This window comes from Rattus norvegicus, chromosome 10 (genome assembly GCF_036323735.1).
Source record: "Rattus norvegicus strain BN/NHsdMcwi chromosome 10, GRCr8, whole genome shotgun sequence".
Taxonomy (NCBI): Eukaryota; Metazoa; Chordata; class Mammalia; order Rodentia; family Muridae; genus Rattus; species Rattus norvegicus.
In genome coordinates this window covers 13,363,225-13,483,070 of record NC_086028.1, presented here as the reverse complement: position 1 = coordinate 13,483,070, position 119,846 = coordinate 13,363,225, and the positions used below count along the sequence as shown (strand labels likewise).

At 46.9% G+C, this 119,846-nt stretch overlaps 6 protein-coding genes, 1 long non-coding RNA gene, 1 other non-coding gene and 2 pseudogenes across 18 annotated transcripts; 5 read left to right on the top strand and 5 right to left on the bottom strand.

Moving 5' to 3' along the window:
• Positions 1 to 5,991: 5,991 nt before the first annotated feature.
• Positions 5,992 to 6,388, top strand: LOC108352177 (40S ribosomal protein S25 pseudogene; annotated as a pseudogene).
• A 3,666-nt stretch (positions 6,389 to 10,054) lies between these two features.
• On the bottom strand, positions 10,055 to 32,458 carry Sbp (spermine binding protein). Of its 3 annotated transcripts, NM_013024.4 has the most exons (4): positions 13,680 to 13,768; positions 13,169 to 13,294; positions 12,952 to 13,057; positions 10,055 to 10,894 (listed from the first exon to the last, which is right to left on the bottom strand). In NM_013024.4, exons 2-4 carry the CDS (start codon positions 13,221 to 13,223, stop codon positions 10,216 to 10,218), a joined length of 840 nt encoding a protein of 279 aa, NP_037156.3. In that variant the 5' UTR covers positions 13,224 to 13,294; positions 13,680 to 13,768; the 3' UTR covers positions 10,055 to 10,215. The 3 variants fall into 3 exon arrangements, with proteins under 3 accessions (NP_037156.3, NP_001296289.1, NP_001386231.1); NM_001309360.1 differs by lacking the exons at positions 12,952 to 13,057; positions 13,680 to 13,768 and adding an exon at positions 32,220 to 32,458; NM_001399302.1 differs by lacking the exon at positions 13,680 to 13,768 and having other exon boundaries at positions 13,169 to 13,304.
• A 29,699-nt stretch (positions 32,459 to 62,157) lies between these two features.
• Csap1 (common salivary protein 1) lies at positions 62,158 to 68,119 on the bottom strand. 2 transcript variants are annotated; one of them, XM_039085154.2, is made up of 6 exons: positions 66,418 to 68,119; positions 65,625 to 65,700; positions 64,120 to 64,202; positions 63,948 to 64,031; positions 63,646 to 63,748; positions 62,158 to 62,551 (listed from the first exon to the last, which is right to left on the bottom strand). In XM_039085154.2, exons 4-6 carry the CDS (start codon positions 64,021 to 64,023, stop codon positions 62,233 to 62,235), a joined length of 498 nt encoding a protein of 165 aa, XP_038941082.1. In that variant the 5' UTR covers positions 64,024 to 64,031; positions 64,120 to 64,202; positions 65,625 to 65,700; positions 66,418 to 68,119; the 3' UTR covers positions 62,158 to 62,232. The 2 variants fall into 2 exon arrangements, with proteins under 2 accessions (XP_038941082.1, NP_598306.2); NM_133622.2 differs by lacking the exons at positions 65,625 to 65,700; positions 66,418 to 68,119 and having other exon boundaries at positions 64,120 to 64,129.
• A 4,756-nt stretch (positions 68,120 to 72,875) lies between these two features.
• Positions 72,876 to 78,251, bottom strand: Prss21 (serine protease 21). Of its 7 annotated transcripts, none has more exons than NM_181477.3 (6): positions 77,828 to 78,005; positions 77,700 to 77,726; positions 77,258 to 77,423; positions 76,523 to 76,806; positions 73,487 to 73,641; positions 72,876 to 73,204 (listed from the first exon to the last, which is right to left on the bottom strand). In NM_181477.3, exons 1-6 carry the CDS (start codon positions 77,937 to 77,939, stop codon positions 72,962 to 72,964), a joined length of 987 nt encoding a protein of 328 aa, NP_852142.1. In that variant the 5' UTR covers positions 77,940 to 78,005; the 3' UTR covers positions 72,876 to 72,961. The 7 variants fall into 7 exon arrangements, 4 of the variants coding, with proteins under 4 accessions (NP_852142.1, XP_006245934.1, XP_038942170.1 ...); XM_006245872.5 differs by having other exon boundaries at positions 72,881 to 73,231; positions 77,828 to 78,251; XR_005489876.2 differs by having other exon boundaries at positions 73,095 to 73,231; positions 76,513 to 76,806; positions 77,828 to 78,251.
• A 494-nt stretch (positions 78,252 to 78,745) lies between these two features.
• Positions 78,746 to 80,970, bottom strand: Dppa5-ps1 (developmental pluripotency associated 5, pseudogene 1; annotated as a pseudogene).
• LOC120095044 (uncharacterized) lies at positions 79,296 to 83,455 on the top strand. Its single transcript, XR_005490047.2, has 2 exons — positions 79,296 to 79,500; positions 82,442 to 83,455. It is a non-coding gene; the product is annotated as an uncharacterized LOC120095044 (long non-coding RNA).
• Positions 83,456 to 89,875: 6,420 nt separating this feature from the next.
• On the bottom strand, positions 89,876 to 96,363 carry Prss32 (protease, serine, 32). 2 transcript variants are annotated; one of them, XM_063268916.1, is made up of 5 exons: positions 95,605 to 96,363; positions 95,071 to 95,144; positions 93,272 to 93,552; positions 92,027 to 92,190; positions 89,876 to 90,576 (listed from the first exon to the last, which is right to left on the bottom strand). In XM_063268916.1, exons 2-5 carry the CDS (start codon positions 95,097 to 95,099, stop codon positions 90,310 to 90,312), a joined length of 741 nt encoding a protein of 246 aa, XP_063124986.1. In that variant the 5' UTR covers positions 95,100 to 95,144; positions 95,605 to 96,363; the 3' UTR covers positions 89,876 to 90,309. The 2 variants fall into 2 exon arrangements, with proteins under 2 accessions (XP_063124986.1, NP_001100453.1); NM_001106983.1 differs by having other exon boundaries at positions 89,884 to 90,576; positions 94,982 to 95,144; positions 95,605 to 95,980.
• A 261-nt stretch (positions 96,364 to 96,624) lies between these two features.
• On the top strand, positions 96,625 to 96,699 carry Trnaa-agc23 (transfer RNA alanine (anticodon AGC) 23). Its single transcript has one exon. It is a non-coding gene; the product is annotated as a tRNA-Ala (tRNA).
• Positions 96,700 to 104,931: 8,232 nt separating this feature from the next.
• Prss41 (serine protease 41) lies at positions 104,932 to 112,612 on the top strand. The gene is made up of 7 exons (NM_001135087.1): positions 104,932 to 105,016; positions 105,113 to 105,139; positions 105,225 to 105,257; positions 105,475 to 105,643; positions 106,355 to 106,635; positions 111,737 to 111,894; positions 112,232 to 112,612. The coding sequence occupies exons 1-7, from the start codon at positions 104,950 to 104,952 to the stop codon at positions 112,469 to 112,471; spliced, it is 975 nt and encodes a 324-aa protein (NP_001128559.1). The 5' UTR covers positions 104,932 to 104,949; the 3' UTR covers positions 112,472 to 112,612.
• Positions 112,613 to 117,202: 4,590 nt separating this feature from the next.
• On the top strand, positions 117,203 to 119,543 carry Prss33 (serine protease 33). The gene is made up of 6 exons (NM_001109027.1): positions 117,203 to 117,268; positions 117,643 to 117,666; positions 117,784 to 117,946; positions 118,077 to 118,348; positions 118,572 to 118,741; positions 118,904 to 119,543. Exons 1-6 carry the CDS (start codon positions 117,223 to 117,225, stop codon positions 119,060 to 119,062), a joined length of 834 nt encoding a protein of 277 aa, NP_001102497.1. The 5' UTR covers positions 117,203 to 117,222; the 3' UTR covers positions 119,063 to 119,543.
• The last annotated feature ends 303 nt before the right edge of the window (positions 119,544 to 119,846 follow it).

Sequence of the window (119,846 nt, the reverse complement as noted above, 5' to 3'; positions counted from 1 at the left end):
GGAGGATTCAGAGCTTATAACCTGGCTAAGCTTCTCCACTGAGGCCCTGCCTCAAATGTTTTTTTTAAAACATTTTAATTTTTGGCAGTTTAAAAGAATTATTAACTTCTATTTTTTGCATTCACGAGTGTTGCCTGGGTGTATATATGTCTCCTTCAGAGTTTTAATTCTTTTAACGTGAGAGGAAGAGAGGGGCGGTGTGGGGGGTTGGGGGATGGACAGCTGGCTCTCTTAAGCTCTGACTTCTCACAGCAGACCTGGTGTGGCTGCTGCACCCACATGGGGAAGCTCACTCCCTTCTGTAGCTCCAGCTTCAGGGGATCTGACGCCCTCTTCTGGCACTAAGTGTACATGTGCTACACATATGCACAGGCAGCCAAATGCTCACACACACTTTATAAAAAGAAAGAAGAGAGGCTGAGACAGACGGCCATGTTGGCCCACACCTGCCATGCTAGACTTTGGTAGAGGTAGGCGATCAGGAGTTCAAGTCTACTGTGTTAGTCGGGGTGCGCTACAGTGGCAGAACTGACAGAATGAACCTCTCCTCCTATGTGTGCATATACAACAGGGACTTCTTACAGCGGCTGAGAGGCTGTGGTGCAACTAATCCAACAACAGCCGTGAAAGGGAAAATCCAAGAATCCAGAAGTTACCCAGCCCACGCGGCTGGATGTCTGCATGGGTTTTCAGTAGACCCTGGAATCCCAAAGAAGTAGGCTCTGATGCAGGGAAGGAATGGACTTGGAAGGTGAGGACAGGCAGGCAAGTGCAGAAGCGTCCTTTCCCCACGTCCTTAAATAGGCTTCCAGCAGAAGGTGTGGGGCAGAATCAAGATGAGTCTTCCTGCTGTGAGCTCTGGACCAGAAGTGTGTGTGAGTCTTTCTGCCCCAACAGCTCCCCCTAGAAGTGGAATCGTCCTCTTCAAACTGAGCAGAAGGTTCCTCTCTCAGGAGGACTCCATTTCTGGATTGTAATTCATCCTAAAAGGAGTCAAGTTACCATCAAGAACATCCAGCACAGTTACCGTCAGCTAGCCAGTTCGAAGGTCAGTCTAGGTTTGTAACCCTGTCTCAAACACAAACAAACAAACAAAGGCAGGGCTATAGTTCATGGAGGAGTTCGTACATAGTCTGCACAAGGCCCTGGGTTCACCTCTCAGTCTGAAAAAGAATTTATAATAATTTTTGAAATTTGAAATCATGTGTATAATTGTGTCTGATTGGGTTCATGCAAGTAAGCGCAGGGGTCCCTGGAGGTGGGAAGATAATTAGATCACCAGGATCTGGTTATAGGCAAACGAGACTTCTTTGATGTGTTTGCTCTTAACGTCCAACACATGTTCTCAGCCTCCCCTCCCCAAGATATAAAAATAGAAGTCAAGAAAAGAGAATGATGTTTATGTGAATTATTGGTGTCTGAAAACCAAAACGACTCAAGCAGACACAAGAGTCCAGCAAAGCAGGACCTTTATTTGAATTATGCAGCAAAACCTGCCAGCCAAGGACGGCACAGGCTCGGCAGCTGAGTGTATCTTTGAACTTTCATCGTAGTAACTGTACTGGCTGGCTTTGTGTGTCAACTTGACACAAGCCAGAGTTATCACAGAGAAAGGAGCCTCCGTTGTGGAAATGCCTTCATGAGACCCAGCTGTAAGGCATTTTTTCAATTAGTGATCAAGGGGGAGAATTCAGCCCATTGTGGGTGGTGCCATCCCTGAACTGGGGTTCCTGGGTTCTATAAGAAAGCAAGCTGAGCAAGCCAGGGGAAGCAAGCCAGTAATTATCATCCCTCCATGGCCTCTGCATCAGCTCCTGCTTCCTGACCTGCTTGAGCTCCAGTCCTGACTTCCTTTGGTGATGAACAGCAATGTGGAAGTGTAAGCTGAATAAACCCTTTCCTCCCCAACTTGCTTCTTGGTCATGATGTTTGTGCAGGAATAGAAACCCTGACTAAGACAATAACTATTTAAGCAGATGATGAAATATTACATAGTGATTGATCAGGGCCGTAGAGCAGACCCAGGGACTGGACTGTGACCCCAAACCAAGATGCTACAGAGAGATAAAGGCTGAATCCACAGACATCTGTGGTATGTTACCGCTCCATTATCCTACCCACCAGGATTGAGGACAGGCGTCTTCCTTAGGAACGTGTCTTTTGTGTGCATTTATCCTGTCTGTTCCCATCGCCACAACATCAGTTAGCTATGTGCGTGTCTCTCTCTACCAAACAACATGTCAGCCACCCAGGGAGGCCTTGGGAACCTAAATGCATTTGACCCCTATTGCAAATGGAAGTTTTATTCAAAATGCTTTTAGTTTGATTTCCTTCTCACAAAATCTCCTGCAAGCAGGCTGGTGGGGGACTGTGAGAGTTGTGGTGTGGAAATCTGTCTCCATGACTGTCTGGCTCTGCCCTGGCTGTGGTTATCCTTCCTTGGGATACCCTCTTCCCTGACTCAGCTGGTCCTCCCTCAGACGTCTGGTTCTCCAGGAAGCCTTTCTGACAGTCCCTTCCCTTCCCCTCAGGGCTGAGCAGGCGGCTGCACACACGCCTTCCATTTTTTTCACCACTAGTTGACTCTGTAATTGGCTGCTAGGAACAGACAGCAAAGCCAGTGTTTTTGGACCTGCCAGAGCATAGGCTTTGAGCATAAAACCTGAAATAAAAATAGGAACGAACTGGAAGTCTTAGTGTCACATCACCATGCACCACGGGTGTTTATCCATTACTGCTTGGCTCCATTTAGTGTTGGAAGTAAAATATAGGGTGTTGTTGTTGTTGTTGATGATGATGATGATGATGATGTTGTTGTTGCTGTTGTTGTTGTTATTGTTGTGTAATAGTGTTTTATTGTATGGCCTTAGTTTGGCCTGGAACTTACTTTATAGACTGGGCTGTTCTTGAACTCACAAAGATCTTCTGGTTTCTGTTTTCTAAGTACTTGGATAAAAGACATGAGCCACCATGCCCAGCCCAAAGTTCATATATATATATATATATATATATATATATATATATATATATATATATATATATATATATATGTGTGTGTGTGTGTGTGTGTGTGTGTGTATATGTATATGTGTGTATATGTATATATGTATATATGTATGTATGTATATGTATATATGTATATGTATATATTATATTATAATATATAATATAATATATATAACAAATATATATATATATATTGTTCTAAACCATGGCAGAAGCAAGAAGTAGTTCATTTCAACTATATTTTCCAGGAGTTTCTAAAGAAACAGTGTGTGTCTGTGTGTCTGTCTGTCTCTTTCTCTCTACCCCATGTGTGTGTGTGTGTGTGTGTATGTTTATGTATGTTTGTATGTATGTATGTATGTATGTATGTATGTATGTATGTATGTATGTTTATGTCTGTATTTATTAGTATGGTTACAGGTTGTCTGGATTGTCCAACAATAACAACTGTCTCATGATAGAAAGGAAAATAATTTGGAAGTTGTTCAGTCCATGAAACTGAATGTTTCAAAGTCTCAGTCTGGGGCTGGAGTCCCAGAAGAGTCCTAGAGGTTCTGGTCTTCAGTCTATGTTGGAATTCCAGAGAAGTAAGTTCTTCTACCTGTGGAGTCATGCCTCAGCCACAGGACAGATGAACCTGCCAGCAAGAGTTAGGGCAAGCAGGGGGTTGGGGATTTAGCTCAGTGGTAGAGCGCTTGCCTAGGAAGCGCAAGGCCCTGGGTTCGGTCCCCAGCTCCGAAAAAAAGAACCAAAAAAAAAAGAAGAAGAAGAGTTAGGGCAAGCAGACAAAAAGCAAACTCTTCCTTCCTCCATGTGTTTCGGCATGGGCTGCTACCAGAAGGGTGTGTCCCGGTTTTAAGGTGGGTCTCCCCACCTCAGTCATATGATCAAGAAGCCTCTCCCAGGCTCGCCCAGCTGCTTGGGTTTTACTTGGTTCCATATGGAGTCCAGTTGACAGCTGAGATCAGCCATCAAATCTGGTTCTACTTCTAATCCCGAGGGAAGTCAGGGCAGGAACCACAGAGGCACATGGCTGACTGGCTTGCTTTCTGTCCTGCATCTAGAAGCTTTTTTCTTATTTTCAAGACAGGATATCTCAGCCAGGTGGTGATGGTGCACACCTTTAATCCCAGCACTTGGGAGGTAGAGGCAGACAGATCTCTGAGTTTGATGCCAGCCTCATAAACAAATCAAGGAACTCCTATGGGCCTAGCTCTCCTGGAACTTGCTCTGTACACAAGGCTGACCTCAAACCCAGAGGTCCACTCGCCTCTGCCTCCAGGGTGCTGGGATTTAAGGCAAATGTCACCACACCCATCACAGAGTTAGTTTTCTAAAATAATGCCCAGGACTACCTGTCCGATAGCTCCACCACAGTGGAGGGCTGGGCCCTCCCACATTACATCAGAACAATGCCTCACAGATGTGCCCACACGACAATCTGATCTAGACAATTTCTGCCTTGAGGCTTCCTCACACAACTCTGGACTGTGTCAAGTTGACATCTTAAGCTAACTAACCAGGACATTCCATCCCTTGTCAACTCCACATACAAACAATCACTTTAAGTCACAATCTTTTATTTCTTGTTCCCTTGACTTTATGTTCCTATCACAACATAAATTAGCACAACCCAATTTTAAAGTCCCACGGTCTTTAAAAAAACTTCACTACTTTACAAATTTGATGTCTCTGTAAATATTCAAAGACTCTTGACCCTGAACAAACAAGCTATGAATAATTGATTGGAGAGGTGACTCAGATCTGAAGAACACTGCTCCTCTTGCAGAGGACACAGGATTCCATCCCAGCAGCCGGTGACAGCTCACAGCAATCTGTAACTCCAATTCTAGGATTCTGATACGTTCTCTGATCTAGTCCAGCACCAGGAATGCATGTGGTGCACATACATACATGCTGGCAAAACACAGACACACACAGACACACACAGACACAGACACACACACACACACAGACACACACACACACAGACACACACAGACACCACACTCCACACACCACACCACACACACAAACACACACACACAGAGACACACAGAGACACACACACACACCGCACACACACACCACACCACACACAAAAACACACACAAACACACACACAGAGACACACACACACACCGCACACACACACCACACACATACCACACACATACACATACACAGACACACCACACACAAACACACACACACACACACAGAGACACCACACTCCACACACCACACCACACAGAAAAACACACACAAAAACACACACCACACACACAGACACCACACTCCACATACCACACCACACACAAAAACACACACAAACATACACACACAGACACACACACAAACACACAGACACACCACACACATACCACACACACATACACAGACACAGACACACCACACACAAACACACACACACCATACACACCACACACACACACACACACGCACACAGAGACACACACAGACACACACACACCATACACACCACACACACACACACAAACATAGACCCAGACACTCACACACAGACACACACACAGAGACACACACAGACACACACACACCACACACACCACACCACACCACACACAGACACACACACACAGAGACACACACCACACCACACACACACCACACACACCACACCACACACACACACACACACACACACACACACACACACACACACACGTACTTTTATTCCAAGCAGGAGGATGCACTGCATAGGAACACTCATATTAAAAGCAAAACAAAAATCCAGTAGTGCAAATCCAAATTCTGTAGCTCAGTGTCCAATATCTGGAACTCACTCATGACCCTCTGGCCTCCTGTGCCAGCCGTCCTACCTGCTTAGCTCTGCCACCTGCAGCCTACGGCTTCTCTGTGTGCCCTGCTCCACCCCTCCTGCTGTACTGACTGCTGTCCCATGTGTCCCTCCTCTTCAGTATCCAGGGGTCTCCACTGTAAATGAGGTTACACCTTTACCAATGGCCCAAAGACGACAACAACAACAAGAAAGATGCTGAAAAGTCAGCCCAAAAAGACAAAGACCCAGTAAATAAATCTGGAGGCGAGGCCAAAAAGAAGAAGTGGCCCAAGGCAAAATTCGGGACAAGCTGAACAACCTTGTCCTGTTTGACAAAGCTACATAGGACAAACTCTGTAAGGAAGTCTCCAACTATAACTTATTACTCCAGCTGTGGTCTCCGAGAGACTGGAGATCTGAGGTTCCGTGGCCAGGGCAGCCCTTCAGGACCTACTTAGTAAAGGACTTAGGAAGCTGGTTTCAAAGCACAGAGCCCGAGTAATTTACACGAGAAACACAAAGGGAGGAGACGCCCCAGCTGCTGGTGAAGACGCATGAACAGGTTCAATCAGCTGTACATTTGGGAAAATAAAACTTTACTGAATCAAAAAAAAAAAGAAAAGAAAAGAAAGGGAAAGAAAGAGAGAGAGGGAGAGCGAGAGCGAGAGCGAGAGAGAGAGAGAGAGAGAGAGAGAGAGAGAGAGAGAGAGAAATTCCCTATTTCTCTTTTCTCTGCCCCAAGCCCTGTTTGTTTCTGTCTGGCCTCCTGACATCCTGTGTTAATGTCCTGTCTTTAGGTTATTATTGGTGGAACCATAAGTTTGCTGTAACTTGCGATCTGGAACCTGACCTAGCAGGAGCTGAAGAAAGCATTGGAGTAGGACAACTGCGGCCTGCATAGACCCGGCACACACCGCTTCTCCCCTGCACACACCCCTTCTCTCCTGCTCACACCCCTTCTTCCCTGCACACACCCCTTCTTCCCTGCACACACCCGTTCTCCCCTGCAGTGTCTGCTGCCCTGATTCTCCTGAGGTAAGAACCACTGGCTTCTGCTACCCACAAGGTTCAACTCTACAGTCCTCAATGACTGCTTCCCTCTCCCTGCTTTCTCTCCCTCTCCTTCCATGGACTGGATTTTACGACTGCAGCGTGGCCTCACTACAGATCTATGGCCAAAACATTGGCACACTCAATTTCCAAATTCTCCAAGATTCTGACAACTTCTGTCTGCACATAAGCAAGTGATCCCAAAGTTGGTTATCAGGGGGGGTTGGGGATTTAGCTCAGTGGTACAGCGCTTGCCTAGCAAGCTAAAGGCCGTGGGTTCAGTCCTCAGCTCCAGAAAAAAAAAGAAAAAAAGGGGGGGGGGGCTGGAGAGATGGCTCAGCGGTTAAGAGCACTGACTGCTCTTCCAGAGGTCCTGAGTTCAAATCCCAGCAACCACATGGTGGCTCACAACCATCTGTAATGGGATCTGATGCCCTCTTCTGGTGTGCCTGAAGACAGCTACAGTGTACTTATATACAAAATAAGTAAATAAATAAAATCTTTTAAAAAAATTTTTAAAAATGAAGGTTCTGCTTCTCACTCTTAAAAATCTTTCATCTCCATGCCTTCTCTGTGCTGTTCTCTGAAAAATAGTTCCTTAAAACTGTAAATTCTGTCTCAGGATTCCTAAGTACAGTTGTGTATGGTTCAAAAATCTGTAATATTTGTAATAAAATTGGCTTTAAACTTATAACAAAAGGCTTATAATTAAAATACATACATATATGTATATGTCTGATTCAACTCTTCTTTAGTGCGCACGCACGTGTGTGTGTGTGTGTGTGTGTGTGTAACTTGGATTCAACTCTCATTGGTTAAAAAAAAATAATAGATCTTCTAGTCTTCTAGGAAGACAGATCTTTTTAAAGAGCCAACACGTAGCTCTCCTCCATCTTGTTTGATGACCTTACCAGGAGGGAAGCAGCGTCATGTCTGTCAGCCATCTTTACGAAGGTTAAAGAGTACATGCCCAGTGAGATTTGGCATAAGCATGGCACTGCCTGGTGTGTAGTCACATCTCTAAATCTTCTGCTCAGTTTGAAGAGGACGAATCCACTTCTAGTGGAGCTGTTGAGGGAGAAAGACACACACACACTTCTGGTCCAGAGCTCACAGCAGGAAGACTCACCTTGATTCTGCCCCACACCTTCTGCTGGAAGCCTATTTAAGGACGTGGGGAAAGGACGCTTCTGCACTTGCCTGCCTGTCCTCACCTTCCAAGTCCATTTCTTCACTGCATCAGAGCCTACTTCTTTGGGATTCCAGGGTCTACTGAAAACCCATGCAGACATCCAACTGCGTGGGCTGGGTAACTTCTGGATTCTTGGATTTTCCCTTTCACGGCTGTTGTTAGATTAGTTGCACCACAGCCTCTCAGCCGCTGTAAGAAGTCCCTGTTGTATATGCACACATAGGAGGAGAGGTTCATTCTGTCAGTTCTGCCACTGTAGCGCACCCCGACTAACACAGTAGACTTGAACTCCTGATCGCCTACCTCTACCAAAGTCTAGCATGGCAGGTGTGGGCCAACATGGCCGTCTGTCTCAGCCTCTCTTCTTTCTTTTTATAAAGTGTGTGTGAGCATTTGGCTGCCTGTGCATATGTGTAGCACATGAACACTTAGTGCCAGAAGAGGGCGTCAGATCCCCTGAAGCTGGAGCTACAGAAGGGAGTGAGCTTCCCCATGTGGGTGCAGCAGCCACACCAGGTCTGCTGTGAGAAGTCAGAGCTTAAGAGAGCCAGCTGTCCATCCCCCAACCCCCCACACCGCCCCTCTCTTCCTCTCACGTTAAAAGAATTAAAACTCTGAAGGAGACATATATACACCCAGGCAACACTCGTGAATGCAAAAAATAGAAGTTAATAATTCTTTTAAACTGCCAAAAATTAAAATGTTTAAAAAAAAACATTTGAGGCAGGGCCTCAGTGGAGAAGCTTAGCCAGGTTATAAGCTCTGAATCCTCCTGCCTCAGTCTCTCAAATAGCTTGGATTATAGGGCCGGGCTGCCCTGCCCAGTTTGTTTGTTTGTTTATATTTATTTCACCTTCACTGCCTCAGACACACAAGAAGAGGGCATCAGATCCCATTACGGATGGTTGTGAGCCACCATGTAGTGGCTGGGATTTGAACTCAGGATGTCTGGAAGAGCAGTCGGTGCTCTCAACCACTGAGCCATCTCTCCAGTCCCAGTTTATTTAGTTATAAGTGCTGATTGAAGGTTGCAGTGACCTGGAGTCCATGGACCACAGTCAGGGATACACTTAACTGAGATGGAGGAGAAAGTTCTTCTCGTTTGTGTCACCCTCTTCTGCAAACTTCCCTTGGCATGAGCATCACCTTACACCTCTCACAAAGGTGCCACATCTGTCACAGCTGCACTTGAAATTTACACTCATTGGCTTGAAATATATGGCCCTATCCCCTTGCTGCCAGAGATATTATAATCAAAATTGGAGTATCTGCGAGACTCATTTCTAAAACTCTTCAGAGTGTGGCCCTGCCGCTGTGAGGGGAGGAAGGAAGCCAAGGTGATTGGCTGGAGACCTCTCCTGACCAGGGCAGGCCTCCGAGCTGCTGACTAGCACGGTTGTTGAAGATGGCCTGAGCCTGGCTCGATGAAACTTGTTTTCTATGCCAAGCAGGCTGGTCATTCTTGGTTGTAGGCCAGCTAGGACTATGTGAAGGCCTGTCTCATAGATAGATGGATAGATAGATAGATAGATAGATAGATAGGTAGATAGATAGATAGATAGATAGATAGACAGATAGACAGACAGACAGAAGTGTAAGCTAAGAATGTGGCTCAGTTGAAGAGCACTTTTCTGGCATACAGGAGGCCCTAGGTTTAATCCCCAGTTAGGTGGGGAACACTTTCCAGGTAGCCTTGGTTTCTAAGGGGGATTAGTGTCTGGGACAGAAGGGAGAGGACAGGACCACTGCAGAGCCAGTCGCTGCCAGCTTTGGTCCGCACACACTGAGCTCTCCTCGTAGCCCTGGGCTACTTTGAGACAGACAGTGGCTGTCCTAATTCTGGAGACCTTGGTCCTGCCGAGTTGACCAAGGGTCTCTCTGTGCAAACCCTAACTCAGTGTACAGGTGTAGGTCCAAAAAGTGGGGAGGTAAAGGAAGTTCTTGGGGAATCCCATTTGGTGATGAGGACCAACCACTCAGGCTCACATAGATGCACATACTTTATTGGACAGAGAGATAAAGGGCATTTGGACTTTGCCTACTCCAGCCCAGGGTCACCTGGTCTATTGGTCCCTGTGAGTGGGTAAGCTTGGCTGAGAGGAGGTGGTGGAATGCGGGGATGCAGGGCTGAGCTCTGAACATGCTACTCTTCTTCCTCATCACCATTGTCATCATCACCACCATCATCATCCTCATCATCATCACCATCATCATCATCATTACCACTACCACCATCATCATCTTTGTCATCATCTTCATCATCATTGTCATCATCATCCCCACTGCCCTCACCATCGTCTTTGTCATTTTCCTTATCATTATCATCTTCCTCCTCATCATCATCTTTGTCATCTCTTTCATCATCAACATCTTCCTCGTTGTCATCTTCCTTGTCATCATCATCATCATCATGGTCATCATCATGATCTTTGTCATTGTCTTTATCACCATGGTCTTCCTCATTGTCATCATCATGTTCATCATCATCATCTTCCTTGTCATCATCATTGTCGTCAAAGTCATCATGAATATTTTTCCATTTGAAGCCCATCCCATTAAGGCAGAGGCCCGGTGCATACAGACCATTGACAGTCACTAGATACTTATCTGAACCTCCACTTTCATTAAAGGACAAGCCACGTCTAACACCAAAGGTGACCACTCGCCCCTTGTTAGTAGTGAAGCTTAGGGAAGTCAGGCAGAGCTTTCTGGTGCCGCTCACCTGTGTCACGTGCTCTCCATCCTCCAGAAGGAACTCTTTATATTTTAGTGACCGGGATCCGTACACGTCACTCCAGTTACCACCAAACCGCAGCTGGATGCTGGAGAGAGATCGAGTCAGCGTAACCTCAGGGACACCCGTTCTTTCTCACATCTGCATCCTACTCTGCTTTCTGGTCTACAGCTCAGTCTCCAGAAGTGCCCAGCTCTCACGTGCCAGCCTGGATCCTTCTTCTCACAGACACAGCCCTCCTCACAGGTCTGGCCCAGGTCAGGCATCTGCACCAGGGCAGCTATGTCTGCTACTGCACCCACCCTGAGCTGGAAGGTTTGCCAGGCTCTGCCCAACTCATAGCTTCCCCTCTGGAGCCCTCTACCTTATCCACCCCAAGTGAGGCAGGAGCCACACTGCAAAGATCAGTACACATGAGATGGATCTTATGAGCAAAGACCAGAGAGACAGGCTCTTGTCTGCTTGTGTAGTCAGGGAGGGAGGAACAGGGGGGACTAGGGGAGCCATGAAGATGTTCTACTGAGCTAAGAAGTGACATGACCACCCCAAATCTTCTGGACTGTTCCTAGTGCCAACTTCTTTCTTTCCTTACAAAGTAAGATGCCTATCAAATCAGCCTCCAGATAGAATGCAAGAAGGATGTCCAGTACAATTAGAATTTCAGATAGCCATGAGTAATTTTCAGTACACTACACTCCTGTTACATGGTTTGTTTGGTCATTTTTGCTGTTGATTTATTGTTGATTTTGTGCACATGTATGTGCATGTATTTGTGTATGTTTATCCATGTAGGACCACATGTGCCAAGTCCTTAGTGGAGGTAGAAGGTGGTAAGTTCAGCCACCCGTAACATAAAATAATAAATGTGTATCCCTGTTGTCAAGATGACCTGTGTCTGTAGATGATGCATGCATGTGTGCTTGCCCTTGTATGTATGTGTTTTCCTTGATCACTCTCCCCCTGTCTGTGTGTGTGTATGTGTGTGTGTGTGTGTGTGTGTGTGTGTGTGTGTGTGTGTTCCGCATGTGTCTGTGTGCCTATCTATGATGCATGTGTGAGCATGTAGAGGCTCGAGTTGGGCACCTAGTGTCTTCGTCCATGACTACCTGCCTTAGTGTGGGAGACAGGGTTTCTCACTGAGTGGGAGCTCAGTGTTACAGCTGGACTGGCTGGCCAGGACTCCTGGGAGCTCCCTGTACCCTCCACCCCAGTGCTCACCTAACAGCCACCTCCATCCCCCCAGGCTCCTTTTCCTCTAATATGGCTTCTGGAAATCTGAACCCAGGTCTTCGTGTTTGCAGAGCCAATGCTCTTTCTCACTTTCCCTGCCACTTCTCCAGGCACACCCCTCATGGTTTTAGGCAGAGCCTCCAAGGGAAGCTAGAATCACCTTTTGGGTAAGACTCAGGTCAGCAGGCCGTGCAGGCTCCCCGTGTCTCTGCTCCCACAGTTTAGTGGTACCGTCCTGTGCTGCTACTCTCAGCTTTCACATGGGTTCCAGGGATCTGAACTTAGGGCCTCATAGTTGCACAGCAAAGACTTTATCCACGAGCCCTCTCCCCACTCACCCAACATCTAATTTTTTAAGGATTAAGATAATCACAATATTGCACAGGGGGCACACTAAAAGAATCTTCAGTGTTCCTCTGGGATTCTATTATTCTTGGGGCACTGTGTTTGCATTTACCAACAGTTACCTGGCAACAGTAACACAAGGCCTTAGCCACACTCTGGGAGAACCCCAGATCTCCAGTCAGACACTGGGGAGGAGAGTCAAGACCTGGCCTGTCCCAAGGGAACGGCTGCCTTTCTGCCGCAGAGCAAAGGCGCAGAGTGCAGAGAGCACTCACATTGTATGTCCTGTGAAGACAGGGCTGCCTCTCAGACATGTAAGCAGTTTCTGTCACCACCAAGAGGCACTAAAGCCACCAGAACCCGCTGGAAGAGGGACCCTTCAAGCCTCTATGATCCTTTCTGAACAAGGAAGTTGGAGGTCCCTCTCCAGCTGCGTCCCTAAGGACTGTCCAGTGTCATCCAAGCCTGGGCATTCCAGCCGTGAGGAGGCTCGCTCAGGTCAGGGTTCTAAATAAGCCACAGGAAGTGTGCCCAAGTGAGGGATGCTGTAGGGACCAGAGTCCTACTCACCCTTTGATGAGGTCTATTACCGTTAAGAATATCCGCAGGCCCCTAAGTTGCCCATGCTCTTCACCAGCAACATAGAAATAGGTGCCGACATTGTTCCCCAGAATATCTGAAAGTGAGGCATCGTGAGAGTGTCGAGGACCCCTCCCTCCCTCAGAGGCCCTCATGCTTAGGACATGACTTGGGGGGTGAAGGCCACAAAAGAGGCTCAGGTACTCACTCTGGGCTCTGCAGGTGGGACCGGCAAGGAGAGCCAGGGTCACCAACAGCAGCATGGCTCCTGAGGGTGTGGGGCACAATCTGGCACTTAGAAGCTGCAGGGAGGTGGTGAGATTTTTGCGAGGCTCTGAGAAAAAGACATCAGAGGTAAGAGGTCCCCATAGCCCAGATTGAGAGAAGGGGGCATTCAGGAAACCCTCTTCTCTCATAGGCTCAAGAGGCTTCAGCAGAGCCCAGGGATGGCTTCCCCAACATGTCCACTCTGAGAACTCCCCCTGACACACACCACAATGTCACTGTGCTAACATTCTGATTAATCTCTGAACAGTAGGCCCCATGTTGTTATACGATGCTGGGCTCCCATAGTCTAAAGTTGCACCTTGAGAAACTTCCTATTTCAAAGCCCTCCATCCATCTTCCATGGTTCAGTCTCTAGCTGGCTCAACCCATTCTCCCTTTCCCCATTTGGCCTCCCCGCCTGCACCCAGACTGGTTCTCCGCTCCTTCCTTACCTGTGCTCTGTGGACTGAGCCCCTTGGCTTGTCCCTTTATATCCTGATGCTACTCAGCCATAGCCGCTATGGGAATGGTCTCTGGAAATGCCTCATCACCTCATCTTCAGAACCTTAGCTTTTGCCCAACCTTGCCACCAATGCTTTGAGACCATTTAAAACTGTGTACTCAACTTGTTTAAATTTATCCTGCCTTTAAGAAAACAATATAACCAACCTTACTATGTATGCCTCAGACTCCCAAGTAATCAACTTTTACAAGCTAAACTGAACAAGTAGTTTTCATCTTCTTGAACTTTGTTCCTTACTTGTCCCTCAGGACCCTTTCATCCCCTGGCCCAGAGTGAAGTATGTGTGTTTGCTTCTCCTGGTAACTTCACTGGCCAAGAGTAGCAACTTCAAGGCAACCTTGAAGATAAAAAAGTATGTATCATAAATGCTGGAAGCTACATGGGAATCCAGGTAGATAATCTCGGTTTGCTCTTCAAAAAAAAAAAATGCTATACTGGGTCAGTAGGGACCAGTAAAGAAATTCCTTCCCTTTTAAAACTAAAAATCTGGTAAGAGATACTAAAGACAAAATTTCCATGTCATTCCCCTCCCTTTTCCCCGTGTCTGTGCAGTAAGCTGTGAGGATGGCCTTCTGTTGAGCAGGAAGGGGTAAGTGAAGTCTGGTTTGCTCTTGCTTTAAGTGGCTGTGCTAGAAATTAATTTCAGGGTTTCAAAAAGTTCCTCGACAAGGCAAAACTTTCTTTCTGATCAAAAGCAGAAAGGTGAGCATTTCAAGCAGGAAATTCAACAGCTTTTTATCCTCACATAAGCCTTCCACCCATTGACTGAGGGAATGACCTCACAGTCTTGGTTGGTTGGTTGGTTGGTTGGTTGGTTGGTTGGTTTTAAAAGAATTGCTGCAAAGGAAGGAAAGGGTGAGCAGTTCAAGTCTTAGGAATACATCAACATTTGTACAAACGAAACTCTTAAGTCTTGCGAAAGCATGAGAGATACTGCAGAGGTTACAGCACCTGTCGCTCAAAGGGGACCAGGGTTCAGTTCCCAGGACCTACATGATGGCTGGCCACCCTCTGTAACTCCAGTTCTCTGATAGCCAATGCCCTCCTCTGCTCTCTGTGGGGACCAGTCACACACATGGTACATGTACACACACTCAGGCAAAACTCACATATGCATAAAATAAAACAAAGCTCAAACTTCTTAAGTTTTCCATACATTTTAACAAATGGTGGAGATTAATACTCTTCATAACTGTCTTACAAGAGGAGGACCATTCGAAGGTTTATGTAAGCATTTTACAATGTGGAGATTGAATATATATATGTGTGTGTGTGTGTGTGTGTAAATAAACATTTTATAGTATTTGATAGAAAAGACTATTATTTAATGTTTCTTATATTAATTTCTAATTAATCCTCTAATTTCTAAGCATTCTTCTCTTAAGACTCATTTACAGGGCATTGGCTCTCCTTTTATGTCCCACTATGGGATAAGAAATGTGCACATGTGGCACATCCCCCACAGTCCAGACACTGCCCACACCTGAAGGGATAGGGTCAACAGTTCTCTGCACCAAAATCCCGTGGGAGGGAGAGCTAAACATTCAGAGGGGCAGACTCGCCTGGGAAGCCAGAAGAGACTACACTCTGCCCACATTTCTGACTCCAGAGGAAAACACCTAACGCCACCTGGGACCCCGGTGCAAGGGGACTCCAGGAAAAGGCGGTGCAGGCCCTCCTGGTTGCTGCCCTCACGGAGAGCTCAAAAGCAGCCCCCCATAAGCAACTTGACCCACAGGACCACAGGTAAGACCAACTTTTCTGCTCCAAGCAACCTGCCTGGTGGACTCAGGACACAGGCCCACAGGAACAGCTGAAGACCAGTAGACAGGAAAGACTACACGCCCAAAAGCAGAACACTCTGTTCCCATAACTGGCTGAAAGAAAACAGGAAAACAGGTCTACAGCACTCCTGACACACAGGCCTATAGGACAGTCTAGCCACTGTCAGAAATGGCAGAACAAAGTAACACCAGAGATAATCTGATGGTGAGAGGCAAGCACAGGAACCCAAGCAACAGAAACCAAGACTACATGGCATCATCGGAGCCCAATTCTCCCACCAAAGCAAACACTGAATATCCAAACACACCAGAAAAGCAAGATCTAGATTTAAAATCACATTTGATCATGATGCTGGAGGACTTCAAGAAAGACATGAAGAACTCCCTTAGAAAAATGTAGGAAAACATAAATTAACAAGTAGAGGACTATAGAGAGGAATCACAAAAATCCCTGAAAGAATTCCAGGAAAACAAAATCAACAGGTGAAGGAATTAAAAATGGAAATAAAAGCAATAAAGAAAGCACAAAGGGAAACAACACTGGATATAGAAAACCAAAGGAAGAGACAAGGAGCCGCATCACCAACAAAATACAAGAGATAGAAGAGAGAATCTCAGGAGCAGAAGATTCCATAGAAATCATTGACACAATGGTCAAAAATAATGTAAAACAGAAAAAGCTACTGGTTCAAAACATACAGGAAATCCAGGACTCAATGAGAAGATCAAACCTAAGGATCATAGGTATAGAAGAGAGTGAAGACTCCCAGCTCAAAGGGCCAGTAAATATCTTCGACAAAATCATAAAAGAAAACTTCCCTAACCTAAAGAAAGAGATGCCCATATACATACAAGAAGCCTACAGAACTACAAATAGATTGGACCAGAAAAGAAAATCCTCCTGTCACATAATAGTCAAAACACCAAATGCACAAAATAAAGAAAGAATATCAAAAGCAGTAAGGGAAAAAGGTCAAGTAACATATAAAGGCAGACCTATCAAAATTACACGAGACGTCTCACCAGAGACTATGAAAGCCAGAAGATCCTGGACAGATGTCATACAGACCCTAAAAGAACACAAATGCCAGCCCAGGTTACTGTATCCAGCAAGACTCACAATTAACATAGATGGAGAAACCAAGATATTCCATGACAAAACCAAATTTACACAATATCTTTCTACAAATCCAGCCCTACAAAGGATAATAAATGGTAAAGCCCAACATAAGGAGGCAAGCTACACCCTAGAAAAAGCAAGAAACTAATCATCTTGGCAACAAAACAAAGAGAAGAAAAGCACACAAACATAACCTCATATCCAAATATGAATATACCAGGAAGCAACAATCACTATTCCTTAATATTTCTCAACATCAATGGACTCAATTCCCCAATAAAAAGACATAGATTAACAAACTGGATACGCAATGAGGACCCTGCATTCTGCTGTCTACAGGAAACACACCTCAGAGACAAAGACAGACACTACCTCAGAGTGAAAGGCTGGAAAACAACTTTCCAAGCAAATGGTCTGAAGAAGCAAGCTGGAGTAGCCATTCTAATATTGAATAAAATCAATTTTCAACTAAAAGTCATCAAAAAAGATAAGGAAGGACACTCCATATTCATCAAAGGAAAAATCCACCAAGATGAACTCTCACTCCTAAATATCTATGCTCCAAATACAAGGGCACCTACATACATAAAAGAAACCTTACTAAAGCTCAAAACACACATTGCACCTCACACAATAATAGTGGGAGATTTCAACACCCCACTCTCATCAATGGACAGATCATGGGAACAAAAATTAAACAGAGACATAGACAGACTAAGAGAAATCATGAACCAAATGGACTTAACAGATATTTATATACCATTCTATCCTAAAACAAAAGGATATACCTTCTTCTCACCACCTCATGGTACTTTCTCCAAAATTGACCATATAATCAGTTATAAAACAGGCCTCAACAGATACAGAAAGATTGAAATAATCCCATGTGTCCTATCAGACCACCACAGGCTAAAGATGGTCTTCAATAGCAATAAGGAAAGAACGTCCACATATATATGGAAGTTGAACAATGCTCTCTACTCAATGATAAACTTGTCAAGGAAGAAATAAAGAAAGAAATTAAAGACTTCTTAGAATTTAATGAAAATGAAGGTACAACATAACCAAACTTATGGGACACAATGAAAGCTGTGCTAAGAGGAAAACTCATAGCGCTGAGTGCCTGCAGAAAGAAACAGGAGAAAGCATATATCAGCAGCTTGACAGCACACCTAAAAGTTCTAGAACAAAAAGAAGCAAATACACCCAAGAGGTGTAGAAGGCAGGACATAATCAAACCCACGACTGAAATCAACCAAGTAGAAACAAAAAGGACCATAGAAAGAATCAACAGAACCAAAAGTTGGTTCTTTGAGAAAATCAACAAGATAGATAAACCCTTATCTAGACTAACGAGAGGACAGAGAGTGTAACCAAATTAACAAAATCAGAAATGAAAAGGGAGACATAATCAGAATCAGAGGATATTAAAAAAATCATCAGATCCTACTACAAAAGCCTATATTCAACAAAACTTGAAAATCTGAAGGAAATGGACAATTTCCTAGACAGATACCAGGTACCGAAGTTAAATCAGGAACAGATAAACCAGTTAAACAACCCCATAACTCCTAAAGAAATAGAAACAGTCATTAAAGGTCTCCCAACCAAAAAGAGCCCAGGTCCAGACGGGTTCAGTGCAGAATTCTATCAAACCTTCATAGAAGACCTCATACCAATACTATCCAAACTATTCCACAAAATTGAAACAGATGGAGCACTACCAAATTCCTTCTATGAAGCCACAATTACTCTTATACCTAAACCACACAAAGACCCAACCAAGAAAGAGAACTTCAGACCAATTTCCCTTATGAATATCAACGCAAAAATACTCAATAAAATTCTGGCAAACCGAATCCAAGAGTACATCAGAACAATCATCCACCATGATCAAGTAGGCTTCATCCCAGGTATGCAGGGATGGTTTAATATACAGAAAACCACCAACATAATCCATTATATAAACAAACTGAAAGAACAAAACCACATGATCATTTCATTAGATGCTGAGAAAGCATTTGACAAAATTCAACACCCCTTCATGATAAAAGTCCTGGAAAGAACAGGAATTCAAGGCCCATACCTAAACATAGTAGAAAGCCATATACAGCAAACCAGTAGCTAACATTAAACTAAATGGAGAGAAACTTGAAGCAGTCCCACTAAAATCAGGGACTAAACAAGGCTGCTCACTCTCTCCCTACTTATTCAATATAAGTTCTTGAAGTTCTAGCCAGAGTAATCAGACAACAAAAGGAGATCAAGTGGATACAGATTGGAAAACAAGAAGTCAAAATATCAGGGGTTGGGGATTTAGCTCAGTGGTAGAGCGCTTGCCTAGCATGCGCAAGGCCCTGGGTTTGGTCCCCAGCTCCGGAAAAAAAAAAAAAGTCAAAATATCACTATTTGCAGATGATATGATAATATATTTAAGTGATCCCAAAAGTTCCAAGGGGAATTACTAAACCTGATAAACACCTTCAGCAAAGTGGCTGGGTATAAAATTAATTCAAATAAATCAGTAGCCTTCCTCTACACAAAAGAGAAACAAGCCGAGAAAGAAATTAGTGAAACGACACCCTTCACAATAGTCCCAAACAATATAAAATACCTCGGTGTGACTTTAACCAAACAAGTAAAAGATCTGTATGATAAGAACTTCAAGCCTCTGAAGAAAGAAATTGAAGAAGACCTCAGAAGATGGAAAGGTCGCCCATGCTCATGGATTGGCAGGATTAACATAGTAAGAAATGGCCATTTTACCAAAAGTGATCTACAGATTCAATGCAGTCCCCATCAAAATACCAATCCAATTCTTCATAGAGTTAGAACAATTTGCAAATTCATCTGGAATAACAAAAAATCCAGGATAGCTAAAACTAACCTCAACAATAAAAGGACTTCCGGGGGAATCACTATCCCTGAACTCAAGCAGTATTACAGAGCAATAGTGATAAAAACTGCATGGTATTGGTACAGAGACAGATAGATAAACCAGTGGAATAGAATCAAAGAGCCAGAAATGAACCCACACACCTATGGTCACTTGATTTTTGACAAAGGAGCCAAAACCATCTAATGGAAAATAGACAGCATTTTCAGCAAATGGTGCTGGTTCAACTGGAGGTCAGCATGTAGAAGAATGCAGATCAATCCATGCTTATCACCCTGTACAAAGCTTAAGTCCAAGTGGATCAAGGACCTCCACATCAAACCAGATACACTCAAACTAATAGAAGAAAAACTGGGGAAGCATCTCGAACACATGGGCACTGGAGAAAATTTCCTGAACAAAACAACAATGGCTTATGCTCTAAGACCAAGAATCCACAAATGGGATCTCATAAAACTGCAAAGCTTCTGTAAGGCAAAGGACACTGTCGTTGGGACCAAAGGGCAACCAACAGATTGAGAAAAGATCTTTACCAATCCTACGACTGATAGAGGGCTTATATCCAAAATATACAAAGAACTCAAGAAGTTAGACTGCATGGAGACAACCCTATTAAAAATGGGGTTCAGAGCTAAACAAAGAATTCACAGCTGAGGAATGCTGAATGGCTGAGAAACACCTAAAGAAATGTTCAACATCTTTAGTCATAAGGGAAATGCAAATCAAAACAACCCTGAGATTTCACCTCACAACACTGAGAATGGCTAAGATCAAAAACTCAGGTGACAGCAGATGCTGGCGAGGATGTGGAGAAAGAGGAACACTCCTCCATTATTGGTGGGATTGCAGACTAGTACAACCATTCTGGAAATCAGTTTGGAGGTTCCTCAGAAAATTGGACATTGAACTACATGAGGATCCAGCTATACCACTCCTGGGCATATACCCAAGAGATGCCCCAACATATAAAAAAGACACATGCTCCACTATGTTGATAGCAGTCTTATTTATAATAGCCAGAAGCTGGAAAGAACCCAGATGCCCTTCAACAGAGGAATGGATACAGAAAATGTGGTACATCTACACAATGGAATACTACTCAGCTATCAAAAACAATGACTTTATGAAATTCATAGGCAAATGGATGGAACTGGAAAATATGATCCTGAGTGAGGTAACCCAATCACAGAAAAACACACATGGTATGCACTCATTGATAAGTGGATATTAGCCCAAATGCTTGAATTACCCTAGATGCACAGAACACATGAAACTCAAGAAGGATGACCAAAATGGGAATGCTTCACTTCTTCTTTAAAAGGGGAACAAGAATACCCTTGGGAGGGAATAGGGAGGCAAAGTTTAGAACAGAGGCTGAAGGAACACCTATTCAGAGCCTGCCCCACATGTGGCCCATACATATACAGCCACCAAACTAGATAAGATGGATGAAGCAAAGAAGTGCAGACCGACAGGAACCGGATGTAGATCTCTCCTGAGAGACACAGCCAGAATGCAGCAAATACATAGACGAATGCCAGCAGCAAACCACTGAACTGAGAATAGGACCCCCGTTGAAGGAATCAGAGAAAGGACTGGAAGAGCTTGAAGGAGCTCGAGGCCCCCATATGAACAAAATGCCAACCAACCAGAGCTTCCAGGGACTAATCCACTACCTAAAGACTACACATGGACTGACCCTGGGCTCCAACCTCATAGGTAGCAATGAATAGCCTAGTAAGGGCACCAGTGGAAGGGGAAGCCCTTGGTCCTGCCAAGACTGAACCCCAGTGAACGTGATTGTTGGGAGGAGGGTGGTAATGGGGGGAGGATGGGGAGGGGAAGCCCATATAGAAGGGGAGAGGTAGTGGTTAGGGGGATGTTGGCCTGGAAACCAGGAAGGGGAATAACAATCGAAATGTAAATAAGAAATACTCAATAAATATAAAAAATAAGAAAAAGAAATGTGTGTGTGTATGTGTGCGTATGTGTGTGTGTGCGTGTGTGTGTATGTGTGCATGTGCGTGTGTATGTGTGCATGTGTGTGTATATGTACGTGTGTGTATGTGCGTGTGTGTGTGCATGTGTGTGTGCGTATGTGTGCATGTATATACATATTTTCTTTTAAAGCAAAATTCATAATTTTTGGTTTGCTGGGGTCATATGTCTAGCAGACAGAAATCCAGCTTTCTTATTCAATGAAGTTAGCTTGTAGCCCTTGCTGTCTGGTGTCCATATGCATATCATACAGTAACTAATTTAGTCACGACAAAAATACAGAGCAGATTTCCCGAATGCATGCCTTTATCTGAATGGTGTTGGTTAGATATAAAAAAAAAATGAGGGGCTGGGGATTTAGCTCAGTGGTTAGAGTGCTTACCTAGGAAGCGCAAGGCCCTGGGTTCGGTCCCCAGCTCCGAAAAAAAGAACCAAAAAAAAAAAAAAATGGAAAAAAAAAAACCAAAAAACAACAACACACACACACACACATACAAAAAACCCTCCGTTTGTTTTTTTGGTTTGGTTTGGTTTTTTTGTTTTGTTTTGTTTTGTTTTTTGTTTGTTTGTTTGTTTGTTTTTGCCATTTTCCATGTTGACCATCCAAGATTATTGTATGAAAGAGAGAGACGGCTTACCATATGGTTTTATGCCGTTAGATTTCTATGCCGTTAAGTTGAGACTGTTGTATAGCATTTACGTAGACTTTAGCCATACAGGTCTATACATTTCAAATGCATTTCTTTACCCTGTGAGGCTGCACATGTGTACATGTGTCCATGTACACGTATGAAGGAGTTAGTTGTCCAGGATCCCCTTTCTCCATAAGAGTCCCAGGGATTGAACTCGGAGCAGCAGGTTTAGCCGCAGACACCTTTACCTGCTGAGTCATCTTGTTGGCCCTACACACATTTTAAAGCTATTTTTCATTTAATTTTTTTTCCCCCGAGCTGAGGAATGAACCCAGGGCCTTGCGCTTGCTAGGCAAGCACTCTACCACTGAGCTAAATGCCCAACCTATTATTATTTTTTCAAGTCAGTCTTGCACTTTATTGTCATTGTCGTCGTCTCAGGCCTCGACTGCGTGCTTGCGCAGTGGGTACCTCCACTCCTTCTGCTCCTTCCACTCCTTCCGGGGCTACTTCTTGGTCTTCAGCTTCTCTTCCTGCTTGGTGAGCCGGCGCGCACGGCTCTCGTCTTCCTGGGTCACAGGTCCAGGGACTTGTACTTCTCTCCCTTGTAGAATTTCCTGAGGTTTTCCTTTTGATCTGAATAATGACAGTGAGGACGGGGGCGATGAATTTGCGTGCGACTCCTATCTGGATGCTGCTCCGCTTGTCACTTTGGCCACGCGAAGCTGGGACAGTTCCACCTTCAGATCTCCAGTTGTTTCAACAGCTCCTCCTTCTTGCGAGCCTTAATCTTGGCCATTGCTGCACTGTTCATGACTGAGGCCGCCTGGTTCTGTTATTACTTTTTATTCCATGTGGGCATACATTTTTTAACATAGCTATGCTGAGTGTTAAATGTACTTGAATCACTTTGAAATTATACTTGTTTATAAAATGGCCATTTAAAAGACTTCAACATAAACAGATACTTAAAGGGAACCTTTCTGAGTAGCCAAAAGCCTTACAAAAACCTCAGAAAACATAAGTAACTATCTTCTTTAAAAAATACTTATTTTATTTTTAATTACTTTATTTTAATTATGGGTAAATATGTGGAGGGGTCCAGGGGTCCTCAAAGAAGATGCCGTCTCCCCTGAAGCTGTAGTTATGGGCAGTGTGAGCTTCTGCACATGGGTGCTGAGACCTAAACTTTGGTCCTCTGAAAAAGCAGGAAGCTCTCTTAACTCCTAAGTGATTTCTCCAGCCCTATAAGCAATTATTCTAATGAAACACAAAACCTTGCCACGTTTGTGCATGCCAAAGTAGACGTTAAAATACCCAATCACATAACAATGTTTACCACTAGGCTACCTTAAATGAGAATGTCCCCCAGAGGCTCATGTATTTGAGACTTGGCCCCTGTGGGTGGCGCTGCTAGGGGAGGTTTAGAAGCTAAGGCCTTGATGGAAAAACTGTGTCACTTGGGCTGGGCTGTGAGAGTTTAAAGATGCAAAACACTTCTAGTTTATTCTTCCCGTTTTGTGCTTGCAATGGAAGACATGAGTTTTGAACTTGCTGCTCCAGATGCCCAGCTCGACACCTGAAACCACTCTGTCCCCACCATCGCGGACTCTAATCCAGACAAACCCTTCCTTCCCAAAGTTGCCTTGGTCATGGTGTTTTATCATAGCAATAGCAAAGTAATCCATACAACCAGAAAAATGGTTTTCTCTTTGCGTAGGCACCACCAGCACCACAATTAAGCCCCTAATCACCTGCTGTGGGACAGAAGGAGCATGTTTCTCCTGTTAAGAATCTTCACATAGATAAATCTGTGCTGGCACTGATGGTACAGCCGTCTAGTTGTCTGCCTCTATCAGGCGATTATCACATATTAAAACACGAAAGGGCACTGTGCCAATAACGTTTGAGTACACGCTTAGATCGTTAAAGGACTATACAATACCTGGGGGTGTTGTTCAGCTGTCAGAGTACAGGATGCTGGGAATGCAAAGGCACTTGGTTTGGTCCCCAGCATCACACAAACTGGGCACGGTGGCTCAGGCCTGTGGTCCTGGCACTTGAGAGATGGAGGCAGTTCAGTTTGGGCCATGTAGCAAGTTTGAGTCTACCCTGGACTACATGAGTTTGTGTGTCAACTGAAAAATAAAGGCTATTCAATAAAAATCCCCCCTTAGGAGCCACACCAAGAGGGCAGATACTTACGGTTTCCCACACCTAAGCATATTATAGTTGACAACTCTCAAAATGTTACTTAAATTGACAGGCAAGCAGATTTAGTAGTTGTTATTGTTGTTGATGATGATGATGGTGGTGGTGGTTGTGGTGATGATGGTGGTGGTGATGATGATGGTGATGGTGGTGGTGGTGATTTTGCCTGTGTTATGTGTCCTTACATGAATGTGCGAGCGTGTGTATGTGTTTGGAACTCTCACCAAACCATGAACTCATTGATTCAGCTAGGCTAGCCGTGTAATAAGTGAAGGAGCTCTCGCCAGCCTGGACATGGCTAACACAGCTCCCTTCTTCCCCTTCTCCCCAGTTCCCTTGTGGGGAGACAGCCGCCAGAGCCCAGCCTTCCCAAAAGCAACTGTCCCAGTTTGCTAATATAGTCAGGCTAGATTCACACTCACAGGTTTGGGACCTGATCCTACCCTGACCACCCCTCCCCAAATATTTTCTTCATTGCCTATCAAACTGGTAAAAGAATATAAAACTTGCTATCTTAACCAAGGTGTCTGAGTTGTAAAACTCTGTAACCAAGGCCTGCCAACTCTCGTTGACTACATGCAGCTGACCACTCCTCTCCTCCCTACCATCTAGAGCTCCAGACCAAATGTCTAGGAGGATGAGTTAAGGGCTTAGGATTCTGGACCGAGTATCTAAAGGAATGAGTTAAGGGCTTTGAAGCCAGGTGTCCTGGAAAAGGCCAAGTCTCCAACAGATACTCTCTTGCTTACCCTTTAATGTCAAAATATGATCAGATGACACCCACAGCTCGCCCAAGACCCCCCCCCCATCTTGCAGTTTTACCCTTTAAGTACACACTACAGGCTCAGATCCTGAGCTGACCACCTCCCTGAAGAGAGTTTTCCTAGCTTCCATTCTGAGCCCAACACCCTCTGTCTTGCTAAAACCTGTTAGATTATATCCCTAAAGCTAGCCACCAAGGTCCAGTCCCTTATTTGACCACCTCCCCCTCCTGAGGCTGACTACTGAGGTCCGGTTATCAAAAGCCCCCTTAATAACATGCATGATTAGGAGAGAGAGACCCAACCGCCTGGTCAGGTGGGCACTCCTGAGGCTGCAGAGCAGAAGAGACCACCAACACTGCTCACCCCTGCCCACATCCCTGGCCCAAGAGGAAACTGTATAAGGCCTCTGGGCTCCCGTGGGGGAGGGCCCAGGAGCGGCAGGACCCCTGCCAGAGACACCGCCGGACCCTGAAGGAAACAGACCGGATAAACAGTTCTCTGCACCCAAATCCCGTGGGAGGGAGAGCTAAACCTTCAGAGAGGCGGACAAGCCTGGGAAACCAGAAGAGACTGCTCCCTGCACACACATCTCGGACGCCAGAGGAAAAAGCCAAAGACCATCTGGAACCCTGGTGCACTGAAGCTCCCGGAAGGGGCGGCACAGGTCTTCCTGGTTGCTGCCGCTGCAGTGAGCCCCTGGGCAGCACCCCACGAGCAAACCTGAGCCTCGGGACCACAGGTAAGACCAAATTTTCTGCTGCAAGAAAGCTGCCTGGTGAACTCAAGACACAGGCCCACAGGAACAGCTGAAGACCTGTAGAGAGGAAAAACTACACGCCCGAAAGCAGAACACTCTGTCCCCATAACTGACTGAAAGAGAGGAAAACAGGTCTACAGCACTCCTGACACACAGGCTTATAGGACAGTCTAGCCACTGTCAGAAATAGCAGAACAAAGTAACACTAGAGATAATCTGATGGCGAGAGGCAAGCGCAGGAACCCAAGCAACAGAAACCAAGACTACATGCCATCATCGGAGCCCAATTCTCCCACCAAAACAAACATGGAATATCCAAACACACCAGAAAAGCAAGATCTAGTTTCAAAATCATATTTGATCATGATGCTGGAGGACTTCAAGAAAGACATGAACACACTTAGGGAAGCACAGGAAAACATTAATAAACAAGTAAAAGCCTACAGAGAGGAATCGCAAAAATCCCTGAAAGAATTCCAGGAAAACACAATCAAACAGTTGAAGGAATTAAAAATGGAAATAGAAGCAATCAAGAAAGAACACATGGAAACAACCCTGGATATAGAAAACCAAAAGAAGAGACAAGGAGCTGTAGATACAAGCTTCACCAACAGAATACAAGAGATGGAAGAGAGAATCTCAGGAGCAGAAGATTCCATAGAAATCATTGACTCAACTGTCAAAGATAATGTAAAGCGGAAAAAGCTACTGGTCCAAAACATACAGGAAATCCAGGACTCAATGAGAAGATCAAACCTAAGGATAATAGGTATAGAAGAGAGTGAAGACTCCCAGCTCAAAGGACCAGTAAATATCTTCAACAAAATCATAGAAGAAAACTTCCCTAACCTAAAAAAAGAGATACCCATAGACATACAAGAAGCCTACAGAACTCCAAATAGATTGGACCAGAAAAGAAACACCTCCCGTCACATAATTGTCAAAACACCAAACGCACAAAATAAAGAAAGAATATTAAAAGCAGTAAGGGAAAACGGTCAAGTAACATATAAAGGGAGACCTATCAGAATCACACCAGACTTCTCGCCAGAAACTATGAAGGCCAGAAGATCCTGGACTGATGTCATACAGACCCTAAGAGAACACAAATGCCAGCCCAGGTTACTGTATCCAGCAAAACTCTCAATTAACATTGATGGAGAAACCAAGATATTCCATGACAAAACCAAATTTACACAATATCTTTCTACAAATCCAGCACTACAAAGGATAATAAATGGTAAAGCCCAACATAAGGAGGCAAGCTATACCGTAGAAGAAGCAAGAAACTAATCATCTTGGCAACAAAACAAAGAGAATGAAAGCACACAAACATAACCTCACATCCAAATATGAATATAACGGGAAGCAATAATCACTATTCCTTAATATCTCTCAATATCAATGGCCTCAACTCCCCAATAAAAAGACATAGATTAACAAACTGGATACGCAACGAGGACCCTGCATTCTGCTGCCTACAGGAAACACACCTCAGAGACAAAGACAGACACTACCTCAGAGTGAAAGGCTGGAAAACAACTTTCCAAGCAAATGGTCAGAAGAAGCAAGCTGGAGTAGCCATTCTAATATCAAATAAAATCAATTTCCAACTAAAAGTCATCAAAAAAGATAAGGAAGGACACTTCATATTCATCAAAGGAAAAATCAACCAAGATGAACTCTCAATCCTAAATATCTATGCCCCAAATACAAGGGCACCTACATACGTAAAAGAAACCTTACTAAAGCTCAAAACACACATTGCACCTCACACAATAATAGTGGGAGATTTCAACACCCCACTCTCATCAATGGACAGATCATGGAAACAGAAATTAAACAGTGATGTAGACAGACTAAGAGAAGTCATGAGCCAAATGGACTTAACGGATATTTATAGAACATTCTATCCTAAAGCAAAAGGATACACCTTCTTCTCAGCTCCTCATGGTACTTTCTCCAAAATTGACCATATAATTGGTCAAAAAACGGGCCTCAACAGGTACAGAAAGATAGAAATAATCCCATGCGTGCTATCGGACCACCACGGCCTAAAACTGGTCTTCAATAACAATAAGGGAAGAATGCCCACATATACGTGGAAATTGAACAATGCTCTACTCAATGATAACCTGGTCGAGGAAGAAATAAAGAAAGAAATTAAAAACTTTTTAGAATTTAATGAAAATGAAGATACAACATACTCAAACTTATGGGACACAATGAAAGCTGTGCTAAGAGGAAAACTCATAGCGCTGAGTGCCTGCAGAAAGAAACAGGAAAGAGCATATGTCAGCAGCTTGACAGCACACCTAAAAGCTCTAGAACAAAAAAAAGCAAATACACCCAGGAGGAGTAGAAGGCAGGAAATAATCAAACTCAGAGCTGAAATCAACCAAGTAGAAACAAAAAGGACCATAGAAAGAATCAACAGAACCAAAAGTTGGTTCTTTGAGAAAATCAACAAGATAGATAAACCCTTAGCCAGACTAACGAGAGGACACAGAGAGTGTGTCCAAATTAACAAAATCAGAAATGAAAAGGGAGACATAACTACAGATTCGGAGGAAATTCAAAAAATCATCAGATCTTACTATAAAAACCTATATTCAACAAAATTTGAAAATCTTCAGGAAATGGACAATTTCCTAGACAGATACCAGGTATCGAAGTTAAATCAGGAACAGATAAACCAGTTAAACAACCCCATAACTCCTAAGGAAATAGAAGCAGTCATTAAAGGTCTCCCAACCAAAAAGAGCCCAGGTCCAGACGGGTTTAGTGCAGAATTCTATCAAACCTTCATAGAAGACCTCATACCAATATTATCCAAACTATTCCACAAAATTGAAACAGATGGAGCCCTACCGAATTCCTTCTACGAAGCCACAATTACTCTTATACCTAAACCACACAAAGACACAACAAAGAAAGAGAACTTCAGACCAATTTCCCTTATGAATATCGACGCAAAAATACTCAATAAAATTCTGGCAAACCGAATTCAAGAGCACATCAAAACAATCATCCACCATGATCAAGTAGGCTTCATCCCAGGCATGCAGGGATGGTTTAATATACGGAAAACCATCAACGTGATCCATTATATAAACAAACTGAAAGAACAGAACCACATGATCATTTCATTAGATGCTGAGAAAGCATTTGACAAAATTCAACACCCCTTCATGATAAAAGTCCTGGAAAGAATAGGAATTCAAGGCCCATACCTAAACATAGTAAAAGCCATATACAGCAAACCAGTTGCTAACATTAAACTAAATGGAGAGAAACTTGAAGCAATCCCACTAAAATCAGGGACTAGACAAGGCTGCCCACTCTCTCCCTACTTATTCAATATAGTTCTTGAAGTTCTAGCCAGAGCAATCAGACAACAAAAGGAGATCAAAGGGATACAGATCGGAAAAGAAGAGGTCAAAATATCACTATTTGTAGATGACATGATAGTATATTTAAGTGATCCCAAAAGTTCCACCAGAGAACTACTAAAGCTGATAAACAACTTCAGCAAAGTGGCTGGGTATAAAATTAACTCAAATAAATCAGTTGCCTTCCTCTATACAAAAGAGAAACAAGCCGAGAAAGAAATTAGGGAAACGACACCCTTTATAATAGACCCAAATAATATAAAGTACCTCGGTGTGACTTTAACCAAGCAAGTAAAAGATCTGTACAATAAGAACTTCAAGACACTGAGGAAAGAAATTGAAGAAGACCTCAGAAGATGGAAAGATCTCCCATGCTCATGGATTGGCAGGATTAATATAGTAAAAATGGCCATTTTACCAAAAGCGATCTACAGATTCAATGCAGTCCCCATCAAAATACCAATCCAATTCTTCAAAGAGTTAGACAGAACAATTTGCAAATTCATCTGGAATAACAAAAAACCCAGGATAGCTAAAGCTATCCTCAACAATAAAAGGACTTCAGGGGGAATCACTATCCCTGAACTCAAGCAGTATTACAGAGCAATAGTGATAAAAACTGCATGGTATTGGTACAGAGACAGACAGATAGACCAATGGAATAGAATTGAAGACCCAGAAATGAACCCACACACATATGGTCACTTGATTTTTGACAAAGGAGCCAAAACCATCCAATGAAAAAAAGATAGCATTTTCAGCAAATGGTGCTGGTTCAACTGGAGGTCAACATGTAGAAGAATGCAGATCGATCCATGCTTATCACCCTGTACAAAGCTTAAGTCCAAGTGGATCAAGGACCTCCACATCAAACCAGACACACTCAAACTAATAGAAGAAAAACTAGGGAAGCATCTGGAACACATGGGCACTGGAAAAAATTTCCTGAACAAAACACCAATGGCTTATGCTCTAAGATCAAGAATCGACAAATGGGATCTCATAAAACTGCAAAGCTTCTGTAAGGCAAAGGACACTGTGGTTAGGACAAAACGGCAACCAACAGATTGGGAAAAGATCTTTACCAATCCTACAACAGATAGAGGCCTTATATCCAAAATATACAAAGAACTCAAGAAGTTAGACCGCAGGGAAACAAATAACCCTATTAAAAAATGGGGTTCAGAGCTAAACAAAGAATTCACAGCTGAGGAATGCCGAATGGCTGAGAAACACCTAAAGAAATGTTCAACATCTTTAGTCATAAGGGAAATGCAAATCAAAACAACCCTGAGATTTCACCTCACACCAGTGCGATTGGCTAAGATCAAAAACTCAGGTGACAGCAGATGCTGGCGAGGATGTGGAGAAAGAGGAACACTCCTCCATTGTTGGTGGGATTGCAGACTGGTAAAACCATTCTGGAAATCAGTTTGGAGGTTCCTCAGAAAATTGGACATTGAACTGCCTGAGGATCCAGCTATACCTCTCTTGGGCATATACCCAAAAGATGCCTCAACATATAAAAGAGACACGTGCTCCACTATGTTCATCGCAGCCTTATTTATAATAGCCAGAAAATGGAAAGAACCCAGATGCCCTTCAACAGAGGAATGGATACAGAAAATGTGGTACATCTACACAATGGAATATTACTCAGCTATCAAAAACAACGAGTTTATGAAATTCGTAGGCAAATGGTTGGAACTGGAAAATATGATCCTGAGTGAGCTAACCCAATCACAGAAAGACATACATGGTATGCACTCATTGATAAGTGGCTATTAGCCCAAATGCTTGAATTACCCTAGATCCCTAGAACAAACGAAACTCAAGACGGATGATCAAAATGTGAATGCTTCACTCCTTCTTTAAATGAGGAAAAAGAATACCCTTGGCAGGGAAGGGAGAGGCAAAGATTAAAACAGAGACTGAAGGAACACCCATTCAGAGCCTGCCCCACATGTGGCCCATACATATACAGCCACCCAATTAGACAAGATGGATGAAGCAAAGAAGTGCAGACCGACAGGAGCCGGATGTAGATCGCTCCTGAGAGACACAGCCAGAATACAGCAAATACAGAGGCGAATGCCAGCAGCAAACCACTGAACTGAGAATAGGACCCCTGTTGAAGGAATCAGAGAAAGAACTGGAAGAGCTTGAAGGGGCTCGAGACCCCAAAAGTACAACAATGCCAAGCAACCAGAGCTTCCAGGGACTAAGCCACTACCTAAAGACTATACATGGACTGACCCTGGACTCTGACCCCATAGGTAGCAATGAATATCCTAGTAAGAGCACCAGTGGAAGGGGAAGCCCTGGGTCCTGCTAAGACTGAACCCCCAGTGAACTAGTCTATGGGGGGAGGGCGGCAATGGGGGGAGGGTTGGGAGGGGAACACCCATAAGGAAGGGGAGGGGGGAGGGGGATGTTTGCCCGGAAACCGGGAAAGGGAATAACACTCGAAATGTATATAAGAAATACTCAAGTTAATAAAAAAAAAGAAAAGAATAAAAAAAAAAATAACATGCCTGATTAAAATTAAACACTTCATCCTTTTACCTCCTTCACGCCCTTTTACCACGCCCAGGCTGGCAAGAGTCCCTTCACCTATGTAGCTAACGTAGCAATCGGGATAGATGCTTTCAAATCCAGAATGAAAATGGACAAATTATCCCAAGATGTGCCGGTTCGAGTCAGCCCAGCTCCTCAAACGGGGAACAACAAAACCACACTCATTTCCTTATCCTGCGCCTTCCAGCCATGTTCAGCAGCGAGATCGGATCTCTCCTGCGTTATATCAAACAGTGTTGCCCATCGGAACGATTTGCAGTTCATCCGCAGGCTGAGAATACACTGGACAACTCCTGGTGGGAGCAAATGACTGTCTGCTAATCCTTGGCCTTGCTTACCTCCAGAGCAGACAGACAGATACAGTCAGAATTGCCTTGGGTGCCAGGAGCGACAAGCTGTCCCAGTCACTATACCGCTCCACATTGTGTTTTCCACAGACACAGCCACCAGCTTCCATTTTTCTTCCACCTTCAGCACTAGAGGGTGTCATTTGGGGTGCCGAGACTCTCCATAAATATGACCAGAAAACTTGGACCATCACTCTTACCAGGGTTCTTAAGGGAAGGGCTTGTCCGACAAACTCGGCCATCCATTCTCTGGATGCCAATTAAAGAGAGAAGTAATATCGAAAAGCAGAGAAGAGATACGTAGTCGGTGTGGTCAGACGGGAACGAGGAACAAATGGGGGGCCCCAGAGACATCCAATCCCAAGTCTATCTTTGGGATCCTGACATAAGTCTAAATAGAGAGTAATTTGTGTCCTGATCAAAGTGTGGCCCTCCCTAGCCATCAGTGCCTCAGTTCTGATCTGTCTTGCACAGTGCTTTACTGGGTTGTCAAAACCGTGGGAAATCACTTGCTGGTAGGTAAATTCTTCCTCTGGCCAGCACCAGGGTTTCAGCCTGTCCGTTCTCCCAGCTGGGGATTCCTAGAGTGCCAGTAGGAGCCACCCATCATAGTCTCAACTTCATGGCTCTCTGGAATACATTGCATGAGAATGGTTCTGCTGTCCCCATCATAACGGGGCTGTGACTTTGGGATCCAATTGTTTCAATAGACTGATAGCTGGAGATACACCATCACCCCTCCTAATGCAGCCACACCAAGCAGGCCTGTTGGCCATCTGCTCAGCAAACAGTCCTCGGAAAGGGCCCAACACCCCTGGGCCACTGTCCACCCTTCCATCCTCCTCTTTACTCTGTAATAAACGCCAGCTCTCTTCTCTGTGGTCTGTGTGTCCTCTCTGGATTCCTTTGAAGATAACAAGGACCAAAGACTCCAGAATGCAACTGCAGTTTCATCTCTAGACATCTGTATGTACTTGTGAGTCTCTGTTTATTGAAGTGGGGGGCGGATCAAGACAGATTTTCTCTGAGTAACCGGGGCTGTCCCAGAACTTGCCCTATAGACGAGGCTGGCCTTGGATTCAGAGATCCACCTGCCTTCACCTCCTGAGTGCTGGGATGAATGGTGTGAGCCACCACCATTTGGCTTGTAGCATCTCTTTTATGTGATTTCCTTGGGCCCATCACTATCTCCCCACTAACACTGTCGCCTAACACTGGACTTCACCATCCCACACGCAATTCTTCACCTATCAGCCTCCAATGCTGCCAGAGAATACAGGAAAAGGCTGACACAGCCAAGAACACTCCAGAATGTTTCCAATCTAATGCTGACCGTGCACAAGTACCTCTAGGTCTCCTCTTTCTCTGCATCTCCTCCTCAGATGGTATTTGTAGAGGGCTCAGAAGATGAGCGTTACTGTCCATAAAGTCCATAAATCCCCAAGATTAATGTGGCAGACAAAGAAGGCTCTCTTGTGCTAGGGCCAGGGTGAGGCTTAGTGACCACGGTGGCTCTGGGTCTGGGAGATGTGTGGTGTTGCGTCCAAAGGCTTTGGTAACCAGATGTCTACACACTTGTCCTGTTGAAACAGGCACTTAGAAGTTGCTTTACTAAAAACCATTGCCGGGCTGGAGAGGTGGCTCAGCTGTTAAGAGCTCCCAACTGCTCTTCCAGAGGTCATGAGTTCAATTCCCAGCAACCACATGGTGGCTCACAACCATCTGTAAAGAGATCCGATGCCCTCTTCTGGTATATCTAAAGACAACTACAGTGTACTTATATATAATAAATAAATCTTAAAAAAAAAAAAAAGAAAGAAAACACTTCTGTAAAAAAAAAAATCCATTGCCTCTTCACTTCTGTGTACAAAATAACTAAAAGCAAGATGAAAGTGTGGCTTCTCTACTTTTCTGGGACCTTCGCTTCTCGTCACCTGCTTCTTTCTTCACATCAGCACAGGAGACGCTCAGTGAGCTTGTATCTAGATGCCAGTGGTGCCTGGCTTCCCCAGAGGACACGGGCGCAAGAGCAAGCCGGCCCCTTCTCAGTTTTCATGATGTTTGTTCCACTCCCTGCCAAGCACTTCAAGTGCTCTTGTCCTAAATGTATCATAACCTTGAATTCCAGTGTCACCAAAAATGTCCCAGGACAGACTGTTCCCAATAAGGATCCATGGTGATAAGGTTGCACCCTGTAGCAAAATTTCCCCTGGGAACTAGTTTTTTGTTTTTTGTTTTGTTTTGTTTTTTTCCTTAGAGCAATAAGAAAATTTTCCCTATGCCCTATAGGATACAGCTGAGATAGCAGGCAAGATCACCGCTAGACCAGGACGACTTAATTATGCATGCCTTGTGTGGTGATTCAAATACGCTTGACCCACAGAAAGTGCTATTAGGAGGTGTGGCCTTGTCGGAATGGGTATGGCCTTGTTGGAATAGATGCGGCTTTCTTGGAGGAGTACATTATTTGAAGGGTTGTCTTTGAGGGTTCCTATTGTTTAAGCTCCACTCCCTGCAAGACACAGGATCCTCACAGCTGCCTTCCAATCAGGGGTGTAGAACTCTTGGCTCCTCCACCACCAAGTCTGCCTGCACGATGCCATGTTTCCACCATGATGATAATAGACTGAACCTCTGGAACTGTAAGCCAGCCCCAATGAAATGTTTGCCTTTATAAGAGTTGCCTTGGTCACGGTGTCTGTTCACAGCAGTGGAAACCCTAACTAAGATAACTCAGTGCCTGTGTGTGGTGGAGGTGGCATGTGTGTATGTGCCTACAGAGGCCAGACAAAGACATGTCCTCTACCACTGTTCTCCTTATTCCTTTGAGGCAGAGCCTTTCCTCAAACCTGGAACTCCACTTTTCCCAGCTACGTTGGGAGCTAACAAACCCTAGTGATTTTCCTGTGTCCTCCCTCTGCCCAATCCCTTGCCACACACACACACATACAACACCAGGCTTACAGACACCTCTGACCCATGCATGTTACATGGGTGCTGGGATCTGAACTCAAGTCCTTATGGTTGCACAGCAAGCACTTTCGACCACTGACCAGTACTCCATGCCTAAACATTTAGACCTAAAACTCACGTCAGTGCCCTGAAGGTGGAAATGGGGTCACTGATGTATGCTAGGTCATAAACATGAATATGTTTGTGTGTCCACATTCTCAGAATTTATTGAATAACAAAAACTTCACAAGGTACAGTGACTTCATTGGCGGCAATTTCCCAGGTAGTTCCAACCCTGATCGTTCTGTGCAAGTCAATACAGGTTCTTTTGTTCCAATATAAATTATAAATATTACCTCTTAGACTATAATTATATACCACACAGTAAATCTCTATACTCATCTTCTGTGTGTGTGTATGTATGTGTGTGTTATATAATATATATATATATGTTATATAATATATATGTCATATAATAGATAGTCCACATATAATATACAATCTACACACACACACACACACACACACACACACACATATATATATATATATATATATATATATATATATATATATATATTTACTAAATTGCTTCAAAGGATCAAAAGGTTACAACAGAATTCTAGATGTTTCAGAGGTCTAAGAGGCAAGAAAACTGTTAGGGGGCAAAGAGAGTCTGTGTAGCAGTAAGACAGTGACCATGGGTGTAGTTAGAGAGATCCTGCTGAGGACTTGAGCTGCTACCTGATCACAGACGTGAGCAGAGCGGCAGAGATGAGGTCAGAGACCATGGAGGACACAGGAGTAAGGAACCAGACATGATCCATGTGTCCGAATGACAGCAGGTTCATAGGGTCAAACAAGCAGAAGGAATCTGGGGGGGGGGGCACATGGACAGCCACTCAGTCACGTCTCTGCTTACATCTTGGACTCACACATCAAGTGGTTAGAGGACAGGACGGTGGGAACATCCCCATTACAATGATACACGCCCATGTCTTCGTTTGAGGGAGTCATATCCTTTCCTTGGACTGGTGTGTCTCATGAGTTTTTGACCCTGGTTTTCCTGACAGAGTTAGGGTTAGGGTTAGGGTCAACCTATGTAGGACCCATGTGCTTCTACAGTCCCAATTTACCTCAGTAAATGGATGGGGTGGGGCCTTTCTACTTCCATGGATAACTCATTTGTCTATCTATGTTTCAAGAGTTGTGCCAGACAGATGATGCTACTCGGGTGTCCATCCAGATGTAGAGTCACTTTTATCCTCAAAATGGTGTCCAAAGCTGTTTGTTACAGATGCAAACTGGTCCGCTAACCCTGTGCTGGCCAGCCTTCCTAGTTCTGCAGGGGGCTATGTACGCTTCAGTGAAAGAAAAGACATCAGAATCCTAACTAGCACTGGATGCTGTAGGCTACAGTAGAGGTGGCTTGAATAAGAATGGCCCCATAAGCTCATCTACTTCTGTGCTTAATCAGGGAGTGGCACTACCTGAGAAGGATTAGGAGGTGTGGCCTTGTTGAAGGAAGTGTTTCATTTGAAAGACCAAAGACCAAGCTAGGCCCAGTAGCTCTGTCTTGCTGCTGCCTTGTGGATCCAGATGTAGAGTTCTTCAGCACCATGTCTGCATCCGAGCCACCAGGCTCCCCACCATTGATGATAATGGACTAAACCTCTGAAGCGTCAAGCAAGTTCCAATGAAACGCGTTCTATTGAAAGACTTGCCATGGTTGCATTGTCTCTTCAAGGCAATAGATCACTGACTAAGACGAATACCAGCTTGCTAGGCAAGTTGTACTCACAAGTGCAGTTATGTTACTGAGGTAGCCAGTCATTTCCAATTGAATTTGAAGCCTGTTCTACTGAAGGGATTTCATATCTGGTATAAACCTGGCTAGAGTCCCATGACAAAAGAGGCCACAGTCCATTGGAGGAAACTTAATGGTGTTTTGTTAAATGACAATACTTCTTGCTTTATTTTAAATTTAGACGAGGTCTCACTATGAAATCCTGCCTGAGTTAGAACTCTCTATGTAGACCAGGCCAACCTTGAGTTCACAGAGATCTTTCTGCCTCTACCTCCTCAGTGCTGAGATTAAAAGTGTGTGCTCCAATACTCAGGAGACTGCCTTCTTGGTGTTTGGTTGGTTGGTTTGTTTTGTATTTTTAAGACAAGGGTCTTTGTGTAGCCCTGGCTGTCCTGGAACTCACTCTGTAGACCGAGCTGGCCTGGAACTGAGGGAGCTCCACCTGCCTCTGCCCCGAGTGCTGGGGCTGAAGGTGTGAGCCACCATTACCCGACCAAGTACCTACTTAATATTTGTGTTTATACTCATAAATTTAGGAGACTCTCAACCTTTCTCTGAGGAGCGTCTCTTTACAATGAGCAAAAGACTGGTCAAAATGGCTCAGAATTAGGGGCTGTGAGAGGTCAGCAGAAAACTACTGCTTCGCACACAGAACAGGACACAACCTGGTGTCAGCCCTGGACCTCTGTGTGCTCCTCTCGCCCGAGTAGCAGCAGAGACTAACTCTCTGTCTCTGCTCTTGCTGTCACTTCTCTCTTCTGCATACTGGGAGAGGGTGACCTTTTGCAAGACCAGGCTTTTACCCTAAAAGCTCCAGTAGCAGTATCTACACAGACGCTTCTCTCAGGGGCCACCCTGCTGACTAAAGTTGCTAAAAAGCCAAACTGGGGTTGGGGTTGTGGAGACACCATTTTCATCCCAGCTCTTCAACACCTGAGGCAACAACCACAAGTTCAAGGCCATCATCAGACACCAGGTGCACACGTGGTACACAGACATCCAGGCATGCACAACGCCCACACACATAAGATAAAAAACAGTTAAAAACAAACTTGAGTGTAAACGTCCAAGGCCAGCCCAGGCTAAGTAGCAAGTGCTAGTCTGGCCAAGGATCAACACAACTCTGTCTCACATAAACAGTCGAAATAGGGGAAGCATTGAGCAGTGGCCTGGTGTTTAAAAAGCAGAACACTGGACAGGGAAAGGCACTTGTTGCTCTTATTCACTGCTTGTGAAAGGGAGTGACATGTGACTTAGTGACTTTGAGACAGAACAAAGGGACAGCGGAAATCAAGGGGACAGAGGGAGAGAAGGCTCTCACCCTGGAATCTGATCCCTTTTTTTCTGAACACAGTGAAAAGGACAACACAAGATGAACAATGCCTTGAGGAACTGTGAGAGAGTTTGGGGGAGGAAGGGAGGCAGAGAGCATTTTACCTGAGGTACATTTTGTTCCCTGAATTGTTCTTGAATGTGATTTGGTGCCTCCTGTGACAAACACTTACATTCAAATTCATAAGAAATGTTTATTCTTGTTGGGCGCCAGAAGAGAAGAATAGAACCCAGTATGTCTAGTGTTGTGTTTATAAAGAAACGAGGAGAAAAGAATATGTTTGGTGGATGTGGTCGGGAGGTAGGGAAGGGGGTGCCTCTGTGAGCCCAGGCTAAGACATCCCTTCCCCCTGAGGGACTGGCCACACATGATGGTATAGTATAGAATTGAGTTAATTCATGGCATGGGGAGGGGAGTTGAGGGAGTAGAGACAGAGAAAGGCTGGGAGAGAGAGAGAGAGAGAGAGAGAGAGAGAGAGAGAGAGAGAGAGAGAGAGAGAGAGAGGCTTGGACAAGATGAGCACAGGGAGAGAGAAGGGAGGGGAAAATTAAGGGGCAAGAAGACAGAGCAAGAGTGAGAGAGCAAGAGTGAGGAGAGGCAAGCAGGCTCTTTTATAGTAAGTCAGGCACACTTGACTCTTGCTAGGTAACTGTGGGGCAGAGCTGAGACGAAATGCCAACCCCCAGTGAACCCTGAATCTGGGTATGGCCTTCTGCCTTGCTATCATGCTTTCCCGGATATAATCTAAGGTATATGCCACCCATTTGTGTGTAGATTGGTCTGTCCTGAGGAAGAGCTGCTCTGTTAACATTTAGTATGTGCTTACTCAGATCTATTTCCATGTTTCATAGTCAGCTCTTTCTGAACTCACACGGCTCTCCCTGAATCATTACTTTCTTTCCAACACGCGTGTATACAGTATCAAGTGCTCGCCGTGGCAGACAGGTACAAAACTGAAACCACAAAAGTGCGCTGAGACTGGGGACTGTCTACAGCATCAGACTGTAGTCTGCCCTGTTCTTTCAGGTCCACAGATCCCAGGTTCAGCAGACAAGAACTGCACGGGTCACCAAAAGTCAACACCTTCCCTGCTGAGAGTGGAGAGACTTGAATAAAAGTGATAACATCACAATTGCTTATGCAGACCATGCATGTTTTCCGAAGGGCTTCTCAAACACAGGGTCTAAAACAAGATATAAGCTGTTTACTCAGGGTCAGGATGCTTGTAACCCTGAGGTTTACCCTAGTAGCAATCCTCTTTGAACCCTAAGTCTAAATAGTCCATCCCATAGAACCACTCTTCACCAGGGTTTCTATTCCTGTGACCAAGAGCAGGAAACTGTTTATTCTATTCTGCAATGCTCAGTTCATGGTCCAGTATCAAAGGAGGCAGGGGAGTAACCTCGAAGCAGGACCTAAAGCAGAGTTCATGGTCGGAGAAAGGGCCAGAGTCAGCACAGGACACCCCAAGACCAAGTTCTCAGAACAAAGGAGATTTGCCCCAGAGGGACAGAAGGCAGGGTATGAGAATCAAAAGACAAGAGACAGAGGAAGAAGGAGAAGGGAAGGAGAACAAGAGAAAAGGGGAAGAGAGAAAGAAATCATGCTGGGGGACAAAGGACTGCCTCTGGACAGAGAGAGACAGATGTAGCCCTTAGGCAAATGGTGGTTTATAAAGGTAACACCTCATCCTGTGCTTTAACTGGACATGTTAGTTAGGTGAGCCAAAGTGGGGTTTGGACTGCTAGATTTCAATACTTTGATAGCTGGACCTTAGTGGCCAAATAAGAGAACAGATCTTGGTGGCTAACTTTAGAAATGTTATCTAATGGTTCTTAGGGAGGGAGAGAGAAGAAGGCAGGAGAGAGGGCCTGTCAGAGCCCTGTCTGCCATGCTCGTGCCTGCCTGAGCCCCTTCAGAGGGTGCTGCCTACCAGCCTTCTCTTCATGGCTTGTTCTGCCTACATTCTTAGAGCACCCAGGACCTCCAGCTCAGGGATGGCCTCACCCACAAAGAGCTGGACCCTCCCACACCAATGAATAAGAAAAGGAACCATGGGCTTTCCTACAGACAAATCTAGGGACATATTCTCAACTGAGATTCTGTCTTCTAAAATGTCTCTAGCCTGTGTCAAGTCCACGTAAAATCAGCCAACAGAACTATAAAAGAAAACATTTAAGATGGGGAAAAAACACCAAATAAACAGACCAAGTCATCTAGTTTTACTTAACTTTTAAACTCTACTTAAATTTTCAGCTTTGCATAATCTTTTTTTTAAAGATTTATTTATTTATCATGTATAAGTACACTGTAGCTGCCTTCAGACACAGAGAAGAAAGCACTGGATCGCGTTACAGATGGTTGTGAACCACCATGTGGTTACTGGGAATTGAACTCAGGACCTCTGGAAGAGCAGTCAGTGCTCTTAACCACTGAGCCATCTCTCCAGCCCCGCTTTGCATAATCTTTAAGACATGTTGTAAATTAAGACCTTTGAGGATTTTGACCTGAAAAGAGGAATATGTATGTGTATGTGCATGTATGAGCATCTGTATGAGCATGTGTATGTGCAGGTGTATATGTGTGAGCATGTGTACGTGTATGTATATTTATATACACACATTTTACATACACACATACATATATATTTCTATACATTTTACACAAACATATACTGAACTCAGGTACTGAGACGCATACCGTCTTTTTCCTATGCAACTCTCTATTTAAAGATTTATTTATTTATTTTATGTACAGCATTCTGTCTGCATATGTGACTGCAGGCCAGAAGAGGGCACCAGATCTCATTACAGATGGTTGTGAGCCACCATGTGGTTGCTGGGAATTGAACTCATGACCTCTGGAAGAGCAGTCAGTGCTCCTAACCGCTGAGCCATCTCTCCAGCCCGCAACTCTCTATTTAAAGACTTAATAAACTCACTGACTTTGCTTTGCTCTGGTCTATCCTGAATTCTGTTCTAGAGCACAAAAAAGGTGGCTTTAGGTGAACAGATGTCTCGGAAGGGGAAGGGACATCTGCAGGCTGCTGTGAGTGTATTGAGCTGGGTCTCCCTGTGGAAACCCTTCTTTAGGGCTCCTCTGGGTACTTCTGAAACTGCCGGAGAGATTGTCTTGATTTCAGTTTGCCATCGCAACTGTAATTCCCTGGCTTCTGTTTCCTTCCTTTCTCTTCTTTGTTTTCTGGTTAAAGACCCACCAAGTGTTCTGTAAGTGTATTCGGAAATCACGCAGGAGACCCTAAAGAAGTTCCCATATGCTCTTCTTGGGTCAACGAAAGGAGTTTGCAGCTAGCCTGGGAGGATCCTGCTGAAGGACTGACCTGGAGATGTCCTAAGCTGCCCTCTGACTCGACCAAAGCAGGAGAGTCACCCAGATCCTGTCCAGATGAACGGACTCTGGGATAAACCCGGAGAAGCCAGTCTGATCAAGAGTTCCATTTCCAGATCCAACCTCTTTGGTAGCCAACTAACTGGCTTGCTGCTGTTGGGAGTGGTGGTGGTGGTTGGTTTGGTTTCCTTGAGGCAGGATTTCTCTGTGTAGCCCTGGCTGTCCTGGATCTCACTGTGTAGACCACACTGGCTTCAAACTCACAGACATCCCCCTGCTTCTGCCTCCCAAGTGCCAAGTGCCATTTTCCATAGGTACAAGATCCTTCTGTCTGTCATGTGTCCTGCTCCTACAGTACTTGAGTGAGTTTATTCATGTACAACCAGGAGCCCCTGGAGGCTGGGAAATGGTGTCAGATGGACCTTGAGTGCAGGTGGGTCATGTGGGTGCTGGGATAAAAGCCCTGAGCTGGAACCTTCTGGTTTGGTTGTCAAGTCAGTTGTGTCAAATGATGTTTCCTGGGGCACACAGGTGAAAGGATGTTCTTCCCAGGTGGACACAGGAGAAAGCATTGTCTGGTGTAGCTGACATGGGAAAGGACTGGTGATGAGGGAGGGACACAGGGAGACGAGCACTGAGCTGTGGTCTGCTTTGCCCCACCTCGCTCTTCTCCGCTAAGACGTGCATGTGTTGGTTCACCTTACATAGTGGTGTTGAGCTGAACTCATGATAATGCTGCCATCGGGAGAAACTTGCCCAAGAACTGCCCGACAGGTTTTCTTTTTCCCAGTGGCTTGCTGCTTCCTCAGCCTCAGGTTGGTTAGTAAGCCTGGTGGTTTCTTCAGGATTGAACTACAGCAGTTGGTTGGTGCGTGGTGTCTGTTTGCTGAAAGGGCTGGACTGCAGCTGTGGGTTCGTGCCTGGTGTTTGGACTACAGCTACTAAGTCAGAACTGGTGTTTGCTCTGGCACTGAACTCCTGCCAAAAATGATGGAGCTCATAGCCAAGAACTCTTGCTAGACAGGTCCACTTCCCCCGTAGCCTAATAACTCTGCTCTTCCACAACCTCTGGTAGTGGGCAAGAGGAGAGGTTGAACATTTATTAAAATGTGATGCAGAAAGTGAATGCCTACAAACCCCCTTGCTACTCTTAACAGGGCAACCTTCTCTCCAGCCTCCCTAATCATCTTCTGAAAACTTAAGTCTCATTGTAAGGAGCCTGTCACTGCCTTGCAATCATGTGTGTCAGCCTCCAGCTTTTCCTTATGTGTTCTCTGATTCTCACAATGCTTCTAGATTCTAATGCTTGGGAATGGGGTCTCCAACCCATTTGAAAACTAGAACAGATTAGCAGAGTTCCCATGGTTTCTTTTTTACACAGATGCTCTGCCCTTCTAGACTTATCTTTAGAACTAGGATAAGAAGACACAATATGGCATTCTCAGAGAAAGCCTCCAGCACATGAGGAAGAAAATTGTCCCCCACTCATCTGTGGGAATGCTCAACACCAGCAAAGGTCAATATAGGACAAGCCAGTGGTGTCCAGACCAGGAGAACTCAAAGTAAGCAGTAACTCGGGCCAGGTGGAACGGCGCACAGGGGCAAATTGGATCTCTGCAAGGTTGAGGCAGGTCTGGGCTACATAGAGAGTTCCAGGAAAGTCAGAGCTACATAAATAAACCCTGTCTGAATGAATAAATAAATAAATGCCTGTGTTATATTGCACTTGCATTTTTTATTTTGGATATTCAAGTAAATTGAGGGGTAGCACAAAGCTCCAGGCAATCAGGCACCTATCACTGAGTGCCAGACTCTAGGCCCCCTTTAAACCACTTAAAAATAGATGGTGACAGGGTTGGGGATTTAGCTCATTGGTAGAGCGCTTACCTAGCAAGCAAAAGGCCCTGAGTTTGGTCCTCAGCTCCGGAAAAAGAATAGATGGTGACAACATTTTTGTACATAATTCTGCTTGACTGTGATGTAAATAGAAAATAAAAGGCTTGACCCAGACACCAGCACTACAAACTACAAAACTACAACGCAAGGGACTTTCTTTTATTTTCTGTACTTTGGGGGTCCTAGGGATTAAGTCCAAGATTTCACTGGGTGCCACAGTGCTGTACCACTGTGCCTTGTCCCCAGCTCTGGTACAGAGGTTTTGTTTGTCAGTTTTGTCTCTATGACAATTACTCAAGGTTCCTCGTAAGGTCAGTCCCAATGGAGTAGAGAACTCAGGAGTCCATTACTGGAATAAGGACAGAGCTCCTTTAGCAGAATGTTTTCCTAGCAGGCACCGGGATTCCAAACACAATAGTGTTTAAATTGGGCACAGTATCACATCTGTAATCAAACACTTGGGAGGTAGAGAATTAAGTATTGTATGAGACCTGTCCTTGGAGGACAAATGTCTATTCATCCCAGAAACGGAACCAAGACACCATAGAGAGTGGTCACTTGGTGACAAGCAGCCAAGTAGCCAGGAAGGAAGCTCTAGAAAAAGAATAAAGAAGACCCAGAGTAACAGAAAATCATACTTAGCTCTGGTCATCATTCCAAAGAAAGCCCAGAGAGGAGGAAAACAGAAAGTCACACCTTCCCAGGCACCACTCAGAGAGGCAGGCTGCTCCAACAGAGACTCATGGACAGCCTTGGAACATCCACCCAGAGGAGAGAATTCTGGGAAGGAAAAGTTCATCTCTTTAAAGGTATAGTTGTTCCTACCCCTTATATACAGCTTCAGGTGGCCAGCCTTCCTGAGGAGTGGTCCTTAGCTCAACGCAGGCTTACCTAAGGGATTACCTCTTAAAGAAACAGACATGAGTTCATCTACAAGTTTATCCCATAGTTTATTGTAACTGTAGCAGGGTTTTCTTCACCCTCCTGAGGAGAAGAAATGATAGCCCACACCAGTGAGATGCCTAGGATTCAGATGCTATCATCTAAGAAAGAAACCTCATTCCATCAAGACATCAGGTCTCTGAGAGCACTCTGTGGCATCAAGTAATGTAAGCAGACATTTTGTCACTGGCAGAGGTAGCAAAGAGCCTTTTAGGGACCTCGACTCAGATAAAACCAGATCCTTGGCTTCAATGCAGACAATAATTTCAGGATAAGCCAATATGACGCAGAGGTGGACTTCATTCAGAATAGAAATCTGTTCAGGGACAGTACCTTGAGAGTGTGGATGTGGACTTCTCAAAGAGCAGTCACATGTAACTGCTAAGATATTGGCTGGTAAGGCGGTCGCTAAAACTCCAGAAGGCAGTCCAGGAGTCTAGAAGGCCTGGCCTGGACTATAGGAGAACTTCTGGTGGTTAGATAACCATCCCTCAGGAACTTGTGAAGTCATTTCCCAAATCACTGGCAGAAGGGACAAATGGCTAGGTATGTTGCCCCTAAGCATACCAAAGCACATCTGGCTTCCATGCTCCCTCAGGTCACAAGTTCTGGCTGCAAGTCCAGGCTGGCATCCCGACCCTTCCAACCTCCTCCCCTGCAATCTCCTTCTAGCTCATGGGCTCCCTTCTCCCGGCTACTCATGCTCCATATAACCCTGCTCTTTCTGGATACTTCATTCTAATTCTCTGCCCCCATCTCTCTTCATATTCTCCTGCTCTCCCTCTGATGACTTCTGCTTCCTCTGTTCATGTTCCTCTCTGCTTCTCTCCTGGCCATGTTCAGTCTGCTTCTTTCTCTTTCTTCCTGATGCCCCTGACTGCGCTCGCTCTCTCTCTCTCTCTCTCTCTCCTTCTCTCACTCTCCTTCCCCTACCTACCCCTCCCTCTCCCCTACACTCCCCCTCCCCCTCCTTCTCCGTTCTTCTCCTGAACCACACCATGAAGGGACACCATCAGCATATACAACAGCTATGTATTCAGTTTTGGAGGTGACATCATCATCGGTTTATACATTGGAGGTGACATCATCATCAGTTTAATCATTGGAGGTGATGTCATCAGTGGATACATTGGCTACTCTGGTGGTTTGTATGTGCTTAGCCAGGGAATTGGACTATTAAGAGGTATGGCCTTGTTGCAATAGGTGTGACCTTGTCGGAGTAGCTGTGTCACTGTGGTTGTTGGCTATAAGACCCCTCATCCTAGCTGCCTAGAAGACAGGATTCTGCCAGCAGCCTTCAGATGAAGATGGAGAACCCTCAGCTCCTGTTGTACCATGCCTGCCTGGATGCTGCCATGCTCCTGCTCTGATGATAATGGACTGAACCTCTGAACTTGTAAGAAAAGTCCCAATTAAATGCTGTTCTTTAAGAGAGTTGCCTTGGTCACGGTGTCTGCTCACAGCAGTAAAACCTTAACTAAGACAGCCATGAATTCCATTTTGGAGGCTCTCCCAGTCCAACTCAAAGGGTTGTGAAAACATTTTTCCTTCTCCTTTTCCTTCTCTCTTTTAGTAAACGAGCTTATACAGGGGCTCTAGAGGTACCTAGGATGGAATTACTATCTCATCAAATAAAAAAAGAGCCACAAGGTATTTACGGCATGTCCTCTTCTGTAAATGGAGATTCTAGTGAGATCCCTAGGGAATTTCAGGTTGTCTGGCTGATAAAAATTCCAGTTCAGACCTTCTTTTGTGCCACTGGGGACAATTAGTGCAACAGGTTTATTGGAAATGCTTGCTACTTTGAAGTCTTGACTGAGCTACTAGGCCCAGTGGTTATTTGGGTTCTGTGACAAGAAAGCTCGGGTCTTGTTCCCAGTTTGTCTGCTGCTCTCATTGACCTGGTTTGGCATTTACTTTAGATGCTGTTTAACCGTTATCTCTAGTTTTGAGGTCTGAAAGCCAAGTGGGTTCTTCTTGGACTATTTTACCAAACCAGTTGATACAATTACATGCTGTCTAAGGCTTTAACATCTGCAGTGAGCTGCCTTTGTTATGAGTAAAGATTGAAAATTTTAAATTGGCTTTGACATCAAACTCCTGTAATCCTAGTGCTGGGAAGTGGAGCAGGGCTGAGTAGCTGTTCAAGGTCATCTTCTTTGGCTGCATTCAAGTTGGAGGCCATCTGGGCTACATGAGATCCTGTTTCAAAACAGGGTAAACTTAGTAGACCATGGCTTTGATCCCAGCACTACAGGAAACAGAGGCAGATGGATTGCTGTAAGTTCGAGGCCAGCCAGAACTACATAATTGAAATCCTGTCTCAAAGTAATAACAAGAAAAGAGGAGAAAGAAGCAGAAGCAGAGGGAAAGAAGAGGAAGAGGAACTTTTGTTGCTGTTGCTGGTCCCTGTGGTTTTTGTTCTTGTGGTCTCTGTTCTTACTTGTTTTCAGAGAAACTCAGCATGGCCTAGACCTCAGCACAACAGTATAAGGGAAGGGACATTCAGCATTTGGACAGCACCACCTGCCAAAACTTAAACAAAGGCCAAATCCATCGAAGTCCAGAGAGTTCTGGGAAAGTCTCAAAACATACTAACCAGGCTGGAGAGAGAGCTCAGCGGTTAAAAGCAAAGACTTCTCTTCCAGAGGACCTGAGTTCAAATCCTAGTAACCACATGGTGGCTCACAACCATCTGTAATGGGGTCTGATGCCCTCTTCTGGTGTGTATGAAGACAGCTACAATGTAATAAATAAATTAAAAATGAAAGGAAAAACATACAAACCTCGCTTGGGCTTCTGTAACTTCTGGGTCTGGCTAACTGCTCTTGTTAACTGAAGTCTGTCAACCCAAACCATGGTTTTCGTGCATAAAAGCTCCTCCTGAGAAAGGCTCAGGGGAACACTGGGATCCGGAACACCCGGTGTAGTCACAGCGGGATAATGAAGACTTCCTGTAGGCAAGCAGTATTGCCTGGTGACCACTGCACAGCAGGGATGTTGGAGTGTTGCACGGGTGCATGGTCTGCACCACCGGGAAATTTACATGTTACGTCCACATAGTGAGACCAGCCCTCGAGTCTTCTTATGCCCTCCAAGCCTATGGGAAAAGGAGGCTCCAAAATGTTCCCCTGGCCCACCCTTAGTGACCTTCAATTTTACATCTGATGTTCCCCCGAGATGCCACGAAGTCTTGCCCCGGCGTTTGACTCCAGAGTCCTCTAGAACAGCGATTCTCTGCTGCAGGATATTTGATCACACTGTGACGCCCGAGGTTCTATGATCTACTGGGAAAAACTGTTTCCAGTTGTGGTGTTACTCAGACCTTTGAACGCACACGTTTACACCTAAACCATGTAGGTAAAATTAGTTTGTAGAAGGAAGTACCCATGTTTGATAGTGATGTCTAATTGAATGGCAGACAAGAGACTGTGCCCAGATCTGAAGGGACCCGTTCAAACAGCACCCTGTACCCAAATCCCATAGGAGGGAGAACTAAACCTTCAGAGGGCCAGACACCCCTGGGAAGCCAGAGGAGACTACTCTCTGCCCACATTTCTGACTCTAGAATAAAACACCTAGCGCCATCTGGACCCCCTGTGCACAGGGACCTCAGACAAGGCGGGGCAGGCCCTTCTGGTTACTGCCTTCAAGGAGAGCTGAAACCCAGTCCCGAGGAGCGACTTCAGGCCCGAGACCAGAGGTAAGACCAACTTTTCGGCTCCCAGTGACCTACCTGGTAGACTCAGGACACACACCCACAGGAACAACTGAAAGCCAGTGGACCAGAACAACTACACGCCTGGAAGCATGTAGAGGGCCGCTATAACATTCGCCACCACAAGATGGCGCTGGCTTCCACTGCTCCCCACGTGGAAGGCCAGGATAGCTTTCGCCATTACAAGATGGCGCTGGCCTCCGCCGCGCCAGCCGACTTCCTTTCAGGAAGTTAACTGTGTGCGCATGTGCAAGAGTGCCTTCGTGCCAGGTCTTTGCCCACTCCGGGGTGTGCCTAATGAGATCATGGGTAAGCAACCAATCGGGTGTGGATGCGCCGCGCTAGGGTGTATATAAGCCACGCCATGCCGGCGCGCGGGGCTTCTCCTTAAGATTTAATAAAAGTTTTGGCTGCAGCAAGGATTCGTATGTCCCTGTGTATTCTTGCTGGCGAGAGACAGCACGGGACATTGGTGCCGAAAACCCGGGACAAACGCCTCACCATCGCCGGCGCCGAGGGGAGCCTCCGTTCACGGAAAGTGTCCAGAAGCTGCGGGACGCGGGTGAGACTCTGAGAGACAATGTTTAACCTTGATCTGTTCCACCTCACTCCTTTGCTAGATGGGGCAGAAGCCTTTATTATCGTTTTGACAGCCCTCGGGCTTTCTCTATTGGCCTTTGAGTTTCTAGCTACCGTCAGGCAGCGTCAGAGGTCACATGGGAGCCGCCCAGCTGTAACAGCAAAGCAAAGAGCGCAGGAGGAAGGGCAAGGCAGCGTGTCAGAAACAGGGTTGAGTAAAAAATTAAAGAGCTCAAGGAAAGGTAACAAGAAGACAGTCCCCTCCAATGCGGAGGCTAAGGATTGGGGAAAAAACGCCCCGGGAGAGAAAAAGGGATGAGATAAAAGGAACACAGTATTTTGGGAGAAAAACTTTGTCTTTGTGCTTGTAAAAGGTGTGATTAGGCTCTGGAAGCTTTGCAGAGTCATACTGATTAGACTTGATAGAGGCAGACCGCCTGAAAATTTATTCAGGAGAATCAAACAAAAGGACATCTCAATGCCCATGCACAGCTTGATGGAGTTAATGTAATTGGGTTGTGAGTGGAAATACTCAGGACTGTGTTTCACTTCCATACCATTTGTGAATGTCAGTTGTGCTGCTCAGATATCCCGTAATATATCTTAGTATCTTACAGGAATTTGGTTTCAACACGTTGATGGACTAGTCCAGGAATTGAGACAATCCATTGTCCATATCGACTCCACTCGAGTGGATAGTCACCGTGAAAGAGAAAATCCTCCCTCTCTGCTGACACCATCTGGTTTTTTCCCTCTTTGTCTATTGTCTGTCCTTGGTGCACCAAGCTATCCCCATGTCTGTCAGTTTATGTCTGTGGTCTTTGTTTCTCGTTGTTTAAATGTTTTATGTTTCATGTTCAAAAGAGAAAATAGTAAAAACTTTATCTGCCAGTCGTTCACACCTTGACTTGGTTCTAACTCGTTTCAAAAAGGGACAAATGAATAAAAAACAGTTTCAATCAGGCCTTTAGAGCCCTGTACCTACAGCCAGGAGTCTAGGTTAGCTGGAGAAGCTGCCCAAAGGCTAAGCGTCTGCACGAGCTGATCTTAAAGGCGCCAGCAGCTTCTCAGCTTCTTTAGTACAAGAGCTGACAGCTGTTTCTCTTAGAGAAATCCCTGACTTATTATTTGACTCAACAGGTGACAAGGTGCTTCTCTTAAAATCATAGCTAAAAAGGTAAAAATGGTGTTTGGTCTAAATATTAAAGATATGTGTAGCCACTTCAATTTTGTTTCTGATTGGTTTTAAATGTATAAATATGCTCTACTTGCCTTGGTTATGGACTATTGGCTTTTAAGTTTTTGAATATGGTTAAAAAGGTATTATATTGGTAACAGAAAGTTGACATAAAGCTGGTAATTTGGATGGAGTCATTTTAGACAACATGTGGCATGAGCCAACCTAGGGAAACAGGTCTAAATTGAGATAATATTTTTATGGAATTCTTATTCTAGAAACCAGGCTTCTAAAAGAATTTGGGACAATGTCTCTTTGTTGAGGTACTAGAGACTACACCATCATGCATTCATATATAGGAATTGGCAGTCAAACTTTGTACTAGATTGTTGGAGGTCGAGTTTTGCTTTCCAAAGTTGTGGTTTGCCCTGAAGCTATCTGTATTTTAATGCTAATTCCACTGCCCCAAGAACAGCTGCCTAGTCAGTACTCAGAACTCAGGTGACTTCCCAAAGTTGTGGTTGTGCTCTGGTGTTACAAGGAGAATCTAAGGATTGTGATTTAGGATTGCCAATGTTACATTGACTAACTCAAACTTATTTTTAATTAAGAAAAAATCAAACAGGTAGAGATTGTTACAAGATTTATGAAAGATTGATGAGGTTTTGGAACTTGTGAGAACATTACAGGCAGTCTGTTTACACCAACTGCCATTTCAAGATAGATTTAGAGGATTGATTTTGAGTTTTCATTTCGTGAGCTTGCTTATAATTTTAGAGAGCCCATAAAGTGATATCATTAAAATGGCTAATAGCCTTATATTATGTAATTTGTTGCTTCTTCAGTGTAAGAAGTTAAAACTTTAAATCTTTCAGTATATATGGAAATTTTTACTACAAACTTCTGCTCTCAAAATGAGCTTTAATATTTGGGGAGTAGTTGTTAGACTACTCCAGAAAAGAATATTTGAAATGAATTTTAAGCTTCTAAGGATATGTTAATTGGCTAAGTACCTCACCTTACCAGAGGACTTAAGCCTTTGTTATCCACATTGGAGATAAAGCTTCAGTTGTGTTAATACAAAATTGTAGGCTAGAGTCATGGAAGTATTTTAAAAAGAAACCTGGTGGGGTTGGGGATTTAGCTCAGTGGTAGAGCGCTTGCCTAGCAAGCGGAAGGCCCTGGGTTCGGTCCCCAGCTCCGAGAAAAAAAAAAGAAGAAAAAAAAAAGAAACCTGGTAAAACATATCTTATTCCAAACAACAGTTAATCGGTTATTACAAAATACTGATATTTGGCCTATTACATATACAAAATTTTCAGGCAAAATTGATAATTTTACTCTTTACATGCTTTTGTACTTCCTGTATATTTGTGCATACAACCCATAGGAAATGTGCTTACTATACTTATAGGTGGTTCATCTAATGAAAAGGCTACATATATGATTGGATCACTTGTTTATTCTCTTGAGTTTCTGTTGCTTCAACACAGATTATTAAATTCCGTGGTTTAGCCACTGTTTTTAAATCAAGCTTTCAATTCACATACTGATAGCCAATGTGTGGCTTGTGGTTTACAATTGATTTCAATTATTTAATGCTTTATTAGAGACAGGTTTTCTACTTAAAATCAGTGAGTGATTTCAGTGTAAATTGTCTGACAACTCACTGTGCTTTCAGTGCTCTGGCTCAGACAACTAAATTAAACCTTAGACTCATACCTAACTTTGAAAATGGTAATGGAGTTAATATGAAAAGAGGAAGACTCCATTTGCTTACTTTCAATTCCCAGCCTCGCCCTGCCAGCTCAGGAATTTCTAGTAAGACTGAAATTGGACAATATTTACAGGATTTGACATTTCTAATTAATGCTTATGTTTAGGTAAATAAAGTTTGTGAGGTGCTAGAGAAATGGCTTAGTGGTTAAGAGCACTAAGTACTGTTCCTTAATAGACCATTTAAAAACTCAAACTGGATTGCCTGGACCCTTTAGCAAGGGAGGACAATGATACCAGGGACATTATAGGCCTTACATAGGAACAATTAGTCAAAAAATCTCATTCTTTATATATCCAAAACAATAATGCTGGAGACAATAATTTGGTATACAAGTCAATTTATAAATACAAGTGCTCGGGGCTGGGGATTTAGCTCAGTGGTAGAGCGCTTACCTAGGAAGCACAAGGCCCTGGGTTCGGTCCCCAGCTCTGAAAAAAAAGAACCAAAAAAAAAAAAATACAAGTGCTCAGTGTCCTCAATTTAATCCTCGAGGACTTACCTTAATAAATAATATCTTTACTATACCTTAATAAATAAAAAGGGGGAGTTATCCCTGTATGCTAAATAATGCTCCTTTTATTTCAATTTTAAAATTTGGATGCCAAAGTTTATGGCACCCTACAACTAGGCATACTTCTGCCTAGGTGAAATAGAGAGATCCACATATTGACATGATCCTGTCCAGATATTTTATATGGGGAAGAGGGAATCTTTGTGTTTTTTCTACAGGATGCTACAAGAGTGTGCCAGCTGCCTGAGTGGCTGGTGAGACTTGCTGATCCTGGGAGCATGAAGATTCAGCTCTCCTGGTTCGGGTCCCTGAAGTCATTCCTGTGCCCTTAAGAGGAAGATGGAAGATCCCTCCCTCATTTTTTGTCATCACAGAAATTCTGGTGTTGCTTCAGTCAGTGTGTCCCGTCCCACTGTGGCCTACGCTCAGACCCTCTGTGCACTGCTGCTTGCTGGAGAAGACTGGACTCCAGCCGTTGCTGCCCCCCTCATTTCCCTGGTGACTCTTGCTGCCTTAACTGGTGTTGTCATTTTTGCAGACTGTAGCTTCACAGGGATGCCACCTGCGTAAAGCTGCTGTGGACTGGGGAACTCTGTCCTGGTTATACAGATCTCAGACATGGTTCCATTGCCTGCTGGTTGTTCCAGAGAAGAATGACTGATCCTGAACTGTCCTGGGAAAGACCTTGTTACTTTTGCTGCTATTGTAGCAGCCATTACTGCTGCAGACATTGTGTCTGCAGTGTCTGGAGTTATCCTCCCCCAATCTATTGTTAGACAAACACAGTGGGTGAACTTTCTGGAGTAGTCGCTAACTATTGGGAATTCTAAATTTTATTATAGGAGCGGCTTGACTACGGCCCTTGGTGGTAACAGCTGAGGAGGACCAAATGAGGTGCCCACTACTTATCAGGAGTGGCTCTGTTTGGTGCAGCCCTATGCTGTGGATTAGTGTTCATGCTATGGTTGGTTTGCAAACTCAGATCTCAACAGAAACGTGACAAGGTCGTTGTCACTCAAGCACTTGTGGCCATTGAACAAGGGGCCTCCCCTGGAATTTGGTTATCTATGCTCAGGAATTAGTCGGTATCTGAGTTCTCGGCTCTTGCACCCCATGGAGCTGTGGATCCATTGCACTGGGATGAGAGAGACTCAATGATTCCTTTGATCAGCCCTTCCACATCACTGAGGTTTCCTCATTGCACGCGATAGGGTGATCATGATTTGTTATAAAATAAATAATAAGGGGGAGATGTAGAGGGCCGCTATAACATTCGCCACCACAAGATGGCGCTGGCTTCCACTGCTCCCCACGTGGAAGGCCAGGATAGCTTTCGCCATTACAAGATGGCGCTGGCCTCCACCGCGCCAACCGACTTCCTTTCAGGAAGTTAACTGTGTGCGCATGTGCAAGAGTGCCTTCGTGCCAGGTCTTTGCCCACTCCAGGGCGTGCCTAATGAGATCATGGGTAAGCAACCAATCAGGTGTGGATGCTCCGCGCTAGGGTGTATATAAGCCACGCCATGCCGGCGCGCGGGGCTTCTCCTTAAGATTTTTTTTTCTTTTTTTCGGAGCTGGGGACCAAACCCAGGACCTTGCGCTTGCTAGGCCACTGAGCTAAATCCCCAACCCCTCTCCTTAAGATTTAATAAAAGTTTTGGCTGCAGCAAGGATTCATATGTCCCCACGTGTTTTCTTGCTGGCGAGACAGCGCGGAACAGAAGCAGAACACTCTGTTCCCATAACTGGCTGAAAGAAAACAGGAAAACAGGTCCACAGCACTCCTGACACACAGGCCTATAGGAGTTCGAGCCAATGTCAGAAATAGCAGAAAAAGGTAACACCAGAGACAACCTGATGGTAGGAGGCAAGCACAGGAACCCAAGCAACAGAAGCTAAGACTACATGGCAACATCGGAGCCCAATTCTCCCACCAAAGCAAACACCGAATATCCAAACACACCAGAAAAGCAAGATCTAGATTTCAAATCATATTTGATCATGATGATGGAGGACTTTAAGACATAAGGAACTCCCTTAGAGAAATATAGGAAACCACAAGTAAACAAGTAGAAGCCGTTAGAGAGGAAATAAAAAAATTCCCTGAAAGAATTATAAGAAAACAATCAAACAGGTGAAGGAATTGAAAATGGAAATAAAAGCAATAAAGAAAGCACAAAGGGAGACAACCCTGGATAAAGAAAACCAAAGGAAGAGACAAGGAGCTATAGATAAAAGCATCACCAACAGAATACAAGAGAGAGAAGAGAGAATCTCAGGAGCAGAAGATTCCATAGAAATCATTGACACAACTGACGAAGATAATGTAAAACAGAAAAAGCTACTGGTCCAAAACATACAGGAAATCCAGGACTCAATGAGAAGATCAAACCTAAGGATAATAGCTATAGAAGAGAGTGAAGACTCCCAACTCAAAGGGCCAGTAAATATCTTCAACAAAATCATAGAAGAAAACTTCCCTAACCTAAAGAAAGAGATGCCCATAAACATACAAGAAGCCTACAGAACTCCAAATAGATTGGACCAGAAAAGAAAATCCTCCTGTTACATAATAGTCAAAACACCAAATGCACAAAATAAAGAAAGAATATCAAAAGCAGTAAGGGAAAAAGGTCAAGTAACATATAAAGGCAGACCTGTCAGAATTACACCAGACTTCTCACCAGAGACTATGAAAGCCAGAAGATCCTGGACAGATGTCATACAGACCCTAAAAGAACACAAATGCCAGCCCAGGTTACTGTATCCAGCAAGACTCTCAATTAACATAGATGGAGAAACCAAGATATTCCATGACAAAACCAAATTTACACAATATCTTTCTACAAATCCAGCCCTACAAAGGATAATAAATGGTAAAGCCCAACATAAGGAGGCAAGCTACACCCTAGAAAAAGCAAGAAACTAATGGTTTTGCAACAAAATAAAGAGAAGACAAACGTAAACATAATCTCACCTCCAAATACGAAGATAACAGGGAGCAATAATCACTATTCCTTAATATCTCTGAACATCAATGAACTTAATTCCCCAATTAAAAAAAAACAGATTAACAAACTGGATATGCAATGAGGACCCAACATTTTGCTGCCTACAGGAAACACACCTCAGAGACAAAGACAGACACTACCTCAGAGTGAAAGGCTGGAAAACAACTTTCCAAGCAAATGGTCTGAAGAAGCAAGGTGTAGTAGCCATTCTAATATTGAATAAAATTGATTTTCAATTAAAAGTCATCAAAAAAGATAAGGAAGGACACTTCATATTCATCAAAGGAAAAATCCACCAAAATGAACTATCAATACTAAATATCTATGCTCCAAATACAAGGGCACCTACATACATAAAAGAAACCTTAGTAAAGCTCAAAGCACACATTGCACCTCACACAATAATAGTGGGAGATTTCAATACCCCACTCTCAGCAATAGACAGATCATGGGAACAAAAATTAAACAGAGACATAGACAGACTAACAGAAGTCATGAACCAAATGGACTTAACAGATATTTATAGAACATTCTATCCTAAAACAAAAGGATATACCTTCTTCTCACCACCTCATGGTACTTTCTCCAAAATTGACCATATAATCGGTCATAAAACAGGCCTCAACAGATACAGAAAGACAGAAATAATCCCATGAGTCCTATCAGACCACCACAGACTAAAGCTGGTCTTGAATAAAAATAAAGAAAGAACGTCCACATATACATGGAAGTTGAACAATGCTCTACTCAATGATAACCTGATCAAGGAAGAAATAAAAAAAGAAATTAAAGACTTCTTAGAATTTGGTGAAAATGAAGGTACAACATACCCAAACTTATGGGACACAATGAAAGCTGTGCTAAGAGGAAAACTCATAGCTCTGAGTGCCTGCAGATCTGGAAGAAATGGACAATTTCCTAGAGAGATACCAGGTACCAAAGTTAAATTAGGAACAGATAAACCATTTAAACAACCCCATAACTCCTAACGAGATAAAAGCAGTCATTAAAAGTCTCCCAACCAAAAAGAGCCCAGGTCCAGATGGGTTCAGTGAAGAATTCTATCAGAACTTCACAGAAGACCTCATACCAATACTATCCAAACTATTCCACAAAATTGAAACAGACGGAGCCCTACCGAATTCCTTCTATGAAGCCACAATTACTCTTATACCTAAATCACACAAAGACCAAACAAAGAAAGAGAACTTCAGACATAATTTCCTTATGAATACTGACACAAAAATACTCAATAAAATTCTTGCAAACAGAATCCAAGAGCACATCAAAACAATCATCCATCATGATCAAGTAGGCTTCATCCCAGGTATGCAGGGATGGTTTAATATATGGAAAATCATCAACATAATCCACTATATAAACAAACTAAAAGATAAAAACCACATGATCATTTCATTAGATGCTGAGAAAGCAATTGACAAAATTCAACATCCCTTCATGATAAAAGTCCTGGAAAGAACAGGAATTCAAGGCCCATACCTACACATAGTGAAAGCCATATACAGCAAACCAGTCGCTAACATTAAACTAAATGGAGAGAAACTTGAAGCAATCCCACTAAAATCAGGGATTAGACAAGGCTGCCCTCTCTCTCCCTACTTAATAAATATAGTTCTCAAAGTCCTAGCCAGAGGAATCAGACAGCGAAAGGAAATCAAAGGGATACAGATTGGAAAGGAAAAAGTCAAAATATCATTATTTGCAGATGATATGATAGTATATTTAAGTGACCCCAAAAGTTCCACCAGAGAACTACTAAACCTGATAAAAACCTTCAGCAAAATGGCTGGGTATAAAATTAATTCAAATATATCAGTAGCCTTCCTCTACACAAAAGAAAAACAAGCTAAGAACGAAATTAGGGAAACAACACCCTTCATAATAGTCCCAAATAATATAAAATACCTTGGTGTGACTTTAACCAAGCAAGTGAAATATCTGCATGATAAGAACTTCAAGCCTCGGGGTTGGGGATTTAGCTCAGCAGTAGAGCGCTTGCCTAGCAAGCACAAGGCCCTGGGTTCAGTCCCCAGCTCCGAAAAAAAGAAAAAAAGAAAAAAAGAACTTCAAGCCTCTGAAGAAATTGAAGAAGACCTCAGAAGATGGAAAAATCTCCCATGCTCATGGATTGGCTGGATAAATATAGTAAAAATGGCCATTCTACCAAAAGTGATCTACAGATTCAATGCAATCCCCATCAAAATTCCAATCCAATTCTTCATAGAGTTAGACAGAACAATTTGCAAATTCATCTGGAATAACAAAAATCTCAGGATAGCTAAAACTATCCTCAACAATAAAAGGACTTCCGGGGGAATCACTATCCTTGAACTCAAGCAGTATTACAGAGCAATAGAGATAAAAACTGTATGATATTGCTACAGAGACAGGCAGATAGACCAGTGGAATAGAATTGAAGACCCAGAAATGAACCCATACACCTATGGTCACTTGATTTTTCACAAAGGAGTCAAAACCATCCAATAGAAAAAAGATAGCATTTTCAGCAAATGCTGCTGGTTCAACTGGAGATCAGCATGTAGAAGAATGCAGATTGATCCATTCTTATCACTCTGTACAAAGCTTAAGTCCAAGTGGATCAAGGACCTCCACATCAAACAGATACACTCAAGCTAATAGAAGAAAAAGTGGGAAAGAATCTCGAACACATGGGCACTGGAGAAAATTTCCTGAACAAAACACCAATGACTTATGCTCTAAGATCAAGAATCGATAAATGGGATCTCATAAAACTGCAAAGCTTCTGTAAGGCAAAGGACACTGTGGTTAGGACAAAACAGCAAGCAACAGATTGGGAAAAGATCTTTACCAATCCTACAACTGATAGAGGGCTTATATCCAAAATATACAAAGAACTCATGAAGTTAGAGTGCAGGGAATCAAATAACCCAATTAAAAAATGGGATTCAGAGCTAAACAAAGAATTCACAGCTGAGGAATGCCAAATGGCTGAGAAGCACCTAAAGAAATGTTCAACATCTTTAGTCATAGGGAAATGCAAATCAAAACAACCCTGAGATTTCACCTCACACCAGTGAGAATGGCTAAGATCAAAAACTCAGGGGACAGCAGATGCTGGCGAGGATGTGGAGAAAGAGGAACACTACTCCACTGTTGGTGGGATTGCAGACTGGTACAACCATTCTGGAAATCAGTCGGAGGTTCCTCAGAAAATTGGACATTGAACTACCTGAGGACCATCTATACCTCTCTTGGGCATATACCCAAAAGATGCCCCAACATATAACAAAGACACATGCTCCACTATGTTCATAGCAGCCTTATTTATAATTGCCAGAAGCTGGAAAGAACTCAGATGAGAAATGGAGAAATGGATACAGAAAGTGTGGTACATCTACACAATAGAATACCACTCAGCTATCAAAAACAATGACTTTATGAAATTCATAGGCAAATGGATGGACCTGGAAAACATGATCCTGAGCGAGGTTACCCAATCACAGAAAAACACACATGGTATGCACTCATTGATAAGTGGATATTAGCCCAAATGCTCAAATTACCCTACGTACACAGAACACATGAAACTCAAGAAGGATGACCAAAATGCAGATGCTTCATTCCTTCTTTAAAAGGGGAACAAGAATAGCCTTGGCAGGGGATAGGGAGGCAAAGTTTAGAACCGAGGCTGAAGGAACGCCCATTCAGAGCCTGCCCCACATGTGGCCCACATATATACAGCCACCAAACTAGATAAGATGGATGAAGCAAAGAAGTGCAGGCTGACAGGAACCGGATGTAGATCTCTCCTGAGAGACACAGCCAGAATACAGCAAATACATAGGTGAATGCCAGCAGCAAACCAGGGAACTGAGAACAGGACCCCCGTTGAAGGAATCAGAGAAAGAACTGGAAGAGCTTGAAGGGGCTCGAGACCCCATATGAACAACAATGCCAAGCAACCAGAGCTTCCAGGGACTAAGCCACTACCTAAAGACTATACATGGACTGACCCTGGACTCTGACCTCATAGGTAGCAATGAATAGCCTAGTAAGAGCACCAATAGAAGGGGAAACTCTTGGTCCTGCCAAGGCTGGACTCCCAGTGATCAGGATTCTTAGGGGAAGGGCAGCAATGGGGGAAGGGTTGGGAGGCGAACACCCTTATAGAAGGAGAGGAGAAGGGGTTAGGGGGATATTGGCATGAAAACTGGGAAAGGGAATAACATTTCAAATATAAATAAGAAATACCCAATTTAATAAAGATGAAAAAAAGAAAAGATAAAAGGAAGTAAAAAAAATGGCAGAAAAAGGGATGATTCTGAGAAATATTTGACAGAATAAGATAGGCCCAACCCTCATAAGAAGAGAAAGGAGGGCTAGAGAGATGGCTCAGAGGTTTAGAGAACTGGCTGCTCTTCCAGAGATCCTGAGTTCAACTTCCAGCCACCACATGGTGGCTCAAACCATCTAGAGAGATACTCATGAGATCTGATGCCCTCTTCTGGCCTGCAAGCATACGTGTGGGCAGAATGCTGTGTATGTGTGTGTGTGTGTGTGTGTGTGTGTGTGTGTGTGTGTGTGTGTGTGTGTGTGCCTGCATGTATAATACATTAATAAATTTTTTTAAAGAGAGGAAAGGGAAGCTACTTAAGAGAGTGGTACAAAGGGGTTGGGGACTTAGCTCAGTGGTAGAGCACTTGCCTAGCAAGCACAAGGCCCTGGGTTCGGTCCCCAGCTCCGAAAAAAAGAAAAAAGAAAAAAAAAGAGTGATACAGAGAGAAAAGGGGAGAAGGTAGATTTACTTGGAGAGTTTTACAGAGACAGGTTGAAGAGAGAAGCAGGTGAAGACAGACGCAGACAGAGAATGAGAAGACAGAAGGTTAGAACAGATTGTTAAAGTTACACTGAGGTTAGGGGTTGGGGATTTAGCTCAGTGGTAGAGCGTTTGCCTAGGAAGCGCAAGGCCCTGGGTTCGGTCCCCAGCTCCAAAAAAAAAAAAAAGTTACACTGAGGTCAATCAGAGCAATTCAGGAGAGGCAGAGAGGTAGAGACAGACACACACACACAGAGAGAGAGAGAGAGAGAGAGAGAGAGAGACACAGAGAGAGAGAGAGAGACAGAGAGAGAGAGAGAGACACAGAGAGAGAGAGAGAGAGACAGAGAGAGAGACAGAGAGAGAGAGAGACAGAGAGAGAGACAGAGAGACAGAGACAGAGACAGAGACAGAGAGAGACAGAGAGACCAGATTGAATCAGTCAGCTTGGCAAGGAGTTTAAGCCAGAGCAGCTGAGTTGAACCAATCATCCAGGGATCAGGGAGAACGAGGAAGGGTGAGCTTATTGAGCATGAAGTCTCAGAGGCTAAAAACATTCTAGGTCTAGATTGTATTGCATGGAGCCTAGAAGCTTCCAAGACTAGGCCTAGGTTAGCAGACAGAGGGAGGACGTCTCAGAGATAACAATTATTTCAGCTGAATGAAAGCTACTTTTACAGTTCTCAACCTGTGGGTCATGACCACCAGCAAACACATATTTCCGGATGATCTTAGGAACTGAGACACCTCTCAGTAGCAAAATTACAGTTATCAAGTAGCAAGGAAAATAATTTGTTGTTAGGGGTCCCCAAGATTACTGGAAATACATGATTTTCTGTGGTTGTCCCCCACAGATTGAGAACTCATAATCTAGAACCATGTCCACCTTGACTCTCCTCACCAGTCACTCCTGTAGAGAGGCCAGAGCCGCCTGCACCTGGAGGGCAGCCTTAGGGTCACAGGAGTTCAACACCAGAGCCTCAGGGCTAACCTGAGAACTCTCCCGTTGCCCATTGCTTACTTTCCCCGAGAGTGCTGGGAGTGAGGGCACCTGCTTCTTCTCCATACCGCTTATGAGCTGGGGGAGAGCCAGGGAATATTTGAACCTGGGCCTGGAGCTCCCTTCTTGCTGCATCTACTTGGCTGATGCTCCCTCCTCTCTGAAAGCCAAGCTCAGATCCCATTCCCTCCAGGAAGAGTTTCTGAAGCTCCTCAATCTTCCTCACCCCTTCCACACACCTCCCTGCACATGGACCCAGGGATGTAGGCACATCAGCAACCACCATGAGCTTCTGCACTGACTCCTATCGCAAACGGTCCATCCCCTGAACTGCTGGCCCGTTTCTGTGTCCGTGTGTGTGTGTGTGTGTGTGTGTGTGTGTGTGTGTGTGTGTGTGTGTGTGTGTGTTGTATTCGAGAATGTTGGGGAACTCATGCACTTATATATGTGTACATACCTGTGGAGGCCAGAGATTGACCGTGGGTGTTTTGGGGCAGCGGCTGTCTATATTTCTTATTTTGTAAAGCAAGATCTCTTTCCTGAAGGAGAGCTTGCAGATCTGACTTGACAGGCTGGCCCGTGAGCACTGAGGACCATCCTGTCTCTACCCCTCCTCCACCCTCCCACTGCTGTGGTTGCAGACTTGCGCCAGCTTTTGTGCAGGTTCTGGGGACCAAACTTAGGCTCTCATTCTTGAACAGCGAACATTTTCCCCACTGAGCCACCTCTGTAACTCCTCCAGGTTCCCACCGCCCCCTTTTTTTGGTCCCCTAGTGCAAGGAAGAGTCAGATGAGAACAAGCTATTGGCAGATGTCTAATGGCCTCCCTTGCACAAACAGAGAAACTAGAGCGATGCAGGGCCAGCAGATGAGAGCTGGTTTGCCCCTGGTGCAGAGCACAGTGCACAATGGGTGGTCTCTGAGCTGACACTTCAGATGTTATAGCTTAAGGTCTCTGTAGGTGGGGCCCAAATCCTTGCCAGATCTACTTCTACCCACCCTTCATTTTGGAGCACAGAACCCTCTCAGACCCAAGGATTACACTAAGACACACAGTTCATGCAGATGTTGTATTTATTAGTGGATTCAGTTTGGAAGTACCTGACACTTCAGTTTCAGTGGCCATATACCTTACTCTGTACATGTACCGTTTACATTTCCCCACAAATACCTCATGCCCTTTAACCCACCTGTCACATAATAGCCACAAATGCCCCTGAACACATGGTTGGGATTTTCAGGATAGCTAGTGTACACATATCTACCCGTCAAAGGCCCTATTATTAACTCCCGAGGCTGGCTAGTAGTAATGATTATTTGATGCATAAAGATATAGAATGATCCGGAGAACCCAAGGACAGTCTCATCAGGGTTCAGCTTGACTTCAATCTCAGCCCTTCCAGAAGAGCCATATTCTTGACTCCAGTTGTTGCCAAACTTAAGCCGAATGCTAGGAAAAAAGAAACATTCCAAACACTCAACCAGACGTGCATGACCCGCCTTCCTTGGTCTATGGTGCCCCTCCCCGCTCTCTTTCGGCTTCTAAAGACAAAAGACATACTAAAGAAGAAAACACCACTCACAAACACTGTGACCTGAAACCCACTACTACAAGATGGCTCCGTTCCCTCTTGCACACAGTAGACGGCACAAGCAGAGAGGACCTTGGGAACGAGCTCACTGAGACCTTCAATGGAAGCAGCTGCTGTCAGTCGTAGCTGACCCTGGCCAAGCTTGGATTTCCTCAGCCTAGGTCACTTCACAGCAGCAGATCTCAGAGCAGGCACCTTCCATGCCCCTAGGAAACTTCACCAGTCAACCCGCTAAGTTCATCAGCGCCCTCATCTTTGGTCTTGTGTCAGAGCTTTCTGCCCTGTTCACACACTCTCCTCAACCCTCTGGTTCTCTCCTCTGTTTCTTGGGTGTCTGGTGTTCTCTACGTACAAAACAGAAAGCCATTCCTGGCCTCAAGCAGGGTGGCCCCCACTCTCAGAGGACTGACGTGGGGTCTTCTGCTTCCAGCATATCTTACCGCTCATGTCCCCTCAGAGCTGCACTCTGACCCTCTCCTCTTTATTTTTTTTTTTTCGGAGCTGGGGACCGAACCCAGGGCCTTGCACTTGCTAGTCAAGCGCTCTACCACTGAGCTAAATCCCCAACCCCTTTTTGTTTTGTTTTGTTTTGTTTTTTGACCCTCTCCTCTTTAGACCCTAACCTGACACACTCGATTTTGCTATGGAGTTTGGGCCTTTCATGGTTGACTTCAGTAAGGAGAAGCATCTCCAACCTTCTTTGATCAACTCAAGAGGCAACAGGAAGAATTTACAAATGAATTCTGCCAGAAAAAGCCTGTGTGCAGGAGAGGTAGAAGAGACAGGGACAAGACAAGGGTTTGGCTGGGAGCTCTGTGACTCTGTTAATCAAATGACTTTAATGAGCCACCAGAAGCCAGATGGGATTCCATGAGAAGCATATAAAAGGTTTCCCGAAGCCATGGAAAGAATCGGGAACCAGTAGTAAGGGTCATCATCCCATCTTACTTACCTACTAAGAATGTTATTCTTCAAACTTGCCCAAATTCCTGTTACAGGTTCTCCTTCGGGTGCAACAATACAGAAATGTTTTCCAGTTTCTGAGCCATGATATCCTGTGTGCATAAAACCCCCAAAGGGACAAAACCCACTCAGTCATGTGGAGGATCTGTCTTTCCACCCTTGAAGCCAGGAAGGGTAGTCCTGTGACAATATTTAGTCTGTGTCAAAGGCTGGGTGCAGTCCCCATGTCTTCTAGGTTGAGAGAGATGAGCTGGCCACAGGAGAGAGGGACAGATTTCAGACTTGACTTACTACTTTGTGTCAAAACGGCGGGGGTCCCCAAGAAGGCAAGAATCAGTAAGGGCAGCATGGCCTCCAGCTGGAACATCTGAAAATCTGAGGGAAAGAGCAAAGACCACCCAACTCCTAGACAGGGAACCAGCCGCACTTTGCCATGCCCACCCCTGGGAGCCACACACCTTACCTGGCTGGGAGAATTCACCTTGGTGATCTTGTGCCTGGATCTCTTTCCCCTCCCCTTATATGCTCCTGGAGCTTCTTGGGCCCCTGTCCAGAAGGAAGGAGCCACAGGCCTCCAGAGAGACAGGAAGGAGCTGGTAGGGGGTCTCTTCCTGGGGGTGTTCTCAAAGCCATTTTGGAAAGCTACAGGGCACACTGTGTTTGCCGTCTTGGCACTGTAGCCTATGTCAACAGGACTGTGACACTGATGGCCATTTATTTCCATTGTCACCTCTGGGCTCTCTCCCACAGGTACCTGGTCACAGTTTGACTTTAGAAGTTGGAGAGGTTTGTTGAGAGCCCTTCCCCAGCTCAGCCCAGCAGATTTCAATCCTCTGAGTAACATAAGTACTGATCTCAGAGACACTACAGAGCAGGCCCAGGGCCTCTCATTGAGGGGCCTAGGCAGTTCCTTGGTCTGGCACTCTTCCCAGAACAAGCCCCCTGCCAACCTCAGAGAGCCAGAGACAAGTCTTGCTCCTTCTATCCTGCTTAAAGAACAAACAAGAGGCATTCTGATAATAGGTGCTTGACCTGTCCAGGCTCTCTGTGGTGGTCTCTCTTCTATGATGGATTAAGTAGTAAGGAAGAACAGGAGAGAGAGGAGAGAGGAGAGAGAGAGAGAGAGAGAGAGAGAGAGAGAGAGAGAGAGAGAGAGAGAGAGAGAGAGACTCAAGACATAACAGGAGCCATGATAAAAGTCAGAGAGTGAAATCTCTTATCCAACCCATCTGGCAGCACCAGGGGCCTGACTGAGCTTTGTGTGTGTGTGTGTGTGTGTGTGTGTGTGTGTGTGTGTGTGTATGTGTGTCTGTGTCTGTGTCTGTGTGTGTATCTGTGTGTGTCTCTGTGTGTGTCTCTGTGTGTGTCTGTGTGTGTGTCTGTGTGTGTGTGTATCTGTGTGTGTGTATCTGTGTGTGTGTCTTGTGTGTGTGTGTGTGTATGTGTGTCTGTGTCTGTGTCTGTGTGTGTATCTGTGTGTGTCTCTGTGTGTGTGTCTGTGTGTGTGTCTGTGTGTGTGTCTGTGTGTGTGTATCTGTGTGTGTGTATCTGTGTGTGTGTCTTGTGTGTGTGTGTGTGTGTGTGTGTGTGTGTGTGTATTACTTGGGATTGAACCCAGACCACCAATACATTAGGCAAGTGCTCTACTACTGAGCTATATGAGAACCCTTTTTCTTCTGTTACTGTGTATGTTGATTTGGGAGTACATGAACATGTATGCACGTGTTGATGGACATCAAATGTCTTCTTTTTCTTCCCTCTCCTCCTCCTCCCCCTCCTCTTCCTTCTCCTCCTCCCCCTCCTCTTCCTATTCTTCCTCCTCCTCTTCCTCCTCCTCTTCCTCCTCCTTCTCCTCCTCCTCCTCCTCCTTCTCCTCCTCCTCCTCCTCCTTCTCCTCTTCTTCTTTTGATAGGATCTTTGTATTATGGTCCTGACTGGCCAGGACCTAACTATATAGACTATATTTACCTTGAATTCATAGAGATCTGCCTCTGCTTCCCGAATGTTGTGACTAAAGGTCTGGTGTTCCACACCTGGAGTTTTCCTACTTTTTTAATTTAAAAAGAAAATGCATATATGGGTGTTTTGCCTGTATATAAGTCTGTGGACTACTTTTATACCTGTACACTTGGAGGCCAGAAGAAGGCATCAGATCCCCTGAAACTGGAGTTATAGACGGTTGTAACAGTGCTGAGAGTCCAACCCAGGTCCTCTGGAAGAGCAGCCAGTGTTCACAGTTGCTGAGCCCCCTCTCCAGCCCCATTATTCCTATGTTTTTAGACCTTCTCTCGGCAAACCAAGAGCTCACTGATTCAGCTGGACTCTTGTCAACGGGTTCCAAAGATGCTCCTGTCCCCCACTTCCTTGCACTAGCACTACAAGCATGCACTGCAGAACCCAACCTTTTTACGCGGGTGCTAGGAATCAAATTCACACCCTTATCTCGTTGGCAAATGTTTCACCAACTGAGCCATCTCTTTATCCCTTCCTCAAACCCGAAGAGCCCCTTCTTTATCTGGGTGGTGATGTTCTCCAGGGCTTGGGTCCTCAGAGGCTAACCTCTGTCTGCTGTACTTCCCTCTGTCTATCCTCTATCTGCCCCTTCTCAGCCCCTTCTTGAAGGAAGACCCGTGAAAAGAACCTGAAGACATGTTTGTCAAGTCGTTGTGTTAGTGACTGAAAAGCATCCCATTGGAATGGTCTGGGAAGACGGGATGGAGAAAATGATGAAGGAGGAGACAAAGGTTATTTGGTACCCCACCTGGGGCAGAAAGCGATTTTAGGAAGGGCATCCTCAGGGTCTCTGGAGATAGTACAAGGGCATGACTGTTGATACAGTATGGAAGCCAGACTTGACACAAAGCCCAGCTTCATGAGGGATGCGATGGATGAGTTGGGTCTCTGCTGTGCCTCCAGCCTTTCATCTGTTTATATCTGGAAAATCAGAGAATTACAGAAAATCTTCAGTGTTTCTGTAAGAATCCACAGAGATCTTCCATCTAAGTACCAGATGTCTATGACGTGCAGGTCAGGGTCATTCTATGGAAAGGACATAAGCCTAGAAAGAGCAGATGTGTGTCTCTAGGGCAACAGAAGGCCGATACCATGACAACAGAAGGCCGATACCATGGCGATCCCCTGCTCCAGAGCTCTGAGGAGTCATGAGAAGGGGTGTGATGTCACGCACTGCCTCTCTCCTCGGTGAATGGATTGAGAGCAAGTCAATGTGTCTTGATGCCCTCGTGTGTTACAACAACTTGCAAAAAAAAATGGCCTTGCCAGGAACTAGAGACCCTGGTCTCCTGGGGATGAGGGATGGGCTACAGAACGGGAAGGAACCTCCATTTCCTGAGTCAGGAGGAACTACTAATACCTATCAAGGGGTGAGAGAGCTAGACCTTCAAAGGCCACACTGGCCTGCCTTGTGTTTCTGAGCTGAGAATGTTTTTCACTGTCTTATAATCATCATAAAAAGTGAAAAAGCAGAAAAATATTTTGTGACTCATGACAGTTTTCAGGGTTGAAGTGACTAGTGCCTCCAAGGTTGAGAGCACGGACTGCTCTTACAGAGGAACAGATTGGGTTCCCAGCAGCCACATCAGGTGGCGCCTACCACTTACAATTCTAGCTCCCAGAGATTAGATGGCTTCTTCTGGCTTCCAAAGATACCTAGACTCACATGAATATAACACCTCCTGCCCCCGCTTGGACATGTGCGCATACACGCACATGCACACGTAATTAAAATAAATCTTTCCCCCTTTTGAATACAAGGTCTTACTATGTAGCCCTGGCTGGCCTAGACTCACTATATAGGCTGCTTAGCCTCCTACTCCCAGAGATCCATCTGCCCCTGCCTCCTCAGAGCTGGGATTAAAGACCTGCACTACCACATCTGCCAGGAAAAAAGAAAGAAAAAGGAAAAGAAAAGATTTCTATAATCTTTATGCCTTCCTCATCCCAAGGTTGAGAGCATGTGTTTGCTGTCTGCACTGTTTTGGGCTCACAGAGCAGACATTATCCGCTCTCTCACACAGTCTGCTGACCCTGTACATACTCCTTACCCTGGAGCAAGTGCAGCTTGATTCCTGGTTGGCTGGACAAGAGTGTAGGGGTTCTCGTCAATAGCTATCTTTAGTGGGGGCTAGGAAGGGGATCTCTGACCTGCATACCTGCACTTGGATCTCAGTACTGCACTGTCTCCCTAGGGAGGCTCATAGATGCCAAGCCCCATTGATGGATGCTGCACCCACTTCACTCACCCTTCCAGCCCTCCTTACACCTCTACCCTGCAGACACAGTGGAGGCTTGGTTGGGGACAGGGCAACAGATCCCCTCCTGATGCTCCAGAAGGATCCTTGAGGAGGTGGAGGCGGAAGGGCCTGAGCTCTTGGCAGACACGCTCTTGGAGCTAGGGGCCTGGAAGGGAACACAAAGGGGGCTTGTGTTCTGTCCCAACCCAGCCCAAGGGCACTTTTGTGGGCTGGCTGTCATTTCGAATGCCAAAAGGAGGGTCTGGCTGGTAGAGGTTCAAGGAAATACCCCTTGAGTGGAGGGTAAGGAATACATTGACTTAGGCTGGCCAGAGAGCATTATAGGATGTGCCCAGCCGCTCAGGGAAGGAACACTTTCATGGTGTTGGGATGTAGGAATGGCTACCACACATTCGTGCACCTACACGTGATAATACACACTCACCCAGCTATGCCCATGTTGAACAGATACAGTCCTCACATGCGCAGGGGGTATGGGGGGAGTCCCATCTCAAAAGAGTCTTTCTCTGTAACCCCTCAGTCACAGAGCTGGCCCTGAGCCTACACCAAAGAATGCTCAACACAGGCCTTTTGTCCCTCAGGATCAGGACTCCCCCAAAGGGGGATTTACTGGGCATTTATCAACTGCCTTGGGCACAACCCAGGCTGCACTGTGCCAGGGATGGAACAATGGGGCCTTCTCCTCCAACAGAGGTGGGCCTTGGCCTGCCGAGTCCATAGGGTAGGAGGTGGGTGTAACACACAACTCTGGTCTCCCTCCTCTCTTGATATCGGGCTACAGGAGACTCCTCTGGACACTCTGGATAACTGGGTCTCCGTCTGCAGCCCACTCAGAGCCATATCCATGGAGCCAACTACAGGAAGCTTCTGTCCTCACTGGGAGGCTAGATCTTGGGTCCCTGGCTCTGGTCTTGGGAAATTTGGCCAGGGTGTGATTTCTGGGGCCAAGGAGGAAGCTGACTCCTCCACATATCCCCAGCTGATCCCTGCAACACAGGAACCAGACAAGACTGATGGGAGGGGAAGACGAAGGACCAAAAGCCAAATGGCGTATGTGTACAGTGAGAGACAGAGGCTGTCCTTGTACATAGACTCACGTCAATGCTGCCAGGAAAGGACACTAAGAAGAAACCAAAATCGGGAGGCAAATTATTTCTATATTAATGAAAAACCCAGCAACCTTCGCCCAAATCCCTCCTCCATGCCCCTCCCTTCACTAAGCATTTTTGCAACTCTCTGACCCAGAAAACTCTTTAAAACACTGTATTAGAAAACAAGGTGCCGGGCTGGAGAGATGGCTCAGCGGTTAAGAGCTCTGACTGCTCTTCTAGAGGTCCTGAGTTCAAATCCCAGCAACTACATGGTGGCTCACAACCATCTGCAATGGGATCCCATGCCCTCTGATGGTGCGTCTGAAGACAGCGTACTTATATACACTAAATAAATCAATCTTTAGAAAATCAAGGTGCCAATCACATGCATTGCCTCATTATGAACATAATTCCATCGGTGGGTCAGTGACATGGCTCAGTAGCCACTAAGCCTGCCAGCCTGAGTTCTATTCCCCAGGACCCACATGATAGGCAGAGCAGAAAGAACTGATTCCAACAAGCTGTCCTTTGACCAGTTCAAAATATGAACTGGAGGAGCACATTTGGGTCAGAGCTGGGTTACAGGAGATGTGATAGGCCCACCCCCACCCTTGAGTGTGGGAGTCTGGGTACTTGGTGTTGAAAGCCCAGCTGAGGATAGGACAAAAGGAGTTCTGAAGACATTGCTCCAGCAGCACAGACGCTGGAGGTGTTCGCAAACATGGTTTTAGGTTCTGACATTTTTCTTCTAATCTGTTTTCACCCCAACTGGGTCTCCAATCCTCAGGATAAGTCCCTAGACTCATCTCCTTTCTCTCAAACTGTCCAGGATCACTCACAGGCCACTGGGAGCAAAGGGACAGTGAGGGACAGTGCTTAACACATTCAAACACCTAGCTCAAAGCTTTTGAGGCTGTGGGGTCTTGGAACTGAGTGTGAGAGCGGGGTTGGGGGTGCTACCAGCAAAGGATTTCTGAGAGTGCAAAGTGAGGCGTTTCTGGTGGCGCTTGCCCATGTTGCATTCTGGGACCTCGCTGCAGCCTGGGTTCTAAACACACAATGTGCTTTGGGTTCTGCGTGTGTCCCCATACCACACAAGGCTAACAAGAGCTGCCTGAAGTACCTGGGCTCAGATTCAAGACTATCGTATGCTATTAACTGCAATGGTTGTTACTGTGCACACTACGTGCGCTGTGCGTAGTTTAATTACAGCAAACAAAGACTCAATGTTGTCCCATGTCATTCTTCAGCATGTTAGGTATCCAGAAGTTTTCTCTTTGGATTGTAGAGAAATAAGCATCTCGATTAGCACACAAACTCGCACTCGTTTTTAAAAATGGTGAAAGGGCTGGAGAGGTAGCTCAGTGGTTAAGAGCACCGACTGCTCTTCCACAGGTCCTGAGTTCAAATCCCAGCAACCACATGGTGGCTCACAACCATCTGTAATGGGATCTGATGCCCTCTGATGGTGTGTCTGAAGACAGCGACAGTGTACTCATATACATTACATAAATATTTTTTAAATGATGAAAAGGGGGTGGTGAGATGGCTTAATGGCTAAGTGGCTGCTCTTCCTAAGTCCAAATCCCAGCAACCATGGGGGCTCATAACAATCTATAAAGGGATCTGATGCCCTCTTCTGGTATGTACATGCAGATAGAGCACTCCTACATTAAAAAACAAAACAAAACAAAAAAAACAGAAAACAAAAAAAATGGTGAAAGGGCTGGAGATAGTTCAGCATTTGTGAGCACTGACTGCTCTTCCAGAGGTCCTGAGTTCAACTCCCAGCAACTACATGATGTCTCACAACCATCTATAATGGGATCTGATGCCCTCTTCTTGCACGCGGGGATATATGCAGGCAGAACACTTGTACACAATCAAATACATAATACACAAATAAATAACTTTTTAAATGGTGAAAGGGGGCTGGAATTCTTGCTGCTCTCCCAGAGGCTCAGAGTTCTGTCACCAGCACCCACATCAGTGCCTCATAGGCTGCAGAGACTCCGACACCTCCTCCTGGCCTCCCCAGAAACCCACCCAGACACACACGTGGACACACGAAGAAATGTATCTTAAATGGTAAAATGTGCGGATACCAAATGATTGTTTTAAAATAAGGTTCTTTGTGATCTATTATCAATACATGTGTACATCTATTTTACATATTCATATATTGGGGTCCCATAAACGTTTCTCCAGTGAGGAACTGGAGAGATAGCCCAGTTAAGAGAACCATTGCTCTTCCAGTCAAGAAAGTTCGATTCCCAGCACTTCCGTCCGATGGTAGTACCTTCAAACTGTGTATAACTCCAGGCCCTGGAGATCCAACACTCTCTTCTGGCTTCTACATACAACTGTCCTCCGATGTACATAACCACACATGGATACACATGCATACACATAACTTTAACAGGATAGATAGAGCTCTTAAAAAGAAAAAAAAAAAAAAGCACCACCCTCTTTAGGGAAAAAAAGTCAAAGGTCAAAAGTTCAGAAAGTTACGGAAGCCTTGTTCTAGTTAATGTATCTATTCCCACGTCCCAACTCACCACCAACATTCCCATCCACTGAGGGTCCCTCAGACTTCTGCCCCTGTCCGGGCCACCATCTTCTCCATCGTGAGGCCCGCCCGCCCCATCCCACCTCTAGACCCCAGCTCTCGGCCTCCCTCCCACAGACGTCTCTAGTTAGAAAAGCTACTTCTTGCTGGCTGCCCTTCCCCGTGTTCCAGCAGCTCCACTGGCTCCTGACCATGCACAAAGGGGTCGCTCGGTAGCTGTGACCTGCCGTTTGTTTTTGACATGTTCCCTTGAGCCTCTTCTCCACTTAGCTGGCCCCTGTGCCCTCTCACCAACTTTTCAAGAAATTAACTAGAGGATGTAAATACGCCAGGCCCGTGGCTGCCCCCTGATGGTGAGAGATGGACATGCAGGAGGCTACTCCGGTCACACAGCAGGGATTTCCGGTTTTCCTGTCACTTCAGGCCCTCGTTTAAACATGGTTGATGGGTCAGAGTGAGGATGCCTAGCCAGGGAACCTCTTAGAATGTCCTAGAGACTTCAGTTCATGTCCATCTTGTCGCCTTCCTTCATCCTCCTTCAGCTCTTAGACACTGCAGTGCAGAACAGAGGGCGGAATACCTTGGCTTTGCCCCTATAAGGCTTGAACGCTGCACACTTTTCCCCAGAGCACCGGTTCCAGTGCTGTGAGATCAGGTCCCAAAAAGTCTGAGGGTGCATCCTGTGTTGGTACAGTGCTGGCCCCTCATCAACAAAAGATGAGGTTTGTGGGTGCTGTGATTCCAGGACCAGGAAGAAGAGGTGAACAGAGAACCTCAGAACATGTCTCAAAAGAAAACAGCAAGACTTACTGAACCAGCCCCCTTTCACTGTTTTTTTTAATTATTCATGTATTACATATTTGATTACGTATGAGTGTTCTATTTGCATGTATGCCTGCATGACAGATGAGGGCATCAAATCCCCATTACAGATGCTCGTGAGCCACCACGTGGTTGCAGAGCTCCCATTATGTGTACTGAGGGAACCCAGCTTGTGCAATTAGGAGCAGAGACCACGCCCACTCACTCCCCCAGGTGCTGGTCTTTGCAGAAGATGCAGGGTCCCCTGCAGCGGTCTCCTGTGTTCTGGAGTTACAGGTACCTGCCACCACACCCAGCCACAAATAGTGATTTCTGCAGTTGCATTAAACAGAGACAGTGCTACTGTTTGCAACCAAAGCTTGGTAAATGCATCTGGGTCAAGATTGTAGGGTTTAGATAGAGGTCTTGGGTTGAGAAAAATGGAGTGGCCTCAACAGGAGACCGACCCAAGTTCAAGGAAAGATAGGAAACTATCAATGTGTTTATTAGCAAACGAGATACAAAAGAAACAGCCTGACCCCACAGGTGCCCTGCTTTACACACGAAGGCTCAGGCAGGCCTCAGCAGAGAGGAAGAAGCCCAGGCCAGAGTAAGAAACAGCAGTAGGGGGGCTGGGTCAGGCCTGAGCATCCCGTTTCGGATCATAGTCAACCGGATCCAGTTGTAGTGATGACTGATGTTGGTATAGACTCCAGGGCGATTGGGCCGACCACAGCCTATTCCCCAGCTCACAACTCCGACCTGATACCACACTGTATCCTGGTTGCAGACCAAGGGTCCTCCTGAGTCACCCTGAGGAGCAGCATAGGTAAGCTTGGCCTGGAGGGTGACAAGTGGGACCAGGAGAGGCGCTAGGGCACAGGGGTTGCTGTGGGGCTGGCAGACTGGGTGAGTATCCTACTCCTTGCCCTGACAGCAGTGGGCCCTCAGTTTCCTCATCTGCAAAGTGGGGCCATGGTCTAAATCCTGAGATGAAATGAGGTCTTCTATGAAACCTCCACTGGGAGGAAGTTGGAGCCAGGGATGGTAAGGTACTGGGCCCAGAAGAGCATGGTAATGCAAGGTGACACTTACAAAGCAGGCATCCTTGCCGCCTTCAGGACTGCCAGCGCAAACCATGTCTCCCCAGATGTTTATTCGGAAGTCTGGCTTTTTGAACAAATGGTTACACATGGTGTTGTTGATGATAGCTACCTGCACTTCCTGGAGGTTGTTGGGAAGTGGCAGACCTGTGTGGGGGATGGAAGACAGAAGAGATAGACTCCTGGATTCTCTTCGCCTGGAAGAAATGGCATAGGGTATGGGGACAGGGGTGTCCTGGGGCACCTACTGTGCCTGAGACATCACTGTCAATGGCTCCCAGTCGCAGACCCAGGCTAACGTCACAGGCAATCAACAGTATCACAGGACTCGGTGGATGGAAGCATTGTCGATGCCCCCCACTGAGGTTGGGTGTAGAATGTACAGGAAGTCACTGTCTAAGCTGGCAAGCAAGTTATGTACAGGGGAAGGAGCTGGAGTGGATGGGGCAAGCCAAATCCTGCAGAGACACCCAGGGACCAGGGAAAGCAGCTCTGTGGTGCTCTTTCCTTCTGGGATGTCCTTAGGCCTGAGCCAAGAGCCCTAAAGCAACTCTGGAATACAACATATCAGGAGACGTTAATTTAAAGAATAGTTCTGAGGGAGAGCCCCATTACTAGCATGCACAAGGGAACTGTCAACTTACAGTGTGAACTCACATCGTTGGAGCCCTAAGTCTGGGCTCCAGGCATTGCCAACTCTGCAGAGGATGACAAGAGCTACAGTGGCTGTTTCCTGTCCTCTAAGATCTCAGACCTCAGAAGTGTTCTACCAAGCCAGCAAGATTGCTATCTACTTAACACAAGAGGAAACCGAGGCACAGTTCAGCTAAGGGTCTTGTTCAAAGTGTCCCAGCTAGCGTGCAGCAAAGCAAAGCTTCCCCCCGGTTTCGGGGTGAACGGAAGTATATTCACACCAGAGGTGTGCTACTTGCCTCGTGCGCACCAAGACTAAGAATAAAACTGGGGCTCAAGGAGACAACCCCACCACCATGTCCATCTGTTCTGCACCTGGGAGGGGGCAGCAAAGCAGGCTGGGAATGGGCCCTAGGCTCACCCTTCTAGGAGAAGGAAATGGTCTGAGGTCAAACAGGCAGACTGACCCTTGAGTTCTCTATTCTCCCGGCCAGTTCCAGCTGTATGGCCTTGGGGAATTCCCTTATGCTGTCTGAGCCATAGAACCTGGCCTCACCTCCTCTTACTAGTTCTGGGGCCTTTGACATTTCCCATAACACTCTTAATTTCCTCAGCTAGAAAGTGGTCGTAAAAATGCACAGACCAGATGGCTCAGTGGGTAACGGCCCTTACCATCAAGTCTAATTTTGATCCTCAAGACCCGCATGGTAAAAGGAGAGGAAACTCTCACATGTGGGCCATTACATGAACTTGCACCCACACCACACACAAAACACTGGCCGGGGGAGACGGGAGACAGTCAGCCATAAAGAGTGCTTACAGCTCTTTCAGAGAGCATGGGTTCAGTTCCCAGTACCCACAGGGGCTCGCAACCACCTGCAGCTCCAGTTTCAGGGGAGCTGACGCCCTCTACTGCCCTCTGCAGGTATTTCATGCATGTGTGTTATACATACATACATACACTTAAGCCCATAAACACACATACATTTTTGTTGTTTTGTTTTGTTTGTTTTCCAAGACAGGGTGTCTCTGTGTAGCTCTGGCTGTCCTGCAACTCACTCTGTACACTAGGCTGGCCTCGAACTCACAGAGATCAGTCTGCCTCTGCCTCTGCCTCTGCCTCCTGCCTCCTGCCTCCTGCCTCCTGCCTCCTGCCTCCTGCCTCCTGCCTCCTGCCTCCTGCCTCCTGCCCCTCCTGCCTCCTGCCTCCTGCCTCCTGCCTCCTGCCTCCTGCCTCTGCCTCTGCCTCTGCCTCCTGAGTACTGGATTTATGGTGCCACTGCTGCCTGCCCCTTTACCCTTTTAAAATAAATGTTTCTTAAAACAAAATAAATAGCTGTGATCCCTCCAAAGGGGGCTGGAGAGATGGCTCAGAAGTTCAGAGCATTTTCTCAATTGTGAAGACTGGAGTTAGGATCCCAGCATTACTGAGAGGCTCACACACAAACACCCCTAACTTCAGCTCCTGGGGATCCCTCTTCTGTCCTCTGTGGGCATCTGCACACACATGCACATCACCGAGATGTGCTCACACGCATACAAATCAAATCAAATACTTTAAATCCCTTTCTTAAAATTATACTCTTAGGCTGGGGAGCTGGTTCCAAAGGACCCAGGTTCAACTCCCAGCACCCGTATAGCAACTCACGGCTCTAGGGGATCTGAGACACACACACCTGCAGGCAAAACACTCATATACATAAAAAAAAATGTTAAAATGGAGTTTAAAACAAATTATGCTGTTGCCTTGATGCACCAGGGTCCCCAATCCTGCAACAGTGTCACCACATGACTTGTAGGAAAGGATCTGAATCTATTGCTAATACTCTTGTTAGGGGACATTGTAGAGATGGACCAGGTCAGAGAGAACTGAGCCAGGTCACTCCAGGCACAAAGGACATGCCCCAGGCTTCCCTGGAGGGAAACTGTTCTCAGTGCTTCTTGGGCTGAGGGTGGGGTCTTTGTGTAAGAGTCCCTGCTGAGCTGCAGGGAGGTGCTTGATTAGACCCTTATGGACGGCCAAAGAGAGTCCAGTGGCGAGCCAAGACTGGAGGAGAGTGCACAGTTGGAACTGTGGAGGATGGAGCAGGGTTTCCTGCCGCTCACTTAGGACTGGTGCCTGCTGAAACTGGAGGTTCATAGAAGCAATGTTGTGGAAGCCATGCTACAGGCCCTATGGGGTCCCTGCCTCTTCAGGCCTCCCTGGCACCTCTGAGTTCCTGTCTGGAAGGAAAGGACTGGCTCCTGTCCTCCTTGTAGGCAGAAGTAAGGAAAATAAACAAGAAAATGTTGAGTGAGCGAGAGGGGCTCCCAGAACCCAGGGAGGAAGGGGTAGGGCTAATGTGGAAGAATAGGGTAGTGCCTCTCTCCCCAACCCGTCTGTACCCAACCTCACTCTCATCCTCTCCAATAGCCCCCCAGCCGGTCACCCAGCAGTCAGTTCGGTTCGCAAACTTGTATGTGGAGTTCAGGAGGCAGATGGGCTGGATGAAGTTACTGTAGGTGACAGGCGATGACAGCTTCAGCAGAGCTATGTCATGGGGAAACTGCTCCGTGTACTTGGGGCTCAGGAAAATATCTTCTATTTGGTAACGGTTGGAATAAGCCTGTAGGTTCCAGAGAGACGGCCTGGAGGTCAGCTCGCCAAACTGGACTGTCCAGTCGAAAGGATCATTGTCCCTGCCAGAGAAGGAGAGTGCAGTTCAAGCCTCCTGAGCTCAGCTCAATCCTTGCTCCCGGGTACTGCGAGTGAAGGAGCAGAAGAGAGGTTACCCCAGTGGTCTTGTCATCGGTTGGCGCAGTCCTAAAGACAGAAGGCGAGCCCCTTGTGTAGTCCCCAAAGGAGCTGAGCAAACGTGGAAACTAGTGTGGGGATGTTTGGGAAGGACTTGAAGAAAGAGGAAGAGCAGTCAAAACACTCAAAGGGAATGAGAATGTCCTAAAAGAACATTCTAGAATAACTGGAAGAGGGTTCCCTCCAGGGGCATTAATGTAAAATCTTACCGATTTAACCCATCACAGCTACTCCTGAGGCTACACTAAAATGCTTACCCAGGTGTCAAATTCAGGGCCAAGGTTACTATACTAACTTTCCCACCCCTCAGCTGCCAGGGTTTGACTCCAGACTCACTTTTGGAAGCAGTGGGCAGCTGTAAGCACCCAGCGGCGGTTGAGCAAAGTTGCGCCACATAAGTGGTTGCCCCATACACGCAGGCTCCCTTGCCAAGGCCAGCGGCCAAGCTCGGCCTCTTCGCCACCCACTATACGTGAAGGGATGGTCCTGTGACCGCAGGGTCCTGAGAGGAGGATCAGACAGCGCAGATTTTTTTCCCTCCCACCCGCCACTGACACCTTTTTAGCGAAGGGAGGGGCTTCCTGAGGATCTGCTGGGACACTCCCCCGCGTGATTAGTGTGCGCCAATCCCCAACCCCCCTCCCCCACCGCGGCGCCGAGGGTGTGAGTTACTATCAAACACAGCTGAGTTCTTGATCCTGGGGCAAAGGAGAGGAGTACTTGAGGTGCACCCCCGCCTCAGGCCCACGGTGCAGGAAACACGTTCTGAGCACCTTACCTGACAATAGGTTGGCTTCCTGCAGTTCTGGGTGGAAGGGAGAGAATAAGTGACACTTCACCTTCACTTCCCCATCACGGCCTGGCACTGTCCCCAGTCCCCCAACAGTACCCTTAAGAGCAGCTCACCGGGTTTCTCGGGATCCACGGGTTTCACATGCGAAGAGGTTGACTGTAAGGTCACCTCCACCGCCACCACAACCACCAGCAGTGGCACCAACGTCTTGCCCCGCGCGCTCATGGCCACCTCTCCGGCCACCTGGCGCCCCCTCTTACTTCCTGCTACGCCAGGCCCGCGCCCTCTCTGGAGAAGACGCAGATCCCTAGGCCCCAGGGCTGTTTTGGGGACTATGGTGCCCTAACACTGTCTTCCAGGGCATCCATTAAGGCTGTTGATATGGCGCAGCCACCTTAGTGTACCAACCGGAGCAGTCCTTGGGTCATCTGAGCTCAGGGGATGCGGGTTGCCTCCCCTGTTGCCCTCTGTCCCCTGCCCACGACTTCCTCCAGGATCAAACTTAGCCAGAGGTCCCCTCAGGAAGGTTCATGAGCACTTCTGAGGCCTATCCCTGTTAGGATCAACCAAGAACTTACTCCTTCACAGGACTTTGTGACGAAAATGAGGTGCCGGGCTTTCTCCCTTAGCAGGCAATCCTTGAGTCCTGCCGGCTTAGGCTACCGGCTGGCGGCAAGCTTCTCTTTAATAGCCTTCCTCCTCTCCTTGCTGCATCATTTAAAATGTATTTACTTTTCTTTTTTCTCGTTCTCTATCTTCGTTGTCTTAGTCGTTGGTTTTTTGTTTGGTTGGTTTTGGGATTTGTTTGTTTGTTTGTTTTGAGACTGATTTATTTTGCATCCCACACTGGACTCAAGTTTATGGTCCTCGGGCCAGAGCTTCCTCAGTAGGTTTACAGACATGTGCCTTCTGGAATTTCCTTACACACACACACACACACACACACACACACACACACACACCACACACACACACACACACACGTACATATGTAAAGACTCTCAAAAGATTTTAAAACATATAAAGGGATATTTTTGTTTGTGTACTGTTTTGTTTTTCCGTGCATGGTTTCTCTGTGTAGCATTGACCGGGCTGGCCTGGAATTCACAGAGATCTGCCCGCATCCTGGCTGGAATTAAAGGTGCGTGCTACCACCACCCAGCAGAGAGAAAGATTTTAATTAGACATTTATTCTCTCCTTTTTTGCGGGGTTTGTTTGGTTTGGGGGTTTTTTGTTTTGTTTATTTTTTGGGGTGCATTTTGTTTGTTTTGGTTTTTTTTTTTTTTTTTTGGTTCTTTTTTTCGGAGCTGGGGACCGAACCCAGGGCCTTGCGCTTCCTAGGTAAGCGCTCTACCACTGAGCTAAATCCCCAGCCCCGTTTGTTTTGTTTTTGAGGCCGAGTCTTACTGCATAGCCCTGGCTGTTCTGGAACTCTCTGTAGAACACGTTGATCTTGAAGACACACTGATCTTCCTGCCTCCGCCTCTTGATTGCTGAGACTAAACACATACGCCACCATGTTCAGTTTATTTTCTCTTTAAAAAAACAAATTGCTTGTGAGTTGTGGGATGATGTCACAGGTGGGGCAGGTACAAGATAGAAGGAGGCCTGTCATTGGATGAGAAGGAAAGATGGGTGTCTATCATTGGATGAGAAGGAAAGATGGGCGGGAGAGAAGTTTGAAGGAAGAGGAGGAGACTGGAACGAAGAGAGGAGGAGGGAGGCCGAGAAGCCGTGGCAGGACAATGGAGGATGACGTAAAGATCTCGCTCTGTGTATTTACCGGTTGTTATCAATGTTCTTTCTTAAGGGATGGATGGTACCGGGCTTTATATGTTTTTTTGTTTTGTTTTTTTCCCGGAGCTGAAGACCAAACCCAGGGCCTTGCGCTTGATAGGCAAGCGCTCTACCACTGATCTAAATCCCTTTATATGTTTAAGTGGGCAATTATAGCTTATCAATTGGATCTAAGATAAGTGTGTTGTGTATTCTTTTTTTTTCTTTTAAAGATTTATTCATTTATTATATATAAGTACAGTGTAGCTGTCTTCAGACACCAGAAGAGGGCATCAGATCTCTTTACAGATGGTTGTGAGCCACCATGTGGTTGCTGGGAATTGAACCCAGGACCTCTGGAAGAGCAGTCGGGTGCTCTTAACCGCTGAGCCATCTCTCCAGCCCCAGTTGTGTATTCTTTTATGTGAGGGTTTGAGTATAGGAAAGTATGCGGCAGCTGGAGACACTGGGCCACTGCGGCGAAGTTGGGATGTGTTTCCACCAAGATATCTAGCAGATATCTTGGGGCACTGCGGTGCGGACCTGGTGGGGTAAAAGACAACGATACTTTTTTTTTTTAAATTCGTTAGAATAACAGCCTTGGAAAAAGAGATATTCTCATCAGAACTCACAATGGGGATCCAGGAATATCTCGTTAGACTATAAAGGATATAACAAAGTTAAAAACCACGCCAGAGCCAAACACTGGCCACAGCTCAATCTGTGTGTGTGCAGGTGGGAGTCAGGCTGACTGGACACTGGCTTCACTCCAAACACTGGCCCAGTTCCAGGGTCTTCATGGCTTCCTCCAGCTTGAGCATTCCTCTTTCCTGGCACAGGCGCTACCTCTCAGCCACGGACTGAAGCATCCATTTAGCCCGAAGCTAGTGGTTTCAAGAGCCATAAATTAAGACCTCCGTAAGTCCGGAAGATTCCAGAATCTTCTGTTCAAACATGGCCCGATGTGAGGCATTCGAGATCCCCGGGGGCCAGAGATTTTAGCACCAGCGTGTGGACTTGGAATACTTCTGGATCTTTCAGGTCTTCAGGAACTTTCACCCATGGGGGGGATATCTTTACCGGTCACAAGGGTTCCCATCTTAATTCCTGGCTAGGAACCAATCTCCAATGAAGACTAGGTCAGACTTAACTTTGATGGCCCACAGCCCCAGACTCCAACAGTACTTTTTTTATATATATTTTTACAACAACAGTGAGTGTGTGTGTGCACACATGTGCCTTCACGCCTGCATACACATACATATGTGCATACATGCAGGCAAAAAACCCTTTGCGTGTCCATATCATAGAGGCAAAATCAAGGATTTAAGGCACACAGTACCATGCCTGGCTAGCATGGTATTAGCACACATAAGCAATGGGCAGCGATCAGATTAGGTGAAACGGTTAAACCCACACCGTCAAACATTCATTGTTTCTTTGTGCCAGGGATATTCTCTCTACTGTTCTGAAACAACCAGTGGCTGTTGCCCATAGCTCACCCCCCATGCTTTGGTTCTTTAGAAATTTCTCTTTCTACCCTGGGCCCCTACCGCTCACTGCTCTCTCCGCCATCCTCTTCTTGGGCACCTCCCTGACTCAACCTTTGTGGTGTTTGAGTTTTGTTTAGGGTTTGTTTTATTGGATGAGATGAACCTAGGGGCCTCAGCTCTTGGTATTTATCCTGTGTCTGATTTAATTCACTCAGTCAGTGTCCTACAGTCTCACCCACATTGCTGCAAAGGACAGGACCGTGTTCTATTTGTGACTGAATGATAATCCAGTCACACATCTGCACCACAGACTTGACCCTGTGTCGGTTGACAGATGTCCCTGCTGAGCCAGTATCTTGACTGCTTCAGTGAACAGGCCCAGGCTGACGGTCTGGGTTAAATTATTTTCATCTTCATCTTTCAATTAATTTCTTTACTATTATACAAGCAGTAGGCAGTGTCGACATTTCCATCCCGTGTGCATGGTTGTGCTTTGTGCATATTCTCCCTTGGTCTTCTCTCTCCGCTCCTTCCCACTGGTCCCCTTCCAAATTACAAACAGCAGTGGAGGGCTAGAGAGAGAAGGTTCAGCAGTGAGGAGCACTTGTTGCTCTTGCCAAGGACCTCAGTTTGGCCCCCAACACTCACAGGGAAGCTTACAAACATAGGTTAAGTCCAGGGGATTTGACCTCTGATACATGTATGTGCTGCACATACACACACATACATACATGCACACATACACACATACATACACATAAACACATACATACTCATATACACATAACATACACACATCATACATACACACATACATAAATGCACACATACACACATACATACACATAAACACATACATACTCATATACACATAACATACACACATCATACATACACACATACATAAATGCACACATACACACATACATACGCATAAACACATACATACTCATAAACACATAACATATACACACATATATACATAAATACACACATACACATAAACATGTATGCATATTCATACACACATACATAACATACACACATCATACATACACACATACATAAATGCATACACATACATATATACATACACATATATACATACATACACACATACATATATGCATACATGCAGGCAAAAAACTGACACAAATATTCTTAATTAGAAAATAGTAGAGCATTTAAATTTAGATTCCACTTGAATGGAAACACATGACGTTCATCTTGTGGTTACCCCTTCTCCTATTTTAAAACTTTTTACTGATTCTCTGTGACTTTCCCAGAGTGCACCCCAATCCCACTCATCTCCCATCCATTTGTATTTGTCCTGTGCAACCTCCCTTCAAAATAAAACAAAAACTTAAAATTAAAATAAAAACCAACAAGAACAACAACAACAACATCTTGCCCTGTAAGCTGTGTGTATACAGTGTGTCATACTCTTTTGTCCACAGATCTTTCCGTTCAAATGTTCATTACGGTGAGCCTGGTTGGTGGCCTCTGGCTTCCGTTTCACTGACTCGGACCACGTGGAGCACTGCTGCTTGACAAAGACCCAGCAGATGGACGTCAAGGACTACAGCTCTCCAGCACCATTTTACTTCTGCCTGACAATCCTCACTCTGCGCTATGAGAGAGATAGACGCCTTATGCTTTTCCTTTGGGGGTTTTCTATGGGCTTTGGTGGAGCATGTGTTCACATACAGCGGCAGTCTCTCTAAACAAGATAATTCTTTAGAAAAGATCCCCACCATCCTGGAACCATACAGAATGATGACTCTGCCTCTCCCCATAGTGCCCCCCCTGTTTGCACCAAAAACAGAGAAGTTAAAGATTTATTAACGGAGAGATGCTGCCAGAAACTCTCGGGTACACCTAGTCCCAAGGACGAAAGCACAAACCAGAGAAACAATGGACCAAGTCTGAGGACCTGGCAGTTGAGGACAAGGGATCAGTTAATAAGTACAGAACAGTGCTCACAGTTGATTCCCTGGGTACGAGACTTACAGGATGAATGGCACGGTCTGATCTGTCCCACAAGGAGCAGGTCCTGTTAAGTTATATTGACTTGATCCCCCTCTGCCATACACAGGAGCATACTCTGAAGGAATCAGGATGGCTCGGCATACTGGAAAAAGAGTAAGATGTCAGGACCTCCCTTTGGGGAGTGCGTGAGGAGAACGGGCCATATTGTCAGACCAAGGCACATAGGAGCCCAACTAGGAAACAGCTCAGTGCTATTGTGCTGCACGGTGCAAACCTGCATGGCGCCCTGAGGAGTGGAAATTGCTCGGATGAGTTTGTTTCTCAGAACTCAATGCCTGGTTCTCCTGACCACAGAGGCTGAGACCACGCAGGGGAACATGTAAACGGGTACCTGGTGAGGTCCTGGACCTCAGAGAACAAAAGGGACTTAGATGTTTGCTGAACTTCCTGTTTTTGCTTCAGAGATAAACACTGTAATCGAGTTGATGGCCTCTTTCATTCTGGATGTTGAAAATAGGGCCAAAATAGGTTAAAAACAATCTGCGGGGGTTGGAGATTTAGCTCAGTGGTAGAGCGCTTGCCTAGCAAGCACAAGGCCCTGGGTTCGGTCCCCAGCTCCAGAAAAAAAAGAAAAAAGAAAAAAACAATCTGTGACAGGGTCACGCATCTCTTGAAATCATTAAGTCTGCTTTCAATATTACACGTGGCTAAGCCGTTACACAATCACAGCGTACAAAAGAGTTAGCCTCCTCCCTCCCCCAATAAACACCGCTCTCCTGATTCATCCTCAGGTGGTGTCAGTCTCCTTCCCACGCTGACTACACATCTCTTTTTTGGAACCTGAACCCCGTTCGGGCTCAACTCTGTCACTACGCAATCCATACAGGATCCTCATCGGGCCAACTCTTAGATACCCTGTTGTTGCCGCGTGTCATAGAGGTCCTGCGGGGTTGAACCAGCAGGACTGTTTCTTCCATGTTCTCCAGCAGTTCCTAGATGGGTGGATGTTGGGGTGGGCCAACTCAAAGCCCTGGATCTGGGCCTGAGTGATAGCTAGTTGGTCAGCCTGCCAGCTGTCCTGCCCCCACACCACCAGGGGGAGCTCTCCAGCACTGCCCTGAACAGCCTTAGCTGGCAAGGGGCGGGGCCAGCTCACGAGCGCCCACAACACCAGGGCCAGCCTGCTGTGCTTGCGCCAAGGCGCCCTCTCCTTCTTGTTATTCTGTTTCCTTCTCCCCAGATATTCTTCTTTCTGCTTTCTTATATATGAATTAAATACTTTTAAGGCTTATTTATTTTACCGGGCTGGACAGATAGCTCAGTGGTAGGCGGCACATAGTGCCCTTCCAGAAGAACCCAGGTTCAGTTCCCAGCACACGTGTTGGGCAGCTCACAACTCCCCGTAACACTAGCTCCAGTCCTTCTGGCTTCCGTGGGCACACACACACATACATGTGATTAAAAGCAAAAGATTTTACATTTTAATTTTAAAATGTTTTGCCTGCTTGCGTGCAAGCACAACACGTGAGTATACAGAACCAGTGGCAGCCAGAAGGAGTCGTCAGGTCCCCTGGAATTGACATTAGAGATGGCTGTGAGAAGCAAGTGGGGTTCCGGGATATGAACCCAGGTCTTCTGCAAGAGCGGGTGCTCTTAACTACTGAGCCATTTCTCCAGCCCCTAAAGATTTTGTACAACTATGTATGTATGTTGGGAGCCAGGGGTGTGTGTATGTGCATGTAGGTGTCCTGAGAGGCCAGAGGAATTAGATCCTCTGGAGCTGCATGTGGATCCTGGGAACGAAACTTGGGTTCTCTGCAAAAGCATAGCCACTGCTCTAGCCTCCCCTAGATTAAACCGTGATGAAGTTTGAAAATCCCTTTGACAAACTTTGAGAAAGCCTTTTAGTCTGAGTTTGATCCCTGGAAGCAACCTATGGATAAAAGGGGAAAACTAACCTGCTAAATGTTGTCCTCTGACCTTCACACTGAGCTGTGACACACACACACACACACACACACACACACACACACACACATATATATATATATCCCCAGAACACCATGCACACACATACTCAATGATAAGTAAATTAATTAATTAGTAACTTTGATGTCTGGAGGTCAAGAAAAGTGTACAAAAGGGAGACCTGTGACCACTGGAGGAGGTCTGTATTAGTCAGCTTCTTGTTGTTATAATCAGAATACCCAATGAAACCTGAGAGAGGGAGGCTTTATGTCAGCTCACACTTTAAAGGATGGCAGGAAAGGTATGGGAAAGCCCAACACTTCATATCATGGAGGTCAGAAAGCAGAAAAGGGGAGGGGCGAGAAGGACAGGGCAGGATACAACCCCAAAGACAGTGCCCCAGTAATATAATTCCTCCTGCTAGAACTCACCTATGGTCTCAGTTAGTTTTCTATTACTGTGCTAAGATGCCATGACCCAGGCAGTCTATAGGAAAAGGAGTTTATTTGGGCTTAGAGTTTCAAAGGGATAGAGTCCATGACCTGTGACAGGAGATGGCAGCAGGCATGGAGGCATGGTGGTCGAGTAACAGCTGAGAGTTCACATCTTGAGACACAAGCACAGGCAGAGAGAGCTAACTGGGAGTGGTGTGGGCTTTTGAAACCTCAAGGCCCACCCCCAGTGACACACCTCCCCCAGGAAAGCCACACCCCCTAATCCTTCCCAAACATTTCTACTAAGTGGGGACCACCTATTCAAACACAGAAGCCCGTGGGGGCCATGCCTGTTCAAATCACCACATCTATTCTTACTATCTCCTGATAATGCCAACATGTTATAAATCTATCAAGAGATTGTTTCTTTCCTTGCATCAGAATCCTAGAGATCAAATTATCTCTGGAGACACCCTCAGAGACACACCCAGAAACACATTTGCTATCTATAACCTAGATGATCCTTTTTTTTTTTTAAGATTTATTTATTATATGTGAGTACACTGTAGCTGTCTTCAGACACCCCAGAAGAGGGCGTCAGATCCATTACAGATGGTTGTGAGCCACCATGTGGTGACTGGGATTTGAACTCAGGACCTCTGGAAGAACAGTCAGTGCTCTTAACCACTGAGCCACCTCTTCAGCCCAACCTAGATGATCCTTAAGCCCGCCAAGGTAAATGTTAAGATTAACCATCATTGACAGGGTGATGGCTCATACTTTAAACCCCAGCAGACGGATCTCTGTGGGTTCAAAGCTACCCTGGTCTACATAGTGAGTTCCAGGACATCCAGAGCAACATAATGAAGAAAGCTTGTCTCAGAAAATAAACGATTAATAGTCTCAGGGTCTGCACCTGTGTGGTGTCTCTCTGTGTGTCTTGAGCCCTGTCGCCTCCAGGACACAGTGGGTTGGGACACTGGCGAATTGCCCAGCACTACCTTCAGGGGCTCCCTCCAGACATTTCTGTTACCTGGGAGTCCTGAGCCTTAAATCTGGAGGGAAGGCAGAAGCAATCAGCCAGAGACCCCACCAGGAGGTGTTGCAGGGAGTGTTCCCAAATGGTGACCTCAGGAGGTGCTAGTGTGGCAACATGGCCAAGAATCTCCAGAGCTTCACATGCTGTGCTCAGTCACTCCTGCCAAGAAAGGCCCAGTGGGCACAGGAGCTGGCCAGGTCACTCAGGGGCAGAATGAGTCCTGAGGCAGCAGCTGGTTAGGGGACTGGGTTTATGAGATGGTAAAGGAGCAAGATTTTCTTTTTCTGTCCCTTAACACCCTAGCATTCGTGTCTCAGCCAGTCTCTGTGTACTCCCTGCTGCTACAGACACAGTCGCCACCCAGGCACAGCGCCACCTGCCCACTGGGACACAGTCCTGACCTGACTACAGCCCAAGGGGTTGCTTGGGCCCCAGGTCCCTAACTGACCTCTAAGGCTGTCCAAGCTTCTGTTGTTGTTGTTATACTGTGTGTGTCTGTATGTCTGCGTGTGTGTGTGTGTGTGTGTGTGTGTGTGTGTGTGTGTATGGGGTGGTGTGTGCATATGTGTATGTATATGGAGGTTGTGTGAATTTATGGGGTGGTGTGTGTGTGTCTGTGTGTATAGTGTATATATGTGTGTGTCTGTGTGTGTCTGTGTGTGTATGTGTGTGTATGAGAGTATGTGTGTGTATGTGTGTATATATGTGTGTGTCTGTGTGTATGTGTGTGTATGTCTGCGTACGTGTGTGTGTGTCTGTATGTGTGTGTCTGGGTGTGTGTGTCTGTGTGCGTGTGTATTGGATGGTGCATGTACGTGTGTGTATGGGGTGGTGTGCTTGTGTTTGTGTGTGTGTGTGTGTGTATATGAGGTGGTGTGTGCATATGGGGAGTTGTGTGTATTTATGGGGTGGTGTGTGTGTCTGTCTGTGTGTGTATGTGAGTGTGTGTATGTGTGTGTATGTGTGTGTGTCTGTGTGTGTGTCTGTGTGTGTGTATTGGATGGTGTGTGTACGTGTGTGTATGGGGTAGTGTGCTTGTGTTTGTGTGTGTGTGTGTGTGTGTATGGAGTGGTGTGTGCATATGTGTGTATATGGGGAGGTTGTGTGTATTTATGGGGTGGTGTGTGTGTCTGTGTCTGTGTGTGTGTGTATTGAATTGTGTGCACATGTGTATATGGGCTGGCGTGCTTGTGTTTGTGTGTGTGTGTATATATTTATGGAGTGGGGGGTGTGTGTGTGAGTGTGTGTGTCTGTGTGTGTATGTCTGTGTATGTGTGTGTGTCTGTGTCTGTGTGTGTGTGTCTGTGTGTGTGTGTGTATTGGATGGTGTGTGTACGTGTGTGTATGGGGTGGTGTGCTTGTGTGTGGGGGGGGGTGGTGTGTGCATATGTGTGTGTATATGGGGGTTCTGTGTATTTATGGGGTGGTGTGTGTGTCTGTGTCTGTGTGTGTATGTGCGTATTGAATATGGACTGGCGTGCTTGTTTTTGTGTGTGTGTTTATTTATGGAGTGGGGTGTGTGTGTGTGTGTGTGTGTGTGGATGTGTAGGTCTGAGAACAACTTATGAACATTGTCTGCTCCTACGATGTGGCTCCCAGGGATCAACGTGACGCCATCAGGCTTAGTGACAAGTGCCTTTACGCACTGAGATGTCTCACTGTGCCTCTCTACTGCCTCAGCAACCTTGCCCAGCCCAGCCGACTCCCTTCTCTGGCCCTAGACCATCCTTTTACACTGAAATCTGCATCTGCCCCAGCCACTAGGGGGCCACAGACTATCCTGAGACAGCTACAGAACTGGCCCTTCAGGTCCCTGTGCTGGTGGCATCTCCTCAGCAGGGCCCTCTGCACCCTGATCTTAACAAAAGTGAATGCTAGAGACCCCTATGAACCATTACTCTACAGCCACAGAGCTCAAGAGCCAGAGCGAGCCCCCTGGTGATTGATTGCTGTCCTGAGCCACCTGTGGGCGACGTGTGCTTGCTGATGGAGGGGTTGATGGTGGAGGAAAGGATGGAGGGGATAGAAGAGGAAAAGAAAGCACACAGGTTGTCAGCATTCCTAGGGCCAAGGGAATCAGGAATGGCCTTGCCTGGGCTCCCTCAGTGGCCCTCAGACCGCTGTACAACTGGCACTCTTTAGAAGCCTGAGGCAGGATCTTTGAAGCTCAGAAGAGCCTTGGCTGTCCCCAGCTCCCTCTGAGGGGATTAGATTTTCTTCCCTGACCCCCCTACTCTGCCTCATTAGGCTGCCACTCCATGGGGCTCCTGCAAAAGTGGACAGTGACAGTCAGAGGCCATGTCCTAGCTGCACAGTGCGTGAGAGTCGTGTGTGTGTGTGTGTGTGTGTGAGAGAGAGAGAGAGAGAAAGAGAGAGAGAGAGAGAGAGAGAGAGAGAGAGAGAGAGGAGTGAGTGAGTGAAAGAGGTCCACACACCTCCCTGATATACCCCAGCTGGGAGCACAGTGTTTGGAGAGGCAGCCCAGGTGAAGGAGACTCAGGAATACGGGGAACCACACCATGGTCATATCTGACCACGGTAACTGGCTGACTGAAGGACTGATCTGGAGACAGGTGTGAACCATTTACCTCAGCGGGATGCTGTGCACGTGGGACATGATGTCCCACCTAAGGACCAGCCAGCACCACCCCTTCTCCACCACCACTGCAATCCCCACTCCTGTCTGCTGGAGCTAGTTCCAAAGGCTGACAATCCTGCCAACACAGGCAAAAGTAGCGAAAGTGGAACTGAGCCAGAGGGGACCTGTGGGACAGGGGGTGTCCTGGGACAGGCTGAAGCTCCCACTCAAACATGATTAGTGTGTCCCCACCTCTTTCCCGCTCCTTTCCTTGGGAGGCTCTGCCTGGGCTACAGCCAGGGTGCTGCCCTCCAGCGAACTATTATGCACCCAGGGAGTTTCCAGGCCTGTGGGATAGGACACAAAGGACAGAGGTTGAAAACAACCCCAGCTTGGCACCACACCCAAACTATTTGCACCTAGAAGTGTGAGCTGACATCTGGTCCACCCAGCCCAGGAGCCACAGGTCCAACCTACTACCAGCCCTGCTCATAACCCAGTGATTGGGCTTCACGCCTGCCGGTAATATCGAGAATCATTTTGGTCCTACCAATGGCCTCTAGGATTTACGTCGTACCCGTAAGTGACCCCATGTCTTACATGTGACCCTAATATTACCCCAGTCCTGCCAATGGCCCCAGGACCTTCCCTACAAGCAAGGAAGCTAAGCTGAGAACCTGGACAAGCCGGAGTTCCCGAATCTTCGTTTTCCTGCTTCCAAGCAGTGGGGCCGAGAGCGTTGTGTGCACAGGAGTGACAAGAATCTGGTGACACTGTATGGGTGATGCCTGCTTATGTGGGAGGCATGTAGGAGCACCCCTCTGGGTGCCTGAGGAGGCTGAAGCTCATAAATGCAGGAGGAACTATGCAGTGGGATAGTGTGTGCTGTTGGATCCAGTCTTTATTGTTTCAGACACAGGTACACTATAGAAAGACCAGCCCAGTCACAGAAGCCACCAAAGGATACCCTGAAAGGTGGCTGCAGACTGTGCTCCACCCGGGAGGGAGAGGCAAGGAAGACTCTTGCCCTCTGCCCCTGGAAACCAACAGGATGTGAGAGGCAGCTTGGGGTCCACAGGGGCTAGGAGACCAGAGCTTAGCTGTCAGTCCCAAGGGTCTTAGTGATGTGGGAGTTAGGAGGCTTCTGTGGGGTGAGGAGGGGGTCCCTAAAGGGCAGAGCATGGATGGGGTGCTTGTCTTCAGGTAGCTGTGCAAGAAGGACACAGGAAGGGGGTCCCTAGGAGAAGCCATGCTAGCCTGGAAGCAGATGGAGGGTAAAAGTTCCGGATATAGATGCTGAGGTGATGAGGCTGCAGGTTAGGGCCCCAGGAGGAGGAAGGCGCTACTGAGGGACGTGAGAAAGAGCAACAGGCCCGAGAGTGGGGTGCTTGAAAGGCTTGGGGAGAAATTTTTTCCTTCTGTGGGTATATTCCACATTGTGTTCTGAATCCATGAGATGTAGACGCTGACATTGGTGTAAACGCCCGGCCTATTGGACAGAGCACAGTCGGATCCCCAACTCACCACCCCTGCCTGGATCCAGACATCGTTAACGTCACAGACCAGGGGACCTCCGGAATCACCCTGAGGAGAAAGAAAGAATACACAGGTGTTGGGGTGGCCTGAGCATGTTACCTTCGCCACACCGGTAGAAAGCACAGGTTGAAGTTCTCCAAGGCAGTCTCTCTTCATCATACTAGACAGGATCATGGAATTGGGAGTTTCTAGAAGGTCTCAGGGATGGGTGCTCTGAGAACTGAAGGAAGCAGTGGTCCCCAGCAGATGGGACACTTGACCTAGTGTCTAAATAAAATAAGAACTCCTGCGGCAGCCGCACGTTCAGAGCCAAGAGCGGGAGGCCCCCTCAGAGCGGCTGACTGCTTCTCCCTTCAGCTTGTTTGATTTTATCTAAAATGTCTCTTGGAAGAAACACTCAAGACGTATTTGGCAGTCGGGGTGTGTGGTAGAGCAAACGAGAAAGGATAAAACCAGGCAAGCTCGAACGTGGCCCTGCTCCTGCAGAAAATGAAGTCAAAGGCTTCTAGTGTTATCAGCGAGGAAAGGGATGGAATCTGGTCCCAAAAGAAAACTTTCAGGATAGAAGTAAAATCACAGTTATTCAATATCTCCCTGCCCCTCCCCTCCCCCTCCCCCTCCCTGTCCCTCTCCCTCCCCCCCTCTCTCTCCCCCTACCTAAACTCTGCTGAGGGTGGAGCCCAAGGCCTTTCAAACGTTTGGTAAACACTTTACCACTCACTCACTCACGCACCCCAGCTCTCTGGTCATAATTTATTTTATTTTATTTGACAGAGGTGAGGCATGTGAGAGAGAGGTGTGTGCCATTCTGTGTGTGCATGTAGGCACCAAAGGTCAGCATTGCATGTCCCCACCTAGTCTCTCACTGAACTTGGGAACGTGCATTTCGATTAGCCTGGCTTGGCCAGCAAGCCCTGGAACCTGCCTGTCTCTGATACTCTACCCACCCCCACTATGGGGTCATAGACTTGTACTAATCTACAAGTCTTCTTCATTTTTTTTTCCAAGACAGGGTTTCTCTGTGTAGCCCTAGCTGTCCTGGAACTCCCTTTATAGACCAGGCTGGCCTCAACCTCAGAGATTCACCTGCCTCTGCCTCCTGAGCGCTGGGATCAAAGTTGTACACCACCACTGCCTGGCTGCATCTGGCTTTTTAACTTTTTTTTAATACATGGGTGCTAAGAACTCAAATTCAGTTCCTCATGGTTGTGATGAAGACAATGAACCATCCTCCCAGCCCTCTGATTATGCTCGCTCTCTCTCTCTCTCTCTCTCTCTCTCTCTCTCTCTCTCTCTGTGTGTGTGTGTGTGTGTGTGTGTGTGTGTGTGTGTGTGTGTGTGTACTCGCACACTACTATTGTTAAGATGCCCAAGCCCCCGGAAGGTTTCACTGTGGTAGGGAGAGGAACACCCTGCCCAGGTTTCACTGTGGTAGGGAGAGGAACACCCTGCCCTCTGGGGTTGTTGGCAAGGTGGCGCTGTCTGTGGCTTCACTCACATTGCAAGCATCCTTCTTGCCTTCCACGAAACCAGCACACAGCATATCTTCGAGAATGACCTGCTCCGTGCTGGGAACGGAGTTCTCCTGGTAGTAGGTATTGCAGGTCTTGGCATCAATAAGAGGCACCTGCAACTCCTGCAGGGTGAAGGGTGGTGGGAGCGCTGGGGTTGGGAGAGAGCAGAGTTAGGAGAAGAGGACACGCCATCGCCTCCCAGCGCCACGTGTTTAACTGAACCCGGTGACCAGGCTCATTTCCTCTGCTTCTTTGATCAGGGCCTTGTTTCCCTACATGAAACCCTGAAAGCTTTGCAATGGTAGTACCCGAGGGTGAAGACAGAGACGGCCTCACATTCCCGACCTGGCAGATCAGGCTCTTAACAGACACAGAGAGGCGATATGGGGAGGCGTACAGCAGTGGAGTTCTGCGTGAACTCCAAGGCTAAGACTGGATTATTGCAGGAAGAGCCCAGGATCACACAGCACTGGCAGATGATGAGAGGAAGAGGGGCTCTCCCTAGAACCCTGAAAGGTTTGAAGCCCAGATAATACCTTAATTGCAGGTTTCTGGTCTCCTGAACTGAGAGTGACCACCTATCTGATTTACCCTCAACCTCGGGACACAAAAGCAAGATGAGATTGCAGATATGACAACAGAGGTGAGGACCATGCAGATGAAATGGAAAAGCCTTTAAAAGCATCATGCTGTGTACCTCCGGCATTAACCCCACTGGGTCAGCACTCTCGAGAACTCACTGACCAGAGGAAGAACCAGGACCCCATTAGATAGTGAGCGCTGTCCAGACAAAAATGAGTCCCTGGCAAGCACTGTCCACAAGGGCCTTGGCAGCAAGGAGGGCAGGAAGGTTGTGATGCAGGCTAGGCTGGCTGTAACACCATCCTTCTGGTTACTAGACGCCAGGAGGGCATCTGGAAGCTGGCAGTAGCCAGCTTGTGGGGAGCTGTTGTGACAATGTTTCAATGCCCCCTCTGTGGTGGGCGTTCTTTGCATTGACTCCATGTGGGTTCTGTCTGAGGGTGGGCACTAGCTCTAGGGAAGGTGTCAAGACTGGCCCTCCCATGGGGCTGGGGATTTAGCTCAGTGGTAGAGCGCTTACCTAGGAAGCGCAAGGCCCTGGGTTCGGTCCCCAGCTCCGAAAAAAAGAACCAAAAAAAAAAAAAAAAAAAAAAAGACTGGCCCTCCCATACTCCCCCTACCCTGCCACCAGCTTCAAACATCCTTACGTTGATTTGTGGCAATGTTCCCCCAGCCAGTGACCCAACACATGGTGCCAGGATCCAGGGGGTCTCCAGGTTTCGGGAGGCAGACTGGAAGCATGTAGTCATTGAAGGAGATGGGTGAAGCCAGCTGCAACAGGGCAATGTCTCCACTACTGTGCTCCTCTGCTGAATAGCTTGGGTACTTGATATACTGGGCCACAGCTCTCAGCTCCCTCGGCTCATTGTCCTCAGGGTAGGAGGAGATGGTACCCAGCAGTACTGTGTAGGCAGACAGATGCTGGTCCCTGGGAGAATGGGGAGGTCAGAAAATGAAAGAGTCTTTAGGCAGAGGCTGTGATACTGCCACTGGGCTTTTCTGAGAGCTAAGCACGTGGAAACAATGCCAAACACCTCCTTCAAAGACCACCATTAGTGATCATTGGAACCATAAGTCTCCCATCACTCCCTCCATTTTCCAGGTGCGGAACACAGCTAGGAAAGTCAAGTCACCCATTCAAAGGTCACCTGGTTATTGAGCAGTATATTCAAGCCCTTAGACTCTTGGGACCTACACAGAAGGGTCAGTGTGTAAGAATGTTTACAGTAAGGCTGGAGAGATGGCTCAGAGGTTAAGAACACCGACTGCTCTTCCAGAGGTCCTGAGTTCAATTCCCAGCAACTACATGGTGACTCAAAACCGTGGGGCCTAATGCCCTCTCCAGCCTACAGGCAGAACACTCTATACAAATATATTAAAGAGAACACTCTATACATATAAATTTTAAAAATATAGGGCTGGGGATTTAGCTCAGTGGTAGAGCGCTTACCTAGGAAGCGCAAGGCCCTGGGTTCGGTCCCCAGCTCCGAAAAAAAGAACCAAAAAAAAAAAATTTTTTTTAAAATATAAAAAAATTAAAACAACAACAACAAAAAAAAAGCAAAGTGAAAGAAAGATAAGGAGTGATCCCTGGGAGTGTCCCCTGACCCTGTCACACATGCACTGTGGTATGTCTGTGCCCACGTTCACACCCCTATGACCTCATACTTCACTTATGCCCATCTATGTACACAAAGACCTTGGGTTCTCAAGGGCTGATTCAGTAAGTGTTCTCTCTCTCTCTCTCTCTCTCTCTCTCTCTCTCTCTCTCTCTTCTCTCTCTCTCTTTCTCTCTCTCTCTCTCCCTGTCCCTCTCTCCACCCCCCGACCTCCCCATGTGTGTCTGTGTGTCTGCGTGTCTGTGTGTCAGTGGGCATACATGTTCTTGTGCATATATAGAAAGCATAGGATAATCTCAGATGTCCTACTCCATCACTCCTGGCTTGAGACAAGGTTTCCCACATAACCTAGGGCCATACTGGAGGTCAGCAATCCCCAGAGAGCCTCCTGTTTCCACATACACCCCAAGCATAGGCCACACTTAGCTTGTTGCACAAACTTGGGCAGGGGATTTGAACTCAGGTAGGTCCTCATGCTGGTACAGCAAGCCCTCTTACCCTCTGAGCCATTCCCTCCACCCAAGAGGTAGTTTTGGGGAATAAGATTAGGTGACTGGCCTACCAGGGCCAGATAGACAACCTGGGCAGGTAACTGAGACACTAAAATGACATGGCCCTGCCTCATCTCTTGCCGTAGTAGGCAGAGGCTGTGGTTCAAGGGAGAAATGAAGCCATCTGGAAGGAACATAGGGAAATCCAACTGACCCCAGCCCACACGACCCACAGGGAGACACTCACTGGTTAAAGCAGTGGGCAGCAGTCAACACCCAGTCCTCAGAAATCAGAGATCCCCCACACACGTGCACCCCGTCCTCCCGCACGCTGACCTGCCAAGGCCACTGGCCCAGCTGGGCATTCTGTCCTGACACGATGCGGCCTGATGCCCTGGGACGTCCACACACTGCAAGAAATCGGTAGGATTGGGTAACACATGGCTATTCTGCCCTCCTCTGTACCCTCAAACCTGCCTCATTTGTCACAGTCCCTGGGAACTTGACCAGTGGGGACCAGAGGATGTTCCCAGTGCCTGGCTTCTAATATAAGGCCAGAAGGAGCCAGGATCAGACAGCTCTCTGGGTCTGCCACCAAACCTATGATTCTGCTGCCTCCTTCCTGTAATCCCACCTGAAGGCTGAGTCAGGAAGATCAGGAGTTCAACTATGCAGTAAAATGGAGGCCAGCCTGGGCTACAGTGAGACCCGAACTCAAAACTAAAAGAAACGGAATAAAACTTAAAAAAACAAAAAACAACAACAACAAAAAAAAAAAAAACACAAAACAAGCAAACGGAAAAGCACCCATGTAACAAAACCCGCATCCTACGTACCCTCATGAAGTCCCGCTCCCCGTCCCCACCGTACCTGAGTCCAGGTCAATGGAACTTCTGCCCGTCTGAGTAGACAGGCTGTAAGAGTCAGTTGTGAGGACCTCGCTCCCCAGAAGGACTCCAGGAAGGAGGGTATATAGGATGACGGCAAGGGCCAGCTCCATGCTACACTTGCTGGGGCCAGACACTCCAGGAAGGAGGAAGAGTGACTGCAGCGCTGATGTGGCTTCAGGACTTGCCCTGGGGTGGGGCTCAGCCTCCACACCTACCCTGTAGCCTTGGGAGAGTCCTCACACCTCCACCGCTCCGGGGCACAGAGAGCCTACTTGCTTCATGCTCTGAGGTCCTCTGGGCCTCCCCTTCCTGATCCAGGAATCGCATCATCTACAACCCTCGTCCTTCATTGATGCAGAGTGGTTGTATAGTGTGCCTGGCACTTGCACCAACCACAGTGAGCCTTCATGTCCACTGCTGTCCACCAGAGGGCAGTCATGGGCCTGGTTCTTTGGCTCCAGGGGCCTTCTCAGAGATGGGGCAGGCAGAAGGGCATCCAGCACTGGGCCGGAGCAGGACGCGTGAAGACATCCTTTCAACTCCTGTGGTATTTGTCTTCTCCAGAAGCTTCTATCCTGTTGGCTACCCTTCACTCGGTCTCTAGGCAACTCCTTTCAAGAAGGATTGTTCCCGGAAAGGCTCACTGGCCTTCCGAACACCCAGATGCCCCCACTGAAATGGAAACTATACACAATGATTACGTCAGCAGCTGCAGTGTGACTTCAGTCACCGTACAGTGACATTATGCTTCAGAACACTAGTCTCAGATCCCGTCTTATCCAATGTTAAAGTTTCTGCGTCCACTTCCGTCCTGCCGCCAATGTGTTCCCCAATACATCTGTAACGGCGCGGTGCCTACTGCGTGTATGCACAGAGCCCTGCCTTCGGTTCCCCAGCGACTGCATAAACCAGGTTGCTGGCTGTGGCACACACCTGCAGTTCCAGTGCTCAGGAGGTCAAGACAATTGAATCAAACTGTTTGAGAAGAACTGGGAGCAGGTTTGGGGATTTAGCTCAGTGGTAGAGCGCTTGCCTAGCAAGCACAAGGCCCTGGGTTCGGTCCCCAGCTCCAAAAAAAAAAAAAAAAGAAAGAAAGAAAGAAAGAAGAACTGGGAGCTGTGGCCTTGTCAGAGGAAGTGTGTCACTCGGGGTGGATGTCGAGGCTTCACTAGTCCACACCAGGCCAGTGTCTCTCAACCTGCTGCCCGTGGATCAGGATACAGAGCTCTCGGCTACTGCCCAGCACCATGCCTGCCTGTCCGCCACCATGACGATCATGTACTAACCCCCTGAAACGAAATGCTTTCTGTACTGGCAGGACAGCACACACTTGTAATCTGCCAGGGACGCAAAGACAGGTCATTGGAGCTTGCGGGCCAGCCAAACATTAACAGCAAGCCCCAGGCTCTACCGAGAGATTCTGTCTCAAAGTAAACAAACCGGGGTAGAGTTGGAGAGACGCTGAGCAGCTAAGAGCACTTGGGGCAATTGTGGAGGACCAAGCTTCGATTCCTAGAGCATGGCAGCTCACAATCATCTGTAACCTTAGTTCTGGGGGGGTCTGATGCCCTCTTCTGGCCTCTGTTGGTACTGCATGTATGTGGTGCACTTAGATCCATGCAGGTAAAACTCTCAAACACATAAAATAGAAATAAATAAATCTTTAAGGAAGGAAATAAGGAAGGGGGATAAATAAATAATGTATACAGCACGTACGCCTGTGCAAGTACACACACACACACACACACACACACACACACACACACACATGGGGAGGGCTCAGAGAATTGCAAGATAAGATTTATAAAGGCCCTTCCTTGGGTTATAAAAGCAATTAGTGATCGCTGAGGGGAGGGAGTGTGTAGCTGGCAGAGCTGCCTGTATTCTGAGTCATCCTCTTCTCGTGTTCACTTCTGGTGATGCAGCTGCCTCTGAGTGACCCATGTTCTAACCAGTAGCCTCAATATCAATGCATTAGTGGGCTGAACCTCTTCTACATCTGCCACTGGTGTCCAGTCTGGAGGAATAGAGGGGGCTGGAGAGATGGCTCAGTAGTTAAGAGCACTGACTGCTCTCCCAGAGGTTCTGAGTACAATTCCCAGCAACCACATGGTGGCTCACAACCATCTATAATGGGATCCGATGCCCTGTTCTGGTGTGTCTGAAGACAGCTACAATGTACTATGATAAATAAATAAATAATATTTTTTAAAAGGGAGGGAGGGGAGGAGAGGGATTAGAAGGGGAGAGGAAGGGCAGGGAAGAATTAGGAAAAAGCAATTGCTCTGGAGAATTCCTCCAAGACCAAAGCCAGTGTCTACTCTGTTAATCTCAGGTCCTTAGGTCTCACGCCCATCCACAACCCTTTCTGTCTTCCCAGGTACCTAGTTCCTTGCTGGGTGCCATAGCAGTAAACCTCCCTGGGCCTCTGACGGATTTTACCAGGACGGCAGGGAGCCGTAGATCCCTCCTTCCCAGCCATGCCTACCAAGTTCCTCATTTCAGCAAGTGTTGCTCTGAATAATCAACACGCCATGCTTCTCCCTCGTCAGACCTCACCACCTGGGACGCTTCCCCTGACACAGACACTTGGTGTGTGCAGGCCGGCCTCCAACACACCCTGACTTGTGGTAGGATGGGGATCCTAGAGTCTGGCTTACCGTTCAGACTTTCCAAACCTTTTATTTTAGTTTAACACTTTTTTCCCTTAAAATCTATGCATTTTTGTGTGCTTGAATGTCTCTCTCGCATGTACAAGCATTGCTCGTGTGCCTGGTGCCTATGGCGGCCAGACAAGGATGCCAGATCCTCTCATAAGCTAGCGTGTGGGTACTGAGAACCTAACTCTGGGCTGCCACAAGGATAGCAAGTTCTCTCAGCCACTGAGCCGTCCCTATAACCCAACTAACACTTTTTGTCATGGAAAAAAAAAATGTGTGTGCATGCATGTGTATATATTTGAGTATTTGAGTGTGTTGTGCATATATGTGTGGGGGTGAGGACACATGTGAATGCACACATATGTGGAGACCAGAGGTTGGCACTGGGTATCTCCCTCAATCACTCTCCACCTTCTTTTTGGAGACAGGTTCTTTCACTGTGTCTGGAGCGCACTGATTTAGCTAAACTGGCTGATCAGCAAAGTCCTGGGGATTCTCTTGTCTATGCCTCCAGCACTGGGATCATAGATGTAAGCCATCATACCCGCTTCTTAGGTGGGTGCTGGAGATCTGAATTAATCAGAGTTCTCAAAAAGAACTGATGATAATGATGATGATGGTGGTGGTGGTGGTGGTGGTGGTGGTGGTGGTGGTGGTGGTGATGGTGTGTGTGTGTGTGTGTGTGTGTGTTAAAAGAGGATTTATTAGAGTGGCTTACAGGCTTGTGGTCTGACTAGTTCAATAATTATTGTCTCTCAAAAGAAAGACCCAGAATCCTGCAGTTATTCCGTCCGTGAGGATGGACGTCTCAACTGGATTTCAGTCTACGTTGGCTTCCTGAAGAAGCATCAGCAAAGGAGCACAGCAGCACCGGGATCGATGAGCCTGCCACAGAGGACAAGCAGGCAAAGGCAAGAGCTTGTTCTTTCACGTCCTCTTCAGTAGGTGGCCATCGGAAGGTACGGCCCAGACTTCAGGGTTCATCCCTCCCACCCCAAGTGATCTAGGAAATTCCACACAGGGATGCCCAACTGTTTGGATTTTTGTTAACTCTAAATTTCACCACCGTATGGCCTGAGCCATCATCTGCCCGGGTTCTATTGTGGAAAACACTCATTACTCATTGCTACGGCAATACAAAGAGGCCCCAGGCCTGCCTCTGGACTCTGAGGTTGCACAACTTTCTTTCTCTCCAACACCTCAGCTCCACCTCTGCTTCTCTTAACCCTTTCCTCGTTAGCCAGGTCTGCCATACCATCCATCTCTTCTGCTAAAGTGTTTACCAGAAGTTACAGCTCACATTCCTGTCACACTTTTGATCTCATTGCTCTCACACGATGCGTGCAGGCACCTCTCCAGGGGTTCTAAGGGGAGCCGGGAGGGGTGCAGCCTTTAATCCCAGCACTCAGAGGCAGAGGCAGGTGGATCTCTGAGTTGGAGATTAGCCTGGTCTACAGAAAGTGTCCCAGGACAGCCTGAGGCTACACAGAGAAACCCTGTCTTGAAAAAAAAAAACCAAAATTTAAGAAAAACAAAGTCTTTCTAAGGGAAATTTAGGAGACCCACCCCAAAGGCTGTTTGTTCTCGGTTTTCTTTGTTCTTTTTTTCCCCTTTTTGTAATACCGGGAGTTGAACCGGGCCTTCTTTGTGCTAGACACATCTTCTACAGCTAATCCATCCTTAGATCTTTTGGTCGCTGTCCTAGTTTCTTTATGTTGCTGCGTGTTGGGAACCCAAAGGTCCCTGTGCTCACCAATAAGTACTAGAAAGATCAGGAATGTTAAGCACACAGGGTTGCCTCTTCAACAGAAGAGAGTGTCTTAGTTAGGGTTTCACTGCTCTGAAGAGACAACATGCCCACAGCAACTCTTATAAAGGACATTTAATTGGGGCTGGTGTACAGTTTCAGAGGTTTGATCCATTATCATCACGGTGGGAATCACGGTAGCATCCAGGCAGACGTGGTGCTGGAGGGAGCTGAGGGTTCTGCACCTTGATCTGCAGCAACAGGAGACTGTGTGTCACACTGGGCATAGCTTCAGCATAAGAGACCTCAAAGCCCACCCCCCACAGTGACACACTTCCTCCAACAAGACCACACCTACTCCAACAAGGCCACACCTACTCCAACAAGACCACACCTACTCCAACAAGGCCACACCTCCTAATAGTGCCACTCACGATGGGCCAGACATTCAAATACATGAGCCTACGAGGGGAGTGTCATACCTAATTAAACCACGCGGAGATGAATAACCCAGAAGGCAGCCTGTAGGGTTAGATTCTTTTCAAAACCTACTTTAATAAAGGTTCTTAAACACATCAACCTCCCACCAGAGGTAGGGACAAAGAAAATAGAAAATGGTGGTTGTGGACATGTTTAGAAATAGTTCTTTGGGGCGATTCCAATCTCCGTTGTCAGTAGTCCAGTCCAATGGCAAACGCCAAACACGAATCAGTAGCTGCAGCTCGATCCGGCAGAAATCGTGAGGCTCCAACAAATCGGCACAAGGCAAGAAGCAGCCAGAATCCCACCGGAAATTCTTTGGTGCATTTCTCTCTACACAGTCAGGACAAGCAGAGATCTGGGAAGACCTGCAGAGTGTTGCAGGGTGTACCAGTGCAAAAGTATCATTCACTGTCTGTCAGGTTTCTCTTATGCTCTTTCTAAACCCCACGCATCCTCCCAAGTGTCTGCTTCAGCAAAAATATCCTCTCATAAGACAGCTTCCAGGAAAAAATCACGTGACACAACTGAGTCTCCAGAAAAACCAGAAATTTCCACTTTAGTGGCCCATAGCCTAGATGACCCCTGTGATATCTGTAGGGCTGCACCAGATATGGCTCCCCCAGGCTCCCACAAGCAGGACTGGGGGTAGTTAATAGTCTGGGTGACCTCTGTGCCCTCAGTATGACTCAGACCACACCAGAGCCTCCCCAGGCCCTTAAGGTAACACATGTAGCCTATCTTCATGAGCTTATCTTCATGGAGGAAGTGACATATACCTTGAGAAGAGTTTCAGTGTAATTAGTTATGCCTCATTGTGCACACAGGATTGAGTTACACCGGGAAACCTCTATCCAAGTTGTGCTGTACTTGAATACGCCTGCAACGAACTGCCTGGCGTCAGACTCTAGAACCAACACTGGCTACTGAGTCCTGTCGAACCGATTTCCTTCTTACCTCTTGTGGCCTGGTGTGTGCAGAGCTCCCCACAACTGTGATTTAAAAAAAAAAAAGCCCTGACAAAAATAAGTTGGGAGGGCCTGAAAGATGGCAAGGGAGTAAAGACGCTTCCCACCAAGGCTGATGATCTGCGTTCAATCCCTGGAGCCCACGTGGTGGAAGGAGAGAGCCATCTTCTGAAAGGTGTCCTCTGAGCTCAACACTCCTGCTATGGCACACAAGCGCCAACACACACACACACACATACACGCACACACACACACACACACGCACACACACAACACACACACAACACACTCACACACAACACACACACACAACACGCACACACAACACACACAACACACACACAACACACACACAACACACACAACACACACACATACACGCACACACACACACACACACATGCACACGCACACGCACACACACACCAAATAAATCGTTTTTAAAAAAATTTTAGAAGTCAGACAGAAAGCCAGGTGTGGTGGCACATGCCTTTAATCTCAGGAGACAGAGGCAGACAGATCTCTGTGAGGTCAAGGCCAGCCTGGTCTACAGATCAAGTTCCAGGACAGCCAGGGCTGTTACAGAGAGGCCCTGTCTCAAAAAGAAAGGAGGAGGAAGAGGAAGAGAAGGGGGAGGAAGAAGAAGGAGGAGGAGGAAGAGGAAGAAGAGGAGGAAGGAAGGAAGGAAGGAAGAAGAAGAAAGAAGAAAAAGCCACCAATGCCAGACACACGATGCACACTTTTAGTCCCAGCAGTTAGGAGGCAGAGGAAGGCTGATCTCTGGGAGGTCAAGGCCATCTTGGTCTATAAATTGAGTTCCAGGACAGACAGAGCATATGGAGAAACCCTGCCTCAAGATAGCAAAATACTATTTTAAACTTCCTTTATTTTATATGTATGAGTGCTGTGTTTGGATGCCTGTCTGTGCAGCACCTGTGTGCTTGGTGCTGTGGAGGTCAGAAGATGGCATTAGATCCCTAGAAGTGGAGTTATGGACAGTCATGATCTGTCTTATGGGTACAGGGGACTGAACTGAGGTTCTCTGCAAGAATATCAAGTACTCTTAACCGCTGGGCCTTCTCTCCAAAATAACTCTTTTAAAAAATTAATTAGGGGGGCTGGAGCGATGGCTCAGCGGTTAAGCACTGACTGCTCTTCCAGAGGTCCTGAGTTCAATTCCCAGCAACCACATGGTGGCTCACAACCACCTGTAATGGTGTCTGATGCCCTCTTCTGGTGTGTCTGAAGACAGCCACAGTGTACTCGTATACATAAAAAAATAAATAAACCTTAAACAAACAAACAATAAATAAGGCCATGTGTGATGATGCACACCTTTTTTTTTTTTGGTCTTTTTTTTTTCCGGAGCTGGGGACCGAACCCAGGGCCTTGTGCTTGCTAGGCAAGCACTGTACCACTGATGCACACTTTTAATCCCAGCACTTGGGTGGCAGAGGCAAGTAGATCTTTATGAGTTCAAGGCCAGCCTGGTCTACATAATGAGTTCTGGGGCTATGTTGAGAGACTCTACCTCCAAAATAAATAAATAAATAAATAAATAAATAAATAAATAAATAAGAGAAGAAAGGTTTATTTTGGGGGTTGGGGATTTAGCTCAGTGGTAGAGTGCTTGCCTAGCAAGCGCAAGGCCCTGGGTTTGGTCCCCAGCTCCGGAAAAAAAGAAAAGGAAAAAAAAAAAAAGAAAGGTTTATTTTGGCTCATAGCCCCAGGTTACAGTGCATCACTACAGGAAATCGCAGGGGCAGGAGCTCAAGGCAGCTGCTCACTCTGTATCCACTAGAAGACGCTGAGAGTAATCAGCTCTTTGCTCGCCCCCTCTCTCCTTTGCATTCAGCTCAGCATCCAGCCCCTGAGGTAGGTGACCCCTGAGGGTGTTCTGGTTAGTGTTGTCAACTTGACATGCTAAGTCACCTGGAAGGAGAAACCTCACCTGAGAGACTGCTACCATCCAACGGGCCTGCGGGCATAACTGTTGGGCTTTCTAAGGAAGAGTCAGCCCATGGTGGGCAGCATCACCCCTAGGCAGGTGGTCCTGGAGTGTTGAGGAAAGAGGCTGAACAAGCCTGGGTGAGCAAACCAGTAAGCAGCACTCCTCCATAGCTTCCGTTTCAGTTCCTGCCTCCAGATTTCTGCCCTGGCTTCTTTTGGGGGTGAACGGTCACCTGTAAGCCGAATACATCCTCCTTGTACCCACCGCTCATACCAGGCTACTTTTGGTCATGGCGTTTATCACGGCCACAAAGTGAACTATGACAGTGGCCTTCCCATTTCAGTCAAGCCAACTGAGAAGATCTCTCACAGGTCTGCCGATGTAGATAGCCCTCATTGAGACTCCCCTCCCACGTGATTTGTGATCCCAAATCCTGCAAGCTAAGGGCTGAAATTAGCCATCACAGTTATCCAGTGACGGGCACAAAAACCAGGACCCTGGTGCAGCTAAGCAAGCGTCTTACCACTGAGGAGCAACTCCAGCCCTCGGTTCAGCCTTCTCGATAGATAGGTCCTTCTGGTGCCCGTGGACAGGTCTTCATTCTTGGTTGTTGCTCAGTGCTGGGCTAACTTCCTGAGAGTCAAGGGAGGACTGGGAGAACGAAGTATTCTCCATTAGTCTGATCTGATTTTGATAGGTGTCCTTTACTGTATAAACCTTGACCGTGAACATATCATGTCCTCTGTGTTCCGTAAGAACTTCTAACCAGTTATGGAGCCAGAGGGTTTTGGTGTGGATGTCCGGCTGACTGTGCATTCAAAGCTGATGGCTGATGAGCCAGCATGGTTTATAGGTCCTCACATGACCCCGTACAAAGGGTAAGAGTATCTAGTGATCACCATATAATGTGTAGGGCTCATTGCAATGGTAGCAGACAGAGTATAGGGCTCTAAGCTCTGTCTGTCCTCAAGTAGGGCCACCCTTTGTTCAGTGTGCCCAGCAAAAGTCCATCACCTTTTTAAAGATTCATTTATTTTATGTATATGTCTTCAGACACATCAGAAGAGAGCATCAGATCTCATTACTAATGGTCGTGAGCCACCATGTGGTTGCTGGGAATTGAACTCAGGACCTCTGGAAGAGCAGTCAGTGCTCTTTAAGAGCTGAGCCATCTCTCCAGCACCCAAAGTCATCACTGTTTGTAACACAAGCCAGCATACCCTAAGGCCTGTTCATGAGCTTTTCCTAGGAGTGCTGGCTAGGGGCCAGTGCCTTGGTCCTACAGAAAGCTGTCAGTACACAAGAGAGAAGGCATCCAGCTCCTGGGCTCTGACACGGAAAAAAGATGGTTGTGGTTCATCGACCTATACACCGCATGAAAGAGTGTGCTGTCTCAAGTCAAGCTGGGAGAAAGGTGGCCGAGCCAAGCTCCTACTCTGGGGCTTCTCCCCTAGGGGGCGCCACTGAACCTTTAGCGGCTGGACGTTAAAGCTGGGCACCGGTCTTTAGAGAGGCCGCCATGGGTGTACAGGGCCCAATGCTGCTACTGCTGCTGCTGGTGGTGTGCGTGATGCTGGGGGAGCCTGGTGAGCTAAGGAGATTCATCCACCAGACTGGGGGGTGATGGGGGATTGTGGGAAACTTGGAAGCTCATTGAAGCTCGCCCTCTCACTTCCACCCAGGATCGCGTGAAGAAAACCAGGCGGCAGGTAAGGAACTGTAGTCCCTGTGAGAAAACCCTAGAGAGGCCAGGCATGAGGAGGTCGCCTCATCTTCTCTACTCCTCCCCCACAGGCCTCAAGAATACAGACATCAAGCTTCTCTCAAGTGACTGATGGGCTCTGTGGACGGCTGGGTGTCTGCGAACCACGTGGGAAGGGTTCCTGCGCCATCTCCTGGCTCTTCAACAAAACGCCGGGATATTGGAGGGGGGCGGGGGTACGGTCGTATGGTGCTCCCCAGCTCCTCCCATAAACATGTACCCTAGGGGACCCTACGGGCCTTCCTCAGCTGCTCAGCCTTGTGTCTTATTTGTCTGTCCCAGTGCCGTGTGGCCGCCGGAATGACATTCGGTCCCGGATAGTGGGCGGGATAGAATCCGTGCGAGGGCGCTGGCCGTGGCAGGCCAGCCTGCGTTTGAGGAAGTTCCACCGCTGCGGAGGGAGCCTTCTCAGCCACCGATGGGTGCTTACTGCTGCACACTGCTTTAGAAAGTGAGTTTGGGATGGCTGGAACCGGATGGGGCAGCCTCCTGATACCCTGAGCTCCAAAATGAGCTGCAGCTGTTTACAATCAAATAATCTTCCCGGTCTCGTTCCACCTTCCCTTGGAGGCAGATTCTATCTAGGCCCACACCAACGTTGGTTGGTTGGTTGGTTGGTTGGTTGGTTGGTTGGTTGGTTGGTTGGTTGGTTGGTTGGTCGGTCGGTTTTGAGTCCCAAGTTGGCCTTGAACTTTTTACTTAGCAGAGGATGACTTTGAACTTCTGATCCTCTTGCCTCTACCTCCTGGCATGCAACGATCACACACGTGCCGGAGTCTATACAATGTCCCCGGGGTCAAACCCAGGGATTCACTCGTGCTAAGCAAACACTCCAGAATTATATCCCCAACCCCATACCAGATATCCACTCTATCCTGTCAGGCCCCACCGTAGCCTCTCCAGCTTTTGATTCATCTTTGCACTGCACAGGTTCCTTAGAGAAGCCCAGTGTCCTTAAGAAGTGACCAGACTGCTGGAGACTGTGGTCTTCATGTTTCTCTCCTCGGAGTGACAGGAGAAGGGTTATGCCCTGCCTAGGCTCTGTTCCTACAAAGGGGATCTCAGCAAATAAACAGCGCTGGCCCCTCACACAGAGACCCAGTGGGCTCAGGCGGGCAGCAGGCCTCCTGAGGGTCCTGATCACTTTCTCCTTCCCTGCCAGGTTCCTTGATCCAAAAAAGTGGACGGTCCAGCTTGGGCAGCTGACCTCCAAGCCTTCTTTCTGGAACAGGGAGGCCTTCTCTGGCCGGTACAGGGTAAAGGACATCATCATAAACTCCGAAGACAAACTGAAGTACCATGACCTCGCCCTGCTGAGGCTGGCCTCCTCGGTCACCTACAACAAGTTCATCCAGCCTGTCTGTGTGCTGCCTTCCGCCTCCATGTCCCAGCACCAGCCCCGGTGCTGGGTGACCGGCTGGGGAGCCCTCCAGGAGGATTTGAGTGAGATTAGCAACAGAGGGTGGGCATGTGGGTGCGCTATCTCTGCCCTCCGTTTCAGCCACAGCAGGCCCTGAAGCTCTACTCTGTCTGGCTCCTGGAGCTCTGAGAGCCTCCTGTCTTCCTGTTCACCCCACCTCCCACCCCTATTGCTTCTCACCGTGTTCCCACCTGCAAGGAGCTAGCTCCCTTCTATTCTAGAGCAGGTGTCCGGCAGTGGCCAGATACGCAGGAGAAGGGCTCAGCCAGGCTTGCATTCCTCAGCTAGCTGGAATGAGAGCTTAAAGCCTTCTGAGGACGGTCTCCTTGACACTGATTTAATTTACAAGCCCCCAAACTATGAACGTGAACAGTGTTGAAATCACACATTGTAACACTCCCGTGAAACTGTCACCATTATCATACCTCTAAGTCCTCACTAGGTGACAATTTAACCTCCAAGATCAGGCGTGTTCAGAGTGGTGAGGCCATAGGCTGTCACCTCTGTCTATTTACAACATTTTCGTCATTTCAAGGAGAAAGCTGCCAGCCCGGGCGACAGAGCGAGTTCCAAGACTACAGAAATAGAAATCCTGTCTTGGGAAACAAAACAAAACTTCAGTGGGCACTGTGGTGTAATCCCAGCACTTGGGAAGGGAAGGCAGAAAGGTCTGGAGTTCACGTCTGTCCTAGACTCCATATCCTGGACTCCATAACAAGTTTGAAACCAGCCTGGACTACTTGTAGCCTTGTCTCAAAAACAAACAAACAACACCACACAACTCAAGAAAACTTCATACCCTCCGCCATTTCCCTCAATCTCATTTCCCTAGATTCCATAGCCCTCGGCAGCTCAGACCTGCTTTCTGTCTCCTTGAAGGCTCTGCTACACAAGTACACAAGTACAGTCAGAGAAAAGTGGCCTTTTCTATTGGGATTCTTAAATGTAACCCAGTGTCCTCAATGTTGCCCCCTTGTGGTCTTAACGGGAACTGCTTCCCTTTAAATAGTAATTCACATACAATTAAGGAACCCTACAGAAAGAGTGTGCTCCGCCCCATTCAGTGTGTTCACAATACTGTTCAACCAGGGACCTTCATTCCCACCCGGTCTTTACTCCTCCCTACAGACCCTGATAACCCACGACCCAGCTTTCTGAGCATGGAACCATCATTTTCTGCCCATAAATGAAATACAGTTTGTGGTCCTGTGGGTCTGACTTCGTTCACATATCACCCCATCTTTAAGATTTAGCCTTTTTTCTTTCCAGCTTGAATGCCTTTATTCCTTTCTTTTAAAAAAAATGATATTCATCTACTCTGTGTGCATGGGCGTTGTGTGTTTGGTATGTGTGTATGAGTGTATATGTGTGTGCATGTGTATTGTGTATATATGTTATATTGTGTGCTGTATGTGTGCATTTGTGTCATGTGTATTACATGTGTGTGCATGTGTGTGCGTGTGTGTGTGAGAGAGAGAGAGAGAGAGAGAGAGAGAGAACAATTTACAAAAGAAGTTGGTTCTCTTCTTCCATTATGTGGCCTGGGGATTGAACTTGGCTTAGCCTCTGACCACTGAGCCATCTGCCTAGCCCTTATTTCTCGTTCTTACCTAATTGCTCTGGTAGAACTTCCAGGATACGTGCACAAGAAGGAGGCATGCCCCCCTCATTATTACTCTAGAGCGTAAGCTTTCTCTTTTCCACCATGAAGCACAATTAAGCTGTGGCTTTGTGGAGGTGATCTCCTTTGGCTCTTAGCTGGCTTGGTACTTTTATGAAAAAGCAGGGAATTGGGGGGGGGGAGATGGTGAGGGGAGTGTATGTGCCTTTTCATGTGTATGTGCGGGTCCAGGTCCATGAGTATTACAAGTGTGTGTGCACGTGTGTATAGAGGTTAGAGGTCAACCTTTGGGCATCTTCCTCAAATGTTCTCCACCTCAGTTTCTTTTTTTTTTTTTTTTCTCGGAGCTGGGGACCGAACCCAGGGCCTTGCGCTTGCTAGGCAAGCGCTCTACCACTGACCTAAATACCCACCCCTCCACCTCAGTTTCTATGTGTGTCTATTTTACACACTAATAAATATGCACACACAAAGCATGCATACATAAAGACATAGTTTTAAACTTTATTTGGGGAGGAGTGCGTGCATACAACAGCATGCATGTGGAGGTCGGAGGACAAGTAGCAGGAATCAGTTCTCTCCTGTTACCTTGTGGGCTCTGGGAATAGAACCTAGGACGTCAGGCTCAGCAGTAAACGCCTTTACCAGATAAGCCATCTCAATGGTCCCACACTGGGTTTGGTTTGGTTTTTTTGAATTAGAGTCTCTCTGTACCATGAACGAACCAACATTGCTGGGCTGGCACCCGGTGAACCAGAGAGACTCTCCTGTCCTTTTCTGTCCCCGCCAGCACTGAGATTACAGGCCCAGGAGCCAAGCCTGGCTATTGAACCCCGCTGCTTTGTTAATGGAAGACTGTAGAACTTGATCAAATGCTTTCTCTGCATTGGTGGGGACTGGCTTTTCTTCTGCTGATAAGTGTCTCTGCTGTGCTGATTTCCCATGCAGCCTTCCCACCGATCTCCTGTACGACGGTCCCTTGTACACACAGCCTTTTCCTGCACTCATGGACTCATTGCCACATGCTGAGATGTTTTTGTATTTTTTATTACTTATTTCTTTTTAATTATTTATTTGTTGAGATAGGTTCTCTACACACCCCTGGGTGTCCTGGAATTCACTATGTAGACCAGGCTAGCCTTAAACTCACAGAGATTCTCCTGCCTCTACCTCTCTAGTACTAGGTGGAGTTTAAGGCATGCCCCACCATCACCACCTGGCTTCAGGATATGCATAAGGGGTCCTGAGTTCTGGTTTTCGTTTTGGCTTTTATGTTTGTCTGGCTTCAGCCCTTGGATCTCACTGGCCGGGTGTGTAAATCAGGAGATGTTTCTCTGGTCTGTTGTTAGGGAGAGTTCAGGAAGGATCACAGATCTTTTTTTCTTTGCATGTTGGTAGATTCAACAGTGACACCACCAACCGCTCCCCGGGGAACTTTCCTTTGTCAGGAAATCTTGATTGCTGATCCTATGTCTTTGTTTATTATGGCGCTATCTTGAGTCTGTTTAATAGTGTATGAGATTCCTGGGGTTTTTCTGTGCCACCTTGGTGGGCAGGTGATCTAATTTGTTGGAGTACGATTCTCGCTCAGATTTCCTGGTTGTACCTTCTGTCTTTGTTACTGTTCTTATGAAGTAGAGTTGTGGCGTTACAATATTGTGATAGACATTTTAAGCATGATGGGTAAGAGGGAGATGCTCAGAAAGACTGATTCAAGCACTGGTGTGGGCTGACATGTGGATGAAGAGGTTTGCTGCCAAGCCTAGTGATCTGAGTTCAATCCCCAGGTCCCACTTCATGGGCAGAGTGCTGAGATTAAAGGTGTGTGCCATCTCCATTCAGCCTGCCAGCTCTGGGTTTATTTGCACGTCCTTTCCGTTTCTTTAGATGTAAGGGGAAGTTGTTGATTTGTGGGTTTCCTCTTTGCTAATGTAAGTATTGGCAGTTTCCAGTTTCTGCCAAACACTGCTTTTGTAATGTCTCATAAGTTTTGGGATGTGGTATGATAATTTTTTTTTTCTTGCTTGCTTTGTTTTTGGGGTTGGGTCTTGAATAGCCCAGGCTGATCCCAAACTTTCTACATCCTAGCTGAGAATAGCTTTGAATAGCTCGGACCACCCTCTTGTTTTTCTTGTTGCTACTGCAGCATAGCGCACCCAAGACAGGCCAGCCCATGAGTTCCTGTGCAGTTTTCCGGTCTCTGCTTCCCATCATGAAGTGCGTTGCTGGGGTTACAGATGCACAACTTGGGGGCTAGAGAGATGGCTCAGTGGTTAAAGCCACTGACTGCTCTTCCAGAGGTTCTAAGTTCAAGTCCCAGCAACCACATGGTGACTCACAACTATCAGTAATGGGATCTGATGCACTTCTGTTGTGTCTGAAGAGAGCGGCAGTGTACTCACATCCATAAGATAAATAAATCTAGAAAGAAAGAAAGAAAGAAAGGAAGAAAGAAAGAAAGAAAGAAAGAAAGAAAGAAAGAAAGAAAGAAGAAAGAGAACAGATTCGCACCTCCACGCCTGGTGTTCCCTTGGGTTCTGTGGACTGAACTCAGGCAATCAGGTATCCGTGAAGCTTGAACTCTGATCCTTGGGTTTGTACTGCAAGTGCTTTTTTACCCATGAGCCCATCCTATTGTCCCTGAGAATATTTTTTTAAAGATGTATTTATTTATTTTATTTATATGAGTACACTGTAGCTGTCTTCAGACACACCAGAAGAGGGTGTCAGAGCTCATTACAGATGGTTGTGAGCCACCATGTGGTTGCTGGGAATTGAACTCAGAACCTCTGGAAGAGCAGTCAGTGTTCTTAACCGTTGAGCCATCATCTCTCCGAGAATATTTCTTAAATATTCATCTTATTTTAGTGTGTGTGTGTGTGTGTGTGTGTGTGTGCATGTGTGCTCACCTGAGTGGGGGTGTGTGTATCTGAGTGTGTGTGTGTGTGTGTGTGTGTGTGTATACGTGTGCGCTTGTGCATACATGTCAGAAGAGGCACCCATCAAAATATTTCCCATGGAAATAGACAACTGTAAGTCTTCATGTGGGTTCTGGGGCCTAAACCTGGGTCCCCTGCAATGGCAGTAAGTGCTCTTACCAGCTTTCCAGCCCCAACCCTGAGAACATTTTAAAGACAATGTTTTCCTTTGTAGTCCAGGCTGGCCTCAAACTCACAACCCTGTCACCTCCGTGCTGAGAATCCAGGCACTCACCACGAAGCTGGTGAATTTGGGGATCTCCATCTTGGGATCCTGTGTCTCTGAACCGTCTCAGCATCCCTAAACCCTCTCTGCCTGCGCTCCGGCACGGGACTCTCTCCACTGGCACGCTCAGGAGCTAGCCCTTCCAGCACAGACATGGAGGAATTGGGTGACTCAGGGAACTGCACTGTCCATGGTGTGGGGAGACCAGCAGGGGACACCACCATCACGGAAGCTATGTCCTCTTGTCCTAGGGAGTAGAGGAGACCATAATACTGTGCTCTGTCTCTCCCTGCCCCAAGAGCCCCTGCCACCGCCCTATCACCTCCGAGAAGTACAGGTTACCGTCCTAAACCTCAGCAGATGCCAGGAACTCTTCAGCTTTGCCTCCCGATACCACTTGATCACCAGGGATGTGTTCTGTGCCGGTGCGGAGGATGGGAGCGCCGACACCTGCAGTGTGAGTATGCCTGCCCGCTCTGAGGAAGCCTCCCTCTCCCTCACTGCAGGCTGGGAGAGTTCTCTCCAGGTCTGCCATCAGCCTGCCTTTGCTTCATCTGCGAGAAATCACTAATAGCCTTTAATTACCCAGCCTATAAACCTACCTCTCATTTCCCCCTTACGATATTTCTCTCCATCGTCCCTGAGACCCTCAGATGTAGAAACCACGGCCCTGCTTTCCTGATGAAGAGGCAGAGGCTCTGTGCTGCCAGGAGGAGACCTCGAGCAGTCTTCTACCCCACAGCGTTCCCTGTCCCCGTGGCCTCTTCCCCAACCCCACCCGTGCTGCTCCTCAGGGTGACTCAGGAGGACCTTTGGTCTGCAACATGGATGGTCTGTGGTATCAGATTGGAATCGTGAGCCGGGGAGTAGGCTGTGGGCGGCCCAAACTGCCTGGCATCTACACCAACGTCAGCCATCACTACGACTGGATTAAGACCATGATGATCCTCAATGGTGCAGTCAGGCATGACCTGGCCCTGCCATTGCTGTTCTTCACTCCACTCCAGGCTCCCTGGCTCCTGAGGCCCACCTGAGCCCATGAGGCTGCAGCTTTGGGCCTAAAGCACCATTGCACTCTCTGCAGCCCCAGGACATTGAGTCTAGGGTAGGGATGTCCTGCTTCCCCAAGCTCTTGTCTTGTCTTCTTTGCCAATAAACTCGTTGTGCATATCTGAGCTGATGCTTTGTCAAACATTATGGAGACCTTGTGACTTCCGGGACACTTCCCTGTGTTCACCTGGAGTAATCTAGCCCAGGGCCCACGATGACTTATCGGGGCTTTGTTTGCAGACAGCCCACTGTCGGTGACAGCGGAGTGTGGACAGAAGCCCCCACTCCACGGGAAGCTGAGGTTCCTGACTAGGTGCAGAACAGACTTTTGGGATAAACTGGTATCTATTTAAGAGTTTCTGCCGCTGTGGTAAAACACCACAGCCAAGCCCAGCGGCGGTGGCTCACGCCTTTAACTCCAGCACTCAGAGGCAAATAGATCTCTGAGTTTGAGGTCAGCCTGGTGTACAGAGCGAGTTCCAGGACAGCCAGGGCTGCACAGAGAAAGCACACACAGGTCATACTCCATCACTGAGGGAAGTGAGGGCAGGAACTCAAGGCAGGGACATGGAGGTAGAGAGCGCGGAGGAAGCTCACTCCTCATAGCCTGCTTCCTCATAAAACCCAGGACCACCCACCCGAGGATGGTGCTGCCAACAGTGACATATGCCCTCCCATCTCAGTCACTCACCAAGACAATACCCACCAGACTGTGCACAAGCAAATTTGGTGTGTGTTGTTTGGTTGTTTGGTTATTCAGGACAGAGCATGCTGTGTCCCGGAACACACATTCCATAGACCAGGCTGGCCTTCAACTCTAAGATCCTTGCCTGCCTCTGCCTCCCTAGTGCTGGGATTAAAGTATGCCTAGCCAGCCAGGCATGGCGGCATATACCCTTAATCCCAAGACTCTGGAAGCAGAGGTAGGTAGATCTCTGTAATTTCAAGCCTGGCCTTGTCACAAAGTGAACGACAGAGGAACCCTGTCTTGAAAGAACAAAAACAGGCTGGAGAGATGATGGCTCAGTGGCTAAGAGCACTGGCTGCTCTTCCAGAGGTCCTGAGTTCAATTCCCAGCAACCACATGGTGGCTCACAACCATCAGTAATGGGATCTGATGCCCTCATCTGATGTGTCTGAAGATAGTGACAGTCTACTCACATACATTAAATGAATAAATTTTGGGTTGGGAATTTAGCTCAGTGGTAGAGCGCTTGCTTAGCAAGCGCAAGGCCCTGGGTTCGGTCCCCAGCTCTGGAAAAAAAAAAGAAGAATAAATTTGGGGGGGCAGGGCTAGTCAAATCTTATAGAGGCATTCTCTCAATTAATCTTCCTTCTTACCAGATAGGTCTAGGTTTGTGTCAACTTGCAACTTGACGGAAGCCAATCATCCTAGCATAGTAAGAAGCAGAATGGGAGTTTATTAAGAAGGTTTAACAGATTTCTGCAGAGGAATGTCCTGGCTTCATTTCTGTTGCTATGATAGACTACCCCACAAGGTGTTAGGGTCCAGGAGTCACCCCACAAGCCACCAGAACAGCGATCTCAGTTTTAAAGGGACGGCTTATTGAACACACATTCCATGCTGATCAGCCAGGGCAACAAGCTCAGGGCCAGCTCTAAAGGCAAAGACCACAGTGCGCTCATTCATTCACAGATACAGGGGAGCTGTAAGGTAGTCGGTCTTTTTTCCTTGTTTCCTTAGAAATCCAGACCTAACAGTTCAAGCTGACCCCTAGCTTGCTTGCTTGGTCTTGAGTGAGGACTGCAGCTGGGGAATGCAGCAGGTTATAGAGATGGCTCAGTGGTTAAGAGCACTGACTGCTCTTCCAAAGGACCTGAGTTCAAATCCCAGCAACCACATGGTGGCTCACTTCTGGTATGTCTGATGCCCTCTTCTGGTGTGTCTGAAGATAGTTACAGTGTACTTACATATAATAATAAAAAAAAAAAAGTACTGACTGCTCTTCCTAAAGGACCTGAGTTCAAATCCCAGCAACAACATGGTGGCTCAAAACGATTTGTGAGATCCGATGCCCTCTTGTGGTGTGTCTGAAGACAGCTACAGTGTGCTCATACTTAATAAAGAAATAAATCTTGGGGCTGGGGATTTAGCTCAGTGGTAGAGCGCTTACCTAGGAAGCGCAAGGCCCTGGGTTCGGTCCCCAGCTCCGAAAAAAAAAGAACCAAAAAAAAAAAAAAAAGAAATAAATCTTTTTAAAAAAAAAAAAAAAGCTTATGTCAGTGCAGGCGCCGACAGGGGGAATCACTAAAACTTCCCTAGCACTACCCGACCACTGCCCAGCTAATAGGTGGCGTCCAGAAGATGGGAGAAACCAGTCAGACTCCAGGGAGAGGCCTACCTTTTCTTTGCTTTGTGTCTAACTTTCTTTGTTTTTCTATCCTGCCTCAGACCCTCTCCTGTTAAAGCACCATGAACAGTGACTTATGGAGTGTTGGTTGTGCCTCCAGGCTGTTGGAAGGCTGAGAAGCCTGGGATGGGGAGTGATGGGAAGAACTCCTACCATAACCCACACCTAGTGTACCCCATCACACCAGTACAACTGAGTGCCTCACACCAGTCCCACACCTGAGTGCCTCACAGCAGTACCACACGCCCCTGCTCTCACCATGGCCTGTGCAATGCGTCTTAGGGTCTTAGGATCAGGGCTTAGCTGCGTGTTAGTTTATTGGGAATGCAAGCCCAGGTAGAGCAGGATGCATGTTGTTGCACGTTGTTTCTTCCCACTATGATAAGACTGAGTCTAACAGGGAGACGGGCTTAGCACACAGTCTGTGCCTCCGCTTGGATTGGGTTTGGGGGTGCTCTTCTTTCTCCCAAGGTTCAGAGGTGTCAGACTTTCCCCTGAACTGAGTCACACTCTCGGACAGAACTCCTCTCCTTGCTCCGTGCATCCCATTTCCCATTTCTTCCAGCCTTGCTACTTCACTCCAGACTGCACCTGTGCCAGATGGGGTGCCCACCCCAAAGTTTCGCCCTTGACCCCAGCGCTCCTCTCAGGCCACTCCAAGCCCCACTAGTGCGTAATCTTTCTAACAGCCACGGACACTGCATTGGGGGCTCTCAGACTCACCTTCTAGGGGCAGCCCGACCTGGAGCAACAGAAGGTCCCTGAAGTTCGAGGAGGATGGGAGAGTTCGTCTTCCATTCTTCCTGCAGTTTTATAGAATTGGCCATGTGTCTGGCATTGCTCCAAACTCCATGCCCCATGGCTCACCCAGCTAATCTTCACAACACCCAAGTGCTTGGCTTTATAGATGAGAAAAGTGAGGTGTGACGGAGGTTGAGTAACTCTATCAAGGGCTCAGTATTGGAGGGAGGACAGGCCAAGGCCAAACTCCAGAGAGCTGAGCCAGTGGGATCAACTGATACTACCTGATACTACCATCACCACCCGCCCTCTGCTCCTCCTCCTCCTCCCCCTCCTCCTCTTTCTCCCCCTCCTCCCCCTTCTCCTCCTCCTGCTCCTCCTCCTCCCCCTCCTCCCACATCTTTCTCTGTGTTTCTGGGGGTCAAATCCAGGGCCTCAAATAAGCAAGGGCTCTACCACTGAGCTAAATCCCCAAACCCTTAAATGTGGGTCTTAAGTTTGGTCTTTGGCCGTGGACAGCAGAAGCCAAGTCTGAAGGCTGGCTTCCTCCCTGTATCCAAGCACTGAACCACAATAGAGTCCTCTCGTCTTCGTATCTCTCCATCTTGCCTCAGCCTGTTCTCTTGCTCAGCCTTTTCTCCTTGGTCCCAGTTCTTCAATACCAGCCCTGTACTGAGCACAGTTCTGCCCATTGGGAACTCTCTTAGAATGAATGTATCCTTTCCTTCACTGGCTTTTCATGACTATAACGAAATACCAGGAGCAGGCTAACCTTATAAAGAAAAGAGGTCTCTTATCTCATCATTTTATAGATCCAAAGTCATGGCATCAGCTCAGTTCTAGTGTTCCTTGCTCTATCCTGGACATCCACAAACCAAAGAGTACAATACACTAACTATATCCCTGATAGGGCATAGTGCTATTTGTGGCCAAGGTGTTGTGGCAATTTGAAATTGGTCATTCTCCACTCCAAGCTCATATTGACCTAAAATCCTGGCTGTTCTGGTTGGGCTCCATGTGCAGTCAGCCGCAGGCCTGAGATCTAGAGTGTGGGTCTGGGGTCTGAGCGCCCATGTGAGGTCAGCTGCCATGGCTGAGCCGGGATTACTGAGCAAAACAATAGAAGAGCTCAGAAGCCCCAGCACCTGGTTTTCCAGGGCAGCAGGATCAGGATCAGGTTTAGAGATGAGCTGCCAAGGATCTTCTGGAGCTTCCTGGCCTGACCGCAGCAGCCCCCAGCCCCTCCCCACCCTGCTTCTCGGCACCGGGTGTCCTTTCCCTGCACCTCTTAAGTTCTGTTCAAAGCATCTTTGTTTAAAGCTGTTCAGGTGCGGCCACAGCCCCGCCTTGGCCTTGATAATTACCAGGGCCTCCCACCTCCTCTGTCTTTTAAGCCCCCGGGCTCTCCCCTGACCCCATCAGAGAGGACACCAGGCTTCAAGGGTGAGAGCTGGACCCAAAGGGCATTAGGAAATGAAAGATGGGGACCAAAGGGTGAGGCTCCAGGGTTCCAGCCACAGAGGTTCGGGGCTAGGTAGGACGTGCCCCCTAGCCTAGAATGCTCCTTGCCACTTCCAGACCAGAGACCAAGCTGCCTGCACCAGGCTGTTCCTGAAGAGACAATGAGGGATGCTTCCCACCTCCAGATCCTGCTCCTGGTGGTGCTAGGTGAGTAGGGGTGAGGGTTAGGGGTGCCTCCTTGAAGACTTTAGGCTGCTTACCTCACCTCTCCTGGAACCTGGTGTCCCTAGAGCATTGTGGGGCATCTGGTCTTTATTCCAAGGCACAGATACTCTGTAGCACTGCCCTTGGGCTCACCAAATCTGGGTGTGAATGTGGTGTGCTGTGCGTAGTGCTGAAGTCCCACCTCCAGCCTCCCAGTGCTCTGGGGAGGGTGGTGGAGGCTACCCATGGCACAGAAGCTTAGCATGAGGTCGGTGTAACAAATATGTTCCACCTTCTACCTAATCTAATCGCTGACCTAGGCTCTGTTACCTGGCACCAAATCCCTAATCCAGTCCCTTGCCTGCTTCCTCCTGCAGGGGCCAGGATGCAGGAGTGTGCAGGTAAGGAAGGTTGGGAACCACTTCCTCCTCAGTTCGGCCCTGTCCCCCTTCCTACACCTACTTCCCAGACCCCCAAGTCCCAGCCGACCCTCAGTGCCCTTTCCGGTCCTGTCACAGCTTGTGGGCAGCCCCGTATGTCCAGTCGGATCGTTGGGGGGCGGGACGCTCAGGATGGAGAGTGGCCGTGGCAAACAAGCATTCAGCACCGTGGAGCGCATGTGTGCGGAGGGTCACTCATTGCACCCCAGTGGGTGTTGACGGCAGGTCACTGCTTCTCCAGGTCAGTGCTCACTCACTAGTCCAGCTCCAGGAAAGACAGGGGGAAGCACTGCCTGGGGAGGAGTGGGCAGGGCCGGCTCCCGACAGGCCCACGATCCGGGTACTGTCAGCAGCCCGTGTCTGTTCCGCAGGCGGGTCCTGCCATCAGAATACAGTGTGCTCCTCGGGGCGCTGAGTCTGGATGTCACATCATCCCATGAACTCTTGGTTCCTGTGCTGCGGGTGCTGCTGCCTCCTGACTACTCTGAGGATGAGGCCCGTGGTGACCTGGCACTGCTGCAGCTGAGTCACCCAGTGTCCCTGAGTGCCCGCATCCAGCCTGTCTGCCTGCCTGCACCGGGGTCCCATCCACCACCAGGGTCTCCATGCTGGGTCACTGGCTGGGGTAGCCTTAGCCCAGGAGGTAAAGCTTATAGTCAGGTTATGGCGGCCTCGGGCATCCCTTTCTCCTCCCTCTGTGAATCCTGGTCTTTCACAGTCCCAGTGCGAGACCCAGTCATGAGCCCAAACCTCCTTTCTATCGGAACCAAGGAGTTTTGGTTTGCAAATCAGACCCTCCTGCTCATTTTTCCATTTTTCCACGCTGTCCTGTCTCCTGAGTCTCGAATCTGTCCCTCTTCCCTCAGTACCACTCCCAAAGGGGAGACCCCTGCAAGGAGTGAGGGTGCCACTGCTGGACTCTCGAGCCTGTGACCGCCTCTACCACATGGGTGCCAACGTGCCCAAGAGTGAGCGCATAGTGCTACCAGGAAACCTGTGTGCTGGCTACCGCAGAGGCCACAAGGATGCCTGCCAGGTCTGTCTGCTACCTCAGCCTCTGGAATTGGTTCCCCAACCGCTTACCTCCCTAGACTCCAGGACGGAGGAGTTTGCAGACTCCCAACCTAAAGCCCCAGGGAACTGAACCTGGAAAGTGGCCTTGCAAGCGCCATAACATAAGCTCGCCTTTTTCCTGCAGGGTGACTCTGGAGGACCCCTGACCTGTATGGAGTCTGGACGCTGGGTCCTGGTGGGTGTGGTGAGCTGGGGTAAGGGCTGTGCCCTGCCCAACCGTCCAGGTGTCTATACCAACGTGGCCAAGTATAGTCCCTGGATCCAGGCTCGCCTGAGCCTCTGATGCTGGTGGGTTTGATGATGTGAATTTAGAGCTTCTTGGCCCATCCCATGCTCCCCTTTCTTATAGGAAAGACGCTCGGAGTCCATCTCCTATCCCCTTCCCTCCTTTCCTCCTGCAGGGCCGTCTTCTGTCACTCAGGGATTTACTGTGCGTGCCCTGCAGTCACACTCTGCCCTCTCCTTTTGGCGAGGATTTGGCTTGTCTGACCTGTATGCCCTTTGTTTCGTGGAGGTAGATTTGAACCCTAACAGGAACTCTCCACCAGGGAGAATCTCCTTTGCAGATTGTGAAGGTGGAGGGGGCCAGGAGCTGACTGACAGCCAATGGGGAGAGAGAAGTCTGTGACCACCAGGAACCTCTTTCTGCCAATACCCCAGAGTCTGGATATAGTCCCCCCCCAACCCTCATCTTCTAAGCCCTCAACAGAGGACACAACTGAGCTGCCCAAACTTTTAATCCATAAATTTTTAGATTTAATAAATTTATGTTGTTTTAAGCTGCTACCTTTGTGGCAATTTATTACATGGCACACACACACACATATATATATATATATATATATATATATATATATATATATATATATATATATATATGGCCTATTGTCACATCCCAGGCTCAGGAAGCCCAGTACCACTCATTGTTGATAGAGAGAGCTGAGCTCCTAGAGTGTCCGAGAGAATAGAAACTATGTGGGACCCAGAGAACATCAAACCATCTTTCGGGAGCTTAGCGATGAGGAGGCAGAAATGTGGTGAATGACCAAAGGCCTGAGCGTGTCTGA

Coding starts and splice junctions, on each gene's coding strand:
- Prss41 (NM_001135087.1), top strand. CDS start 104,950: ATGGGTGTACAGGGCCCAATGCTGCTACTGCTGCTGCTGGTGGTGTGC. Junction 105,258..105,474: donor AGACATCAAGCTTCTCTCAA/GTGACTGATGGG, acceptor TGTCTGTCCCAG/TGCCGTGTGGCCGCCGGAAT. Junction 106,636..111,736: donor AGCCCTCCAGGAGGATTTGA/GTGAGATTAGCA, acceptor CCCTGCCCCAAG/AGCCCCTGCCACCGCCCTAT.
- Prss33 (NM_001109027.1), top strand. CDS start 117,223: ATGAGGGATGCTTCCCACCTCCAGATCCTGCTCCTGGTGGTGCTAG. Junction 117,667..117,783: donor CAGGATGCAGGAGTGTGCAG/GTAAGGAAGGTT, acceptor GTCCTGTCACAG/CTTGTGGGCAGCCCCGTATG. Junction 118,742..118,903: donor GCCACAAGGATGCCTGCCAG/GTCTGTCTGCTA, acceptor TTTTTCCTGCAG/GGTGACTCTGGAGGACCCCT.
- Prss21 (XM_006245872.5), bottom strand. CDS start 77,939: ATGAGCGCGCGGGGCAAGACGTTGGTGCCACTGCTGGTGGTTGTGGTG. Junction 77,727..77,827: donor CGTGGATCCCGAGAAACCCG/GTGAGCTGCTCT, acceptor CCTTCCACCCAG/AACTGCAGGAAGCCAACCTA. Junction 77,424..77,699: donor GGAAGCCAACCTATTGTCAG/GTAAGGTGCTCA, acceptor TCCTCCTCTCAG/GACCCTGCGGTCACAGGACC.
- Csap1 (XM_039085154.2), bottom strand. CDS start 64,023: ATGTTCCAGCTGGAGGCCATGCTGCCCTTACTGATTCTTGCCTTCTTG. Junction 63,749..63,947: donor CGCCGTTTTGACACAAAGTA/GTAAGTCAAGTC, acceptor TTATGCACACAG/GATATCATGGCTCAGAAACT. Junction 62,552..63,645: donor AAGAATAACATTCTTAGTAG/GTAAGTAAGATG, acceptor CTTTTTTCCTAG/CATTCGGCTTAAGTTTGGCA.
- Prss32 (NM_001106983.1), bottom strand. CDS start 95,734: ATGGAGCTGGCCCTTGCCGTCATCCTATATACCCTCCTTCCTGGAGTC. Junction 93,553..94,981: donor GCTGCCCACTGCTTTAACCA/GTGAGTGTCTCC, acceptor CCATTCTCCCAG/GGACCAGCATCTGTCTGCCT. Junction 90,577..92,026: donor GCAAGAAGGATGCTTGCAAT/GTGAGTGAAGCC, acceptor CTTTCTCCTCAG/GGTGATTCCGGAGGTCCCCT.
- Sbp (NM_001309360.1), bottom strand. CDS start 32,419: ATGGTCCAAGTTTTCTGGTCATATTTATGGAGAGTCTCGGCACCCCAA. Junction 13,295..32,219: donor TCTGTCTGTCTGCTCTGGAG/GTAAGCAAGGCC, acceptor TCTTTTTCTCAG/AGCCTCGCAAAAATCTCACC. Junction 10,895..13,168: donor TCCCACCTGCAGAGCCCAGA/GTGAGTACCTGA, acceptor ATCTCTCTCCAG/CATCCAGCTGCGGTTTGGTG.